This window comes from Eulemur rufifrons, chromosome 20 (assembly GCF_041146395.1).
Source record: "Eulemur rufifrons isolate Redbay chromosome 20, OSU_ERuf_1, whole genome shotgun sequence".
Taxonomy (NCBI): Eukaryota; Metazoa; Chordata; class Mammalia; order Primates; family Lemuridae; genus Eulemur; species Eulemur rufifrons.
The window spans coordinates 5,911,539-6,013,970 of record NC_091002.1 but is presented as its reverse complement, the minus strand read 5'-3'; the positions used below and the strand labels follow the sequence as shown (position 1 = coordinate 6,013,970).

Genomic DNA, 102,432 nt, shown 5'->3' with positions numbered 1-102,432 from the left:
ATCTGGGAGGTGTCCCAGGAAGGGACCACAGGGCACCCCGTAGGCCCAGCCGCCAGTGAGGAGGGGCCTGGCCAGGGGTTCCCGGCAGGTGGGGCCAGGCTGGCTCCAGGGGCTTCGGGCTGTCTTGAGACAGTATCCCTGTGGCTGCAAGTGGGCAAAGGTGCTCACTTGCCTTGGGCAAAGGGTGCAGTGGACCAGGCTTGGGGACCCCCGGCACCTCCTGTGTGTCTGGGGTGCTCACAGCCCCAAAGGCTTGTCTGAGCAGCAGACCCAGGTGCGGGACGCTCACTGCAGCACAAGACTGGGCTCTGGTCTCCCTGTGCAGGGAGGCCGGTGCATGGGGCCTAGTGGCAGCCTGGCTCGGTAGGCCTCTGTGGCATCGCCCTGGGCCAGGTCCTGAGAGTGCAAATGGTTACTCTGCTCTGTGGAGCCCTGGGGTGATAGCCCGTGTGGCCAGGGCCTGGGGGATGCTACCTGGAGTCCCCAGCCCACACACCCCTAGGGGCTCCCACAAAGCCCAGACCCCACCCCCCAGCCAACACATCTTGCTTATCTGGGGTTCCTGGCATTTGTTCCTGCTGTCTACCACCACCCTCCAGCCCACCTCAGGAGGCAGGGGCACGAGCACATCTTCCTGAGCAGGGAGGAGGGGGGCGACCACTTGGGGTCCCTTGACACCTGTCCCTGTGTGACACCAGCCTCCCTCCAGCCCCGAGCTCTTTCCCAGGCAAGGCCCCCAGAAGCCAGGGCCTTTATGCTTCCTGGCACCCACCTGCCCCTGGGGCTGCCGCATCTGGGCTCAGGTGCCCTGGCATCCTTGTGACACTCTCCTGCCCTGGTAGGGGGAGGAGGGGCTGTGCCAGACACACAGGGTGAGGAGGGCAGCAAAGCCCACTGAGCTGGCCATGGCCAGGCTTAGCGGGGGGCCTGGGCTGGGCGGGGCATGGACACGGATGGGTACTGCCCAGGCCAGCCGTTTGTCCCAGGCAGGCCCCACAGGGCAAAGGGCAGAGAGCAGATCCAAGCAAAGATGGGATCAGGCTCTTGGCAGGCCTTGGGCTGAAGCGAGGCAGGGTGAGGGCTGCCGCCACCACCTCCTCACAGCAGGGCTGCCCTGAGGGCATCAGCCCCGTCTGGGGTCCAGGGGCCCTGGGGGTCCCAGGAAACGTGGCCAACAGGCCCTGGACATACTGTATTAAAACCTGATTCCTCAAAAACGTCCAAGTGTCCCCAAGTGCCAGGCTTGGGGTCCCTGCCTCTGTGGGTTGGCAGTGGGTGGGCAGTGGTCAGGCAAAGCCTCCTGGGTGTCACAGGAGGGCATCAGCCCCGTCTGGGGTCCAGGGGCCCTGGGGGTCTCAGGAAACGTGGCCAACAGGCCCTGGACATACTGTATTGAAACCTGATTCCTCAAAAACGTCCAAATGTCCCCAAGTGCCAGGCTTGGGGTCCCTGCCTCTGTGGGTTGGCAGTGGGTGGGCAGTGGTCAGGCAAAGCCTCCTGGGTGTCACAGGACAGGGTAATGTAAGGTGGGTGACCAGGCAGGGCCAGGCACACAGCCTCTGATTCCTGGGGGGTGGGCAGCCCCCAGGAGCAGCTGTATGACAAGGCAAGAATGTGACAAGATACAATTAAGGCACTAAGAGGTCTTCTGCTGCCAGGTGGGAGGCAAATGAGAGGGGAAGGCCAGAGCCAGTCGGCAGGACCTGGGCACAGGCCCGCTTGGGCCCAGCTGCAGAAGGCCAAGGGTAGGGTCCCCGGAGCAGCTGACATCAGTAACTCTGGGGGGGAGCTGAGGAGGGGTCCTGAGTGGGGGGTGCTGACGGCTCAATCCAGCCCGTCACTACTCAATGGGCCCTTGTCCCCAGCCATTGAGGGCTGCATTCCCGGCCCCCTGGCGACCGCCCTGGCCACGGCCATCTCCGGGGAGGCAGGAATGTGGCGGGTGGGGCACAGGCTGGGGGTGGGGGCTCCCGTTCTCACGCCCAGGGCCACTCTGGCCGACTCAATTGGAATTTAAATGCTGGCCATTGTTGTCCCCAGAATGGCCAGGAGTCAACGCTGCCCTGGGGGCTTGGCCAGGCCTCACCGGAGTGGCTGGCCAACCCAGCAGTCCGCCTGCCCAGCTCCCATCGGCCCAGCCACTTCTCTCCTACCAGCCTTTCCCCCAGTCCCCGCCTCCAGGGAGCCCTCCTGAACTGCTCCAGCCCTCTTTCCTGGCTTCCCAGCTTCAGTTCTGTTTCTTTCTATTTTGGATGGTGGGACCATGGGTGCCCACTATGGTCCCCACCTGGGCTAGGACCTGACTGCTCCACCACAGCCTGCTGTCTCCCAGACCAGCCAGGCCAGGCCCATCTGTGAACGCAGCCCTCACCTCCTGGTTCCCACTCTGGGGGCTCAGGGCCACACCTGAGGTTCTGTGCACCCTTGAGGCCCCAGGTAGAGAAGACTGGGCTGGGGGACAGGGCCCACCTTGGAGGTGTCCTAAGGTCCAGGCGAGGGGCAGGGCTGGAAGGAACCCAGGCCCCTCCAGGCTGGTGCCCTGTGTACCCCTGAGCTTTGGACTCGGGGCAGGGCGGGGTTCCAGGAGGAGGGTCAAAGCTCTGGCCTCTCACCGAAAGGCAGCTCATAGGGGCCCCCAAATCCTACCCCCATCACGGAGCTCAGAACCACCAGGAGGGCTCTTCCCCTGGGCTGAGCCTTGTCTCTGTGTCCAAGCAGAAACCCCAAGAAGGTGCATGGCAGAGGTGCACCTTGCTTGCCAGGACGCATAGGGACCCTGTGCAGCCCTGCCATCGCCACTGCCTGGCCTGGCCTGGGGCCTCTCGTCCACATCAACTCCAGGCAGAGCCAGCCCCACTTCTGTGGGAGTTGTCCCCTCTGGTGTGCACCCCCTAATTCCCGGCCTCATACCCCAAACCCTCCCAAACACAGCTCAAGCCCCCAATCTGGGTGGGCACATCCCTTGGTGCCCGGCCCAGGTGCCCCCCAAGGGCCAAGCCAGCCCCCAGCCCTTCCCACCACCTCTTCCTCCCGAGACTTCATTGATTTATTTATTTGCTGAACCTCTGACGTTCTTGAAAGGGGCCTTTGTCCGCACAGACAATCAACGGCACAAATGGAAACGAGTGGTGTTTGAGGAAAGTCTAGTGTGTGTTTGTGGGGGTGGAGGGGTCCTGACTGGGGGTGGGGAGCACAGCCAGCCAGGAGCTGCAAGGGGGGCCCTGAAGCACTCTCACCTGACCCGGCCCAGGCGCAGCGTTGGCCTCGTGAGTCCCCAGCAGTGACAGCCACCCTTGAGTGGGGTGCTGACCCATCCTTAGCTGTGATGATTCCTCCAGCGAGTAACAGAGAGTGAAACCCTGGCGTGCACAGTGGTTGTGCCATGGGGACAGCCGGCCCCCTCTTCACAGCACTGAGTGAGGACAGGGAAAGGGGACATGCAGCCAGTGGGTCCTCTGGCGAGGGCCCTGACCACTGGACTACACAGCCCAACCCAGGGAACAGCCCTGCAAGGAGCGGAGGCCAGGGCCAAGGTCAAGTTTGAGGAACAGTGAGGGCAGGAATGGGGAGGTCCGGTGGAGCCAGGACTATTGAGACTTTACTGGGGTGAGATGGGAGCCCAGGGAGGCTGGTGGAGGAGGGAAGTGGCCTGAGCAGCAGGTTGTTGCAGGGGAGGGACTCTGTGGGACCAGGGAGGGGTGAGCTCAGGGCCCAGTGAGAGGGCCAGGGGGATGGACGTTGACCAGGGGCTGGGAAGCACTAGATTCCAGGTTGGCTGGACAGTCAAGCCAGGTGGCTCTGATGACCATTAACTGTGGAGGCAGGTGGCACGGGTGGGCAAAAGGGAAGGACATGGGTTCAGACTGGCTGACCCCTCGCTGCTGGCTTTCCCCAGCCACACCATGGAACGAAGTCCCTGGTGGCAGGACCACCCTGCACTGCCCAGTGCTCTCTCGGGGCTGATGCAGGGTGACTGCCCAGAGCCCCAGGCCGCTTGGTGGGGGCCTAACAGAGCTGGGATGCTGAGGCCATCTTCTTCCTGGAGAGCTTCCTGGTGGAGGTGTGCCTTGGCTGGAGGCCTGAAGCACAGCTGATGGGCCCCTGCTGGGCATCATGAGCCCAGTGGGGAGGGGGAGGGGTGGTAGAGGCTCCCTGCCTGCTCCCAGGTGGCTGAGCAATGCTGACCAAGCACTGCCCACCACCTCCCAGGTGGCCCATCCACAGGCAGCAGAGGCCAAGTCGTGGGCGGGTCAGGCGGCCTGGCTGGCTTGGTGGGAGTGTGTGGCCTGTGGCTGTCTGTCCAGTGTCTGCACTGGCTGGCTCAGAGTGGCTGGACCCCCATGGTCCTCCAATGCCTGCTGGGCAGTAAAAGCAGGAAGCTTGGGGACACTTGGAGAATGGCCAAGGAGGAGGAAGGAGCCCCTAGGCAGGAGACATGGGGTGCAGGTACAGGGGACCCCAGATCTCCATCATGCAGGGATTGCTGACAGCCCTGGGCACGGTCCCCCTTAGGCCAGCCTACTGGTGTCCAGGAGCCCCCAGTTTGGTCCCAAATGGCAGCTCCCTCTAGGGCATTGCCCTTGATGTCAAGGCCTTTGTCTGGAGGTCAACCCACCCGAGGACTTCAGCAGGGTGAGTCCTGAGAGTATGGGGCGCCCACTCAGACCCCCTGTCCAGCACCCCCTTGGCCGAGTGTCCAGTATTCTGCTCCCTGTAGAGATTGTGTGCTTAACTCTGACCTGCCTGTGTGCAGTGATCATCTGCTATGGCAATGGTCAGCCTGTCCTGCTCACACAGCGTCACCCAGAGGCCCCAGCTCAGACCATGCTGTACGGCACACAGTGGGAAGGGGGCACTATCCCTTGGGTGACCTGTGTTGGATCCCAAGCAACCCTGTTCTGCAAAGATGTCTACTCTCTGTGCCCCCATGCTGGGCCACAGACCACCATGGTCCACTCCTGCTCAGCCACAGGCCTGCCCCACAGCCACGGCGCCACCCTGACACCACGGGCAGCAGCTGTGGCCCCGTCCTCTGAATTGGCCTGAGAGGCACCTGCCTGAAGCCAACGCTGTGTGGCCTGATGCTCTCAGGCCAGCGTTTGGAGGCAGGCACCAGGCAGGAGGGGGCTCGCACGGATGTGGGCTGTGCTGCCTGCTTCTGGCCTTGTTCTGTGGCCTGGGGCTAGAAAAGGCCAACAGCAGCCAGTGGGGCCTCAGCCTAGGCTCCAGGGACAGGTCTGGGAGAGGCTGCCAGGCCGCACCCACGACAGGCTTTCGAGTTGACTCCCTACTGACTCGGTGCCTTCGGTTAGTCCCCACACTGGGCATGGCTGGGTAGGGGAGAGGAGTCAGGTGGGTGGGCGGCCTGGAGGCTTCAGGCAAGTCGCTAAAGGCTGCGGTTGAAGAGGAGACAAAGACCCCAGTGAGGGGCCACGCCTGGGCCCGTGGAAGGCCCCCCCACCCCCCGGCGCCAGCATCATCAGGTGTCGGCCTCGGCAACCTGGCAGGCAAGAAGCGGGGCTGGAGAGCCAGGCAGAAGCCGCGGGGTGCGGACAGGGAGTGAGCAGAGAGACACTCCAGAGGACACGCAGAGGGCCTGGGGCTGCTTGCCTGGGGGTGGAAAACGGGCCAGAACAGGGACAGTTCTGGAGCCTCGGCACTCAGATCTGCTGCCCAGGGGCCTGAGTCAACTCAGTTGGTTTTGTGGCTCTGGGAAGGTGCCTTCCTCAGCCCACCTCACCCCTGTCCCCGGGGCCACTGCCCCATTGCCCACCCTTGGCCACAGCGGTCAGAACAAATGGGCATCCGGGCACTCCCACGCCCCATTGCCAGAACCCCGAGGCTGAGCTGCCCTCCCTAGGAGCCCCCATCTGGGCCAACAGGACCATCACAGGCAGTGAGGACGAGGAGGTTGGTAGGGGTGACACCTGGAGTCAGGGGTTCAAAGGGGCTTTCCAGGTAGGCCACAGCTGAGTCAGGAGTGAGGAGGGAGAAGCTTGCAGCCAGTGAGGGCAGCGGGTGGCATGCAGGACCGAAGGGCCCAGGTGCGGCACAGCTGGGCAGAGGCCCGGCAGCCAGTCTGTGAGCTGGCCTGTCCTGCCCCCCCACCCCCCGCCGGGGACGGTCTGGGCCCACGGTGCCCCGAGGGAGGCAGGTGTGAGAACAGCCAGGTAAGCCGACCCCAAGCACATCTCTGTTCCCGGCCCCCGCCCTGACCCAGATCTCGCTGCCATCTGAGCAGGAAGGGAGCTGGGATCTGAGACTGGGTCCCCCAGACGCCGCGGGTACTGTGGGAAGGGCCTTGCCGTGCAAATGGGAGATGGGAGACCTAGCCCCGAGAGCCACCCCCCAACCCCACCAGCCTTTCAGGCCCCGTGCCTGGTCCCCACCGTACCTGGGGTGGGTCAGCCTGGGGAGGAGCAGGGACAAGGGTCCAGCTAATCTCTGTGCCTCCTGGGACGGCCCGCCAGGTTGGCAGCGGGTGGGGGATGGCAGTCAGGGTTGGATTTCCAGTTGGCCCCTTCCCAGGCGCCGACACCTGCTCTGGGCGCGACCAGTCCATTCTACTGCTGTTGAAGATAACACCTCCAGCGCTCACCGGCTGTCCAGGAGACAAGGGCTGGCACAGGCTTGAGCCGGCAGAGAGGTGGGCACGGTGGGCCACGGCAGGGAGGGGCCGTGGGAGCAGGAAGCCCATCCCATTCCAGTCTCCCATGGGGGCCCAAAGGAGGTGCTTCCTGGAGGGGACATGGGGTGGGAATGGAGCCGGCTTGGGAAACTGAAGGGTCCTCTTCTCTCCGGAATACAAGCCCCTTGTACCCAGCTGGCCCCTCATGACCCATCAAACCAGGTAGCCAGAGGGAGGCATGGCCTGGGCCAACTTCCTGGACCTGTCCTGCCCCTACCTGGCTGCCCTGCCCCAGGAGGAGGGGGCTATGCCTTGGTTTCCCACCCTCTGAAATGGGGCGGTGGGGAAGGTGTCAGCCATCTGGGACTGGCCTGTCCCTGAGTCCCTGTCATCTCTGGGTCTTGGAGCATGTGTGTCTGGGCGCCCCTGCCTCTGTATGGCCTGGAGCTGGCTTTGGCCACCCTCCCGGTCCGCAGCACCCCTCCCCCGCTGCGTCTCTGCCTCCACGGCTCTGGCTCCCCCAGTAAACTGGGTCATCACGCGGCCTCCAAATCCCTCCGCAAACTCTCAGCCTCCACCACTGCCACCGCACCACAAATATTTACTGGGCCCCAACCCTGCTGGGGGTGCCAGGCCCATGACTCCCTCCCAGGGCCCCTTCCCAGCGCCCCCTCCCAGGGCCTGGGGCCTCTGCTTGCTGGGGGGCCACGTGTTGGTGGGTGTGCCCCCACGTTCGCCGCATGTGCACCTCTGTGTGCACAGAGGGACCAGGGCAGAATCTTTGCTGCTCAGGCCCAGACCCAGAGCAGTCAGGTCAGCAAGGTCAGGGGTCATGACCCCCACTGCTGGCACCACGAAGCTGAAGCCTGTGCTCCCAGCCACCCCGTGCCTGCCCAGAGCCCCCACAGACTGCCAGTTGCTTCTCTCTGGGCCTCTGTAGCTGAGACGGGGCCTCTGCCTGCCAAGGCCCCATTCACCCCCCTCTGAAGCCTGGGCCCCTGAAGCTGCGGTAAGTGGAGGGGGCGGGTGTGGGGCTGCACCGCAAGCCAGACCTGGAGGCCCCAGCAAAACCACAAAGCCCCAGCACTGGGCAGGCTGGGAGGGGGAGGGGGTCCTGGCTGCAGTGCCAGCCCCTCAGGTTCCCCCGCACACCCAGCCCAGCCTCTGGTCAGGTGACGGGAACCCAGAGAGGGGAGACCACTCCAAGGTCACACAGTGTACCAGGCTAGGCAAGCAGAGGGGGTGCTCCCAGCAGGGACACCCCAACCCTATGCACACAGAGCCCCAATACAGCACCCACCAGCTGTCCACCATGGCCTGCTGGCACCCAGTCTGGCCAGGGGCCCTCCCAGGGGCCCTCCAAACTTCCCCCATCCTGTGAGCCATGGCCACGTGTGCTCCTCCAGGGCCCCAACACCATGGCTGGGCATCCACCCTGAGCCCAGGCCCCTGCTCAGGTCATAGCTCTTGAGGGACCCGAGGGCCCTGGATGGAGGGGAGGTTTGCAAAACCCCAGAGCTCCCCAGGGACCTCCCAGGGCTGCTCCCCAGTCTCAGTCTGGGCACCCCAGATTTGCCTAGAAGTTTCTGGCAAATTCTCTTGGTCCTGCCCTACTGCCCCTACATTGACCCAGAGCTGCAGAGCCTAGAGCCCCAGGCCTTGCTCCCACAAGGCCCAGGCTGCTCCTCTGAGTGAAATCCCTCATGAGGTGTCAAGCTCCAGACTGATGCCAGAATCTGCACCCTCATGGCCTTTGGCCCCAGGCCCCTGGACAGCCCAGTGACCACCACTGCCCAGCGCGAGGAAGCCTCCCAAGGCACGGTGACCCCGGCAGGCCCTGAGCCAGCCTCCAGCCCCAGTGCCCCCGCCACACCGCTCTCTGGCTGTGTGCCAGCCCTGCCTCATCTGCGCGAACGCCCCAGGCGTTCCTAGGGCCATTCCCACAGATTGTCCGTGGGCTTTATGCTGGGCGGGGGCTTCCCCCAGTCAGGTGTTTCTCCTGGGGGGAGCCACGGAGCTCAGCTCGGCAGGTGGACAGAGTGGGGGAGTCTTTTGGGCCTTCCCTGGGAAGGTCCAGAGTCACCCTCCAGAGCCAGCTCCGCCCCCACTCTGCACTGCACCCCCCTGGCGGGGAGCCCAGAGGCCCACAGAGCTCATTAGCGTAGCAGCAGCCCCGCCAAGCTCGCTTTAATTGGGGCCGGCGGGACGTGAGAACCCGGGGACCCCGTGCCCGGGCTGCAGGGGGAGGGGGCACCCGCCTGAGCTGCCCGCGGCGGTGGCCCGGATTAGCGCGAGGCTCAATGGGCCCAGCGAGCGGTAATTAAAGCTGCCCGCCTGGGCCGCCCCGGGGCCCAGGGAGGCTCTGGCGCCTGCCCAGGCCCAATCCAGAGCCCGCCCGGCCAGACCTGCACCGTAGTGCCCTGCACCCATGAGTCCGGGGAGGCCCGTTGCTGCTCTCCACCAGCCCCTCATCCTCCCTGCCAGGGAGACCAGGGCAGTGGCTGCATGCTGGTGCCTGCCTCAGTTTCCTCTTCTGAAAGTTGAGCAACCATGGTCCCGTCAGGTGGTATTTGGGGGTAGTGGGTTAAGTGACACTCATGAATGGTTGGTGAGTGGGTGCATAGGTGTGGCCTACCACTCCAGAGCCCCCGGGACACCCATAGCCTGCGGCTGTGCGGGGCCTCCCAGGAGCAGCCTGAAGGCCTGGCTGGGCTGCGGAAACCGGCCAGACCCTGGAGCTCCAACCGAGGGGAAAGCAGCCTGGGGGGGGGCGGGGGGGCATCTGAGCCCCTGGGGACCGTTGTTCTCTTCACTCCCACTGATTTCCCTGCTCTCCTAGGCCCTCACCTGGGTGCCAGGGCCTGAGCAGAGGCCCAGGGCTGAGATGAGCTGGCCTAGCCCACACAGGGGTGAGGGCTGGCGGGGAAAGTAGGCAGTTAGGCTGGGGAAGTGGTCCCTCAGGGGGCCTCAGGGCCTGGCCCTGACGTCTGCTTTCAGCCAAGGGGAGGGCACAGGACCCGTGGCTGCCGGTGGACCCGTGGTGGGGTGGCTCCCCTCAGCCGGGCGCCCCCACGACAACCCTGTCATTACTCGATCGAGTTTTCCGCTGCAAACCCCAGGCTCCTGCGGTTTCCCCATAGTCATAGGATCCGACCAGGCCTGTCCTTGTCCTGGCCAGGAGCGTGGGGGCTGTGTGGGGACTTGGGCCTGCCTCTCTCCTGCCTTTCCAGAGGTGAAGGGGGTCAGAATTGGTCAAAAACTCCTCCAGCCAGCAAAGGCAGGACTCTTGGACATCTCGGTGGGGCCCACGACAGAGGGCCGTGGCTGGCAGGACCCAGAGGGGCCCTGCCTTGGGCACAGGTGGGCCCTGCCGGGTGCCTCCCACAGCAGGGTACCCCCTGAAGCCCCAGGCCCCACATCTGCCTGCAGCTGGTCCTGAACCAACCAGGCACGGGGTGGGGGGGCAGGGCACGAGGAGACACGGCAGGAGAGCTGTGAGCACGCAGGGGCAGCCTGGCTTTCTCTCTGGCAAGATCCCAGGGGCAGACGGGCAGGCCTGGGAGCAGCCCTGGGGGCCTCCAGCACTGAAGGGCACCCCTCCGGGGACTCACCGGTACACACACTGCGATACCAACACCTGCCCCACCCTGACCGCCTGCTCCCTCTGCAACCGCACCTAGTGGGTGCCAGGCCTGCGGGCAGGGGGCAGGGGACTGTCAATGTTTTACCACCAAACTTGAGAGGCCAACGTGACTCTGGGTGGTAGGAAGAGGGAGGCCCCCCTGGGGCGACCAGCTCCCCACAGGCTGCCTGGGTCAGGTTTGGCCACATTTTTTCTCTTGGGAGAGGGCTTGTTGCTTCCTTTCGTGAAGATGTTTACTCTCCTGGGGCGGGGGCGCTTGCCATGGAGCATGTGCATGTGTGTGCCTGCGTGTGCATGTGTATGGCTGTCCGTGCAGCTGGGTTGCTAAAGGCAGGTCCCAGGCAGCAGTGGGGGGTCGAGCCAGCCCCCAGCACTGTTGGTCAGCATAAGCTGGACCAGAAGAGAGGTTCAGAGAGGGGAACCCAGCCCAGGCCATACCCTGGGGAGGGCAGGACCAACCGTGCGTGTGGTCGAGACCAAACTCCACCCTAGGCCCCTGCCACACTGGGCAGACATTCAGGGCCCTAAAGCGGCAGGTGCAGGAGAGAGCTGGGCCAGGTGGGATTGGATAGCAGACCCTTGGGGTGGGGATTGAGGTCCAGTCCCCACTCCACACCCGCTGGCGGGTGATCTTGGGCTGCTTCACCACCTGTACCCTATTTCCCCACCTGCAAAATGGGGGTGATAATAGCACCTCCTTTTTGTAATTTAATCTGAGTCCAGCATAGAGACAGCACTCAGCAAATGGGAGGTGTCCCTGAATTCCGTTTGGGGACAGTGTCTTCTCATCTGCAGGCTCCCGTCTGGCCTTCTTGGGATCCACTGGCCCCAGAGCCCAGAAGTTATTTTGAGGGAAAATGGTGAGGGGGGGCTGGGTATGGGGAAGGCATGCTACCTGCCCATGTAACCTTGGAGCCAGGGCTTCCAGGAGGAGAGGAAGGTGCAGGGACCCAGGAGCCTAGAGCTGAGTTTAGGGCAATCTAGCAGACTGCCTGGAGGAAGCAGCGTTTGGGTTGGGGGCAGGTTAGAAGCAGAGGCCTGGGGCAGAGGTAGGTGGATCATCTCCCCCCACAGCCTCTCCCTGCCGGCCTGGAAGCCCGGGGCCTGGGGACCTGGGCCAGCCGGGGGCCTGACATAGGGAGGGGCGGCGGAAGGGGTGCCCCAGGCATACTCAAAGGCTGCTAATGTTCGCTAATCCCAGGCCTTTCAGGCGGCCACAGCCGGAGCTGTTGGCCCAACAGCAGGCGGCTGAAAGGGGAGCGCAGGCGCTGCTGCCCCTGCTGGCCCCGCCCCCGACCCCGGCGGCCTCCCCGCCTGCCTGGCTCGCAGCGCCCTGGAGGGTCCACGGCCTGGGAGGGCAGGCCAGGGCCCAAGGGTCCATGTGCAAGGACAGCAGGCCAGGCAGGAGGGTCCTGGTGTCGGGGAGAGGCTGGGCCAGGCTGGAGGTTCAGCGTGCAGGGACAGCAGGCCCGGGCCTCGGAGGGTCTGCGGTGGCAGGGAAGGGCTGGGCTGCCCCCTCAGGCTCCGCCGAGTTCCCAGGCCTGGGAGGGTTGTGGGGCCCCTGCACGTTGTCACAGACGGGCTGGGCCCCTCCGGAGCGTGACCCCGGCTTTCAGCACCGCCCCTGGCCCGGCCCCAGCGCCTCGTTAGGGATTTAATTAAGGAGCCGCCAGGGATTTGCATAATCTCTGAGTGGCTGGGAAGCCCCTCACCCCCAGGGACGGCTACGGGAAGGCGCAGGTCCCCCAGCCCGGGCAGAGTGGCCAGGAGGAGGCAAGGGACAGGCCGGGGGAAGGAAGGACCCTTTTGTGTCAAAGCCAGCCCTGGAATTCCCCATAGGAGCCAGAGGGTACCCCCTCCTGGATGACTGAACTGTGGACTCAGCTGGGCCTGGACTGCAAGGAGGGTGCCCTGGCAGAGGGGCACACACCTCCCCCTGCAAACGGCCAGTGTAAACATTCCCACTCTCCCATCTGCAAGTCCTCAAGAGAAAGTCAGCCTACCCATCCTTGGGTGCAGGCCATCAGGGGCCCAGAGCCAGGGCAGAGGCAGGACGCTGACCGCTCGCAGGCCCGGGCACAGGGCGTCCCCCATCCACAGGGCGTCCCCCATCCACAGGGCCTGGCCTGGAGAAGGCAGAGACCCGGCTGGACACCCCAGTTCTGGCTGCAACTTCTGTGCTGAACCGAGCAGGTGGTGGTCCCAAGCCCCATCCTTGGACTCCGGGTCCCTGAGTGGAGGGGGATGACCCCTGGGACCAGCCTTCTTCTGTGCCCTTGCAGCTTCTGGCTGAGCCTGGCCCAGGTCAGTAAGGCCTGACACTGGTGGGGTGCACACCTGACTTCTGCCCCCCATGTTCCCACTGGATGGGGAGACAGAGCACTGGTTACAGTCTCTGCTCTTTGTGGCTGGGTCAGGGAGAGTGGGACTTCCTGCCTCCCGCTGCCAGCTGGCACCACAGATGGAGCATGACAGTGTCACCCTGAAAGGGTGACCAGGGCTCAGGCAGAAAGCTGTGCAGGCCTGGGCAACCCTCTGGGCCCAGGCCATGGTAACTAGCAGGCCCCCTCCCCACACCTGGCGCCCCGCTACCCTGCAGGCATTCCCACAGCCTTCAAAGGGCACTGTGGGGCCTGCTACTGGGCAGGGCCTTTCATCTCCTGGGTGGCAGGCCGAGGACTGGATGGTCCTGGGGTAGGAGAGTGCGAGCGTGCAGCACCCTGAAATGCCACCCCTCCCCAGCGTCTAACCCTGGCCCCAGCCCTCCACAGGGACTATGCTACCCTTCCAGCTGGCCCTGCCCCCTGCGCTGAAGTGGCGGGAGGGTCCCTCACACCCTTGCACCACTCTGCTCCTGCAGTAGCTCCTGTGGCCTCCAAGCCAGAACTGAAGCCCCTGTGGTGCCTGTGAGGCTGTGGTCCCCTGGGCCCTGGAACCTGTGCCCAGCTCCCACCCCTCCCCTCACTCTCCCTCCTGTGGGGCACCTGTGGGGCACCTCCACTTTGCCATGAGGTCAGTATGAGTCATGGTGCACTGCTCTGGCCTGGTCAAGTCAGGGGGGCTTCCTCTGGGCTGGGTCTTGAAGGGTGAGTAGGAGCTCACTGGGATGGAGGAGGAGATAGAGGCACCCAGCAGACCCTGAAGGAGGTAGCAGTGTGAACTGGGCTGGGCAGGTGGGCCTCGGCTTTGGGACTCCAGGTTGTCTCTGGAGCTTTGCCTGGCCCAGGGACCTTGGGGACAAGAAGCTGCCTGAGAACATCGGGTTTCAGTTCCTGGCAGGGGTGAGCCAGGGATGGGGCAGCCCCAGGCCAGGCCTGGGCCCAGGGTGTGGGCACCGGGGGTGTCTAGGGGAAGCAGGGCACATACCTGCAGCCTGGCTGGGAGAGGCAGGTGGGGGCTCTGGGGAGGGGTGGGCTTTTCAGCTCACATTGGAGCCCAGTGTTAATCCACCCTGACCATTGGTCCCCAATTTCGGCTGAGGGATCTGGGGAGCCCAGAGGGCACAGGGCCCGGAGCCAGCTGCTCCTTTGACAGAGAAGTCAGATCTTTGCCCCAAACAAGCCCCTGCTGCCTGCCTCAGTGCCTGGGTCCCACTGCCAGGCCCTGCTTGCGCCAGGCACCCACCTTGCCTGTGTCCCCTGCAGGTCGGGAGAGGGGGACTCAGCCTGCCCTCCTGGCAGCTGTGCAGAGAGGAGGGAAGGAGGAAGGTGAGGATGCTCATCACCCACAGTGGGACCAGCCTCGGCCACGGCCCCACCGTGGCTCTGGCTCGTGGGGCAAGGGGAGGTTCTGAGTGGTGCGAGGGTGGTGGCTGGACGGCTTCGCTCAGGGGGAGGCCCTTCAGGGGCTGAGCATGGGCAGGCAGGGCTGAGGCCACCAGGGGCCTCAGGTGGGGGTGAGTTGTGGGCAAGAGAAGGCCCAAGGACTTGGGCCAGGCCCACACTTGCCACCCCCAGGTTTGCAGGACCCAGAGCACTCGTAGCCATGGGAGGAATGGAGGTTTGCCACCAAGTTTTCATTCATTTCCACTCAAATTATCTAAACACTGTCCTGAGCTCCCAACCCCCGACTCCTCCCCTGGCCCCAGGATCCCCAGGGCTGCGCCAGGGTCTGGCCTGGGCCTGTAGCCCCACATCAGATGCCCGGATGCCTGCCCCACCGAGTGGGTCTGGGTCCACAGGATCTCCTTTCCCCCCTCCTCCTCGGCCCCAGCCCTCCTGGTACCCAGCCCAGACCCTGAAGGGAACACTTGGCTCTTGGGGGTGGAGGTGGCTCGCCCGGGACCCCCGCCCTGGGCCCTGACTTCCTGGCTTGGCACAACTGGCTCAAGAGACAAGGGGGCCCCAGACAAGGCGTGGGGGTCTAGGGGCAAGTATGAGCTGCCCAGAGAGCCCGAGGCCGCAGGGTGCCAGGTGGGTGCTGCTGAGAGCCCCTGGCCCACCCTGCGGCCGGAGCCAGCCACTCCTGAAGGAGCCTTTCAGCGAGGCTGGGTGCGGCAGGAGCCCCCGCCTGCCTGGTGCCCAGCCCCGCTTGTCGGCGCCTCTCGGCCGGGCGGCCACAACCCTAATGTTGCTTTAATAAAACAAAGTTTTTCTTTCGTGCGCGGCCTCCAGTGGTGAAAGGGCCGATTTAGGAGCCCGGCCCCCTCCCTCCCGCCCTGCGGTGGCGCTGGCCGAGGCCGGGGTAATTTATAGCTTCGACTAGGCACACTCATGCTGGCCCGGGCCGCATGACTGGGGCCCTTTATCCCAGCCCCAGCGCCCGGCGGCTCAAGGCTCCATTCACGGCCGCCCACGCTCCCTCCCAGCCACGTTCCTTATTCAGACGTTTGCAAACTCCTCGGAACCCCGTGGGTAAGAACAAGCCAGGCTGTTTGTGCCTTGGCAGCAGGCGGCAGCACCCTCCCCAGCCAGGCACCCTCCCCTGCTGGGCCCCCATGGGCCTGGGGCGCCCTCCCCTCCCATCCACAGGTGAGGGGACCAGGCCACGCAGGCGGGTTTCCTTCCTTTCTTTCTGTTTAGTTGGGCCCAGGTTTCTTCCAGGGAATACGATTGCTTGAACCAGGTCTCAGTCAACAGCGTCCCATTCAGAGCCTTCTAGACCCAGGGCCTGTGGGCTCAGGGCCGAATCCTCTTCACGCATGGTACACTGAGTGGACACCCCGTCCCAGCATTCTCGCCCAAGGAGGAAGGCGTGAGGTGCTCATACCAGGGCCAGGCCAGCTAAGAGGATGGAGGCAGGGGGTCCTGGAGACCAGCTGAAGCTCAGGGACCCAGAGATGGGGTGCGTGGGGGTCAGTGGGACTTGGGGAGGCTGTGGGAGAACCAGTGCTCGGACCCTCCAGTGGGGCTGCTGCTCAGGACCCCAGGACATATGGTGCACGCTCCATCTCAGTGGCCCCCATGTGGACCCACCCCAGCAGCACGGCAAGGCCAGGCCCAGCTCTGTGTGGGCACACACATACACACATGCACACGCACACGCAGGCTCACACTCAGACACAGACAAGCACCCTCCATTGAGTGTCTGCACCTGGACCCAGCCATGGGCATCTACACTGGGCTCCGGAACTTGACAGGGTCATACCTGGTGCTGGTGGTATTGTCTGTCCTTCCAACTGCCAGGCCTGACCTCCCAGGGTCCTTGGAGCCTGCCCACCCTAACCGCCAGGGCACCCTGTGGACCACAGCCTTCCTCCATGGCCTCCTCCATGCTTTCCTGGGCCACTCAGGTGCTTGGTCCTCTCCCGAGCCCACCCTAGCCCCCCACGGTCTAGCCTTCCACCAGGCCTGGGAGGGGCATACCCTCCTCTGCTCAGCACACTCATATCTACTGGCGCTGGGGTCCAGAGAAGCCCTGACCTCTGCCCTCTGTGTCTGCCCAGGTGCGTTGGGTTGGGCCTCCCACCCTAGGTCCACACGGAGAAGTCAACCCAGAGGGAATGGGAACCACAGCACTCCCGAATTGCTAGAGTCTGTGTCCCCACCCCCAGCCTGGAGCCGGGTGCCTGCGCAGCGTGGGAACAGGTAGGATGAAGTGGGTCCTCCTAAAGAGGAGCCTGGCGCCTTGGGGTGGGTGCAGGGGGTCCGGTGGGTGATGCCGCCCTGACTGGGCCTCAGTCTTCTGTCCGGCACTGACCTCAAGGGCTGCTGTGAGCACTCCTGTGGTGGGGGCTGGGGGCCTGCTTGCCTCCTAGGAGGGGCTGCTCACTCCCGGCCCCTATCCCTGAGTGCTACCTGTGGGTTGTGCGGTGTGGCTCGGACTGCAAACTTCCATCTGCTCCCCTATCTCTGCACTGGGTCCCTGGACACCTGGCCCCTCCAGAAAACTAAGGCTCAGGGGACCCAAGGTCACATGACAGGTCTGAGGCCATAGCTTCAGCAGGAGCTGAGGGGGCCTGGGGTGGAGGGGATGCAATGGCTCTGAGAACCTCTCTGGGGCTGAAAGGGGGACAGGACCGCAGGCAGGCAGTCGGGGTTGCCGGTGGACCTGGGATAGGCCACCCCCATCAGTTGCACCCAGACTCCTCTCCGCCCACACACCCACTTTAGAGGTGGGGAAACTGAGGGAGGCAGAGCCCATGCTGCCCTGAACATGAAGGAATGAGCAGATTACTGGGGCCTTGAGGGCTTCATACCCCAGTTCTGCTGCCTGTGAAGGGCTCTGAGTTCCCTCCACCTTTTCAGGCACATCTCTGTGAGGGACTGGGGGGGTCCAATCGGGGAGGAGGGTAGGTGCCCACACCGCAGGCAACGCACCAGTCAGGGTTCAGTTCCTCCTCCAAGGTCAGGAAACGGGAAAGTCCCAGATGCATAGAGGAAGTGACAGTGGGTGGGATGCGGGCCTGTTCCAAGCTGGGGTCCAGCCACCAGCCCACCGAGGCCCCCATCTCACCCAGTGCCTCTGGCAGGGGCCTGGGGGACAGGTTGCCTGGGTAGGGACGTCCTGGACCTGGGACCCCTTGACCCTGTCTCCTTGGAGATGAGATTTTCACTTTGTTTCCAGAGTCTCCTGGGATGAGCAACAGGGGCAGCTGGAAGGCCGGGAGGGGCCCGGTGGCGGTCGGTGGGCCCAGTGTGAGGGCCCGACAGGGTTAATGAGCTGCCTCTGCTCCTACTGTTGTGGCTCGGTCATTAAAACCCCATCTCCTGCCTGTGTCCCAGCCCTCCAGGGCCTCCTGGGGCCTTTGTCTCACTTTCTAAGGCTGTGACAGGATCAGGCCGGCTGGGGGCCCAAGGAAGAGAGGGGGCCTGTGGCATACAGAGGCCTCGGCCCCTGGCCCCAAGCCCTGGAGCCTCCTCTGCCAGGATGCCCTCTTTGGGGGCCGGCATGGGCCAGGCTGGCCGGCACGCCCTGAGCCCAGCCCAGGATGGATCCGCCCTGGCTGCACCCCACGGCCACCCCCGCGCTGTTCCCAGGCCCCGCGGCGGGTGGAGAGCCCCCGGCCCTCCTCACATTTGCCCACGGTCCGCTGCAGGTTGCTAGGAGGCGGGTGGGGGCAGCGTGCGGCCGGCAGCCTGGCCAGGAGGAGGATCCGGGCAGGGGGCGGGTGCCCAGGGACAAAGCCCGCCTGTGATTAAGTCATCTGCCCGACGGCACCACGCACACCACCCAGCCAACCAAGGGCCGCGCCTGCCCACACCCCTCTGCTACTGCCCCTGGGCCAGGCCCAATGACCTCCTCCCAGGGCCTGGCGTCCTCCTTCCCCTTCCAGCTCTGCTGCTGGCCTGCAGGTGACAACATCCAAAGCCCTACTGCCTCAGTGCACCCATCCGTTGCATGGGCCGCCTAGGCTGGAGAAGCATCTGAGGGTCTCGCCCCATTCAGTGCCTCCTGCAGCCCTGACCATGCTGCCCACCCGCCCGGAGCTCCCTGAGCTGGAGGGCCCAGGAACTGGCTGGGTGGGCACACGGCCACCCGGCTCGTGGAAGGGAGTGGGGTCCCTGGGCTGCCAGTGGACCCTCCCACGGTGCCCTTCCTGTCTCCACCAGCAGGACCCCACACCCTTGGAAGGAAGAGTCCAGCCTCCTGGGGACCCTGGGGGCACCAGGGCGGGGAAGGGGTACTGTCTGGGCACACAGGCGCCTTGAGGAAACATGTTATCACCGACCCCTTGCCACCGACCCCACTGGCGCCACTGGGCATTTGTGGGGCCCTGGCCCGACCCCAGGAGAGCGCCCCAAGCTCACTTTAGAGCAAACACCAAGTGGGGAAGGCCTTTGTGGGCAGGGCCAGCCCTGCTCTGGGCAGGGAGGCTGCCGGGGTGGCCAGGCGGGATTATGGCCGACAGGCTGAGGAGTCGGGGTTTCAGGATGGGGCGGAAACTTCCTGGGATTTGCTGCTAATCAGGGCCTGGGGTGGCCACAGTTTATCTCTGCCTCGGTCACATGGTCACGTTATCTGAGCCTGTCCTCTGGCCAGAGTTCTGGGGGCTGGGGAAGGGCAGGGCTCAGTGGGCCAGCTGGCGGGCGGGGGTAGCCAGGCCTGACCCCCCGGGCCCCTGGTGCCCTTTCTCCCCGTGAAATGCTCTGTGGCCTGGGTGCACAAATGGGCATAAATGAGGTGTCCAGGGCTCCCCTCGCTTCGGGGAGCAGTGGGCCGTGGGGCCTTGCCAGGACCCCTCTTCCCACCCCGGAAGCTTGCCAGTCCCCCTCTCTTCCTGGAGACCCCAGCCAAGTCCCAGCCCGATGAGAGTGGCTTTCCTGAGTGGTCCTGGGTCTAAGCTTCATTGTTCCAGCTCAGCTGGCCCCGGGGAGCTGGGTTACAGGAAGGCCGAGGAAGAGACCCCCTCACCCGCCTCCACCGCACGCCCACCACACCCCCACTTGGGAACCCCATGCTGCAGCCCCACTGTCCACTCTCTGGCCTATCCCTGCACCTGTTCATTTTCTAGTGCAGCTGTGCACGCCGCTGTCCCCTCTCTTTGTGGGCCCTTTCCCTCACCTGGCCACTTTGACCCCACCCCGACTGGGAACTGGCAGGGGGCTGGGTCTCCCTGTTCTCGGGTGTGAGAGGGCAGCAGCCATCTTCATGGGCCAAGTGCCATGCCAGCCCAGGGGACTCAGTGGTGACCAGATGGAACCATCGCCCTGCCTTGGGGGCTGTGGCTGCTGTCCCTGGGAGGGCACAGGGCTGGCCAGGGGTGGACGGCAGACTTGCCGGCCACCTGGGCCTCTCCCAGCCTGTGCAGCCTCACTGAGCTGGTTCCACTGGCAGGCAGGGGTATGGCCATCGAGGGGAGGGGGCTCTCAAACCAAATGTCTTCTTCACTGCCAGACAGGGAAGGCCTTTTGGAGAGTAGGTGTTGGGCTCCGGGCACAGGTGGCCTGCACTGCTGGGGTTGGACTGCATTAGTGGGACCCTGCAGTCGCCTGTTGTGTCAGGATTCCTGCCGGGCAGTGATGGTGGCGCTGGAGGCATTGGCAGGGGAGGGGTTGGGGCAGTGGAGATGTCAACCCCTGTCACTGGGGGCGGAGCCGGTGGGGCCTCAGTTTGTGCCTGCCACCTGCCTGGACCCTCGTGTGCTCAGGCCTGTCCGGGCTGGGCATCCCCAGAACCCCAGGCTGAAGCCCGGAGTTGGGGGCTGTGCTGTTCTCCCCAACCCATTGCAGCTGGGGCCTCTCCAGGCACCTTCACTCCGGGGGGCGGTGGCCAACCCTGGGTGCGGTGTCCTCTGGAACGGGCCCAACGGCCCCCATGAGGGAGAGGAACTCGGTCCCCTTCCACACCTTCTTTCCCAGATCTCAAACTATCCCATATACAGCAGGTGCTCACGAGGTCTGTCCTGAGACTGTTACTCCCTGGGCTCCTCTGGCACCTCCTGCCCTCTTGCCTTGGTGCCCGCTGCCCCCGCTGGCTCCTCCTGTCACTCTCAGACGCAGCACCTCCTCACCACACATTGCAGCCACCTACTTTCATCAGACCCCCTTCCTGCACGTACCGACAGCCCCTCAGGCTGGCTGGGAGCTCCTGAGAGCACAGCCCCATCCCCAACAGGCCAGGGACGATGCACATGGTCAGTGAATGTTTGTCAACTCACGACAGGTGGACAGACGGGGGTGGCGGTGGGGGGCAGGAGCGGATGAAGGGTGAGTGGCGGGTGGACGGCCTCTGGGTGCAGGGGCTGGTGGGAGAGCAGTGGAGGGGAGAGGCTGCCAAGGAGGAGGGGCTCCGGCTGGGCGATTATGAAGCTAGGAGGGCGGGGGTGTGGGCCTTTCCAAGCTACCTGTCAGGGAGAGCGGAAGCCCAGGGGCCGGCCGCCCATGCAGTCCTGTGTGTGGAGAGCAGGGCCCGCGCTGCCAGCTTGTGCCACAGCTCGAGTCGTGTGGGGCCCCGGCATGCGCCAGGAGGCCAGGGGCCAGCCAGGGCCAGCTGGGGTACTGGCCTGAGGTGTTCTGGCTCAGGCAGCGCTCACCTCTGCCTCCCCCTGCCTGGAACAGAGCTGGGGGCCAAGGGTGGGCGGGGAGGGGTAAGTCATCAGTCTCAGGGAGCCCTGTATGAACTGGCACCCACACCTGCCTTAGTGAGCCCACAGGCACCCCTGCCCTTCACACTCTGAGCGGGCACCAGGCCCAATGTGATGTGTCTGCTGTGGGTACCCGCTGCCAGCCTCCACCCACTCAGGTTGTCTTGGGGTTACCAGGCGGGCAGGCACCAGGGGGAAGGAGGATGACACACAGCGCCCACCCAGCCACCTGCCAGTCCAACCAGCCACATCTGGGCCTGCTCAGATGCCCCTCCTTGGGCAGCCTGGCCAGGTCCTCGGGCAGCCCAGAGCCCCCTGCACTGGCCACTGGGCCTTCTGGCCTGGTCAGGGCCAAGGGTGTCTCTCCCCTTCCGTCCCCTGGTGGGGCTTGCAAGGGGCCAGGCTGGGGCTGGCGTCACCTCTGGGGTTGCTGGGCATGGCAGGAGGCTGGGGTCATGGTGGATCGTCCCCAGAGAGCAGGACAGGGGTGGAGAGAGGGCAGTTGACCGGGTGCAGAGGTGCCGAGTGCACCACGCGGTCACCCCACATCTTCTCTGTTCTGTGCGTATTTTTCAGGGAGGGGCACTGAGGCCAGGCAGGGGCCAGGTCAGGGCTCGAGGAGGAGCCCCAGACCCTGTGGCCACCATGCTGGGGGCAGGGCAGGTTCCCCTCCACAGCCCGCAGGTGCCCTCTATCCAAACTGGAGCCCGCTGGCCTTGGCCAGGCACGGTGGGGATCGGGGCGCCAGGCCGCGCCAAGGCAAGAATGGTGCCTTGGCTCCTCTCGGGCCCCTCCCGCCCACCCTTCCCAGATCACCACGCATGGAGCTGGGGCCTGTGGCCATCCTGCCTCTATCAGCCCCTCCTGGGGGGGTGGGGGTGCAGCAGGCAGCGGGAGGGAGGGGTTCTGGGCAGACACCAGGATGAGCCAGGAAGGCAGAGCGGGCAAATCTTATTAGCTGGCAGACTTCCGAAGTCCCCATTGCTGACCGCCCAGCGACCTTCCTCCTGCCTGCCCAGGGGAGGTGGGAGCCGGAGGCCCTCCACCCTGCGCGCAACCCTAGCGGGTCTCCCCAGAGCAGGTCGTGCCAGCGGAGACCTGCATCTCCCCCTCAGAGTCCTCGGCCAGGCCAGCTCCCCCGGCCCTTGCCCGGCCCTGGGCCTCACTCTGGCTGAGAAGGCTCCTGGGTGTCCGGGCACTTTCCTTGCTTTGAGGGAGCCGAGGGGGTTGTGGGAGGCCTGTCCAGTGCTGGGGTCCCACTCAGCAGCCTGGGCTCTGGCGGCCTCAGGGATCGGCCCCCGATTTGCCGGAGCCAGGACGGAGTCGCCATTCAATGGCCAGAGGTTTCTGTGTGCCCGGTGCTGTCCCAGGGGCTCAGTGCAGGCAGCAGGCTTGGCCCAGCCCGTGGAGATGGCATTTCCTGGGCAGTGTGGTCCAGGCGAGGGCGTGCAGGGCCAGACCCCTCCCCGCCTCAGGGCCCCTGACACACTGAGCTCCCGCTGGCCTGCTCCGGGGTCTGGGCCAGGCCACTCCAGGCACCTCCCAGCCTAGAAGGGCCTCTGGGTCGGGGCACCACCGCCTCTGCTCCCAGCTGTGCCACGCAGACAGTTCTGTGCCAAGCCTGTCTCCCTGAGCCTCAGTTTCCCCACCTGCAAAATGGAAAGCATGGCAATGACAGCCAGTCCTGCCGCAAGACCCTGCGGCAAAGGCTGCTGGTGCGGCCTGGGCCTCGGCGCTGTCAGCTGAGCCGGCCTGTGGTCTGCACTCCCTTCCTCCCCAGGCCAGGCCCAGCGGGCAGAGCGGCCATCCACGGGGTCCCCATCTGGAAACGATTGTGCTCACGGCCCTCAAAGATATAATTAAAATATATTGGGTTTTATGCTCCTTCCTGGGCTGGGGCAGAATCCAGGCTGGTTATGAAATCGGATCGTGCATGGGGGCGAGGGGGGTGCACGGACTTGGACAGCGTCCGCCGGCCCAGACTGCCTTCGTGGCTCCCGTGGAGGACACCGCACGGACGCGCCCGAGGCCTCCAGGGAGGGGAGTGGGGCGAGTGCCCCAGGGCTTTGCTGCACCCACTGCGCCTGTCCCGGACGGTCCTGTGCACACTGTGGGGCCTGGACCTGCCAAGGGGCCAGCGGAGGCTGCGCCCTCAGTTCCCAGGCCTGGGGCAGACACCCCCACCGAGAGTCGGGCAGCGAGACTCCGGGCTCCATCCTGTCCCCTTCGCTTCCTCTCCTGGTCCTTTGTCCTCCGGCCTCACCCTCCCACCCCAGGGAGCCTCCTTGGTAGATGCCCCTCTACTAGATTTGGGTCCTCCTCCCCGATGTGGCCCCATCTGTGAGATCCACCCGGGGGTCCCCCAAGCCTCTCGGAGTGTGGGTCGAGGGCGGGCTTGGGGTCGGAGAGGGCCGCCTACCTGGCCGTGGCCAGTCCCTCACCCAGCCCAGGCACCTCTGCTAAACCTCAGGCTTCGGGGGCTGAGGAGAGTGGTGCCCCAGCTCCGGGGACTGGGTGGAGAATGGGCCATCTCTCTCTCCTGCCTGTGCCTTACCTGGCCATCCCTGCCTGGAGCTGCCACACCTGCTCTGAGGGCCTGTCAGCACAAGCGCCTCCTGCTCCAGGGAGCCCTCTGCCCTTCCTGCAGCCTTCAGTGCCCCGTCCTTTGTCCCACCCTAAGCTCAGATTCCAAGGAAGGCCTGTGCCCCTCCCGACCTCAAGCGGGGACTGCCCTCCTGGCCCCACAGCTCAGAGTGCTCTGTCAGACTCTCCCCGGTCTGCAGGTGACTGCGATGATGCCAGCAGCTCCCCGATTGAAGCCAGTCTCGTGCTGGCCCTGTGCGTGGGGCCCCGTCACAGCCCATGGGCCCCAGGTGCTGGAGCCTTGGGCAGCCCCAGTGAGGAAGCGCTGCCCGGCGGGCGCCAGGGCCTGAGGAGGATGCCCGCAGAGCACTAACCATGTGCCCTGGCTCCTCCCCTGGCCCAGCTGAGCGCCTGCTGCGTGCTGAGCTGGGTGCCTGCTGTGTACCTGGCTGACCTCCTCTGCCGGTGGAGGCTGAGCGCTCCCCCAGCCCTTCTCCCCAGCAGCCTGGCTTGGGGTACCTTCAACACAGGCCCCCAGCATGGGTAGCACTCCCCTTCCAGCTGCCTGTCTAACCTTGGAACTGGTGATAGATCCTCTGTGGCCCCTTCCCCCCGCCAGCAGCAGAGCCTGACTGCCATAGGACCCTGACGCCAGGCTCCCTGGCGGGAAGAAGCCCTGGGGAAGGTTGCAGTGCTGGGCACCCACCTGGCCCTGCGGCTGTCAGGCTGCTGTGGCCAGGGCTGGGCTCAGCCCAGTGTGGGAGGCTCGGAGCCCGGCACCCGCTTCCCGGGGCCCTGGCAGCTGCTGTCCTCGGGCTCCCACCCCACCTCCCCAACCTGGCACTGGTGGCCCGGCCCCCAGCATGTCCCACAGCCGAGGCCCTAACGGACACTGTCCACGGCCATCCCGAAAGGTCCCAGGCTCCTCCCCACTGCACACTCGGGCCCTCCCTGAGGCTGCTACTTCTCTGGACTCAGCTCCCCAGGGCAGGGGCCCACCTAGGTCCAAGTGCCTGTGGGCTGCAGCTGGCTCGGGAACTTCCCTTCAGACTCTGAAGTTTCAAGTCCCAACTGTGGGACCGTCCCTGAGCCTTGCTCGTTCGGACTGGAAGTGGCTGTCGCCTGTCTTGGGCCGCTGGAGAAGCCCACGTGCTGGTGAGCAGAATGAGCTTAGAAGGGTGTGGGGGCTTTTGCAGGGAAGGGCCCCCGGGCTCTGCGGTCCTGTAAGAGCCCGCAGTCCCCAGCCCCAGCAGGCAAGGACCCCACCCAGATCTGTGTGCAGGGCTCAACCGGAGAGTGTACGGAGGATGCTCCTCCTGCCCCGTCCAGGCACAGGCTATGTCTCGGCGGCTGTAGGCCCCGTGATCGCTGGTCTAGAGGGACTCACTGCTGTCTCTCTCGGGTGGAGGTCAGGGGCCTGGGTTTGCGTGTTTGGGCCCGGGGACTCCCATGGGCAGATGGGGGTCCACGGTCTGGCCGGGAATAGGGGGAGAGTGAGGGGAAGGAGGGGGCGCTACCTGCCTCCTCTGCTTCCTCACCTCTGCCTGGAGTCCTCACCCGCCAGCACCCCCACGCCACGGGCCTGGTGTTCTGCAGGGCCCACGGCACCTCCTCCAGCAAGCCTCCTCCCACAGTGGCGGCTCTGGCCTCACCCAGCTGTCCCCAGCCAGAGGAGGGGGCGCATCAGGCTGGGCCCGGTGGGGCACCAGGGGCCAGACAAGCCTGGGCTCGGGGCAAAGGTACATTCCTGCTTTCTGGGTGTGTGGGGAGGTGGGTTCCCAGAAACGCTGAGGAGGCCTGGCTGGCGGCCCATGGGGAGAGCCCCTGGCACTTCCTGCTTGGCTGGAAGACAGGCCGCCCGGAGCTCAGGAGAAACCCGCCGACAACAACAATAAGCAAAACGGCTGGCTTTCCTGGAGCCCTCCCTCCTGCCCCCAGAGACCCCGATCACAGGAGGTCCCCTGGCGCCCCGGCCTGGGCACAGCTGGCACTCGGTCACTGTGTCCTGCGGTGCTGCTTTCCCGGCCCCTCCAGCCACCCTGTGGCTCCGGCCCAGCTGTCCTCGCCTCCCCATCAGGCCCGGCAGCGGGTGTTGCCGTCCCGGGGTGTTCAGGGAAGCAGCACGGGGCAGAGATGGCTGTGTGACCACGGGCAAGTCACGTCGCCTGTGGGGTGGGGTGCTGCCTCGACCCGCCCTGCCCCCGGGGGTGGAATGAGCTCATGTGTCTGGCAGAGGCGCAGCACCTGGCGGGCAGGGAGCCCTCGTGGAGCGAGCCACGCCGTGGGCACGTCGGGGCGGGTGCAGATCCGGCCCTTGCCCGCCTGGCTTGGACGGCCCTCTGGCTGGGTAGGGCCTCCCAGGGGAACACATGGACCCCCTTGGCAGCCTACAGGTTGGGCCAGTCGGGCACTGACCAGCATTCGAAGCCTCCTCTAAGAGACAGGCCCCAGCCTGGCAGCGCCCGCTAGCCCTCCACTCAAGAGCCCTCTCCTCCAGGAAGCCCTCGATGCTGGGGCTGCCCCCATGTCCACAGGGGTGTTCCCCTCAGAGAGGAGGGGTGACCAGCACGGCCTGGTCCCCAAGGTCTGTGCCTCCTCTCCAGCTTGGGGGTGACAAGGGCCCCTGGGCCCTGACCGGTGTGGACAGCAGGCTCAGGCACCACACGGTGCTTAGGAGGAGTCACTCAAGTTTGGTTCACTCCTGTCACCTTGGAGGCCCAGGTCCTCCAGATCCCAGGGCATGGGGCGGGGTCACCTCACTCGTGAGCAGCCCCCAGCTTGGAGAGCACATCTTAACCTGGAAGCCTGGGCACAAGGGCTTGAGCCTCCAGACCCTGGCAGCAGGCGAGGCTAACTGGCGGGGTGAAGAGGCCTCAGACAGGGGACAACACGTCCTGGCAGGGCCCTGCCGTCCGCGTCCCGCCCTGGCGCGGCTCTGTGTGTGAGCCGCCGGAGGGCTGATCTAGGGGACACTGGGCCGGCCTGGCCATGTGTTTCTGATTCCTCGAGGCCTCCCCAGCATGGTGTGTGTGCAAGAGGCACCACCCACCTTGGGCCCGCCCAGTGCCCAGGCTGCCCAGCCTGCTACAGGACGGCACACCCGGCGGCCCCAGCCCATCTGGGTGGGGTTAGGGTGGAGCTGGTGGGAGGCCTCCTTCCAGGTCCAGAGAAGGCTGAGGGTCACAGGGCCCACAACCTCCGTGCAGGACAGAGGGGCAAGGGGCCTGCCTGGGGTCCCAGAGCTAGGGGCAGTGCCGGGCCCAGCCCAGGCACTGGCCTCCAGGCTGGACACTGTCCCCCACCATCTGTTTGCTGGCACAGCTGCTGGGCCAGTCGGGAGGGCGCTGCCTGCACCCTGTGGGAGTGCTGGGCTTGCCAGTTACAGGGCCGGCCCCACTCCTCCCCTGAGCTCCTGCTGCTCTGGCCTCCGGCCGTGTCGGGGACCCTGGCATGTGTTGGGGAGTCAGTGCCCGGGCAGAAGTGTAGTGGAGTTGCGGCAACCTCTGCGGTGTGCGAGGTGGGGGCGGGGGACACTGTGACGAGAGCAGCGGGACCCTTCTGGCCACAGAGAGGTACCTGGAACCCACCCACGATGCCATACCTTTCCCTCCCCACAGCACTGTCAGAGCCGGCATGTTCTGTGCCTCCCCCGACCCTGGCCGGATTGTCTTCACGGGGCAGAGACAGGCTGTTCGGTCCCCAGCCACATCCCAGGGCCTGGAACAGTGCACGGAACAGAGGATTTGCTCAGTGCACATTTGACCTGCGGATTTAAGAATGACCGAGTGTGTGATGACATCTCAGGGCCCTGCCTGCACAGACTGATGGGGACACCAAGCTTTGGGGCTGGTGGGTGGGGGCCTGGGTGGGGGTCTACCCAGAGCCGACAGCCTGGCCCCAGCCCACCCAGCCCCAGCTGTCTGGTACCAAGCACCACCTGTGCTGCCGGGACACTAGCACCATGTTCTGGGAGGGGTCGCAAGGCCATGGTCACCAGACGCCCCAGGGAGAAGCCCTGGGGCCTGCTGGGGTCCCCTTTAGTTTGGCCCGAGGCAGTGTCCAGTGCAGGGGGACCCTCCAGGAGAGCAGGCTCCAAGACGGCTCCATCCGGTGGCACCCCAGCTCTCAGGCCCAGCCCCTCTGCTCTCCTGGGAGGGCCCCAGGAGGTGCCCCAAACTGCAATCCCAAGAAGGGTGCTGTATGGATGGGACCCCAGCCCTACAGGTCCCCCCTTGGGATCCCACCTACACCGTGGCTCCTCCCAGGACAGCCCTGCAGGCAGGCGCTGTCCCCCAAGTCCCACAGGCCCTAGGAGTGGACAGACACGGTGCCGCTAGAGACATTCGTCCGCAGAGGACCCAGCCACACAGGAGCCCTTTCTTTGAGGGTCCCAAGGCCCCTCAAACAGCCCTTCTCCATCCAGCCCCCGGCCCCGTTTGCACCCCTTCCTCACTCCTCTCCCCTCTGCAGAGTCCAGCCAGGGTGGGATGTTGTCAGGAGTCAGGGTGGGGGTGGACAAAGAGACAGTGAGGGACCCCGGGGGCCCCTGGCCACCCCTCTGCAGGGGCCTTAAGCCCTTACCTCACCCCCTACTGGCCTGGAGGGAGGAGCCTGAGTGGAAGTGAGGCTGACTGGGGGGCTCCCGGTGCATGCACATTCATTCATTCATTCCACAGATGCCCTGAGAGGTGCAGTGTGCAGCGCAGGGCTTGGAGCCAGGCTGGGGGTGGTGGGGTGGGCGTTTCTTGGAGGAGTCTGCTCGACGCCTGCAGATTGCAGAGGCGAGGGGTGCCCAGCAAAGCCTGCAGGGAGGACAGCGAGGACCAGGGTATCCGGCGGGTGGCTCAGGGATGCAGTGTCCACCCCCAACAGGGTGAGTTCCTAGAGCACAGCTGGATGGGCCTGGGCCCTGCCATGGACCCCCTGTCCCCAGCTCTACCCCCAGGCTGGCCCAGACCCTCAGCAGGCAAGCCCCTCAGTGGCTGGCCCTGCCTTCCACAGGCCTCGTGGGGCCCTGGCGAGTGCTGGGGCCCACGGGTTGGGGGAGGTGTGGGGAGGCAAGGCTGGTTAGGCCTGCTGGGAAGCGCCCCCGGCGGCCCCTTGACGCCCCAGGTTGCGTGGTGGGCTGGGGTGACCGGTTCAACATGGTTGGCGGGAGGGGTTCAGGCAGCCCAATGGCGCCCCCTGCAGGCTTCCTGGCCCAAGGGCTGAGCACGGCTGCCCAACCAGAATTGTGGCTTGGGGGCTTGGGGCTTGGGTCTCGGGCCAGCCAGGACGCACAAGTGCAGCTCCTCCACCCATGGACACACCCCACCCCTGCACCTCTGCCCCGTGAGCACACCCTACCCCACCCCTGCACCCCTGCCCCGTGAGCACACCCCAAGGAAGGCCTTGACTCGGGCAGAAACCCATCCTGGGCCTCGTCCAGCCCAGGACCGTGGGGACAGGGCCAGCTGTTCCCATGCATGCTCCCACAGTGCCACGAGGACCTCCTCAGCAGGGAAAAGGGACATGGGCTCAACCCACCTAGGGCAGCCCGAGGGTCCAGTGAGTGGGTGCTTGGAGCCTGGGTTTGAGTGTCTGGGTCACAGGGACACCAATGCCACCCAAGGTTCCTTACCAGAGGATGGCAGGCCCAGGGAGGTCCCCTCTGGGCATGCAGCAACCCTCACTGGCTTGGACTCCGAGGAGCCAGAGGTTCCGCCTGGGCTGGGGGCAGCCGTGGCCTGCGGGTGCTAGCGCCCTCCCCCAGGACTCTTGGTGGGCCAGGGTAGGGTGGGGATCACAGGGGGTGATGCCGTGTAGGGAGTGCCTGAGCCATGGTCAGCCACTCTGCAGGCCAGTCTCCCTGCACCCCCAGCCCACCCTTCGCCCAGGGGACCCTGCTCCCTGTCCCTCTAAGCCCCGTGGCGGCTGCCCCTGCAGAGGGAGGGCCTGGACGAAGATGACAGTGACTGTGCGAGCTTGGAGAAGCCACGGCCGCCGGCCCGTTGGAAGGGTCTCGAGCAGCCCAGGGAGGTGCTGGGGGCTCCACTGCGAGGTGATCTCAGAGGGGTGGGCGTGCCCTGCAGGCCTGACTTCTCCATGTGTGGCTGAGGCCCGGCAGCCTCGGGGAGGACGGGTGGGCAGGGGGTGCCGAGGGCTGCCCAGCCCTGAGCTCAGCATCTCATCCTGTTGCCTTCACACACCACCGACTGGGGGAGGGGGGGCCAGACATGGACCTTTATTTACCACAGTTCTGGAGGCTGGAAGTTTGAGACCAGGGTCCTTGGGAGGGCTCCTGGCTTGCCACCTCCTCACTGCGTCCCCCATGGCAGAGTGTGCTCTGGCCTCTTCCCCTTCCTGTGAGGACACTAATCCTGCCAGGCCAGGGCCCCACCCTCATGACCTCCTCTGACCTTAAGCATCTCCCTGTACCAGCCCCCACACCACGGAGCACCCTCCTGGGACCCTCGCCTCCAGGGAGGGGCAGCCTGTGGCTGCTGCCGCCCCTGTGGTCACCCCTCCTCTCTCCTGTTCAACGGTGAGAACTGGGAGGCAGCCCCCAGGGTATCTCCTAATTTCCCAGGTCCCCTCCTCCTGGCGGGCAGCCCCTGAGGCACTGGCCGCGTAGATGTGCAGGGGAGACAGGGCCGCGAAGTCCAGGCCCGCCACTGTGTGCCCAGCACGGGTCATGTTTACCCGAAGAAGGCCAGTGCCAGAGCCCCCGCCTGGCCTCTCGGCCTCGAGTTAACTCAGGCTCCAGGATAAACACCATTCAGCCGCACAAGGCCCCTTTGTCCTGGGCGAGAGGCTCCCAGCCCAGGATGCTGCCTGGTGGCCGGTGTCCTCGGCACGGCCCCAGACCAGGCCGGCTGCCCCAACACGTCCAGCCGCCCTGCCTGGCCTTCTCTGGGCAGACTCCGGGCTTGGCTCGCAGAGGCCCAGCGGGGACCAGCCGGGCAAAGCTGGGCGACGAGGCTCCGGCTGCTGCTGCTGTCTCTCCAGGCTGCTTCAGAGCAGACCCTGGCCCAGCGGAGAGAGGTGGAAGCCTTGTGGCCACATGGCCCCCCAGCCAGACGTGCCTGCAGGCAGGTGGGGACACGAAGGGCAGTGCTGCCTGTGGGCAGCTCTCCAGGCCGTGGGACAGTGGACGAGCTCTGGAGGCCCCTCCACTCCCCCATCCACCCCGACCCCAGGCTGTGGAGGACCTGCCCACAACCTGCACTGGCCTGGCCGCTCCAACAAACAGCCACTGGTCTCAGTGGACCTGGGCAGGCTGCCAGGGGCCCTCAGCCAGGGACTGTGTCATTTGTCCAGGATCGGGGGTGAGATGGTCCCAGGAGGCCAGGTGGGAGGTGCCACAGGGATCTGGAGCACAGCGGGCCATTGAGGGAAGCAGAGAGTGGCCTGGGGCCTGGGGAACACTCTGCCAGCCCTGGTCCCCACCCCAGCAGTGCCTGGCAGTGGCTGACTGTGGCCTTCCGTCCTGCACCAAGCCCTTCCTTCCACATGGGCTGACAAACCTGTCCTCCCACCCATGGGGCCTCGGACACCCTGAGCCCTGGGTCGGGCCGCCCAGGCTGTGAAGGCCCCCCGACCCCAGGCAACTGCATACTTCTCAGCTTCCTGGTGGCCCCTTGGCTTCTTGGCACCCTGGCCCTGCCCCTTGAGGGCATCACCCCCCTGGACCCATCCCTGTACCCTGGCCCATGGTGGGCAGCGACCCCTGGCGGCAGCCAGGTTTGTTGCTGCTGCCCATCCAAGGGTCAATGCTGGGTCTGGTCACCAGGCCCAAGTGCCAGACAGTCTCTGAGGCAGGTCCTGGGACTGTGTCCTGTCCTGCCTCAACGCTCAGACTGCCGGAGTGCCTGAGACCCAGAACCACATGACTGTGGCAGGATGCGGCCTGGTGGGGACACTGGCGCCCCACTGATGAGAGAAAACACCGCTTCCATTTAAGTTTCCTCATCAGGCCTGAGCTGAGCATTGCTCACCTGTTGGCCTCACCTGCTTGCCTGGTTCCGGAGGACAGTGAGGCCCAGGCCCAGCAGCACCAGCCCCCAGGAACAGGTCAGCGGTGCCACTTCCCAGCCCCACACCCACCTGAGGCAGCCACCCAGGGGACGCCCTGGCTGTCCCTGGTTCTGGGGGCCTAGGTGCCATGGATCAGAGCCCTGGCGACCTGTGTCTCGTCAGCTTGGTGCCTGTGTCCCGGGTCCCAGGTTGCCTCAGAGCCTCTGCACCTGCCCCAGAGTCTGAAATGTGCAGGGTGGGTTGGCAGGCTAGAAACTTAAATGGGAGCTGACCCTGCCGTCTTCATGGGATTTCTTCTTCCTCAGGGAAACATGCGTTTTGCTCCTAAGCCTCTCACATCATGGAAGACGATCTCGACAGTGCTGACTCTGCAGGGGCTCCGTGACCACACGCACACCACAGCAGGCGAGCACGTGGTCACCGGGCTGCAGGCCTGCCAGGCTGACGCCAAACCCACCATCACAGCTGGCTGCAAGTGTTACTCGAAAACTTGAGCCCACTTGGATTTCGATCTGTGGTCCCCATGTCCCATGGCGCCTGCCGAGGGAGGCGGGATCAAGGCGGCCAGCTGCAGGGCAGGGAAGAGGGAAGGGCACGCGGGGCAATGGCTGTGGATAAGCTGGGCCTCAGGCCAGGGCCAGGAAATCTTCACTTTAACCAACACCAGTAACTTCAGCCTTTGAATTTAAGGGAAACTTTATTTAACCTTATAACAATCTAAACACAAGTTAACAGTAGAAAGAATGTAACAGAACCGAAGACACAGACAGACAGACAGACAGGAGGGAGGGTGGCTACTGGTCAGTGACTTCCCGTCAGCTCTTCATCTTGGAGATGAGGTCATCACAGATCCTGGTCAGCTCGTCGTTTTCTTTAGTCTGAAGGAGAAAAGATGAATCGCTGGGTTTCTGCAGAACATGCTTCGAGGGAACAGCAACAGGCCTAGAACAGATGCCCCTGAGCCTGGTGGGCCCAGGGGTTCCCTGCGCCCCACCTTCTGCTCCACCGTCTTCTCCAGCGAGTGGACCCGCATCTGCTCCTTCCTCAGGCTGGCCTGCAAGGCCAAGGCCTCCGCTTTGGCCTTGCTCCGGACCTGGGCAATCTCCTCATTTGCCCTGGAGAGGCAAGGGCAGAGGGCAGAGGCTGAGCCCAAGGGGCTGAGGACCAGACCCTCCTTCCTGGGGGCTCGCTCCCCCCAAACACTCACAGCTTGAGCTTCTCTTCCGCGTGGGCCTTCAGTGCTTGGTATCTCTGGCCCTCCTTGTCAATCCTCGCTAAGAACTCCTCAGCGCACCTCTTCAGCGACTCTTCGTTCTTCAGCAATGAGAGCAGACATTAACTGTTAACAGTACTCGTCTATGTAACATGGTCCAGGCTTGGCACTTGGGGACCCCGGGGGTCAGGTGCAGACTGCAGACCCTCGAGGCTGCCTGGGACATTAGCAGTGAAAAAGCCTCTCCACATACTTCCCCAGCCCACCCGCTTCAGAGGTTCTGGACAGCCCCAGGCTCTCCACCCTCTGGGGCGCCGGTTCTGACCCCTGGGCCCTTGCAGCTGTCACCCCTCTCACCACACCCTCAGCCAGCCAGTTTCTGTGCCCAGGCACTGGGAACGCTGACCAGCCCACCCCTGGGTGCCACCCCCTGCAAGCTGAGACCCTTGCTTTGGGGCTGGCACCGAGAGGATGACAGCAGGGGCCACCTGACATCTCGACATGCTGCTCCCCACAGCCCTGCTGGCCCCTCTCCACCCCAGTGACAGTGAGGAGCCACCAGCTGTGGTGTGTTGGGTGGTTTAAAACCGAGTTCTGCTGAGGTTCCCGCCTCCTGCTAAACCTACGGCCTTGTGTCTCGTGGCTGTGGAAGTTCCTGACCACCTGCCTGTAGGTGAGGCATCTGGCGTGTGTGGTCAGGCCTTCCCTCCACAGCGGCATCTCCCTGGCTTCCGTCCCCAGCTGCGGGGCTGCAGTCTGCACCCTGGCCCCTGACTCAGCCTCTTCGTCCCGTGGTGAATGTTCAAGGCAGCCAGTCTGAACTGTGTCCAGTGAATTGTTAGCTTTGGTAAGTACATTTCTCAGTTCAGAATTTTCATTTGGTCCCTTTCTAGTTCTGAAACAATACGTCTTTGAATATACTGATTGTTGTAAAGCCTATGTTGGGGCCAGGCGCGGTGGCTCATGCCTATAATCTCAGCACTCTGGGAGGCCGAGGTGGGACGATTGCTTGAGATCAGGAGTTTGAGACCAGCCTGAGCAAGAGCGAGACCCCGTCTCTACTAAAAATAGAAAGAAAATTAGCCAGGCATGGTGGCATGTGCCTGTAGTTCCAGCTACTTGGGAGGCTGAGGCAGGTGGATTGTTTGAGCCCAAGGAGTTTGAGGTTGTTGTGAGCTAGGCTGATACCATGACACTCTACCCCAGGTGACAGAGGGAGACTTTGTCAAAAAAAAAAAAAAAAAAGCCTCTGTTGGGTCCTCCAAGGTGGGATGAAGCACAGAGAAGCCTCCATGGGAGTGGGCAGGTGGCTGGGTGTAGCTATGACATAGACCTGCCTGGGAGAGGCGAGGCCGGTGATGCAGACCACAGCGTGGCCGAGGGGAGGGCCAGGAAACAGTGCTGGGAGGGGAGTCCTCGAGCCCATGGCACTGTGCGAGGGGTCCTGCCTCTCCCAGCATCCACACAGCAGCCCCTGCCAACTCTGCTCCCCAAGGCAGATCTGAGAAGCACCTTCCACCAACACCTGCTTCTGTGGACACCAGTGTCTGGCGCTCCTGTGGGTCTGTTTCTGCTGACTGGTTCTGATTTTCACTCATGTTTCCTCCTTCAACGCCTGGTTATCCTGTGCCAGGTGTTATCTGTAAAACCGTCTGGAGCAGTAATCGAAGATTTAAGCTCTTAAATGTCATAGTTCTTCGATCACAGCTGAGTTGTTCTTTACACACAGTGGACGGTCCAGACGCTGCAGAGCCCAGGACCTTCTCCAGAAGGCAGGTTGTCCCGTGCACCGGGTACAGCCGTACCCCCTGCCACCTGCCCCGGCCTCTCCTTCTATGCTCGTTGCACCCCTGCCATGTCTCAGGCTGTGCCCACGTGGCTGCTCTGCTCACCTGTGCTCTAACCAACCTCAGCCAAAGCCTCGCACACCAGCTGTGCCATGCGACTCTCACCCCCACCAGCAGCCCTTCTTGTTCATGAGACACCCCATGTGCCGTAGCAAGGGAAGGCTCGGCATAGGATCAGGTCCTGTCAGCGTGGACCGTGAGCCCCCGTGAGCCCCCGTGGTAAGGACACAGGGCAGCACGGCGTACCTTGTGGTAGCCTTCAATCACCTCCTTCTGTTTCTCAAACCGTTTGAAGAGGTCGGAGAAGGACTTTTCCATGGACTTAAGGTCTGCAGTAAGTTGGTCTTTTTCTTTTATAACTTTCTGGGTTTCGGCTTTGGCAAGTTCCTTCTGTTTCTGAGCCTCCTCTGGAGACAAAAACACAGCAAGCACTTGGGATTAGAGACAACCTAAACGCTGGGGTCCAGAAACAGCCAAGATCACGAGGCAAGGGAACCAGGCACCAGGAGGAGAGGCGGCAAGCTTGCGTGTGAGCCCCAGCAGATGTGGTCCCTGGTCAGATGTCCTCTCAAGGTGACGAGTTCCCCTTTCTACCTGTGATCTTCCGGGGGGGGGGACAGAAAGCCCAGAACACAGCTGTTCCCACAATGTCAGTTCCACAGGGGACCACAGGGAGTGGACAATGAAGCCCGGGGCCTGCAGCAGAGGCTGCTGAAGAAGAGGGGCAGTGCTCGGACATCCCCAGAGCCCACAGTGTGACCTGCAAGCTGGGAGCTGGCGTGGCGAGCTCGAGGTTGCTGGTTGTGGTGTTGCAGTGCTCTCAGAGGGAGACAAGGGTTGGGAAGTCACCTGCCCCTGGCTGACACTTAACCTAAGACAGGTCCCCACAGGGGTACCTGCAGGAGCCTGAGCCCTTGTCCCAGGTGAGGCCTGCTGTTCCAGCAGCACTCATGTCGGGGTAAGGGGGGGTGACATCTGTTCCCTGCCATGGCCCCATCTGCCAGCTCAGGGTCTCAACAATTTTGGGGCCTGACAAGTGCCAGCCACACGGGTGCCACCAGCCTCACTGACTGCCCGATTCTCCCTAACTTCTCAGTGGCTCCATGGTGGGTTTGCTGTAAAGGGATACTTGTGCGGTAGGAAGAGGGATGCTGGAAAGGTAGAACTAACCTGGCCTCACCGAGTGTCCACAGAGCTGGGATGTCACAGGGGTTGGGGGGGCAGGGTTGGGGAGCAGGTGGCACCTGGTAGAGGCGTATGCCCCCTGGGTGGCCAGGGCACTCACCCATTGTCTGGTACATGACTGCCTCAAACCTGTCCATGATCTTCCTGCGGGAGGAGAACAAATGAGTGTCTGTGACCTTCTGTAGCCAGGTCAGCCCAGGTCATGGCTGGCTTGAGGCCGCAAGGCTTACTTACCCCAGTTCCAGGTTCTTCCCGTGGAGCTCCTCACACTTGCGTTTCAGCTCCAGGTTTTCCTCCTGTGTTGCTTTCACCTGTGCAAACCACACACCCGAGTCGGCAGGTGCGACCTTGACCCCCCCACCCAACCTTCCATGGTGTGTGCCTCTCACAAGGATCTGACTGTGCCCACACCCAAGGTGTCTGGGGCCATATCACCAAGTCACAGTTCCATGTGGGATTTCCAGGGAGACCCTGGGAGCCCTGGTCAGGCCCAGGCCATGGAACTTAAGTCACTATGGGGCCAGGAGGCATGGGGTCACTGGCTGTGCTTGCGAGCGACTGGCCCTGGTGGAATCCAGTAGGTGCCCAGGGAGTGCATGTCCACCTGGCATGTCCACCCGTCAGGGCCCCACAGGCTCTGACTCAATTCTAGTCAACTCTGAGGGAAGACAGGGCCCAGAGGCCCGCCAGTCCCCAGGAGCCCGGGCCTGCAGGGTGGAGGGTGGCCAGCTACAGAAAGAAGGCCACGCTATGTGCTGTGGGCCTCTAGGCCTGCTCCAGGGCCACTCGGATGGGCCCCGACACGGCGCAGGGGGTTGCTGGGGGCCTGTGGGTCAGGGCCAGTGTTGCAGGCCTGAGAAGACTCGAGGGCTTAAGCCCCAGCCAGGCCAGCTGTCCTCCTGGGCCATCCCATCCATGCCTCCCTGGCGACTGCCAGGCAGACGGCAGCTCAGTGTGCTGCCCAGACACCCAGCCCCTCCATGGTCCACAGATAAGGCGATTTAAACAGGCTGAGCCTCAGTGTGTCTGGTGAGGACAGAGGGAAACACAGGGGACCCTCACATCTGAGGAAGGTGGAGGTGGGGCTCTCTAACCCATCCAGAGACGGAGTCTGCACTGGTGGGGGAGGGCGGGGCAAGAAAGGGCCACATCCAGGTTCACGGCAGCAAGTGCCACCTTCAAGGCTATGAGACCACCCCTAGGATGAACACTGCACCCCAGGTCAGAGTCCAGGCTGTCTGACAGCTCTGCGTGGGGGAGTTGGCTTGTGGGAAGCTGCCTGCTTGGATGCCAGACGGGAACCTGAAATTCTCAGCTATCTGGGCATCAGTAATGGGCTAAGGGGTTGGGGGTCCAGTAATCGATGCCAGCAGGTGCCTGTGATTGCACCAGGAGGATCAGGAGCATGCACGGTGGTCGTGCCCTGGACCCAATGCCCGGCGCCGGGCCCTGCACTCAGTGCCACCTGTGCCTGGCCGTTGGCCTGTCCCCACAACGGCCTGCCAGGTTTACAGAGGGGCTGCCTCGTGTCCTTACTGCCATGTCCAGGTCCTTCTGGCTGTACTGCAGCAGGTCTACGATGGGCCCAGTGGTAGGCAGGGGTGGGCTCCCAGGCATGAGGACACACGGGGGTGGGCCCGGCACCTGCAGGGAGATGGAGATGGAGATGAGTGGGGAGCCATGCACCTAGGGGATGTGGGGAGGAGCCACAGGCCTGCCTCCTCCCATTTCCCACCTCCAACCTGCCATCTAGGAGGAAAGGCCCACCCAGCCCAACTCCATGGAGACAGCAGCGGTCGGGTGGCGGGACCTGCAACAAGCCCCCGTCTGTCAAGTGGCCAGCAGCCCCACCACACCATCTCAGCTGAAGGCTTTGGACCCTAGGAACGTAGGACAGGCCCTTAAAACAACATGTCTCTTTAGACCACAAAAAGATCACTCAAGAGGGACTAAAGTACTTACAGGAACATCCAGCACTCCCAAGAAATCAAGCTCCACGAGTGTGGCTTGTGGCGGATTTCCTGAGGAAGGCCAGTCCGCATCATGTGTGCTGAGACCAAACAGAGCAGCCTGGGTCACTTCAGGTCCTCTCAGTGTTGAGCAGGACATAAAGCACAGATGTGTCCAGTCTAACCAAGCTCTCAGTTTGTTAGTTGAAAACCAATAAAGTCAGGTTTGCAATAGACAATGCAGGACTGTGTCTAGCAAGCCCAACCTCTCCCATTGCCCCGAGCCCCTTCCCTCTTGCCTGCTGTCCTTCCTGGGTCAAAGGCTTAAGTTTTATTATGAGATGCGGCGAACATTTTTCCTCCTCAGCTTCATGGCTTTCATGTAATGCCTGGTAGGTCAGTCTCCTCAAAATTACGTAAATGTGCTGTGTTTCCTTCCAGAGCCGGGGTCAGCCCACGTTTTCCACATTTTAGGATGTGAAGGCCACACAGCTTCTCTCACAACTACTTAGTAGTGTGAAAGTCGCCATAGACAATTTGTAAAGGAAGGGGCATGGCTGTGTGCCAATAAATATTTATAAAAACAGGTAGTGGGTAGAGTTTGGCCCACGGGCCATAGCTTGCTGACCTCTGTTCTAGAGTTACTACTTAAAAAAATATGTTTATCTGTTGGGGAATTCCAGGAGTAAAGAAGACAGAAAAAAAGGAAATTAAAAGAAGGAAAAAAAAAGATGAAAGGAAAAAAAAATGCTTAGATCTTTAATCTCCATAGAACGATATCGATAATGACCATTGCAGGGTCCCTGTCACCAGAGGACAGGGTCCTGACTGTGCCCACCAAGGAGCTCAGGGCTCTTGCTGTCCTGCCCACCCACCATGACTCACTTGTAGTTTAGATCATCCCTAGTCTAAAAGTCTCCGATCAAATGGAGCACCTGGAAACAGCCACCCATCTCCCTGGCCTGCGCTAAAGGCTCCACAGATGGGGTGTGGGTACCTGTTTGTCCCAGTGGCTGTGGTCACTGGACGATGAGGACTGTCCTTCAGTAGCGGGTCGAACTTGAGGTATAAGGACTGCTTCCTCAAGGCCGACTCCTTAAACTGGGGGGGATAGGGCAAGTCAGCAGGTGTCACTGTTGTCCCAGAACAGTCCCCAGAGTCCTGGGGGGAGCTGCCCACCAGGTAAAGGGCTCTGGGGAGGTCACAACACACTCTTGCTTGTGGTCGCCCACAATTCTGCCCCAGGTACCACCACTCCTGGCATCACAGCATGTCCAGGTGTGCCTCAGGTGAGCACCTGGGTTGGAACTCTGCCAGGACCACAGGCCACCACTTAAATGAGAAATTGCAGGAAAAGGGGGCCCTAGAGAGACTCAGGACCAGTCCCAACGTCCGGGCCTGTTTGAGTCAGGGGAAACACGGGCACCCAGTGACGCTCCACAGTGAAGAACCATCCAGCTGTTTGGGCGTGACAATGTGGGGCTGCCCTGGGGACGCGCAGTGCAGGTGAGGCTGCCGTCGCAGTGCCCAGGACTTACCGAAGAACTTCCAAACTGCTCCAGGTAATCTACCTCGGCCCCTGTGCCTAGAACTGAGAGGGAGCAAGTCACTGTTGCTGTCACTGTCCCCCTAACACCCAGGGCCCCGAGGGCCACAGGCTAGGTCTCCCATGGCCCTCAAGACGATGTGACCATGGTTTTCTGGTGGAATAAACACAGGGAGCATTCCTGGCCACCAGGCCAGCAGCCTCCTCGCCTGGGACCTGGGGCCGAGGGTCCTTTGCCTCGCGGTGGGATCTCTCACCTCAGCGCTGCTTCACTTGGAGCCTGAGCACTCTCTGCGGTGGGGTGTGCTGGGCACTACAGGCTGCTAAGCAGCATCCCAGGCCTCTCCCAACTCAATGCTAGTAGCACCCCCTAGGCATGACAACCAGTAAGGTCCCCTGGGGGCCGCAAGTACCCTAGTTGAGAACTACTGTTTAAAACTACCTTAGAAAAATCCTTTAAGATCTGATAATATAAATTTTGATTAAAAAACCTAAGGGTAAGCCGGTGCAGAGGCGGGAGGGTCGCTTGAGCCCAGGAGGTCAAGGCTGCAGGGAGCTGTGCCTGTGCCTGTGAACACCCGCTGCATTCCAGCCTGGGCGGCACAGGGAGAGAGCTCTAAAAAATTAAAAACAAAACAAAACAAAAACCTTTAGGGTGCCTCATGCCACATACAAAAATGAACTCGAAAGGATCAAGGAACAAAAGGTAAGAGCTAACGCTGTAAAACTCCTAGAGGCCTGAAAGAGGTTCATTAGCCAGCAGGGAAATGCAAATCAAAACCCCAACCAGGCAGCAGTTTGCAGCCACTAGGACGGCCGGGATCAGTGAGACATAACAAGTGTTGGTGAGGAACCCTGCTACACTGCTCGTACGTATGTAAAATGGTGCGGCCCCTCTGGAAAACAGTCTGGCAGTTCCTGGTGAGCGTAGAGTCACCATGACCTAGCAATTCCAATGCCAGCTATACACGCAAAAGAAGGAAAATGTATGTCCACACAAAATCTTAAGGGTGCCTCACACCATATAGAAAAATTAACTCAAAATAGATCAAAGCCTAAAGACATGACTGTTCATAGCATCATTTACAACAGCTAAAACGTGGAAACGACCCAAGCGGCCATCGATGAATGAATGAATGAACAAAATATGAATGTTATTCAGCCACAGCGGGGACGAGGCACCGACACCTGCTGCAGATGGACGAGGCTTGGAAACACTGCGCTCCCTGGGAGAGGCCGGACCCAAGAGCCCATGTTGTGTGTGATTCCAGGGGTCCCACATGGGGGTGACAGGTCCACCCCAGCTAAGCTTATCCCCACGTGGCCAGAACCCATGTGGTTCTGCCAGAGATAAACCCTACGTTCACCTTCCAGTCTTCCCAATGGCTGAGTTTTTAAGCAACCAAAACTGAGATCTTACAAAGTTGCTTTATAGCCTTTAAACCAATCCAGTTTTAACTCATTGAACGCACTTTATTCTTTTCTCCTGCTTTTCTCTTCCGATGCACTTTAATGACCGTTCTACCTTCCACATTTCACCACAGCCTGGTGTTGAAGGTTTAAGCTTCTCATTTCATTAATTCCCTGATTACCAACCAGTGCCCAGCTGGCGATTACAAGTTTGCATGTTGTCCGTGTGTTGCCTCATTTATGCCTTTGGCTGAATTTCTCTAAGTGAGTATACAAAATCTGGGAAAGGGATGAGCCCTATCCTACTGAAAATGCCTATCTTTTGATAAACTAGAAGTTTGCGTATGAATTACTTAACGTTAGGGGACAGACCAGCCTGTAGAATGACACAGGGGAGTCAAGCCACCAAACACAAATGGTCAGGGGATACATTTAAAGCAAACCAGAGGGCGTCCACCCTGAGGCGACTTACCCTCTGCAGGGTCTCTGAAGCTCTCCTCCCTTGGCTCCAAGGCAGGCTCTGGCCCCTGCTGCGTGGGGGGCACTGCCTCGCTGCCTGGACAGTTCGTGGGAACCAGTGTGCCCGAAGAATTCCAGTTTCCCTCCTGGAGGGAAAGTCAGGGTCACCCTTTGCAGTTGAGGACCCTCTGGCTGGGATTTTGCCTCACCCAGTCTCATCAAAATAAACCCCCGGGGCGGTGGCAGCAGGGTATCCCATCCTGCCACCGCAAGGTCACCTGTGCCCCCCATACCCTGACACTTTTCTACATGGATGGTACAGGAGCATAAGCCCTCACACATACACTCCGTACCTTGCCCTCTGCGCTTGGGGTCTCAGCTGTCATCTGCGCCACAGGCATGTCCTCCACTGAGGCTGGACGCAGCTGCCTGGAGAGACAGAGTCAGCAGAGGCCCAGGCGCCCTGCCCCGTGGCTCCCAGCACCAAGCTGCCCACCTGCCTCCCACCTGCATTGTTGCATTGGTCACGTCAATGTTCAGCTAGAGTGCGCCAGGCACAGCGGCTGCCCAAGTGACCTGACCACGAAGCTGCCCTCACCAACCCTACCCAGCATGAGAAACACTCGCCTTGCCTGCTGGCTCTGGGAGGAATGGGGCAGGGCAAGCAAAGAGGACTCCTTGTAGTCTTTTGACAGTGAAATCAGCAAAGGGCCTGGGGGCATAGGAGGCAGGAAAGGGCCATCCCAGGGCTGAGCAACTCAAGCCATGGGGTGTGGCCCAAGAGGTGACAGTGGATGGCAGCTGGCCCTGGAGGCTCTGCTAGGAAAGCTCCACACCAGAACGCTGGGTGAGGAAGGCTAAGACCCCAGCGAGCAGCAGCACCAGAAGGCGCTCCAACCAGAAGGCACACACGTGGGGACTGAGAGCCACCCTAGGTGGTAACAGGCTCATCTGGCTGTTGGAATTCAGGTTCACCTGGGGAGGTGCCTGAGCTGGGGGAGGGGGCCTTGCTCTCGGACCGGCCACATTTTGCTTTCAACTCGAGTGCCAGCGCTCACGTGCTTGATTCTTCTTTAAACCGAGGGCGCACTACCACATAACCTCGAAGCCAACTCCTGGCACCCTGCCGGTCTCGGGATTGGGGACCCTGCAGCTGTGTCTCCTCTGCCCAGTGGCATTTCTGGACTTGGGCCCCTGACCACACATAGCACAGAGCAGCCAACCCCGCACTTACGGGCTCAGACTTGAGTCCTCCACGGCCCCAGGCCCGGAGGTTGGGGCTGTGGCCCTGCCAGCCGTCAGGGGCCCAGAGGTGCCCACACTCTCAGCCGGGGCCAGGGGCTCGCCAGGCAGGTCTGCCAGGGTCACTCCACATGCTCCTTCAGGGCTTGTACCAGGAGGCGCAGCAGCCTCGGCCAAGGAGGCAGAGCTCCCGCCACGTGCACTTTCTCCCTCGACTTTGTGAGGAGTCTCTGCTTTGGCGGGGGACGCTATCCCAGGAGGGTCTTCCAGGGCCTTGGAGGTGGATGTCACGCTTCTGTCTGAGGGACAAGAACTAATGTTTTCCTTCAAGGCTCTGTCCAGGATGCCAGGTGTTTTCCTCAGGGATGCCATTTGGTTTTCAGGACTTCCTGGGTCCTGGGGAGAGCTGGAGGCACCTGGGTTGGCCAGGGGGTCCAGGCCAGGCTCCACAGAGCTGCCACCTTCAAAGGCTGGGTCTGCATTCCCTGGAGGAGCATCAGCACCAGGCACCACTTGCTTCTGGAGAATTCTATTGGTAGTTTTGGAGTCCACTTCCTTGATAAACTGTTGGCTTTTTAAAAATAGACTTAATGTTAATTGCAGTGAATTCTTGTAATGTAATTGTGAATACAAGTTTAACCCTCCCCACGAGAAGCAGGGCCTGTCACCCTTGACACGGCTTCCAGTTCTACACTCCTTCCCCACCCCTGGTTCCTCATTGCGGTATCCTCTCACACAACTGCCTGCTGGTGACCAGCTCCCAGTGGCACAGCTACAGACAGCCCCCCCACAGTGGGGGGGTGGCTGCGCATGGACTCCACCTGTGGCCTGCCTGATCATCATGCTCACCAAATGCCTTCCTAGGTGCCCAACCCACGTTTCTCCAGTAGCTTTCATGTCTTCACTATTCAAACAGCCCCCGTGCACCGTGCACATGGTCTAGTGCTGAGGCACAGGCCAGTCAACAGTAACAGGAGTGATATAGCACAGGTTGCTGCCTAGGCATTAGGAGGAGGACACCACACCAAATGGCTCAGGCCAAGCATAAACTTACTGGGCTCCCTGCTTTTCTGCGGCTTCCTTTAAAGGGACGGCTTGGGCATTTGCGCGTGAACTTCAAGTGACCCCCACCCTATTCCCTGATACGCACTGCAAGTTGCCACGTTCTCAGCTCTCGCCACCTGCCAGCACTCCCAGCCCTAAGTGTGGCCTCTAGGCCTGCTGTGTACCGACAGGGCCTGTAAGTAATAAAACCTTCATTTCCATCTTGTGTTTCTCCTAATCCTTGAAGGGGAGCTGTCTTAAAGATATAAACTACAACATCTGTTGCTATGGGCAGAAAACAGGAATGTTCGGTCAATGCTGTCCTCTGGTTTGAATCTCACCCAAGCATATGACCACACATCAGTGCTGGCAGCCATCTGGGGACACATAGGCTGAGACAGACAGAGCAGAGATGTGACAATCCTCTCAGGGCCACCCTCCCTGTCTCTCCTAGCTCCTCCATGCCCTCTGTCCCCCACAGATGGGCACATCGACCATAAGGGGATGCAGAAAATGTTGCTGGCATTTATTGGCGACATTTTTTAAATTTAAGTTAGGTAGAGAACACACTAGTGCTATATTGTGCTCTTCCTTGTACATCTATTATGTGTTTAAAAGTTTTGAACCGTTAAATCAGCAAAAACCACTAGAAAACTGTGCCAGGAGGCCCCTACGCACACTGGATGTGAGATGTATTAGCTCAGCTGCGGAGTGAGGCACGGCCTCCAGGGCCTTCCCTCTCCAGGCAAAGACAGGATGAGCCTTGGTGCCACTTACCATCACGTGTCAGGTCGGCCAGCAGACTGCCCAGCCGAGCGCCTGATGCCAGGCCCAGCCCTCTGACCACACATATTCTGATCCCCAGGGAGCTGCAACCTGCTCTCTGTACGACCTGGGCCAGTTCACCCCTCCTTAGGCAACCTGGTGGTTCCCCACTCCCGAAAGGTCACCATATTGATGCCAAACTTAGTGCCGACATCTGATCGGCAAAGCGCACTATGGCGTAGAACTCCTGGACTCAAGCCATCTTCCCACCTCAATCTCCCAAGAAGCTGGGACTACAGGCATGCGCCACAGCCCAGCTCGCCTATTTTGACTGGTATAGACAGTACAACACAGTTCCTCTGCCTACAAGTTTCTATCTGTTCTTTCCATGTGCTGAAATGAGCAGAATGAAACACAGAAATGAAACTGCAGATCGCCATTCCCTGGAGGTGGGTCAGGACATTTCATCGAGTTAGAGAAACAAAGATTGAGGCCAACTGATTGGCAAGCGCACAGCAAAGCAGTAAACGATAAAGTTAAAACTTATCCTGAGTATTTGATGATCAACTTTTCTGCTAACCAACGGGCCACACACTGCATAAACTCACTAGAGATCAGGAGAAATCCAGCCAAGATGTGACAGAATCGTCCCACCAAGTCAGTCAGAGACTGGGAAGCTACAGTACATTCAACAGCACCAACACTTACTTCTCTTTCTGTGGCCAAACATGTTGAAAGTTTTCTAATCCAATGGTGTCATCCAGAACAAAAGCAGTCTCAGGTTTGCTAGTCATGCTTGGACTTAAGATCCTGTGTGTCTGTGGATCACGCAGAGGTGTCTGAAAAGTCACCTGTTAGGGAATGAGGAGAGAGTAACCTGTTTGCTAATTCAAATTGTTACAACCATGTCGGCCGTTCAGCTTGGTCACAAGAAAAGTAGGCCCCAGGGCAACCTGACAGGCTACACACAGTGGAATTCACATTTACCTTCATTGCTTTGGCCAGGTTCCTGGGTGGGACATTTTCTTTCTGTGACAGACAAAGAACAGACGATCTTCCGGAAAGTTCTGGTGGTGAAAACAGGAAGTCACAGTTTTCTGTACTTTCTTCACTGGTGACATCTTCGTCATTTAAGACCTGCAGACTCATTCTAGTAAAGCAGAACATCTTTGTGTCAGCATGACGGAAATGACACTGCATTGTTTGGGCAGACATAACCCACAGACAGAGCTGGCCCAAAGTGCTGTGGGGAAGAAGTCTCCTCCCCGCACAAGTGTCGTCAACACCCTAAAGCTCACCTCACACAGGTGTCCTCCGCCAAGCAAGGCAGAGAAAACCTCAGAGTGAGTCCCTGTCCCACTTCAGGGGACTCTGACTCTCCAGCCCGGCACAGGGTGTTTCGGGCAGCCCTGCCAACTCCTGGGACGAAGAGCTAAAAAGGCCTTCAGGCTGAGACAAGGGAAAAAGCCAAGTCCTCATAACAACTCCTACTGTTGGATTACTCTCTTGGGTAAAACTTAGGAGGCAGGAAAATCCTGGCCTGTAGGAAAACCAGAAGAGCTAGAGGAAGCCCCAGTCTCCCCACAGGCCTCTGCCTGTGGTATAAGGCACAACAGTGCAGCTGAGGGCAGGACAGGGGCTCCGGTTTGCACTCCCTCCCACTGGGCCAGAGAGTGGGGACCAGACCAGGGTGTTGAGAGGGTTCAGGCCTGGAGGAGGAGCTGAGGAGAGGAGAAGAGAAGGGAGCACGCGGAGATCTAGAATTACTTGGTGGGTGTCTGGGAACAACTATATCGGGGCCTGGAGTCTAGAAACACACGCCAGGGCCTCCAGTCAAGCTCAGAGGTTCTAGAAAGGCTTCATTCCTACTTCTCAGGTCCTCACACTGGTCACGGACACATTTTTCCACCCTTTCCGTCCACAACATTGCAGACCTAGGAGTTGCTAGAGAACCGAGTGCCAACCTGCCCAGAGGGATTCAGAGGCACCTGGTGGTGGGGGTGCTGGGGGGCTTTGAAGAGTGAGGTGTGGGGTCAGAAGTGGCCTGCTGGGGTGCTATGTGTGGGTGGACGGGGAAGGGCAGGAGGTAAGTGGGGAAACCAGGGGATCCTGCAGTGTGGGGAGGAGGCCAGACCCTGGCTTGGCTAGTGGGCCCAGGTGGGACTTGTGGAGGTGGGAAAAGCAAACAGAAGTCAAGGGCAAGGCTGTAGTTTCCAGCTTGGACAACTGGGTAAAGGGCAGGGGAGGGGGTGCTGGATTGCCCTGGGATGCACAAGCCTAGAACTGGGGAGATGGCGACAGAGAAAAACCTTTCTGGCAGTCCCTGGCTTGGAATAAGGCGGGAAAACAGCGAGCCCTTTGGCAGGCGGGGCTTTTGTTGACTGCGCGGGGCTGAGGATAGGGGGCTCTTGATCAGGAGCGACAGCTGGGCTTGGTTTCTGGCAGCTCTGCGGTGTGGGTCAGGGTCCAGGTTTCTGTGGCAGGTGGCACAACTGGAGTTGGCCCCAGAAGAAAGGCTAGAGGAGAGCGACACACAAGAGGCACCGCGAGAAGAGGGAGCGGGAGTGAGACGGGAGCGAACCTCGGACCAGGAGCGCGGTGCTTCAGGAGAGAGAATCGACTCAGCTCGCCCGCGGACAACGGCGGGGCCCCGCGCCCCCTCCGCGGCCTGGCTCTGCTCAGCTCGGCCACTGTCCACGGCCACACTCCACCAGAGGGCCCGCTGACGGGGCCAGGTGGTTCCGGCGGAGGAGACGCTTCCGGGGAAGCGGCTGCCAGAGGGGAACCCGAGGGACCGAGCCCGGCGATGGCTGCAGCCTGGAGGGTATCCTCCAGAAGCCGGAACCCTGAGCGGGGAACGGCGGCGGCCTGCCTACCTGCTCGCCGCTGCCGGGGCTCCGAGCCCGCGCCACCACCGAGAGGAAAGCGGGCTACCGCTCCGCCAGGGGCAGAGTATCCACAGCCCAGTCTCGTTGCTGCCGCCGCGCCCGAGGATTCAAATGCGGACGACTGGATCGGCGCGGCCAATCAGCGTGCGACCGGGGCGGGTTGGCCAATAAGAAGACACGCTGCGACAGCCCCGCCCCCTCCCGCGCCTGCGATTCCCCTTCCGGGTGGGCGGTATGTTAGGTGTCGGGGGCGATGGGAATACCATTGGCTCGCGGAGGAGAACCTCTGCTGGAGGGTGGGCCGGGGTCGCAGGACCCAGCACCGTCCCGGGGATGTCAGCCTCTGCCGCGGACGCGACTGGGCTGCGCGACATGGCCGGAGCCTGAGAGCCGCTGGCTTGGGTTAAGTTTCCTCAGCTGTAAAATGGGACCAGATGCAGCGCCACCAACGGGACCGCCTGTGAGGAGGGTCCGCGCCCTCGTGGGCACTGTCACGGCGGCTCACCGCTTTTGGTCGGGCGCAGGGCGCAGGGCGCAGAGGCTCCATTTCTCAGTGTCCCGTGGCGGCCCCTCGGCGGCCCCTCTGCGGAACCCCATTTCTCAAGTGTCCCGCAGTGGACAGAAATGAGGGGCGGGGCAAGGGGGAACTCCAACTCCCAGAGTGCCCTGCGGGCGGTATCACCGCAGTGGGTTGACTCCATCGCCCCGAGTGTCCCGCTAGAGAGCGGGGGAGGGGGCCGGGGCATGGCGCGAGAGTCGGACTCCATTTCCCAGAGTTCCCTGCAGGGGTCGTGACGGCGGCCGGGTGGGTTCGGACTCCATCTACCGGTGTCCCGTGGAGGCCTGGCGGCGGGAGCCCCCCCACCCACCCCCGTATCCCAGAATGTCCTGCGGGCAGTATGACTGGGGCTGCCGGGGGAGACTCCATCTCCCAGAGTGCCAAGCGGCAGCCGGGTGGGGCGGCCACAAGCGACCGGCCAGGGACCGACGCTCTGGTCTCTCCCCCTCGCCAGGGCTGTGGGCATCACCGGATGGCTGACTGGCGGCGGTGCCATGAACAGCCCTGAGATGACCTTCACGCTGGCCCACCTGGTCTTCGCCATGTGCTTCGTGTTCACGCCCAACGAGTTCCACTCCACCAGGCTCACGGTGGAGAACCTGATGTCAGGCTGGCTGGGCAGCCAGGACGCCGCCTTCGTGTCCTTCCACCTGCGCAGCACGGCCGCCACGTTGCTGGGCCACTCGCTGCTGGCGCTCGGTGAGGCTCTGCCCGCCAGCTCCCTGCCAGGGACGGGGACGCGGAAGCCCCGTGCGTCTAGCTGCGACAGCCTGGCGACTTGGGGTGAGTGCAAGGGGTCCGGTGGGTGATGCCGCCCTGACTGGGCCTCAGTCTTCTGTCCGGCACTGACCTCAAGGGCTGCTGTGAGCACTCCTGGGGTGGGGGCTGGGGGCCTGCTTGCCTCCTAGGAGGGGCTGCTCACTCCCGGCCCCTATCCCTGAGTGCTACCTGTGGGTTGTGCGGTGTGGCTCGGACTGCAAACTTCCATCTGCTCCCCTATCTCTGCACTGGGTCCCTGGACACCTGGCCCCTCCAGAAAACTAAGGCTCAGGGGACCCAAGGTCACATGACAGGTCTGAGGCCATAGCTTCAGCAGGAGCTGAGGGGGCCTGGGGTGGAGGGGATGCAATGGCTCTGAGAACCTCTCTGGGGCTGAAAGGGGGACAGGACCGCAGGCAGGCAGTCGGGGTTGCCGGTGGACCTGGGATAGGCCACCCCCATCAGTTGCACCCAGACTCCTCTCCGCCCACACACCCACTTTAGAGGTGGGGAAACTGAGGCAGCAGAGCCCATGCTGCCCTGAACATGAAGGAATGAGCAGATTACTGGGGCCTTGAGGGCTTCATACCCCAGTTCTGCTGCCTGTGAAGGGCTCTGAGTTCCCTCCACCTTTTCAGGCACATCTCTGTGAGGGACTGGGGGGGTCCAATCTGGGAGGAGGGTAGGTGCCCACACCGCAGGCAACGCACCAGTCAGGGTTCAGTTCCTCCTCCAAGGTCAGGAAACGGGAAAGTCCCAGATGCATAGAGGAAGTGACAGTGGGTGGGATGCGGGCCTGTTCCAAGCTGGGGTCCAGCCACCAGCCCACCGAGGCCCCCATCTCACCCAGTGCCTCTGGCAGGGGCCTGGGGGACAGGTTGCCTGGGTAGGGACGTCCTGGACCTGGGACCCCTTGACCCTGTCTCCTTGGAGATGAGATTTTCACTTTGTTTCCAGAGTCTCCTGGGATGAGCAACAGGGGCAGCTGGAAGGCCGGGAGGGGCCCGGTGGCGGTCGGTGGGCCCAGTGTGAGGGCCCGACAGGGTTAATGAGCTGCCTCTGCTCCCACTGTTGTGGCTCGGTCATTAAAACCCCATCTCCTGCCTGTGTCCCAGCCCTCCGGGGCCTCCTGGGGCCTTTGTCTCACTTTCTAAGGCTGTGACAGGATCAGGCCGGCTGGGGGCCCAAGGAAGAGAGGGGGGCCTGTGGCATACAGAGGCCTCGGCCCCTGGCCCCAAGCCCTGGAGCCTCCTCTGCCAGGATGCCCTCTTTGGGGGCCGGCATGGGCCAGGCTGGCCGGCACGCCCTGAGCCCAGCCCAGGATGGATCCGCCCTGGCTGCACCCCACGGCCACCCCCGCGCTGTTCCCAGGCCCCGCGGCGGGTGGAGAGCCCCCGGCCCTCCTCGCATTTGCCCACGGTCCGCTGCAGGTTGCTAGGAGGCGGGTGGGGGCAGCGTGCGGCCGGCAGCCTGGCCAGGAGGAGGATCCGGGCAGGGGGCGGGTGCCCAGGGACAAAGCCCGCCTGTGATTAAGTCATCTGCCCGACGGCACCACGCACACCACCCAGCCAACCAAGGGCCGCACCTGCCCACACCCCTCTGCTACTGCCCCTGGGCCAGGCCCAGTGACCTCCTCCCAGGGCCTGGCGTCCTCCTGCCCCTTCCAGCTCTGCTGCTGGCCTGCAGGTGACAACGTCCAAAGCCCTACTGCCTCAGTGCACCCATCCGTTGCATGGGCCGCCTAGGCTGGAGAAGCATCTGAGGGTCTCGCCCCATTCAGTGCCTCCTGCAGCCCTGACCATGCTGCCCACCTGCCCGGAGCTCCCTGAGCTGGAGGGCCCAGGAACTGGCTGGGTGGGCACACGGCCACCCGGCTCGTGGAAGGGAGTGGGGTCCCTGGGCTGCCAGTGGACCCTCCCACGGTGCCTTTCCTGTCTCTACCAGCAGGACCCCACACCCTTGGGAGGAAGAGTCCAGCCTCCTGGGGACCCTGGGGGCACCAGGGCGGGGAAGGGGTACTGTCTGGGCACACAGGCGCCTTGAGGAAACATGTTATCACCGACCCCTTGCCACCGACCCCACTGGCGCCACTGGGCATTTGTGGGGCCCTGGCCCGACCCCAGGAGAGCGCCCCAAGCTCACTTTAGAGCAAACACCAAGTGGGGAAGGCCTTTGTGGGCAGGGCCAGCCCCGCTCTGGGCAGGGAGGCTGCCGGGGTGGCCAGGCCCGGGCCTGGTCTGGATGGGTGACGGGTGGGATTATGGCCGACAGGCTGAGGAGTCGGGGTTTCAGGATGGGGCGGAAACTTCCTGGGATTTGCTGCTAATCAGGGCCTGGGGCGGCCACAGTTTATCTCTGCCTCGGTCACATGGTCACGTTATCTGAGCCTGTCCTCTGGCCAGAGTTCTGGGGGCTGGGGAAGGGCAGGGCTCAGTGGGCCAGCTGGCGGGCGGGGGTAGCCAGGCCTGACCCCCCGGGCCCCTGGTGCCCCTTCTCCCCGTGAAATGCTCTGTGGCCTGGGTGCACAAATGGGCATAAATGAGGTGTCCAGGGCTCCCCTCGCTTCGGGGAGCAGTGGGCCGTGGGGCCTTGCCAGGACCCCTCTTCCCACCCCGGAAGCTTGCCAGTCCCCCTCTCTTCCTGGAGACCCCAGCCAAGTCCCAGCCCGGTGAGGGTGGCTTTCCTGAGTGGTCCTGGGTCTAAGCTTCTTTGTTCCAGCTCAGCTGGCCCCGGGGAGCTGGGTTACAGGAAGGCCGAGGAAGAGACCCCCTCACCCGCCTCCACCGCACGCCCACCACACCCCCACTTGGGAACCCCACGCTGCAGCCCCACTGTCCACTCTCTGGCCGATCCCTGCACCTGTTCATTTTCTAGTGCAGCTGTGCACGCCGCTGTCCCCTCTCTTTGTGGGCCCTTTCCCTCACCTGGCCACTTTGACCCCACCCCGACTGGGAACTGGCGGGGGGCTGGGTCTCCCTGTTCTCGGATGTGAGAGGGCAGCAGCCATCTTCATGGGCCAAGTGCCATGCCAGCCCAGGGGACTCAGTGGTGACCAGATGGAACCATCGCCCTGCCTTGGGGGCTGTGGCTGCTGTCCCTGGGAGGGCACAGGGCTGGCCAGGGGTGGACGGCAGACTTGCCGGCCACCTGGGCCTCTCCCAGCCTGTGCAGCCTCACTGAGCTGGTTCCACTGGCAGGCAGGGGTATGGCCATCGAGGGGAGGGGGCTCTCAAACCAAATGTCTTCTTCACTGCCAGACAGGGAAGGCCTTTTGGAGAGTAGGTGTTGGGCTCAGGGCACAGGTGGCCTGCACTGCTGGGGTTGGACTGCATTAGTGGGACCCTGCAGTCGCCTGTTGTGTCAGGATTGCTGCTGGGCAGTGATGGTGGCGCTGGAGGCATTGGCAAGGGAGGGGCTGGGGCAGTGGAGATGTCAACCCCTGTCACTGGGGGCGGAGCCAGTGGGGCCTCAGTTTGTGCCTGCCACCTGCCTGGACCCTCGTGTGCTCAGGCCTGTCCGGGCTGGGCATCCCCAGAACCCCAGGCTGAAGCCCGGAGTTGGGGGCTGTGCTGTTCTCCCCAACCCATTGCAGCTGGGGCCTCTCCAGGCACCTTCACTCCGGGGGGCGGTGGCCAACCCTGGGTGCGGTGTCCTCTGGAACGGGCCCAACGGCCCCTATGAGGGAGAGGAACTCGGTCCCCTTCCACACCTTCTTTCCCAGATCTCAAACTATCCCATATACAGCAGGTGCTCACGAGGTCTGTCCTGAGACTGTTACTCCCTGGGCTCCTCTGGCACCTCCTGCCCTCTTGCCTTGATGCCCGCTGCCCCCGCTGGCTCCTCCTGTCACTCTCAGACGCAGCACCTCCTCACCACACATTGCAGCCACCTACTTTGATCAGACCCCCTTCCTGCACGTACCGACAGCCCCTCAGGCTGGCTGGGAGCTCCTGAGAGCACAGCCCCATCCCCAACAGGCCAGGGACGATGCACATGGTCAGTGAATGTTTGTCAACGCACGACAGGTGGACAGACGGGGGTGGCGGTGGGGGGCAGGAGCGGATGAAGGGTGAGTGGCGGGTGGACGGCCTCTGGGTGCAGGGGCTGGTGGGAGAGCAGCGGAGGGGAGAGGCTGCCAAGGAGGAGGGGCTCCGGCTGGGCGATTATGAGGCTAGGAGGGCGGGGGTGTGGGCCTTTCCAAGCTACCTGTCAGGGAGAGCGGAAGCCCAGGGGCCGGCCGCCCATGCAGTCCTGTGTGTGGAGGCCCGCGCTGCCAGCTTGTGCCACAGCTCGAGTAGTGTGGGTCCCCGGCATGCGCCAGGAGGCCAGGGGCCAGCCAGGGCCAGCTGGGGTACTGGCCTGAGGTGTTCTGGCTCAGGCAGCGCTCACCTCTGCCTCCCCCTGCCTGGAACAGAGCTGGGGGCCAAGGGTGGGCGGGGAGGGGTAAGTCATCAGTCTCAGGGAGCCCTGTATGAACTGGCACCCACACCTGCCTTAGTGAGCCCACAGGCACCCCTGCCCTTCACACTCTGAGCGGGCACCAGGCCCAATGTGATGTGTCTGCTGTGGGTACCCGCTGCCAGCCTCCACCAACTCAGGTTGTCTTGGGGTTACCAGGCGGGCAGGCACCAGGGGGAAGGAGGATGACACACAGCGCCCACCCAGCCACCTGCCAGTCCAACCAGCCACATCTGGGCCTGCTCAGATGCCCCTCCTTGGGCAGCCTGGCCAGGTCCTCGGGCAGCCCAGAGCCCCCTGCACTGGCCACTGGGCCTTCTGGCCTGGTCAGGGCCAAGGGTGTCTCTCCCCTTCCGTCCCCTGGTGGGGCTTGCAAGGGGCCAGGCTGGGGCTGGCGTCACCTCTGGGGTTGCTGGGCATGGCAGGAGGCTGGGGTCATGGTGGATCGTCCCCAGAGAGCAGGACGGGTGGAGAGAGGGCAGTTGACCGGGTGCAGAGGTGCCGAGTGCACCAGGCGGTCACCCCACATCTTCTCTGTTCTGTGCGTATTTTTCAGGGAGGGGCACTGAGGCCAGGCAGGGGCCAGGTCAGGGCTCGAGGAGGAGCCCCAGACCCTGTGGCCACCATGCTGGGGGCAGGGCAGGTTCCCCTCCACAGCCCGCAGGTGCCCTCTATCCAAACTGGAGCCCGCTGGCCTTGGCCAGGCACGGTGGGGATCGGGGCGCCAGGCCGCGCCAAGGCAAGAATGGTGCCTTGGCTCCTCTCGGGCCCCTCCCGCCCACCCTTCCCAGATCACCACGCATGGAGCTGGGGCCTGTGGCCATCCTGCCTCTATCAGCCCCTCCTGGGGGGGTGGGGGTGCAGCAGGCAGCGGGAGGGAGGGGTTCTGGGCAGACACCAGGATGAGCCAGGAAGGCAGAGCGGGCAAATCTTATTAGCTGGCAGACTTCCGAAGTCCCCATTGCTGACCGCCCAGCGACCTTCCTCCTGCCTGCCCAAGGGAGGTGGGAGCCGGAGGCCCTCCACCCTGCGCGCAACCCTAGCGGGTCTCCCCAGAGCAGGTCGTGCCAGCGGAGACCTGCATCTCCCCCTCAGAGTCCTCGGCCAGGCCAGCTCCCCCGGCCCTTGCCCGGCCCTGGGCCTCACTCTGGCTGAGAAGGCTCCTGGGTGTCCGGGCACTTTCCTTGCTTTGAGGGAGCCGAGGGGGTTGTGGGAGGCCTGTCCAGTGCTGGGGTCCCACTCAGCAGCCTGGGCTCTGGCGGCCTCAGGGATCGGCCCCCGATTTGCCGGAGCCAGGACGGAGTCGCCATTCAATGGCCAGAGGTTTCTGTGTGCCCGGTGCTGTCCCAGGGGCTCAGTGCAGGCAGCAGGCTTGGCCCAGCCCGTGGAGATGGCATTTCCTGGGCAGTGTGGTCCAGGCGAGGGCGTGCAGGGCCAGACCCCTCCCCGCCTCAGGGCCCCTGACACACTGAGCTCCCGCTGGCCTGCTCCGGGGTCTGGGCCAGGCCACTCCAGGCACCTCCCAGCCTAGAAGGGCCTCTGGGTCGGGGCACCACCGCCTCTGCTCCCAGCTGTGCCACGCAGACAGTTCTGTGCCAAGCCTGTCTCCCTGAGCCTCAGTTTCCCCACCTGCAAAATGGAAAGCATGGCAATGACAGCCAGTCCTGCCGCAAGACCCTGCGGCAAAGGCTGCTGGTGCGGCCTGGGCCTCGGCGCTGTCAGCTGAGCCGGCCTGTGGTCTGCACTCCCTTCCTCCCCAGGCCAGGCCCAGCGGGCAGAGCGGCCATCCACGGGGTCCCCATCTGGAAACGATTGTGCTCACGGCCCTCAAAGATATAATTAAAATATATTGGGTTTTATGCTCCTTCCTGGGCTGGGGCAGAATCCAGGCTGGTTATGAAATCGGATCGTGCATGGGGGCGAGGGGGGTGCACGGACTTGGACAGCGTCCGCCGGCCCAGACTGCCTTCGTGGCTCCCGTGGAGGACACCGCACGGACGCGCCCGAGGCCTCCAGGGAGGGGAGTGGGGCGAGTGCCCCAGGGCTTTGCTGCACCCACTGCGCCTGTCCCGGACGGTCCTGTGCACACTGTGGGGCCTGGACCTGCCAAGGAGCCAGCGGAGGCTGCGCCCTCAGTTCCCAGGCCTGGGGCAGACACCCCCACCGAGAGTCGGGCAGCGAGACTCCGGGCTCCATCCTGTCCCCTTCGCTTCCTCTCCTGGTCCTTTGTCCTCCGGCCTCACCCTCCCACCCCAGGGAGCCTCCTTGGTAGATGCCCCTCTACTAGATTTGGGTCCTCCTCCCCGATGTGGCCCCATCTGTGAGATCCACCCGGGGGTCCCCCAAGCCTCTCGGAGTGTGGGTCGAGGGCGGGCTTGGGGTCGGAGAGGGCCGCCTACCTGGCCGTGGCCAGTCCCTCACCCAGCCCAGGCACCTCTGCTAAACCTCAGGCTTCGGGGGCTGAGGAGAGTGGTGCCCCAGCTCCGGGGACTGGGTGGAGAATGGGCCATCTCTCTCTCCTGCCTGTGCCTTACCTGGCCATCCCTGCCTGGAGCTGCCACACCTGCTCTGAGGGCCTGTCAGCACAAGCGCCTCCTGCTCCAGGGAGCCCTCTGCCCTTCCTGCAGCCTTCAGTGCCCCGTCCTTTGTCCCACCCTAAGCTCAGATTCCAAGGAAGGCCTGTGCCCCTCCCGACCTCAAGCGGGGACTGCCCTCCTGGCCCCACAGCTCAGAGTGCTCTGTCAGACTCTCCCCGGTCTAAAGGTGACTGGGATGATGCCAGCAGCTCCCCGATTGAAGCCAGTCTCGTGCTGGCCCTGTGCGTGGGGCCCCGTCACAGCCCATGGGCCCCAGGTGCTGGAGCCTTGGGCAGCCCCAGTGAGGAAGCGCTGCCCGGCGGGCGCCAGGGCCTGAGGAGGATGCCTGCAGAGCACTAACCATGTGCCCTGGCTCCTCCCCTGGCCCAGCTGAGCGCCTGCTGCATGCTGAGCTGGGTGCCTGCTGTGTACCTGGCTGACCTCCTCTGCCGGTGGAGGCTGAGCGCTCCCCCAGCCCTTCTCCCCAGCAGCCTGGCTTGGGGTACCTTCAACACAGGCCCCCAGCATGGGTAGCACTCCCCTTCCAGCTGCCTGTCTAACCTTGGAACTGGTGATAGATCCTCTGCGGCCCCTCCCCCCCCCCCCCCCACCTATGGCCTGACTGCCATAGGACCCTTATGCCAGGCTCCCTGGGGGGAAGAAGCCCCGGGGAAGGTTGCAGTGCTGGGCACCCACCTGGCCCTGCGGCTGTCAGGCTGCTGTGGCCAGGGCTGGGCTCAGCCCAGTGTGGGAGGCTCGGAGCCCGGCACCCGCTTCCCGGGGCCCTGGCAGCTGCTGTCCTCGGGCTCCCACCCCACCTCCCCAACCTGGCACTGGTGGCCCGGCCCCCAGCATGTCCCACAGCCGAGGCCCTAACGGACACTGTCCACGGCCATCCCGAAAGGTCCCAGGCTCCTCCCCACTGCACACTCGGGCCCTCCCTGAGGCTGCTACTTCTCTGGACTCAGCTCCCCAGGGCAGGGGCCCACCTAGGTCCAAGTGCCTGTGGGCTGCAGCTGGCTCGGGAACTTCCCTTCAGACTCTGAAGTTTCAAGTCCCAACTGTGGGACCGTCCCTGAGCCTTGCTCGTTCGGACTGGAAGTGGCTGTCGCCTGTCTCAGGCCGCTGGAGAATCCCACGTGCTGATGAGCAGGATGAGCTTAGAAGGGTGTGGCGGTTTTTGCAGGGAAGGGCCCCCGGGCTCTGCGGTTCTGTGAGAGCCCCTGGCCCCCAGCCCCAGCAGGCAAGGACCCCACCCAGATCTGTGTGCAGGGCTCAACCGGAGAGTGTACGGGCCCGCTCGGCCTCGGCCTCAGTAGAGGCAGGGCAGGTGCTCCTCCCGCCCCGTCCAGGCACAGGCTATGTCTCGGCGGCTGTGGGCCCCGTGATCGCTGGTCCAGAGGGACTGACTGCTGTCTCTCGCGGGTGGAGGTCAGGGGCCTGGGTTTAGGGGTTTGGGCCCGGGGACTCCCATGGGCAGATGGGGGTCCACGGTCTGGCCGGGAATGGGGGGAGAGTGAGGGGAAGGAGGGGGCGCTACCTGCCTCCTCTGCTTCCTCACCTCTGCCTGGAGTCCTCACCCGCCAGCACCCCCACGCCACGGGCCTGGTGTTCTGCAGGGCCCATGGCACCTCCTCCAGCAAGCCTCCTCCCACAGTGGCGGCTCTGGCCTCACCCAGCTGTCCCCAGCCAGAGGAGGGGGCGCATCAGGCTGGGCCCGGTGGGGCACCAGGGGCCAGACAAGCCTGGGCTCGGGGCAAAGGTACATTCCTGCTTTCTGGGTGTGTGGGGAGGTGGGTTCCCAGAAACGCTGAGGAGGCCTGGCTGGCGGCCCGTGGGGAGAGCCCCTGGCACTTCCTGCTTGGCTGGAAGACAGGCCGCCCGGAGCTCAGGAGAAACCCGCCGACAACAACAATAAGCAAAACGGCTGGCTTTCCTGGAGCCCTCCCTCCTGCCCCCAGAGACCCCGATCACAGGAGGTCCCCTGGCGCCCCGGCCTGGGCACAGCTGGCACTCGGTCACTGTGTCCTGCGGTGCTGCTTTCCCGGCCCCTCCAGCCACCCTGTGGCTCCGGCCCAGCTGTCCTCGCCTCCCCATCAGGCCCGGCAGCGGGTGTTGCCGTCCCGGGGTGTTCAGGGAAGCAGCACGGGGCAGAGATGGCTGTGTGACCACGGGCAAGTCACGTCGCCTGTGGGGTGGGGTGCTGCCTCGACCCGCCCTGCCCCCGGGGGTGGAATGAGCTCATGTTTCTGGCAGAGGCGCAGCACCTGGCGGGCAGGGAGCCCTCGTGGAGCGAGCCACGCCGTGGGCACGTCGGGGCGGGTGCAGATCCGGCCCTTGCCCGCCTGGCTTGGACGGCCCTCTGGCTGGGTAGGGCCTCCCAGGGGAACACATGGACCCCCTTGGCAGCCTACAGGTTGGGCCAGTCGGGCACTGACCAGCATTCGAAGCCTCCTCTAAGAGACAGGCCCCAGCCTGGCAGCGCCGCTAGCCCTCCACTCAAGAGCCCTCTCCTCCAGGAAGCCCTCTCCTCCAGGAAGCCCTTGATGCTGGGGCTGCCCCCATCCCCACCCATGTCCACAGGGGTGTTCCCCTCAGAGAGGAGGGGTGACCAGCACGGCCTGGTCCCCACGGTCTGTGCCTCCTCTCCAGCTTGGGGGTGACAAGGGCCCCTGGGCCCTGACCGGTGTGGACAGCAGGCTCAGGCACCACACGGTGCTTAGGAGGAGTCACTCAAGTTTGGTTCACTCCTGTCACCTTGGAGGCCCAGGTCCTCCAGATCCCAGGGCATGGGGCGGGGTCACCTCACTCGTGAGCAGCCCCCCAGCTTGGAGAGCACATCTTAACCTGGAAGCCTGGGCACAAGGGCTTGAGCCTCCAGACCCTGGCAGCGGGCGAGGCTAACTGGCGGGGTGGAGAGGCCTCAGACAGGGGACGACACGTCCTGGCAGGGCCCTGCCGTCCGCGCCCCGCCCTGGCACGGCTGTGTGTGAGCTGCCGGAGGGCTGATCTAGGGGACACTGGGCCGGCCTGGCCATGTGTTTCTGATTCCTCGAGGCCTCCCCAGCATGGTGTGTGTGCAAGAGGCACCACCCACCTTGGGCCCGCCCAGTGCCCAGGCTGCCCAGCCTGCTACAGGACGGCCCACCCGGCGGTCCCTTCCCATCTGGGGTGGGGTTGGGGTGGAGCTGGTGGGAGGCCTCCTTCCAGGTCCAGAGAAGGCTGAGGGTCACAGGGCCCACGACCTCCGTGTAGGACAGAGGGGCAAGGGGCCTGCCTGGGATCCCAGAGCCAGCCCCAGATCCCGGGCCCAGCCCAGGCACTGGCCTCCAGGCTGGACACTATCCCCCACCATCTGTTTGCTGGCACAGCTGCTGGGCCAGTCGGGAGGGCGCTGCCTGCACCCTGTGGGAGTGCTGGGCTTGCCAGTTACAGGGCCGGCCCCACTCCTCCCCTGAGCTCCTGCTGCTCTGGCCTCCGGCCGTGTCGGGGACCCTGGCATGTGTTGGGGAGTCAGTGTCCCGGGCAGAAGTGTAGTGGAGTTGTGGCAACCTCTGCGTTGTGCGAGGTGGGGGCGGGGGACACTGTGACGAGAGCAGCGGGACCCTTCTGGCCACAGAGAGGTACCTGGAACCCACCCACGATGCCATACCTTTCCCTCCCCACAGCACTGTCAGAGCCGGCATGTTCTGTGCCTGCCCCGACCCTGGCCGGATTGTCTTCACGGGGCAGAGACAGGCTGTTCGGTCCCCAGCCACATCCCAGGGCCTGGAACAGTGCACGGAACAGAGGATTTGCTCAGTGCACATTTGACCTGCGGATTTAAGAATGACCGAGTGTGTGATGACATCTCAGGGCCCTGCCTGCACAGACTGATGGGGACACCAAGCTTTGGGGCTGGTGGGTGGGGGTCTGGGTGGGGGTCTACCCAGAGCCGACAGCCTGGCCCCAGCCCACCCAGCCCCAGCTGTCTGGTACCAAGCACCACCCGTGCTGCCAGGACACCAGCCCTGCGTTCTGGGAGGGGCCGCAAGGCCATGGTCACCAGACGCCCCAGGGAGAAGCCCTGGGGCCTGCCAGGCTCGCCTTTAGTTTGGCCTGAGGCAGTGTCCAGTGCAGGGGGACCCTCCAGGAGAGCAGGCTCTGAGACAGCTCCATCGGGTGGCACCCCAGCTCTCAGGCCCAGCCCCTCTGCTGTCCTGGGAGGGCCCCAGGAGGTGCCCCAAACTGCAATCCCAAGAAGGGTACTGTATGGAGGGGACCCCAGCCCTACAGGTCCCCCCTTGGGATCCCACCTACACCGTGGCTCCTCCCAGGACAGCCCTGCAGGCAGGCGCTGTCCCCCAAGTCCCACAGGCCCTAGGAGTGGACAGACACGGTGCCGCTAGAGACACTCGTCCGCAGAGGACCCAGCCACACAGGAGCCCTTTCTTTGAGGGTCCCAAGGCCCCTCAAACAGCCCTTCTCCATCCAGCCCCCGGCCCCGTTTGCACCCCTTCCTCACTCCTCTCCCCTCTGCAGAGTCCAGCCAGGGTGGGATGTTGTGAGGAGTCAGGGTGGGGGTGGACAGAGAGACAGTGAGGTACCCCGGGGGACCCTGGCCACCCCTCTGCAGGGGCCTTAAGCCCTTACCTCACCCCCTACTGGCCTGGAGGGAGGAGCCTGAGTGGAAGTGAGGCTGACTGGGGGGCTCCCAGTGCATGCACATTCATTCATTCATTCCACAGATGCCCTGAGAGGTGCAGTGTGCAGCGCAGGGCTTGGAGCCAGGCTGGGGGTGGTGGGGTGGGCGTTTCTTGGAGGAGTCTGCTCGACGCCTGCAGATTGCAGAGGCGAGGGGTGCCCAGCAAAGCCTGCAGGGAGGACAGCGAGGACCAGGGTATCCGGCGGGTGGCTCAGGGATGCAGTGTCCACCCCCAACAGGATGAGTTCCTAGAGCACAGCTGGATGGGCCTGGGCCCTGCCATGGACCCCCTGCCCCCAGCTCTACCCCCAGGCTGGCCCAGACCCCCAGCGGGCAGGCCACTCAGTGGCCGGCCCTGCCCTCCACAAGCCTCGTGGGGCCCTGGCGAGTGCTGGGGCCCACGGGTCGGGGGAGGTGTGGGGAGGCAAGGCTGGTTAGGCCTGCTGGGAAGCACCCCCGGCGGCCCCTCGACGCCCCAGGTTGCGTGGAGGACTGGGGTGACCGGTTGAACATGGTTGGTGGGAGGGGTTCAGGCGGCCCAATGGCGCCCCCTGCAGGCTTCCTGGCCCAAGGGCTCGGCACGGCTGCCCAGCCAGAAGTGTGGCTTGGGGGCTTGGGGCTTGGGTCTCCGGCCAGCCAGGACGCACATGTGCAGCTCCTGCACCCATTGGCACACCCCACCCCTGCACCCCTGCCCCGTGAGCACACCCCAAGGAAGGCCTTGACTCGGGCAGAAACCCGTCCTGGGCCTCGTCCAGCCCAGGGCCGTGGGGACAGGGCCAGCTGTTCCCATGCATGCTCCCACGGTGCAACGAGGACCTCCTCAGCAGGGACAAGGGAGGACGTGGGCTCAACCCAACTAGGGCAGCCCGAGGGTCCAGTGAGAGGGTGCTTGGAGCCTGGGTTTGAGTGTCTGGGTCACAGGGACACCAATGCCACCCAAGGTTCCTTACCAGAGGATGGCAGGCCCAGGAAGGTCCCCTCTGGGCATGCAGCAACCCTCACTGGCTTGGACTCCGAGAAGCCTGAGGTTCCGCCTGGGCAGGGGGCAGCCGTGGCCTGCGGGTGCTAGCGCCCTCCCCCAGGACTCTTGGTGGGCCAGGGTAGGGTGGGGATCACAGGGGGTGATGCCGTGTAGGGAGTGCCTGAGCCATGGTCAGCCACTCTGCAGGCCAGTCTCCCTGCACCCCCAGCCCACCCTTCACCCAGGGGACCCTGCTCCCTGTCCCTCTAAGCCCCGTGGAGGCTGCCCCTGCAGAGGGAGGGCCTGAACGAAGATGAGGGTGACTGTGCGAGCTTGGAGAAGCCGTGGCCGCCAGCCCGTTGGAAGGGTCTTGAGCAGCCCAGGGAGGTGCCGGGGGCTCCACTGCGAGGTGATCTCAGAGGGGTGGGCGTGCTCCGCAGGCCTGACTTCTCCATGTGTGGCTGAGGCCCGGCAGCCTCGGGGAGGACAGGTGGGCAGCGGGTGCTGTGGGCTGCGCAGCCCTGAGCTCAGCGTCTCGTCCTGTTGCCTTCACACACCACCGACTGGGGGAGGGGGGGCCAGACACGGACCTTTATTTACCACAGTTCTGGAGGCTGGAAGTTTGAGACCAGGGTCCTTGGGAGGGCTCCTGGCTTGCCACCTCCTCACTGCGTCCCCCATGGCAGAGTGTGCTCTGGCCTCTTCCCCTTCCTGTGAGGACACTAATCCTGCCAGGCCAGGGCCCCACCCTCATGACCTCCCCTGACCTTAAGCATCTCCCTGTACCAGCCCCCACACCACGGAGCACCCTCCTGGGACCCTCGCCTCCAGGGAGGGGCATCCTGTGGCTGCTGCCACCCCTGTGGTCACCCCTCCTCTCTCCTGTTCAACGGTGAGAACTGGGAGGCAGCCCCCAGGGTATCTCCTAATTTCCCGGGTCCCCTCCTCCTGGCGGGCAGCCCCTGAGGCACTGGCCGCGTAGATGTGCAGGGGAGACAGGGCCGCGAAGTCCAGGCCGGCCACTGTGTGCCCAGCACGGGTCATGTTTACCCGAAGAAGGCCAGTGCCAGAGCCCCTGCCCGGCCTCTCGGCCTCGAGTTAACTCAGGCTCCAGGATAAACACCATTCAGCCGCACAAGGCCCCTTTGTCCTGGGCGAGAGGCTCCCAGCCCAGGATGCTGCCTGGTGGCCGGTGTCCTCGGCACGGCCCCAGACCAGGCCGGCTGCCCCAACACGTCCAGCCGCCCTGCCTGGCCTTCTCCGGGCAGACTCCTGGCTTGGCTCGCAGAGGCCCAGTGGGGACCAGGCAGGCAAAGCTGGGCGACGAGGCTCCGGCTGCTGCTGCTGTCTCTCCAGGCTGCTTCAGAGCAGACCCTGGCCCAGCGGAGAGAGGTGGAAGCCTTGTGGCCACATGGCCCCCCAGCCAGACGTGCCTGCAGGCAGGTGGGGACACGAAGGACAGTGCTGCCTTGGGCAGCTCTCCAGGCCGTGGGACAGTGGACGAGCTCTGGAGGCCCCTCCACTCCCCCATCCACCCCGACCCCAGGCTGCAGAGGACCTGCCCACAACCTGCACTGGCCTGGCCGCTCCAATAGCCACTGGTCTCAGTGGACCTGGGCAGGCTGCCAGGGGCCCTCAGCCAGGGACTGTGTCATTTGTCCAGGATCGGGGGTGAGATGGTCCCAGGAGGCCAGGTGGGAGGTGCCACAGGGATCTGGAGCACAGCGGGCCATTGGGGGTAGCGGAGAGAGGCCTGGGGCCTGGGGAACACTCTGCCAGCCCAGGTCCCCACCCCAGCAGTGCCTGGCAGCGGCTGACTGTGGCCTTCCGTCCTGCACCAAGCCCTTCCTTCCACATGGGCTGACAAACCTGTCCTTCTACCCATGGGGCCACGGACACCCTGAGCCCTGGGTCGGGCCGCCCAGGCTGTGAAGGCCCCCCGACCCCAGGCAACTGCATACTCCTCAGCTTCCTGGTGGGACCCTTGGCTTCTTGGCACCCTGGCCCTGCCCCTTGAGGGCATCACCCCCCTGGACCCTGCACCCTGGCCCATGGTGGGCAGCGACCCCTGGCGACAGCCAGGTTTGTTGCTGCTGCCCAACCAAGGGTCAACGCTGGGTCTGGTCACCAGGCCCAAGTGCCAGACAGTCTCCGAGGCAGGTCCTGGGACTGTGTCCTGTCCCTGCCTCAACGCTCAGACTGCCGGAGTGCCTGAGACCTGGCCAGGACCACATGACTGTGGCAGGATGCGGCCTGGTCGGGAACCTGGCGCCCCACTGATGAGAGAAAACACCGCTTCCATTTAAGTTTCCTCATCAGGCCTGAGCTGAGCATTGCTCACCTGTTGGCCTCACCTGCTTGCCTGGTTCCGGAGGACAGTGAGGCCCAGGCCCAGCAGCACCAGCCCCCAGGAACAGGTCAGCGGTGCCACTTCCCAGCCCCACACCCACCTGAGGCAGCCACCCAGGGGACGCCCTGGCTGTCCCTGGTTCTGGGGGCCTAGGTGCCATGGATCAGAGCCCTGGCGACCTGTGTCTCGTCAGCTTGGTGCCTGTGTCCCGGGTCCCAGGTTGCCTCAGAGCCTCTGCACCTGCCCCAGAGTCTGAAATGTGCAGGGTGGGCTGGCAGGCTGGAAACTTAAATGGGAGCTGACCCTGCCGTCTTCATGGGATTTCTTCTTCCTCAGGGAAACATGCGTTTTGCTCCTAAGCCTCTCACATCATCGAAGACGATCTCGACAGTGCTGACTCTGCAGGGGCTCCGTGACCACACGCACACCACAGCAGGCGAGCACGTGGTCACCGGGCTGCAGGCCTGCCAGGCTGACACCAAACCCACCATCACAGCTGGCTGCAAGTGTTACTCGAAAACTTGAGCCCATTTGGATTTCAATCTGTGGTCCCCATGTCCCATGGCGCCTGCCGAGGGAGGTGGGATCAAGGCGGCCAGCTGCGGGGCAGGGAAGAGGGAAGGGCACGCGGGGCAATGGCTGTGGATAAGCTGGGCCTCAGGCCAGGGCCAGGAAATCTTCACTTTAACCAACACCAGTAACTTCAGCCTCTGAATTTAAGGGAAACTTTATTTAACCTTATAACAATCTAAACACAAGTTAACAGTAGAAAGAATGTAACAGAACCGAAGACACAGACAGACAGACAGGAGGGAGGGTGGCTACTGGTCAGTGACTTCCGGTCAGCTCTTCATCTTGGAGATGAGGTCATCACAGATCCTGGTCAGCTCGTCGTTTTCTTTAGTCTGAAGGAGAAAAGATGAATCGCTGGGTTTCTGCAGAACATGCTTAGAGGGAACAGCAACAGGCCTAGAACAGATGCCCCTGAGCCTGGTGGGCCCGGGGGTTCCCTGCGCCCCACCTTCTGCTCCACCGTCTTCTCCAGCGAGTGGACCCGCATCTGCTCCTTCCTCAGGCTGGCCTGCAGGGCCAAGGCCTCCGCTTTGGCCTTGCTCCGGACCTGGGCAATCTCCTCATTTGCCCTGGAGAGGCAAGGGCAGAGGGCAGAGGCTGAGCCCAAGGGGCTGAGGACCAGACCCTCCTTCCTGGGGGCTCCCTCCCCCCAAACACTCACAGCTTGAGCTTCTCTTCCACGTGGGCCTTCAGTGCTTGGTATCTCTGGCCCTCCTTGTCAATCCTCGCTAAGAACTCCTCAGCGCACCTCTTCAGCGACTCTTCGTTCTTCAGCAATGAGAGCAGACATTAACTGTTAACAGTACTCATCTATGTAACATGGTCCAGGCTTGGCACTTGGGGACCCCGGGGGTCAGGTGCAGACTGCAGACCCTCGAGGCTGCCTGGGACATTAGCAGTGAAAAAGCCACTCCACATACTTCCCCAGCCCACCCGCTTCAGAGGTTCTGGTCAGCCCCAGGCTCTCCACCCTCTGGGGCGCCGGTTCTGACCCCTGGGCCCTTGCAGCTGTCACCCCTCTCACCACACCCTCAGCCAGCCAGTTTCTGTGCCCAGGCACTGGGAACGCTGACCAGCCCGCCCCTGGGTGCCACCCTCTGCAAGCTGAGACCCTTGCTTTGGGGCTGGCACCGAGAGGATGACAGCAGGGGCCACCTGACATCTCGACATGCTGCTCCCCACAGCCCTGCTGGCCCCTCCCCACCCCAGTGACAGTGAGGAGCCACCAGCTGTGGTGTGTTGGGTGGTTTAAAACCGAGTTCTGCTGAGGTTCCCGCCTCCTGCTAAACCTACGGCCTTGTGTCTCGTGGCCGTGGAAGTTCCTGACCACCTGCCTGTAGGTGAGGCATCTGGCGTGTGTGGTCAGGCCTTCCCTCCACAGCGGCATCTCCCTGGCTTCCGTCCCCAGCTGCGGGGCTGCAGTCTGCACCCTGGCCCCTGACTCAGCCTCTTCGTCCCGTGGTGAATGTTCAAGGCAGCCAGTCTGAACTGTGTCCAGTGAATTGTTAGCTTTGGTAAGTACATTTCTCAGTTCAGAATTTTCATTTGGTCCCTTTCTAGTTCTGAAACAATACGTCTTTGAATATACTGATTGTTGTAAAGCCTATGTTGGGGCCAGGCGCGGTGGCTCATGCCTATAATCTCAGCACTCTGGGAGGCCGAGGTGGGACGATTGCTTGAGATCAGGAGTTTGAGACCAGCCTGAGCAAGAGCGAGACCCCGTCTCTACTAAAAATAGAAAGAAAATTAGCCAGGCATGGTGGCATGTGCCTGTAGTCTCAGCTACTTGGGAGGCTAGGAGTTTGAGGTTGCTGTGAGCTAGGCTGATACTATGGCACTCTAGCCCAGGTGAAAGAGTGAGACTTTGTCTCAAAGAAAACAAAACAAAACAAAACAAAACAAAAAAAGCCTCTGTTGGGTCCTCCGAGGTGGGATGAAGCACAGAGAAGCCTCCATGGGAGTGGGCAGGTGGCTGGGTGTAGCTATGACATAGACCTGCCTGGGAGAGGCGAGGCCGGTGATGCAGACCACAGCGTGGCCGAGGGGAGGGCCAGGAAACAGTGCTGGGAGGGGAGTCCTCGAGCCCATGGCACTGTGCGAGGGGTCCTGCCTCTCCCAGCATCCACACAGCAGCCCCTGCCAACTCTGCTCCCCAAGGCAGATCTGAGAAGCACCTTCCACCAACACCTGCTTCTGTGGACACCAGTGTCTGGCGCTCCTGTGGGTCTGTTTCTGCTGACTGGTTCTGATTTTCACTCATGTTTCCTCCTCCAACGCCTGGTTATCCTGTGCCAGGTGTTATCTGTAAAACCGTCTGGAGCAGTAATCGAAGATTTAAGCTCTTAAATGTCATAGTTCTTCGATCACAGCTGAGTTGTTCTTTACACATAGTGGACGGTCCAGACGCTGCAGAGCCCAGGACCTTCTCCAGAAGGCAGGTTGTCCCGTGCACCGGGTACAGCCGTACCCCCTGCCACCTGCCCCGGCCTCTCCTTCTATGCTCGTTGCACCCCTGCCATGTCTCAGGCTGTGCCCACGTGGCTGCTCTGCTCACCTGTGCTCTAACCAACCTCAGCCAAAGCCTCGCACACCAGCTGTGCCATGCGACTCTCACCCCCACCAGCAGCCCTTCTTGTTCATGAGACACCCCATGTGCCGTAGCAAGGGAAGGCTCGGCATAGGATCAGGTCCTGTCAGCGTGGACCGTGAGCCCCCGTGAGCCCCCGTGGTAAGGACACAGGGCAGCACGGCGTACCTTGTGGTAGCCTTCAATCACCTCCTTCTGTTTCTCAAACCGTTTGAAGAGGTTGGAGAAGGACTTTTCCATGGACTTCAGGTCTGCAGTAAGTTGGTCTTTTTCTAACTTTCTGGGTTTCGGCTTTGGCAAGTTCCTTCTGTTTCTGAGCCTCCTCTGGAGACAAAAACACAGCAAGCACTTGGGATTAGAGACAACCTAAACGCTGGGGTCCAGAAACAGCCAAGATCACGAGGCAAGGGAACCAGGCACCAGGAGGAGAGGCGGCAAGCTTGCGTGTGAGCCCCAGAAGATGTGGTCCCTGGTCAGATGTCCTCTCAAGGTGACGAGTTCCCCTTTCTACCTGTGATCTTCCGGGGTGGGACAGAAAGCCCAGAACACAGCTGTTCCCGCAATGTCAGTTCCACAGGGGACCACAGGGAGTGGACAATGAAGCCCGGGGCCTGCAGCAGAGGCTGCTGAAGAAGAGGGGCAGTGCTCGGACATCCCCAGAGCCCACAGTGTGACCTGCAAGCTGGGAGCTGGCGTGGCGAGCTCGAGGTTGCTGGTTGTGGTGTTGTAGTGCTCTCAGAGGGAGACAAGGGTTGGGAAGTCACCTGCCCCTGGCTGACACTTAACCTAAGACAGGTCCCCACAGGGGTACCTGCAGGAGCCTGAGCCCTTGTCCCAGGTGAGGCCTGCTGTTCCAGCAGCACTCATGTCGGGGTAAGGGAGGGGTGACATCTGTTCCCTGCCATGGCCCCATCTGCCAGCTCAGGGTCTCAACAATTTTGGGGCCTGACAAGTGCCAGCCACACGGGTGCCACCAGCCTCACTGACTGCCCGATTCTCCCTAACTTCTCAGTGGCTCCATGGTGGGTTTGCTGTAAAGGGATACTTGTGCGGTAGGAAGAGGGACGCTGCAAAGGTAGAACTAACCTGGCCTCACCGAGTGTCCACAGAGCTGGGATGTCACAGGGGTTGGGGGGGCAGGGTTGGGGAGCAGGTGGCACCTGGTAGAGGCGTATGCCCCCTGGGTGGCCAGGGCACTCACCCATTGTCTGGTACATGACTGCCTCAAACCTGTCCATGATCTTCCTGCGGGAGGAGAACAAATGAGTGTCTGTGACCTTCTGTGGCCAGGTCAGCCCAGGTCATGGCTGGCTTGAGGCTGCAAGGCTTACTTACCCCAGTTCCAGGTTCTTCCCGTGGAGCTCCTCACACTTGCGTTTCAGCTCCAGGTTTTCCTCCTGTGTTGCTTTCACCTGTGCAAACCACGCACCCGAGTCGGCAGGTGCGACCTTGACTCCCCCACCCAACCTTCCATGGTGTGTGCCTCTCACAAGGATCTGACTGTGCCCACACCCAAGGAGTCTGGGGCCATATCACCAAGTCACAGTTCCATGTGGGATTTCCAGGGAGACCCTGGGAGCCCTGGTCAGGCCCAGGCCATGGAACTTAAGTGACTATGGGGCCAGGAGGCATGGGGTCACTGGCTGTGCTTGCGAGTGACTGGCCCTGGTGGAATCCAGTAGGTGCCCAGGGAGTGCATGTCCACCTGGCATGTCCACCCGTCAGGGCCCCACAGGCTCTGACTCAATTCTAGTCAATTCTGAGGGAAGACAGGGCCCAGAGGCCCGCCAGTCCCCAGGAGCCCGGGCCTGCAGGGTGGAGGGTGGCCAGCTACAGAAAGAAGGCCACGCTATGTGCTGTGGGCCTCTAGGCCTGCTCCAGGGCCACTCGGATGGGCCCCGACACGGCGCAGGGGGTTGCTGGGGGCCTGTGGGTCAGGGCCAGTGTTGCAGGCCTGAGAAGACTCGAGGGCTTAAGCCCCAGCCAGGCCAGCTGTCCTCCTGGGCCATCCCATCCATGCCTCCCTGGCGACTGCCAGGCAGACGGCAGCTCAGTGTGCTGCCCAGACACCCAGCCCCTCCATGGTCCACAGATAAGGCGATTTAAACAGGCTGAGCCTCAGTGTGTCTGGTGAGGACAGAGGGAAACACAGGGGACCCTCACATCTGAGGAAGGTGGAGGTGGGGCTCTCTAACCCATCCAGAGACGGAGTCTGCACTGGTGGGGGAGGGCGGGGCAAGAAAGGGCCACATCCAGGTTCACGGCAGCAAGTGCCACCTTCAAGGCTGCGAGACCACCCCTAGGATGAACACTGCACCCCAGGTCAGAGTCCAGGCTGTCTGAGAGCTCTGCGTGGGGGAGTTGGCTTGTGGGAAGCTGCCTGCTTGGATGCCAGACGGGAACCTGAAATTCTCAGCTATCTGGGCATCAGTAATGGGCTAAGGGGTTGGGGGTCCAGTAATCGATGCCAGCAGGTGCCTGTTTGATTGCACCAGGAGGATCAGGAGCATGCACGGTGGTCGTGCCCTGGACCCAATGCCCGGTGCCGGGCCCTGCACTCAGTGCCACCTGTGCCTGGCCGTTGGCCTGTCCCCACAACGGCCTGCCAGGTTTACAGAGGAGCTGCCTCGTGTCCTTACTGCCATGTCCAGGTCCTTCTGGCTGTACTGCAGCAGGTCTACGATGGGCCCAGTGGTAGGCAGGGGTGGGCTCCCAGGCATGAGGACACACGGGGGTGGGCCCGGCACCTGCAGGGAGATGGAGATGAGGTACCGCCACTCCTGGCATCACAGCATGTCCAGGTGTGCCTCAGGTGAGCACCTGGGTTGGAACTCTGCCAGGACCACAGGCCACCACTTAAATGAGAAATTGCAGGAAAAGGGGGCCCTAGAGAGACTCAGGACCAGTCCCAACGTCCGGGCCTGTTTGAGTCAGGGGAAACACGGGCACCCAGTGACGCTCCACAGTGAAGAACCATCCAGCTGTTTGGGCGTGACAATGTGGGGCTGCCCTGGGGACGCGCAGTGCAGGTGAGGCTGCCGTCGCAGTGCCCAGGACTTACCGAAGAACTTCCAAACTGCTCCAGGTAATCTACCTCGGCCCCTGTGCCTAGAACTGAGAGGGAGCAAGTCACTGTTGCTGTCACTGTCCCCCTAACACCCAGGGCCCCGAGGGCCACAGGCTAGGTCTCCCATGGCCCTCAAGACGATGTGACCATGGTTTTCTGGTGGAATAAACACAGGGAGCATTCCTGGCCACCAGGCCAGCAGCCTCCTCGCCTGGGACCTGGGGCCGAGGGTCCTTTGCCTTGCGGTGGGATCTCTCACCTCAGCGCTGCTTCACTTGGAGCCTGAGCACTCTCTGCGGTGGGGTGTGCTGGGCACTACAGGCTGCTAAGCAGCATCCCAGGCCTCTCCCAACTCAATGCTAGTAGCACCCCCTAGGCATGACAACCAGTAAGGTCCCCTGGGGGCCGCAAGTACCCTAGTTGAGAACTACTGTTTAAAACTACCTTAGAAAAATCCTTTAAGATCTGATAATATAAATTTTGATTAAAAAACCTAAGGGTAAGCCGGTGCAGAGGTGGGAGGGTCGCTTGAGCCCAGGAGGTCAAGGCTGCAGGGAGCTGTGCCTGTGCCTGTGAACACCCGCTGCATTCCGGCCTGGGCGGCACAGGGAGAGAGCTCTAAAAAATTAAAAACAAAACAAAACAAAAACCTTTAGGGTGCCTCACGCCACATACAAAAATGAACTCAAAAGGATCAAGGAACAAAAGGTAAGAGCTAAAGCTATAAAACTCTTAGATGCCTGAAAGAGGTTCATTAGCCAGCAGGGAAATGCAAATCAAAACCCCAACCAGATAGCAGTTTGCAGCCACTAGGACGGCCGGGATCAGTGAGACATAACAAGTGTTGGTGAGGAACCCTGCTACACTGCTCGTACGTATGTAAAATGGTGCGGCCCCTCTGGAAAACAGTCTGGCAGTTCCTGGTAAGCGTAGAGTCACCATGACCTAGCAATTCCAATGCCAGCTATACACGCAAAAGAAGGAAAACGTATGTCCACACAAAATCTTAAGGGTGCCTCACACCACATAGAAAAATTAACTCAAAATAGATCAAAGCCTAAGGACATGACTGTTCATAGCATCATTTACAACAGCTAAAACGTGGAAACAACCCAAGCGGCCATCGATGAATGAATGAATGAACAAAATATGAATGTTATTCAGCCACAGCGGGGACGAGGCACCGACACCTGCTGCAGATGGACGAGGCTTGGAAACACTGCACTCCCTAGGAGAGGCCGGACCCAAGAGCCCATGTTGTGTGTGATTCCAGGGGTCCCACATGGGGGTGACAGGTCCACCCCAGCTAAGCTTATCCCCACGTGGCCAGAACCCATGTGGTTCTGCCAGAGATAAACCCTACGTTCACCTTCCAGTCTTCCCAATGGCTGAGTTTTTAAGCAACCAAAACTGAGATCTTACAAAGTTGCTTTATAGCCTTTAAACCAATCCAGTTTTAACTCATTGAACACAATTTATTCTTTTCTCCTGCTTTTCTCTTCCGATGCACTTTAATGACCGTTCTACCTTCCACATTTCACCACAGCCTGGTGTTGAAGGTTTAAGCTTCTCATTTCATTAATTCCCTGATTACCAACCAGTGCCCAGCTGGCGATTACAAGTTTGCATGTTGTCCGTGTGTTGCCTCATTTATGCCTTTGGCTGAATTTCTCTAAGTGAGTATACAAAATCTGGGAAAGGGATGAGCCCTATCCTACTGAAAATGCCTATCTTTTGATAAACTAGAAGTTTGCGTATGAATTACTTAACGTTAGGGGACAGACCAGCCTGTAGAACGACACAGGGGAGTCAAGCCACCAAACACAAATGGTCAGGGGATACATTTAAAGCAAACCAGAGGGCGTCCACCCTGAGGCAACTTACCCTCTGCAGGGTCTCTGAAGCTCTCCTCCCTTGGCTCCAAGGCAGGCTCTGGCCCCTGCTGCGTGGGGGGCACTGCCTCGCTGCCTGGACAGTTCGTGGGAACCAGTGTGCCCGAAGAATTCCAGTTTCCCTCCTGGAGGGAAAGTCAGGGTCACCCTTTGCAGTTGAGGACCCTCTGGCTGGGATTTTGCCTCACCCAGTCTCATCAAAATAAACCCCCGGGGCGGTGGCAGCAGGGTATCCCATCCTGCCACCGCAAGGTCACCTGTGCCCCCCATACCCTGACACTTTTCTACATGGATGGTACAGGAGCATAAGCCCTCACACATACACTCCGTACCTTGCCCTCTGCGCTTGGGGTCTCAGCTGTCATCTGCGCCACAGGCATGTCCTCCACTGAGGCTGGACGCAGCTGCCTGGAGAGACAGAGTCAGCAGAGGCCCAGGCGCCCTGCCCCGTGGCTCCCAGCACCAAGCTGCCCACCTGCCTCCCACCTGCATTGCTGCATTGGTCACGTCAATGCTCAGCTAGAGTGCGCCAGGCACAAGGGCTGCCCAAGTGACCTGACCACGAAGCTGCCCTCACCAACCCTACCCAGCATGAGAAACACTCGCCTTGCCTGCTGGCTCTGGGAGGAATGGGGCAGGGCAAGCAAAGAGGACTCCTTGTAGTCTTTTGACAGTGAAATCAGCAAAGGGCCTGGGGGCATAGGAGGCAGGAAAGGGCCATCCCAGGGCTGAGCAACTCAAGCCATGGGGTGTGGCCCAAGAGGTGACAGTGGATGGCAGCTGGCCCTGGAGGCTCTGCTAGGAAAGCTCCACACCAGAACGCTGGGTGAGGAAGGCTAAGACCCCAGCGAGCAGCAGCACCAGAAGGCGCTCCAACCAGAAGGCACACACGTGGGGACTGAGAGCCACCCTAGGTGGTAACAGGCTCATCTGGCTGTTGGAATTCAGGTTCACCTGGGGAGGTGCCTGAGCTGGGGGAGGGGGCCTTGCTCTCGGACCGGCCACATTTTGCTTTCAACTCGAGTGCCAGCGCTCACGTGCTTGATTCTTCTTTAAACCGAGGGCGCACTACCACATAACCTCGAAGCCAACTCCTGGCACCCTCCTGGTCTCGGGATTGGGGACCCTGCAGCTGTGTCTCCTCTGCCCAGTGGCATTTCTGGACTTAGGCCCCTGACCACAAATACCACAGAGCAGCCAACCCCGCACTTACGGGCTCAGACTTGAGTCCTCCGTGGCCCCAGGCCTGGAGGTTGGGGTTGTGGCCCTGCCAGCCGTCAAGGGCCCAGAGGTGCCCACACTCTCAGCCGGGGCCAGGGTCTCGCCAGGCAGGTCTGCCAGGGTCACTCCACATGCTCCTTCAGGGCTTGTACCAGGAGGCGCAGCAGCCTCGGCCAAGGAGGCAGAGCTCCCGCCATGTGCACTTTCTCCCTCGGCTCTGTGAGGAGTCTCTGCTTTGGCTCGCCTCCACAAGTCCCACCTGGGCCCACACTAAGTCTGGCCTCCTCCCCACACTGCAGGATCCCCTGGTTTCCCCACTTACCTCCTGCCCTTCCCTTCCCACCCACACACAGCACCCCAGCGGGCTTCTCAGGCCACTTCTGACCCCACGCCTCACTCTTCAAACCTCCCCAAACCCCCACCACCAGGTGCCTGTGATATCCCTCTGGGCAGGTTGGCACTCGGTTCTCACAGCTTGAGCCTCTCAGGGCCACCCTCCCTGTCTCTCCTAGCTCCTCCATGCCCTCTGTCCCCCACAGATGGGCACATCGACCATAAGAGGATGCAGAAAATGTTGCTGGCATTTATTGGCGACATTTTTTAAATTTAAGTTAGGTAGAGAACACACTAGTGCTATATTGTGCTCTTCCTTGTACATCTATAATCTGTTTAAAAGTTTTGAACTGTTAAATCAGCAAAAACCACTAGAAAACTGTGCCAGGAGGCCCCTACGCACACTGGATGTGAGATGTATTAGCTCAGCTGCGGAGTGAGGCACGGCCTCCAGGGCCTTCCCTCTCCAGGCAAAGACAGGATGAGCCTTGGTGCCACTTACCATCACGTGTCAGGTCGGCCAGCAGACTGCCCAGCCGAGCACCTGATGCCAGGCCCAGCCCTCTGACCACACATATTCTGATCCCCAGGGAGCTGCGACCTGCTCTCTGTACGACCTGGGCCAGTTCACCCCTCCTTAGGCAACCTGGTGGTTCCCCACTCCCGAAAGGTCACCATATTGATGCCAAACTTAGTGCCGACATCTGATCGGCAAAGCGCACTATGGCGTAGAACTCCTGGACTCAAGCCATCTTCCCACCTCAATCTCCCAAGAAGCTGGGACTACAGGCATGCGCCACAGCCCAGCTCGCCTATTTTGACTGGTATAGACAGTACAACACAGTTTCTCTGCCTACAAGTTTCTATCTGTTCTTTCCATGTGCTGAAATGAGCAGAATGAAACACAGAAATGAAACTGCAGATCGCCATTCCCTGGAGGTGGGTCAGGACATTTCATCGAGTTAGAGAAACAAAGATTGAGGCCAACTGATTGGCAAGCGCACAGCAAAGCAGTAAACAATGAAGTTAAAACTTATCCTGAGTATTTGATGATCAACTTTTCTGCTAACCAACGGGCCACACACTGCATAAACTCACTAGAGATCAGGAGAAATCCAGCCAAGATGTGACAGAATCGTCCCACCAAGTCAGTCAGAGACTGGGAAGCTACAGTACATTCAACAGCACCAACACTTACTTCTCTTTCTGTGGCCAAACATGTTGAAAGTTTTCTAATCCAATGGTGTCATCCAGAACAAAAGCAGTCTCAGGTTTGCTAGTCATGCTTGGACTTAAGATCCTGTGTGTCTGTGGATCACGCAGAGGTGTCTGAAAAGTCACCTGTTAGGGAATGAGGAGAGAGTAACCTGTTTGCTAATTCAAATTGTTACAACCATGTCGGCTGTTCAGCTTGGTCACAAGAAAAGTAGGCCCCAGGGCAACCTGACAGGCCTGACAAGGGAGACATCCTCCCCGCACAGGTGTGGTCAACACCCTAAAGCTCACCTCACACAGGTGTCCTCCACCAAGCAAGGCAGAGAAAACCTCAGAGTGAGTCCCTGTACCACTTCAGGGGACTCTGACTCTCCAGCCTGGCAGGGGGTGCTTTGGGCAGCCCTGCCAACTCCTGGGACGAAGAGCTAAAAAGGCCTTCAGGCTGAGACAAGGGAAAAAGCCAAGTCCTCATAACAACTCCTACTGTTGGATTACTCTCTTGGGTAAAACTTAGGAGGCAGGAAAATCCTGGCCTGTAGGAAAACCAGAAGAGCTAGAGGAAGCCCCAGTCTCCCCACAGGCCTCTGCCTGTGGTATAAGGCACAACAGTGCAGCTGAGGGCAGGACAGGGGCTCCGGTTTGCACTCCCTCCCACTGGGCCAGAGAGTGGGGACCAGACCAGGGTGTTGAGAGGGTTCAGGCCTGGAGGAGGAGCTGAGGAGAGGAGAAGAGAAGGGAGCACGCGGAGATCTAGAATTACTTGGTGGGTGTCTGGGAACAACTACATCGGGGCCTGGAGTCTAGAAACACACACCAGGGCCTCCAGTCAAGCTCAGAGGTTCTAGAAAGGCTCCATTCCTACTTCTCAGGTCCTCACACTGGTCACGGACACATTTTTCCACCCTTTCCGTCCACAACATTGCAGACCTAGGAGTTGCTAGAGAACCGAGTGCCAACCTGCCCAGAGGGATATCAGAGGCACCTGGTGGTGGGGGTGCTGGGGGGCTTTGAAGAGTGAGGTGTGGGGTCAGAAGTGGCCTGCTGGGGTGCTATGTGTGGGTGGACGGGGAAGGGCAGGAGGTAAGTGGGGAAACCAGGGGATCCTGCAGTGTGGAGAGGAGGCCAGACCCTGGCTTGGCTAGTGGGCCCAGGTGGGACTTGTGGAGGTGGGAAAAGCAAACAGAAGTCAAGGGCAAGGCTGAAGTTTTCAGCTTGGACAACTGGGTAAAGGGCAGGGGAGGGGGTGCTGGATTGCCCTGGGATGCACAAGCCTAGAACTGGGGAGATGGCGACAGAGAAAAACCTTTCTGGCAGTCCCTGGCTTGGAATAAGGCGGGAAAACAGCGAGCCCTTTGGCAGGCGGGGCTTTTGTTGACTGCGCGGGGCTGAGGATAGGGGGCTCTTGATCAGGAGCGACAGCTGGGCTTGGTTTCTGGCAGCTCTGCGGTGTGGGTCAGGGTCCAGGTTTCTGTGGCAGGTGGCACAGCTGGAGTTGGCCCCAGAAGAAAGGCTAGAGGAGAGTGACACACAAGAGGCACCGCGAGAAGAGGGAGCGGGAGTGAGACGGGAGCGAACCTTGGACCAGGAGCGCGGTGCTTCAGGAGAGAGAATCGACTCAGCTCGCCCGCGGACAACGGCGGGGCCCCGCGCCCCCTCCGCGGCCTGGCTCGGCTCAGCTCGGCCACTGTCCACGGCCACACTCCACCGGAGGGCCCGCTGACGGGGCCAGGTGGTTCCGGCGGAGGAGACGCTTCCGGGGAAGCGGCTGCCAGAGGGGAACCCGAGGGACCGAGCCCGGCGATGGCTGCAGCCTGGAGGGTATCCTCCAGAAGTCGGAACCCTGAGCGGGGAACGGCGGCGGCCTGCCTACCTGCTCGCCGCTGCCGGGGTTCCGAGCCCGCGCCACGGCCGCTAGGAAAGAAGGAGACTGACCGCTTCGCCAGGGGTAGAGTATCCACAGCCCAGTCTGGTTGCTGCAGCTGCGCCCGAGGATTCAAATGCGGACGATTGGATCGGCGCGGCCAATCAGCGTGCGACCGGGGCGGGTTGGCCAATAAGAAGACGCGCTGCGACAGCCCCACCCCCTCCTGTGCCTGCGATTCCTCCTCCGGGTGGGCGGTATGCTAGGTGTGGGGGGAGACGCGAAGACCACTGGCTCGCGGAGGAGAACCTCTGCTGGAGGGTGGGCCAGGGTCGCGGGACCCAGCACCGTCCTGGGGATGTCAGCCTCTGCCGCGGACGCGACTGGGCTGCGCAGCATGGCCGGAGCCTGAGAGCCGCTGGCTTGGGCTAAGTTTCCTCAGCTGTAAAATGGGACCAGATGCAGCGCCACCAACGGGACCGCCTGTGAGGAGGGTCCGCGCCCTCGTGGGCACTGTCACGGCGGCTCACCGCTTTTGGTCGGGTGCAGGGCGCAGAGGCTCCATTTCTCAGTGTCCCGTGGCGGCCCCGCGACGGAACCCCATTTCTCAGTGTCCCGCGGTGTACAGAAATGAGGGGCGGGGCAGGGCGGGGAGCTCCAACTCCCAGAGTGCCCCGCGCGCCATGGCGGGGCGGGTCCCACACCATCTTCTGTGGGGCCCCACGGGCAGTATAACGGAGGGGGGCAGACTCCATCTCCCGGAGTGCTCTGCAGATTGCGTGTCGGCGGCGGGGTCGGGTCGGACTCCATCTCCCAGTGAACCGCAGCGGCCGGGCGCCGGGACTCCATTTCCCAGAATGTCCTTCAGGTGGCTTGACTGGAGCGTCGGGGGAGACTCCATCTCCCAGAGTGCCACGCGGCGGCCGGGCAGATCGGCCACAACCAAACGGCCCCGAAAAGAAAGCTCTGGTCTCTCCCCTTCGCCAGGGCAGTGGGCGTCGGCGGACGTCCTCCTGGCGGCGGTGGCATGGACAGCCCTGAGGTGACCTTCACGCTGGCCTACCTGGTCTTCGCCGTGTGCTTCGTGTTCACGCCCAATGAGTTCCACTCGGCCGGGCTCACGGTACAGAACCTGCTGTCCGGCTGGCTGGGCAGCGAGGACGCCGCCTTCGTGTCCTTCCATCTGCGCCGCACGGCTGCCACGCTGCTGTGCCACTCGCTGCTGCCGCTCGGTGAGGCGCTGCCCGCCAGCTCCCTGCCAGGGACGGGGACGCGGAAGTTCCGTGCGTCCAGCTGCGGGGGCAGCTGGGTCATCCCAGGCGTCGGCAGCGGGCGCCATGCTTCTCCGGAGTGGGCGACGCTGCCTGCACTGGCTTGCAAAGGGCAGAAACCGAAGTTCAGGACCCTGGGCAGGGAGTGCCCCGGCCTCCTGGGCTCACGTCCTGTACCCCCATCGTGGCTGGGGGTCGCAAGATGGGCAGCCTTTGTTTGTGGGGGTGGTAGGCTCCAAGAGACTGATTCCAACGGAAGGGAGCGGATGGGCTCCCTGGAGGGCGGGTTTGGGGATGGCAGGCAGAGATGGGGGCAGTTGCAGTCTGCGGGCCGCAGGTGTGGAGGCTGCGGGACGGCCTCTGGGTGCCATAACCTAGGTGAGAGTGGGCACTAGCTGGTTGGAGGATGGGAGGTACCAGGTGGGAGCCCTCTGGAGGACAGAGGCAGATGCAAATGGCCCTTGGTTTGCCACTGCTGTAGCTCTGTGGACACAGGAGGTGTTTCTCACTGGTGCGAGAACACAGCAGCCTGAGTTCCTGCGAGCTGGAGGGAGGTGAGGGGTGGAGGTACCCAGGCCTGCCTTTTGGGGAAGAAGGCAGGCAGAGGGTGCCTGCTTGAGAGATAGACGCTGGAATGGCTGGATGGTCACTCAGCCTGAGGATCCAGCACCCTGTGAGGTGGATAAGGAATATGGGGCTCTGAGGGGGTGCCCTGGCCAGGTTGCTTCCCTGAGAGCCGTGGGGTGGGTTTCTGTAGCCCCTCTAGCTGCACCCTCCCCACCCTCCTGGCCTGTGAGTGGCTAGGCACCCCAAGCCACCAGCGGGAAACCCAAACTTAGGGAGCACAAGCGACTCAACGGGGGCCACACCCTGAGCAGACTGCAGAGCTGGCCTCAGCCCATTGTCCAGCTTTCTTTTATTTTTAACTTACTAAGGAAAGCTCTCAAACTTTGTAGATCTATTAGTTAATTCTTGTTACATAACAGATTACCTTAAAATATAGTGACCTAGTCTTCTCCAAAGTTTACTATTTTTTTGAAACTGGAACCTTCCTATACAGCTTCTGGGCATCTTTGATGTTTATTTTGACCATGTTATCCCAAATCTGGCCAGCTGGGCCCTGCAGCTGGCTCATGTGCCACATGCCATGGTTCTCTGAGCACTTGCTTTCTCACACACAACTTCCCAGCACTGAGGTGGACCACGTCTGATCTGCTGCCTCAGGTGGGCAGATTGAGAGCCCAAGATCTGGCCTAGGGAACTGCCCCCGGCAGCCAGGGCTCAGCTCTGCATGAGATGCCACCAGATAGTTGTGTGTATTTTTGCTTTTCTTGGCTTTTGTAGTTTTTCAATACTCATTTATTGTGTAAAACTAAAGTAGTAAATTAAAATATTTCCCCCAATACATCATACCACTGCTGTGGGCAAGGGCTGAGTGGGAGCTGATCAGGGCAGGGGGCCATGCCCAGGGTTGGGAATGAGAGAGGAAGTGCCCCCCACCACCCCCAGGTACAGGGATGGTGCTACGGCCCCGGGATGGGCACAGCTAGGGGTGGGACAGTGGCCTGGCGGTCCCAAGCTCCCCTGAGGCTCACCTCATCCTTTGCAGGCTACTACGTGGGCATGTGCTTCGCAGCCTCAGAAAAGCAGCTCTACTCCCCCAGCCAGGCCCCGGAGGCTTGGTGGCTCTTCCTCCTGCTGGCTGTGACTCTCCCTTCCCTTGTCTGCACCCTCATCTACTACTGGTCCCAAGACCAGTGGGCCCGCCACCCGCTGGCCCGTACGCTGGCGCTCTATGCCCTCCCGCAGTCAGGTTGGCAGGCTGTTGCCTCCTCTGTCAACACCGAGTTCCGTCGGATTGACAAGTTTGCCACCGGGGCGCCAGGTGCCCGTGTGATTGTGACAGACACGTGGGTGATGAAGGTGACCACATACCGTGTGCACGTGGCCCAGCAGCAGGATGTGCACCTGACTGTAACAGAGTCGAGGCAGCATGAGCTCTCGCCAGACTCCAACCTGCCTGTGCAGCTCCTCACCATCCGTGTGGCCAGTGCCAGCCCTGGCGTGCAGGCCTTTGACATCCGGTAAGAATGAGGTAGCCTCCGATAGGCCTGGCCTTCGTGCCCCCTGGGAGGTACTGGGCATGGCAGGCATGGGCCTGTATGGTACCAGGCCAGGTGTCTGTGGTATACTGGCCACTCACCCCTCAAATGTCATCCTCCCTCAGGGTCCCCTCCTACTCCCGTGCTCTCAGCTCCCCCTGAGACCTTGGGGAGCACTCTGGAGACAGTATGGGATTACAGGCTTGGTGGCTGCCCTTGGCTCCCAGGTCTTCTGTCCCATCACTCAAACTGTGTGGTGAGCAGGAACTGGGGCTGCAGGCTCTGGCCTCAGGGCCATCTTTCTGGGCTTGGTGGGGTAGCTGCCCCTGCCCTCTTGGGGAGCAGCTGTGGCTTCCCCTCTCCCCGCCAGCCTCAGGGTCCCGGTTAGGCTGCAGACAGAGGGCTGTGCCTCTCCCCAGGCTGAACTCGGCGGAGTACGGGGAACTGTGTGAGAAACTCCAGGCACCCATCCGCAGCGCAACCAACGTGGTCATCCACCAAAGCCTGGGCGACCTGTTCCTGGAGACGTTCGCCTCCCTGGTAGAGGTCAACCCAGCCTACTTGGTGCCCAGCAGCCAGGTGGGGGGCTGGCCAGGGTGAGGTGGGGGGCTGGCCAGGGTGGGGTGGGTGGGCTCCCAAGCCATCCCTGGGCTCTACGTGACCCTCTGCCTACCCATAGGAGCTGGAGGCATGCATCGGTTGCATGCAGACGCGCGCCAGTGTGAAGCTGGTGAAGACTTGCGAGGAGGCAGCCGCAGGCGAGTGCCAGCAGTGCTACTGCCGCCCCATGTGGTGCCTCACCTGCATGGGCAAGTGGTTCGCTAGCCGCCAGGACCCCCAGCGCCCCGACACCTGGCTGGCCAGTCGAGTGCCCTGCCCCACCTGCCGTGCACGCTTCTGCATCCTGGATGTGTGCACCGTGCGCTGAACAGCCAGGTGGGGCCACGGGGTCCTGGCCTGGCTCTGCACCCCACCAGCCATGGAGGGTATGGCAGGAGGGAGGAGTAGCCAGGCCAGGCCTCCACTTGCAAAGAGCTCTATTTAAAGCATATGATCTGCAGCAACTGCCTTTACCCTGAGTGCAGAAGGCTGAGGACTTTTGTTTAAAAGAAATTCTCATGCAAACACTTCTCCCCAGTGGCAGTGGGATGGGTCTTCACACCTCTTCGCCTCCCTCCACCTTCCTCCAGGTAGGGGCAGATACTGGACACAGAACACAGCATTGGGCTGTCCCCAGAGCTGTTCTCTGGGTAGACCCCAAGGTCCAGATGGTCCTCACCTGGGCCACTTGCCTTAATTTTCTGCAGCACCCCTGCCCCTCTATTATGTGCCAGACTCAGATTTGCCCAGGAGGCTGTGGTCTATTCTCCCACTGATGTCCTGGAGCTGGCCACTGGCCCTGTGGTGTAGGGCCCCCCTCCCCAGCCACAGGGGCTGCTTGGAAGACCATGGGTAGAGCCAGATGGTGGAGGAGGTGGAGAACAGGGGTGCCACTCCAGTGTGGGAGCACTCCTAGTGGTGCTTCCTGGTGGCTGTGGCCAGCCAAGGGGCCCCTCCTGTTGGGGTGGTGATGGGAGGGCAGGCCAAGGCAGCCCTACTCATTCATGGGACCACATACCTCCAGAGGGGCATTTGCTCTGTCCTCGGTGCTTTCTGCTGCCCCCACAAGTCTAGGGAAGGCTGAGGTCTCAGACTCCTGGCCAGGGCAGGGGTTGAGCTGAGGAACAGAGCCACCACAGCAACACCCAGAAAGCAGTCCTACCAGGGGTGTACACAGGGCTGGCCACTGCCCCAGGCTGCCTAGTTCAGAAGGGGATGGCCTCCGTGGTCAAGGCTCTGAAGGGCATCTCACCCAATTCCTGAGGGCTCAGGTGGGGGGAGGGCCAGGGAAGATGCTGGCCAGGCTCCATGGTGTAGCTCTGACAAGGTGGAGGAGGGCCCTCACACCTGTGGCCCTAAAACCCCTAAACTTGGCTGTTTCAAGCAGAGGTGATGGCCTCAGCTGGCATGATTTACCCAAGGCAGCACCTGACTCCAGGGATTTGGGAGCAGAGAAAACTCAGCTTTGTGGGACTCTTTGGGGCACTTGGGGGCAGTGGCCAGGAGTCAGACTCAGCCTCAGTCCACAGTTTCAAGGGCCAAGGAGAGGCCAGTGGTTTGGGGTTATTTTTACTACAAAAGAAGTTACCTAATTTTATAAAGACAAATCTATTATAGTTAAATAATGCAAAATTTAATAAAATGTTAGTTTGAAGTGATATACTGTATTTCGCTTTACTTGATGTTAAAACCGAGCTTTTGGCCAGGCGGGGTGGCTCATGCCTGTAATCCCAGTACTCTGGGAAGCCAAGTTGGGAGGATTGCTTGAGGCCAGAAGTTCGAGACCAGCCTGAGCAAGAGCAAGACCCTGTCTACAGAAAATAGAAAAATTAGCTGGGCGTGGTAGCACGTGCCTGTAGTCCCAGCTACTCGAGAGGCTGAGGCAGGAGAATCTGTTTGAGGCTGCAGTGAGTTATGATGATGTTTCTGTCACCCACTCTGGCCTGGGTGACAGAAAGAAAATCTGTCTCAAAACAGCTGTCTCAAAAAATAAAACCAAGCTTTTGTAACAGTTGGGAAAGTGGCTGCGAGATGTTGGAGAAGCCATCTTAGAAGTAGAATTGTGCACACTTGAGGGTGGTTTGTTCAGAATAAGGAAGAAAAACACATTGGCTGGGAGGCTGGTGCTGCAGGAAACTTCCCCTCTGATTTCTAGCTGGGGGCCCCAGGGCCACCTGCAGGAGCAGGGTGGGAGGCAGCCTCCTGGGCCTGGCAGTCTGGTAGAGGGGCAGTGGTTGATCCTCTCCTGTGTTGGAAGCCTGGGCCCTTGGGGGTGTCCTGCTGTGTGTCATGGGGGATGGGGAAATCACTGTGTGGTTGCTTCCAGATGCAGAAGCTGTTGGGGGCACACACTGGTGGCCAAACACTGAATGGCCCCTACTGATCCACTCTTGTGCCTGTAGCTGTGTCCTGTGGGGACATGGGGGCTGTCTCTGTTGACCTTGCTGTGGGTTACGGTGGCCCAAGAATCACCAGCTGAGCACTGAGGCAGCCAGACAGCACCTGGGGTTAGAGAGCTTATCTCTGGTTCTCACCCTGACCCAGGCTTTCTGGGCAGCACCCCAGGATTCCTGATGGCACCGGGCATTGCCACCCCGGGGCCTCCAAGTGTATATCCCAACAGCCAGAGAGTAAGTGCTCCCTGCTCTTTCCCCCTTCTTGTTCCTTGGGTAAGAGTGGTGAACTTAAAAGGAGCTCATGGTGCAGATGGAGAAAAATTTCTCACACAAAGATTAGGACAGAAAAAAAAAGTTTATTTTACTTTTTCCAAGTGGAAAAAGGGCGAACATGGAAGTGAAAGAGGGAGAGTGTGTCAGGTGTAGAAGACCGGTTACGCAGGCTTTTTATTTAGGGGTTGTAAAGTGGGCGAAGATGATTTATGTCTGTATCCCAATTAGCTGGGTACTGCTGTATCCGCTTCTTTTTTCTTAGTGGTGGGCTGATAATAGAAGCAGTTGTGGGATGTCAAAGATCTCTTCAGTGATCTTGCCCTTAAGATTTGTTTTTTGGGCAGGAACTGAGGCCTGAAGCTCCCACCCTTATTGGAGCTCAGGAACCCTTCAAGACAGTAAAGCAATAGGTCTGGTGAACGTAAAAGAATTTACATTTCCTTTCTGTTTGCTCAGCTCTTTTCAGATGTTGTGAAAACAGAACTCTGTGGGGTGCCTGTTAGCAAGAGAGCTCATATGAATGATCTTAGCCTTTACTGAGAAAATAATTTTTTTTTTTTTGAGACAAGAGTCTTGCTGTTGCCTGGGCTAGAGTGCCATGGCATCAGCCTAGCTCACAGCAACCTCAAACTCCTGAGCTCAAGCAATCCTCCTGCTTCAGCCTCCCAAGTACAAGTAGCTGGGACTACAGGCATGCACCACCACCACCCCTGGCTAATTGTTTTTTTTTCTATTTTTAGTTGCCTAGCTAATTTTTTTTCTATTTTTAGTAGAGACAGGGTCTCACTCTTGCTCAGGCTGGTCTCGAACTCCTGACCTGCTTTATCTGGTGTTAAAACCAAGCGATCCTCTCACCTCAGCCTCCCAGAGTGCTAGGATTACAAGGCCGTCCTTTCACTTGACCCACAGAACATTTCTTCGAGAAGTAGTTCATGTAACCTCTTTGAAAAAAATAGGACAAATGGACTCATGTTTTCTGTGCTTTGAGGGTCTTCTGATTATTTTTTAAAATCCCGTTTCAAAAAAAATATCTTCTGATTCTTTCCAATGTAGGGCTTTGTCTTCACCTTTTTTCTTTTGCATACACAGGCCAGCAGTGCTTCAACTATAAACAATGTAGACTGGTAAACACTGACTGAAAGGCTGTGTATCAGACCCTAGGGTTTACAGGCACTCGAGGACCCTTTAGTTCTGTGCTGAGGGCCATGATGGGGATGCCTGGGGTCTGGGGGGACAGGATGTGGCTGTCCTAGTTTGGGGATGACCTTCCTGAGTTCAAAAGGGAGGGGGCAGGGGGAACATCAAGGCACTGTCCTGAGCGTAGGACGTGCAAAAGCTCAGCCTTCCCAGGGGTGTGGGAGGTAAGGGGGATCCCAAGCCTTCCCTTGGGGGCTCAGCCTCGGCCTGTCTCCACTGCCCACTCTTTCACCTGGAACCTTGGAGCTGCAGCTCTGACTGCGGGCAAGCAGGATTGGACTGGGTGGGGCAGTCTGCAGGCACCATGTACCCCAGGCAGGGCCAATTGGCCCCGGGGAAGAGGGTGAGACTGACTTCTTAAATCCACAAGTACATTGAGAGCCCGTGAGTGCCAGGCACCAGGACATAAGAGGATGTTGGGGACTCCGGAGGACGTCATAGACGGGGAAGGGGGACAGGCAGCAGCAAGGGTGGAGACAAGCAGTTCAGGCAGTGGCCGGTGTGTGGCCAACCGCCAGGGCAGTGCAACCAAGAAGATGCAGTCAATTATCAAAGTCTAAAAGATTACGCCAAGACTTTTAATGGCCTGAAACAATAGACCACTGTCAACGGAAATGAGTGACTGGGGCAAAAATCTCAATCAATGGAGGTTTATTAAGCCAAAGTTGAAGATGTGCCCAGGAAAAACACGAACCACAGACAAGTTATGGCTGTTTTTTCTGGAGGGAAAGTTGGAACCTTTAGCATTTTGAAGGCATACAGAGAGGAGGAAAAGGCGGGGGTGGGGGCTCTGCTGTGGCAAAGTGGTGACATTCTCATGAGGCCCAGGAAATCTGCATTATATATAAAAGGAGAATGCTAGGAAGGAAAAAAGGAGTAAAGGAAGCATTAATTATGTAGATGTCCTTGGGTAGGTGGAAGAATGTCTGATTCCATCTTGTTCTCCAGTTCTGTTACCTGTAAGATAAACTGGTAATTCGTTATTAATGTGGACTCAACAGGCTTCAGTTTTAGGTGCTTATGAGAGGCCAGCAAGGAATTTCCTTCCTAAACGCTCTGTGAGGCCAGTTCCTTACAGGTGCCCGAGGCCTTTGCCTTCTCTTTTGCACAGGAGCTGGGGGGTGGCCCTGAGACTTTGATTGGCTTTTTACACCACGCACCCCTGGGGCCTGCCGCGGCCCGGTAGTTCGGGTGAGGCCAACTGCGGCTCCGAAGCCCGCACCTTCGGAATTCCGGTTCCCGCCAGCGCAGAGACACGTCACAATAGGTGACGCGCCCGAACCTAGATTGGGACCAATCAGAAACGCGGCGCTTTCCCCCTTCTCCCGCGCCCGCGTCGCGCACGTCCCTATCTCCCGCCGAGACCCCTCCCTGGTCCGCGAAGGCGCGACCTATCAGCGCACTAGGGGCCCGCTGGCCGCCTCAGTGCGGGGGCCAACCTTTCCCTCGGGTCTCTCCTCAGTCAGCCAGACGGAGCGTCTAGCCGGGAGGCCGCGCTGCCCGCCGCTGTCCTCAGGCCTCAGGCCCGTTGCAGTCGGCCTGCAAGGCGCGCGCAGCTGAGGGGCCTCCCCCCCCGCGCACGGGCCGGATGGTCTTGCCCGCCCGGGCGCGCGCGGGAGCGCCGAGGGGGCGGGGCCAGCGGCCTATAAAAGCGGTTGGGGGCGGGGCGTACGGAGCTTGTTGGCGCCCGTGCGGGGAGGTGACCTACTGGGTCGCAGTCTCAGCTGCAGTTCTTCGCGTCCGCACCGCGTTCCCACGCCGCCATGGCTTGTCGGCCGCGAAGTCCCCCCAGGTGCGGGAGCCGCTGCGACAGGGACACCAGGTGAGGCCGGGCCGCGCGGCCGTGGGCGTCCCCAGCCTGGCCACGGGCGCGCGCGTCAGGCGGGGCTGGGGCCTGGTAGGGCTGCGTGTGGGGCGAGGGGTCTTCGGGCCGGGGTAGGGCCGCGTGTGGGACTGGGGGGTCCTTGTCCATGCGAGACCCGCCGACCGCGTCTCTGCCCCCAGCCCGCCGTCCCCTGCGAGATGGAGCCTCGGACGGAAGCGCAGAGCCGACTGGAGGCGCAGGAAGCCCGAGGACGCAGAGCATGGCGAGCGCCGGGGCGCCGACCGCAGACCCGAGAGGTGGGCCCCAGGCCGTGGGTGCTTGGGGGTCTGGAGGGGCGCGGTGGGGCCCTTGCAGAGGCTGCTTTGGGGTCTTCTCTGCTCCTGATTTCAAAAGATACTGGGACAGATCAGATAGGTGCGGTCTGGGTCCCCTTAATTTTTGTCTCTGCTCGATCTCCTAGCCCCCTGCTTTAACTGACCTGAGTGAACTGGCAATTAGGAGGCGAGCACAGCCTTCGGGTGCCTTCCGGCTGGGCCACCACGGCTGTACTGTGAGGTACTGGACGCCCGGGAAGCATCTTCCCATTGATAGGTGTCAGCAAAGCGAACTTCAACCAGTTTGAGCCCTTGCTGTGCTGCGGGGAGAGTGATAGGGACTATCACGAACTTTTAAAACGTTGTGAGATAGCGAGGCGTTTTTATTTTACTCTTAAAAGTTAAATTGGAGAAGTTACAGGGTGGAAAAGGATGTTAAGTGAAAGCCGGGATGCAATTCAAGGATTTAAGTTCCAGATCCCTTTTTCCGTTTCGATGCTACCGAGGCTCTACCTGAGGCTTTTCCTAAGGCTTTTGTAGTATTTGCTTGAGCATTTTGTAGGTTAGGCAGTGTTCTGGAAGGTCAAGATGTGAGCTGAACAAGGTCTTTGTTCTTGTGCTTATAGCCTGAAGTAGGTGGGACGGCCTGTCAAACAGGTAATTCAGAGGGAGAGGTGTCTGAAGAAAGTAAGGGGTGCCTGTGGTGGTGGTGAGGGGGCTGTTCAGGGCCATGGTCAGGGAAGGCCTCTCTTGGGAGACCTTTGGCTCACAACTGGGATGAAACGGGAAGTGATCTTTATGCGGGTCCCTGTGAGGAGCTTTGTGCCAAGGCCCTTGGGTGGATATGTTTGTGAACTGACCAGAGACTAAGGGCTGCTGTTGAGCTCAAATGAAAGGGTATGGTGACTTGGCCAAAATGGAGCAGTGAAAGTGGTAGGAAGTGCATAGTTCAGAATAGACTTCTGAAGGTAGGACCTGTAGGACTTGCTGAGGGGGTGGGAGCAGGAGGAAAGAGGAGTCAAAGACGATTCAAGACATTAGGCCAGAACACCTGTGTTGATTGTGGGGCCATTTCCAGGATAAAGAGGTGGGAGTGGACCTGCATAGGGAGGGAAACTTCTTAGACAGCAAGGGAAGATGTCAAGAAGATAATGGGATCTAGGAGTCTGGACCGGGAGGCCATGCCAAGCACTCTGAGTTGTCAGCACATACAGATGATACTTAAAGAGTTAGGACTAGGGGCAGGTATAGGAGAGGTCCTAGCACAGCCCCAGGGCTACATAGGAAGGACAATCAAACCATATCGAGATCGAGCTCTGAGCCCTCCAGTGGCCTTATTTAGCTGAAGGTAAGATGTGAAATCCTTATAATACTCTAGAAGTCCTTGGTATCTGGACCAGTACTCCTCTAGCCTCCTCATTTCTCCAACATGGCAGGAATACTTCTGTTCTAGGGCCTTGGTACTTGCTGTTTGCTCTGTGTGGAGAATGTGTGGAGGTACCCGACAAATAGAGCCAGCTGCATCTCCGTGGGGGATGGTGCTGGTCATTGATGGAGTAGGGCAAGAAGTGGTCGCTTTGGAAGTAGCTTAGCTCGGTGTATAAATGGGCTTTGTTGTCTCAAGATAGGGTAGATTGTGAGTATAACCTGCCTAATCTAACAAATGGACTTTAGTTCCATGAAAGGTATCAAAATATGCGATGTAGGGTAAGGTTATTTGTATGTACCCTTTAAATATTTCTGGTCAGGCATGGTGCCTCGTGTCCGTAATCCCAGCACTTTGGAAGGCCAAGGTGGGAGGATTGCTTGAGGTCAGGAGTTCGAAATCAGCCTGGGCAACATAGTGAGACCCTTTCTCTATGAAAAATTAGCTGGATGTGGTGGCTTGGTCATTTAGTCTCAGCAAGTACTTGGGAGAGTGAGGCAGGAAGATTGCTTGAGCCCAGGAGTTTGAGGCTGCAGTGAGCTATGATGATGCCACTGCACTCCAGCCTGGGCAACAAAGTGAGACCTTGTCTCCAAAAAAAAAAGAAAGTATTCCTATAGTTCAGATTCCTGCTGGAGCCTCAGATCTGCACCTCTTGATACACTAGTGAGGGATGTTAGTCTTTAATCCTGGACAAGCCTCCGTTTGGTTTTTTATCTGCAACACGATTACCGAGTCAATTTAACTTTCAGTTAATTACTTAATTTGATATCAGACCTTTCCAGCCAATTTTAGAATCTGGAAATTTACTTTAGAAATCCAATTTAAGTTTCATTGGGTGGTATGAAGAAATGATAATTACATAAAGGAATTATTCCTTTGTTACTGCAATTGCATTTTCAAAGCACACCATTTTGTTCACTACTAAAATATATGAGGTTGCTTATTTGGTGTGGTTGAATTTAGTGCCTTGTTTTGATATATCAGTGGTGGCCAATAGAGGATGCGGTGGAAAAATTAAAATGTAAGTTCACATCTAATATATAAATAATAGGCACATCAGCAATTCCAACTGCCAGAATTTTTGGCATTGAGCCTTAAGCTTTCAAATTGTCACTTTTTTTTTCCTTCCAAATTTCCTGATCTTGATTAAAGATTTCCTTAAGCTTGAGATAGGACTGAGCTCCTGGATTAGGTTTAACCAGTAGACTAACTCTTAATGTATCCAGGACTCTGAAATATATACTTATTACCCTCCCATACACGGTTTAATTTTGGGGTAATATATCCTGAATCATTAATTGTGTACATCCACAAGGTAAATATATATTAGGCAGTATATATTATATATATTAGTTTCCCACTGTGTGGTGGTCACTGTGGTTAGTATTTATTGTGTATTATCTGAAATTGTTTAAAAACTCCTGAAAAAAAGCTCCTCATTTTGCAAGTAAGTTGTATTAGGTGCTCTTGTCAGTGCTAACAGTGCTTTGTTGACTTTGTCTGTCTTTACTTTCAGTGGACTGTGTCCCCATGATTTAGCCAATGCTGGCACATGGTAGGTAGGCAGAAGTTTAATGAATGAAGCCCAGAAAGGCTTTAAGTGAATTGCTCAAACTCAGTGAACTAGTAAATTATGGAGCAGAGGTTCTCTTTCAAATATGATTCAACTCTGAAGCCTGTTCCCTTGGCATTCTGCCAAACAGCCTTTGAATATTTTTTTTTTTTGCTGAATATTTCCTGACATACAATTGGAAAGGACACTGAAAGTATGTGTCATGGTTCAAATGTGCATTTTCATTTTATTACAGCTTTACCACTCCCGAAGGCCCTAAGCTCCGTTCTAGATGTTCAGACTGGGCAAGTGCAGTTGAGGAAGATGAAATGAGGACCACAGTTAACAAAGAAATGGCAAGGTATACATTTTGGACCATTTTGAAGGTGTTATCTGTGGTGTTTTCAATTGTACATTAAATTTGGTGTGTGTCTTAGAGCATTGCTTCTCAAAAGTCTGGGTCCCAGACCAACAGCCATCAGCATCTCCTGGGAACTTCTTAGAAATTCAGATTCTCAGGCCTCTCCCTAGCCCTGCTGATGGAAACGTGGTAGTGGGGTGGGGCCTGGCCACCCTGCACAAAGCCCTCCAGGTGAGTCTACTCCCTAAAGCCTAAAGTCTATTCCCTCTCTACACCACCATCCTCTTGGTGGTGATCCTTCTGAGAGTGGAAGTAGGTATACCGTGATGTTGCTGGACTGTAGTTACAGTTATGTTGCCACCTGTCACATGCTATGCTCATACTGCCCAGCACAGTAGATGTAATGTGCCCTCTAGGTGAGGGAATGTGCTCTTGACTGACACCTGGCTCAGGTAACAAAGCTCAGAAATGCCAGTGTCCAGGGAGGGGTCCCTAACTCAGGGCCTGCAGTTGTACACAAATTGTTTTGTATGCCCAAGTTGTCACAAACTAAGCCTCTTCCTCTCCCTTAACTCCTTATCATTTGGATAATGCATCCTTAATATCTCCTAATCTCCCTTGATTACATTATCAAAATTTTCGAGCTGTTTTCTCCTTTGATATAGGCCATCTAACTCAAACTAGCTGAATGAACTTTGAATTAAACTGTGGTTTATAATTGAAGTATTTTACAAAGAGATTTCTACCTGAGAAGTGGCTGATAGATCAAACAGGATCTTCGTTAGTTTTTAATTCTGGTGAGAAAATGTCAGCCAGGGGAGCAGGACTTACCTTCCTGTCCTCGTCTCAGCAGCTGGTGATGGTATTTATAGCTGCCGCCTCTGAAAAGGCACAAGAACACATGGCAATTTGTTATTGAGCATTCAGGGGTCATTCTTAATTTCTTTTAGGTATCAAAATGTGTGGCTGAGTAGTATGGTTGGATAGAAAGAATGAACTGAGAGTTGACAGATGTGGGTACCAGTGTTTTGAATGAAATTTATTTACATAAGTCTTGATTTTCTCACCAGAAAATTGGTTTCCCTGATCATCACCTAAATACAAATCTGGGAACGACACCAATTGGATATCAGACTGAGGTGGGGGGTGGGGGAGGGGATGGGGGTATGCCTACACAATGAGTGCATTGCGCACCGTTTGGGGAGTGGTAACATTTGAAGGTGCTGACTCGGGAAGGGGGGGTGGGGGAAAAAAATATGAAACTGTTGTTTAAAAAAAAAAAAAAAATTTTTGCTATAATAAATGACTTGCCTAACTTTCCTTTATACTTTCAAGATATCTGAACTTTTTCCCAAGAAATCTGCAGCTGTAATGACTTTCTTCTTAGTATCTATAAATATTTAGAAAGTTAAATTATCGGGCTTATAATTGCCAGAACTGAATCATATGTAGCCATTTAAAATATTGATTTGTTTAGATGTTCTTAGATAAAACTTTATCATTGTGATTTAAATTTAATGTTATTTTATAATGGATTTTTAACACTAGTAATAAATGAGTCTTTATGTAGATAAAAAAAAAATAAGTCTTGATTTTCTCAACCATAAAATTACAACATTTGACTTGATCTGTATAGTTTCTGTGTTCTGTTCATGAGTATTAGAATAGTTCTTGCCAACCTGTGGTCCTAGTTGCTCCCCCAGGTTATCACTAGCCAGGGTCTATCTGCAGCCCTTATGTAGGATGACCCCACCTGTCTGGACCCTCCTGTGGGTAGACCCCTCTTTGTTCCTTAGTTATCTTATGGGCCTGTATCTGAAAATTGTCCTGTTTTGGAAAACAGGCCTACTCTTGTCCAGAGTGTTGTTTTGGACCACTCCATTGATTATGCCATTTTTTTTGGTGTTTTGTTTTTTTTTTGAGACAGAGTCTTGCTCCTTCACCCTAGGATAGAGTGCAGTGGCGTCATGGTAGTTTACTGCAACCTCCAACTCCTGGGCTCAAGTGATCTGCCTCAGCCTCCTGAGTAGCTGGGACTGCAGGCACACACCACCACACCTGGCTAATTTTTTGTTTTTGGTAGAGACAAGGTATTTATTTATTTATATTTTTATATATTTTTTATATTTTATAAAGTTTTTTAATATAATTTTTCTTATAAACAAATTATTTATTTTGTTTCTATTTTTAGTAGAGATGGGGGGGGTCTCTTGCTCAGGCTGGTCTCGAACTCCTGACCTAAAGCGATCTCCTGCCTCAGCCTCCCAGAGTGCTAGGATTACAGGCATGAGCCACCGTGCCTGGCCTATTTTTGGTACAGACAAGGTCTTGTTCACGCTGGTCTGGAACTCCTGACCTCAAGCGATCCTCCTGCCTTGGCCTCCCAGAGTGCTAGGATTATAGGTGTGAGCCACTGTGCCTGGCCTCATTATGCTCTTTCTGATGGAAGGCTGCTGCTTTTAGTACAACCTGGGTAGTTTGACCCCCTTTCCCCATGGTGAACCTTTAAAAGGCAGGCCAGCTTCCACAAGGGGAGGGCAAGGGGAGTATGAGAAGTCAGCTTATTATATACTTTAAGGAAAGTAACAGAGTACAAACTGGCAATGTAAGAATTTGAAAATGAGTTGTCATCATACCTGAAGCCAGTCTTTCTCATGTGGGGTACTGGAGAGAATGAAGCCCTACAGAAAATGATTTGTGGGACTAATTTCTCAATTCTTACAAAGATGATCTATTAAATATAACCAGTGCTGTGCTAGATACACAGGATATAAATTATTTCCTTACCTCCTGGTGTCCAAACTGCATTGGATACCATAGCACACTGCGGGGCAGATTTTAGATTTGGAGGGAGGCACAGTGATATGTGGCATCTTTCAGACACCCAAATGAACCTCTAGCTTGAGGTGGGTTGTGGTTTTAATGTTAGATTTCATTAGGATCCTTTGAGTGACATCATCCTTTTTTTTGCAAAGCTGGGTTTTGGTAGTTACTGCCACAGAAAGCTGATGCCTCATGAAATTCACGAGGAGTGAGGCATGTTGGGGTGGTGTTCAGTTACCAGGACTGGAAAAGGCACAAAGTGCCTAGCAGGCACACACATCCTGTTTGTAATTGTGGTATTTGAAAAATGAAAACTTTTTTTTTAATTTTTTTAAAATTTCAGCATATTACAGGGCTACATATGTTTAGGTTACATATATTGCCTTTGCCCCACCCGAGTCAGAGCTTCAAGCATGTCCATCACCCAGATGGTGCACACCATACCCATTAGGTTCCCCTCCTCCGCCCTCCCATCTGCCCGACACCAGATGAATGTTCCTACTATGTGTGCACATCAGTGTTGATCAGTTAATACCAATTTGATGGTGAGTACACGTGGTGCTTGGTTTTCTATTCTTGTGTTACTTCACTTAGTAGAATGGGCTCCAGCTCTATCCAGGATAATACAAGAGGTGCTAGATCACCATTGTTTTTTGTGGCTGAGTAGAACTCCATGGTACACATATACCACATTTTATTAATCCACTCATGTATTGATGGGCACTTGGGTTGTTTCCACCTCTTTGCAATTGTAAATTGTGCTGCAACAAACATTCAAGTGCAGATGTCTTTTTATAGAATGTCTTTTGTTCCTTTGAGTAGATGCCCAGTAATGGGATTGCTGGATCAAATGGTGGTTCTGCTGGTAGCTCTTTGAGGGTTCTCAGTATTACTTTCCACAGAGGTTGTACTAGTTTGCAGTCCCACCAGCAGTGTATGAGTGTTCCTATCTCTCTGCATTCACACCAACATTTATTATTTTGGGACTTTTTGATAAAGGCCATTCTCACTGGAGTTAGGTGATACCTCATTGTGGTTTTGCTTTGCATTTCCCTGATGATTAGAGATGTTGAGCATTTTTTCACATGTTGGCTATTAGTCTGTCTTCTTTTGAAAAGTTTCTGTTCATGTCCTTTGCCCACTTTTTGATAGAGTTGATTTTTTTCTTGCTGATTTTCCTGAGTTCTATATAGATTCTAGTTATAAGCCCTTATCAGATGTGTAACATGCAAATATTTTCTCCTATTCTTTTTTTTTTTTTTTTTTTTTTGAGACAGAGTCTTGCTCTGTTGCCCAGGCTAGAGTAAGTGCCGTGGCATCAGCCTAGCTCACAGCAACCTCAAACTCCTGGGCTCAAGCGATCCTCCTGCCTCAGCCTCCCGAGTAGCTAGGACTACAGGCATGCGCCACCATGCCCGGCTAATTTTTTCTATATATATTTTTTTGGTTGCCAGATAATTTCTTTCTATTTTTAGTAGAGATGGGGTCTTGCTCTTGCTCAGGCTGATGTCGAACTCCTGATCTCCAGCGATCCACCTGCCTCGGCCTCCCAGAGTGCTAGGATTACAGGTGTGAGCCACCGCGCCCGGCCTTTTCTCTCATTCTTTAGGTTGTCTGTTTGCTGTTGTGATAGTTTCTTTGGCTATGCAGAAGCTTTTTAATTTGATCAGGTCCCATTTATTTATTTTTGTTGTTGCTGTGATGGCCTTTGGGGTCTTCCTCATAAATTCTTTGCCTAGGCCGATTGTCTTTAAGAGTTTTTCCAGCATTTTCTTCTAGAATTCTTATAGTTTCATGCCTTAGATTTAAGTCTTTTTTAGACTTAGGTTTAAGTGTTTTTTTTTTTTTTTTTAAAGGCTACTGAGTTTGGGAATGTAAATTTTTGTTGTGTGGATCTCACTACTTAAACTGAACCTGTCAAAGATTTCTTTTGGTCTACCCTTGTATTGGATAGGATTGTGTACCTGAGGGTTCAGGGCAGAGTTTTGTCAGAACTGGGTGCTTTGTTTTTAATTTTGTTATTTATTTTTTTATTTATCTATTACTGATTTATTTACTACTGATAATTATTATGCTATAAATACAAATTTTAATGGACTTAAAACACACAGAACTATAGATGACAGTTTCAAGGACATAGAACCATGGATGACAGTATCACAACCCAACCACCCCCACCACTCAGTGAACACACCTGTTTCCAGCCATCATTTCCACAGAGTCAATCCTGTTTCATCTGTATCCCCCTCACAGCCACCTCCCCGGGACATTTTTTAAAAGTTAATTATGCTTTTTCTAGGAACAGTTTGGTGCTACTGTTTCTTTATTTTATTTTATTTCAGAGTATTAGGGATATTCTTATACCTTTTTAAAAACAGCAATATTTATTTTGCACTCAGATATAAAAGAAAACTCCTCATAAATGATTTTGGAAGAGAGAGAAAATCATCATCGGGAAGGTAAAGGCTGTGTAAACATTTCTTTTCTAATTTGATAGACTGTAGATTGTTAATGAAAAGAACTGTTCTTGTGAGAAATAATCATCCTAATAGCATGTATTGATCAGTACCACCTTCACTGATTTGTAATATTGTGTCTGTTGTGTACCAGATTCCCATCTGTACAAAGATTCTGAACTGTTCTGTTACTAACAAGGTTTGGAATCTGGAGAATGAGTCCTCCTTTATTATTGTGTTTCAACATTTTCTCGGCTCACCTTATGTGGTGGTCTTAATTGCAAGGCTTGTTCTGTTAATCTTTCATTTTTCAGTTCTGATTCAAAGGAGTCCATGTCTACAGTGCCAGCTGACTTTGAGACAGACGAAAGTGTCCTGATGAGGAGACAGAAGCAGATCAACTATGGGAAGAACACAATCGCCTATGATCGCTATATTAAAGAAGTCCCAAGGTAGTGTTGCTTTAGTGGCATGTCCTCAACAAGTCATGGGGTGTTGCACTTCTAGTGTTGCTTAGATTAGGTAGTAAATCTGATGCTGGGAATAGTTTACACCTGAGAAAAACTGTTCAGTAGGAACTCACAGGCGCTTATGTTGCAAAGAATGGATTAGCAACTGAAAAACCAAGGACATGAAGGTTAAAAATAAAATCACTTTCATAATTTTGAATGTTAGATAACATTTTATTTTTCAGGACTTACAGGTGTAGTTATTAAAATACATGATGGAAAAAAATGAAGTTGAAGTTAAAGATTGTCAAGATCTAACTGGAAAAAGTTGGCATTGCCCTGTATTCTAAAGCAGCATGTTCTTGTCTGTCCTATTCCCTTGAACACATAGACACAAAAGGATACAAAAAACCTTTAGAGTTTTCCTAAACTTTGTGGCGGGATTGGTGTTAAACTTACCTTTCTGGAACATAGATGGCAAAGGAATAGTAAGATTGAAAGAGTGCTTTTTTATACATTACTTTCTCATTTTGTAAAATCTCAGTTGATCTATAATTTTTAAAATAACACTAATTTCAAAGTTAGGTTAATCTTCAAGCTAATGTGCAAGTATGGGTGGCATGTGTGGGGTGCTGTTGCTCTCTTATAGACACCTTCGGCAACCTGGCATCCATCCCAAGACCCCCAACAAATTTAAGAAGTATAGTCGACGGTCGTGGGACCAGCAAATCAAACTCTGGAAGGTGGCTTTGCATTTTTGGGATCCTCCAGCTGAACAAGGATGTGATTTGCAAGAAATGTATGTTTTTATTGCATTCTTATTCTGTTGCTGATTGGTACAGTGACTGAGCAGCTCTCTGTGTGTCACTTACAGGCAGGTTGTCATAGGTGTAGTTCCCCTTGACAGTTGTAAGGGAGCCAAGTGGCCACCGCAGCTCCATGCTGGGTTTCTCTGTAGTGTGTGAAGCTGGGTAGGAGGGGCTGGAGGGAGGAGCTTGTTTCTGTGATTGAATTTACTTTTTGTAGCTAGAAAAGATAGAACTCAGTAAATTTAGGAATACACGGTGGTTGTTTTTGTTGTTTAGAGAATGGAAACATCCTAAAAAGTATTTGAGTCATTTATGTTGAGCTATGAAAATGAAAGGTCTTATTTTAATTAAGGAAGGCTTTTATCTTTTCCTTAGTGGTTTTTAAACTCGTGCCTAGTTGAAAACATCTCAGGCCTGAACTTTTGCTGCATGATTGGAATACCTGCTGCCCGGGGCACTGGAGAGATCCTGTGCTTGCCTCCCCTGGGTGGCATTTCTGTTTCTTCTCAGCTCCCTCCGGTCCTGAGCCTCTCCCTTCCTCAGACACATTTAGTCATTCAACAAATATTTGAATTTCTTTGTGCTAGGAAGTTTATTAGAAACTGGCATATTTGAAATGCTTTCTCACATGGCTTTACAAATTTGGCCTGATAGATGTCACATGGGTTTCTTTCCGGAGTGAACCATTGTACAATTCTCTGTGAGTAGAAAATGGGGAAAATTAGTGATAGTGTAGAGTGTTGTTTGTCACAGTGTTCATTCCCTCCCTTGAAAACTGGGCTTGTTACAAGTGCCCCTGCTCCTGAGGTTGCTCCTGGTGCGAGTAATCCTGAGGCCAGAGAGTGGGCTGGTCTTGGTGTGCGGGGAGGCGGGTAAGTCTTTTCACTTCTTGTAATTGCCAATTTCTCCCTGGATTGACTGGGCCAGGGCTGGATCTGGCAAACAGGAGGGACACTGTCGGTGTCTGTCAGGGCAGCATGATGTGGGTGGGGCTTGTTTTCAACGAACAGACTTGAGAACTTAGGTATACACCAAGTCTCCTGACTTTGTTAGGCCAGTGGCTAACACGCTGTTGGATTTCGTTTCGCAGACACCCTGTAGACCTCGAGTCCACAGAAAGTGGCTCTGAGCCCCAGACAAGCTCTCAAGATGACTTTGTAAGTACTTTCTTTGGATGGGTCTCTCAGCTTGGGGGTTTCAGGTGAATTGTTGATAACATGTGCCACTTTATATATAAACTGAGGTTTGATTCAGATGCTTATGAAAAAGGGACTCCTTACCATATTCCCCATTATTGAAGTATCAGATTTGATTGTAAGATTTAATTCTTAGGTAGTGATCTTAATTTAAGATTTTTGGTTCAGTCCAGCTAATCAGACCCACCATTTTCATTTGAAAGTAAAAGGCCTTTTTCCTTTGAATCCAGCATCTGCATATGCATTGTCACTGGCATTCAATTATAGGCCGTATACAGTTTGTGCTGGTAAATTGCTAAATAGGAATCATGTACTAATTGTTATTAAATAAGGGAGTGCTTTGTGCCTAGGAGTTTTCCTGCATTTGCTGATTTTTTTTAATTACACGTTTCTGATCAGGAAAAGCATCAAAGATGAAGAGCAGTATATAAAATTGCCTCGTTCTAATTCTGTAGTGATTGAGTACACATTCTTCCAGACCTTTTTGCACATGCACAATTTGTATCAAAGTGATCCCTTTACTTTTATAAAGGAGACCACTGTAATATTTGCATATAGAAGCACCCAGCATATTAAGTGAAAAAAACAGGCCAAAAACTAGAATATGTAAACATGTGTTATAAAATACTCATGTAAAACATATAAGATCCTGTACTGTATTTGAACATATAACATAAAGGTGCACAGTTGCCTTTTCCTGCCTTCCTTCCATCTCTGTCACCCTTGCTTGGTAAGGTCCTTCCAGTCTACTTGACCATTTGAACACCACACAGTCTTTATTTATGACTGGTAATTTGTGATGGAGAAATTAGGAGTAACACAAATGTCCATCGGTAGAGGAGTGGCAAAATTATATTCACTTCTTAAGGAATACACCTATTCAGATCATGTTTTCAGAGACTATCTGATGACATGGGAAATTTGTCAAGAGAAATCTGAAAAGAATATTTAACTATAGGTAAAAAGGATATTTAACTAAGCCAGCTCAGTTTTGTGATAGTTATACATAGATATGACTAAAACACCTATCAAGATCTTGGCAGGTGGGTATCCTTAGTTTGGATTAAGAATGGCTTTTATAATATTTTAAAAATGTAACTCTTGTCCCAGTTCAAGAAACAGATTATGACATGCCAGCTGCAGTGTCAGAAGTTAGAAGTAAATGAGCAATCCTGGGGGGAAGAGGAGAGGGGAGGTGACTGCATGAATGTGGGGGAGCCTGGCCACAAAGAGGCTGGGGTGTCGGGGGCAGGATTAGAGGGTGGGGTCCTGGTGAGAGATCCTGGGGGCCTCCAGGAAGAGGTGGCTGTTGATTGCTGGATGTGTAGAACGGAGGAGAGAAGGCTGAACTAAGTGGGTATTTGGAAGAGCACTTTTCTTCAACACTGTTTTGGAAAACATTCTATAGCAAACACCTATGTAGCTATCTCCTGTTTGTGTGTGTACCTCAACCACTTGAAAGTGGTGGTGGAACTTTGCCACTAAATATTACCAATTTTGTCTCCTAAGATTAAGGATTTTCTCATGGACATAAGCACAAAATAGTTGTCACACCTGATTAGGAGATGTGTTATTGACAAAATTCTGTCTAATAAGCTGTTCACATTTCAGGTTTCTGTTTGTCCCAATGTCCTTTTTAGCACTTTTTTCCTTTTTTGATCTAGAATTGAATCAAGAATCACACCCTTAAACCACCCCATCTCTTTCCTTTCACCTAGAACAGGCTCCCTGCCTTTCCCCATGATCTTGACTCATTTCTTTGAAGAGGATCAGTTTAGTTTTTGTAAAGCAGTGTCCATTTGGATTTGCTGGATTTTATCCTTAGGGATTAGTTCAGGTTGGATCCTTTGGGCAAGAATGCTACGATGGGGAGTGTGTATTGGTTTGTCCTGTTCGTGATGTTAAGGTTATATCATGATTCAGGTGGTATCAGCCAGAGACCTTTTAAAATTCTTTCTGTGCCTTTTAGAATTCTTTCTATGCTTATAACATGTGTAGACATCTAAACTTTATACGTTATATAGTATTTTGTGAATGGTACATCTGATTGATTCCTCTTTGCAATATCATCAACATCCGCCTCAACTGCAATTGAGGTGTACACCTTCATGTGCAGTATATCACATGATGCCACTAAGGTGTGGGGTGTATGAAGTGGCCCATTTTAGGGGTGAGGTGGGCTCGGGAAAGGCCTGTCTTCAGTCCCTGGATCTGCCATGCTGGAGCTGAGGCAGATCTTCCTCGGCCAGTGGGTGGCTCGGCCATTTTGGTGTGATTCTCCTTCACATGTCACAGGTGGGTGATGTCCTGTGCCTGGTCCTCAAAGCAGCTCCCTTTAGAGTTGAGGTAGCTGTGGCTCAGAGATGTCAAGGGATCAGTGAGCTTCTGATTCTAACCTGGGGCAGGGGGTAGTTTATTGGGTAGGAATTTGACACTTCCAGCTAAAGTTTGATGTTATTCATTATCCATGAGTTTTATTTTATTTATTTTGTTTTGTTTTATTTTATTGTTTGAGACAGAGTCTTGCTCTGTTGCCTGGGCTAGAGTGCCGTGGCATCAGCCTATCTCGCAGCAACCTCTAACTCTGGGCTTAAGTGATCCTCCTGCCTCACTCTCCTGAGTAGCTGGGACTACAGGTGTGTGCCATCACGCCCAGCTAATATTTTCTATTTTTAGTTGTCCAGCTAATTTTTTTTCTATTGTTTTAGTAGACAGTGGGATCTTCCTATTGTTCAGGCTGGTCTCAATCTCCTGACCTCGAGTGATTTCCCCCTCTTGGCTTTCCAGAGTGCTAGTTTAGAGGCATGAGTGAGCCACCAGCCAGGCCCATGAGTTTTAATTAGCTACTTTGGATTCTCTGTTGTGTTCTGCCTTTATGTGATCATCACTGGTGATGCTGAGTCTGTCTTGGGCCTGTCGTGCTGCTGCTGGGCACAGGAGCGTGCGCTGTCCCCTCAGTCGGCGAGTAATAGGCCTGTGCTTAATGTCTGTCTGAATGTCAATATGACCCACGCTTCTGTTTTCTAGGATGTGTACTCTGGCACACCCACCAAAGTCAGACATGTGGACTGCCAAGTGGTGGACGAGTTCGACTTGGAAGCTTGTTTAACTGAACCCTTGAGAGACTTCTCAGCCATGAGCTAACTGTGCCACCTGGCGGTGGCCAGAGGAACAAATGCCCTCACACCTGGTGGGAGGCCAGCTAAGGCCAAGCATGTGTTGTGCCCTTGTACCTGGATGGTTTCTTTGTTAATAGCTCGTTATCTCATGATGAAATGTTATTCCTGCCTTATTTTCTTAAGAAACATTAATTTTATGTACCAGTGAGTGTATTTTGCATGTTTTAAATTGTTAATGGCAATAATTCCAAGGAAGATTGGACTTAAAGCAATTTTGCAACAAACTTAATTGCGTATTCTTAACCATCCTCCAAGTTAAACTTACAAGTATCCTTCAACAGGTTTTCCACAAGTATTTGAGGCATAAAGTTGCCACTTGTCAGATGGGTTATTTTGGATTTAACCATGAATTCATGGGACCAATCTAGAGTCAGCCTTCTTTACAGATGTCTGACAAAGTATTCTCAGTGTCAGACACCTAAATATCTTTATGGAAAGTTAGTTTTTGGCCTTTTTCCAATATGTCGAAGTGAGTTTTTTTCCTCATACAGAGCTCTGAACAGATAAACATGTTAAATTAATGGGTTTTATGTAAGTTATACAGTCTTAATTTGGTACTTGTAAATAGCGCTAGGTAGGCTCTTTATCTAGAATACTCTAAGAGTTAAGGCAGCAAAGGTATTTAGAAACAACTTTTTTTGCAATCAGTTAATTTACTGTGTAAAATTTCTGTAAATGATACTGTGTACAGATTTTCTGTTCAAATATTCAGTCGTAAATTTCTTGTTAGGACTTAAGTTTCTATTGCTTTTGTATGCAATGATATTGCAAAAATAAAACCTTCTTTAACTGATTTAGGATTTTTCCAGGTGGGCTAGATACTGTGAGAACTAATGTGTTTGGGGGGGGGGTCAGAGTGTACATCTGTCTGTTTCAGGTCTGAAGGGCTCATCTGGCATGAGGTGAGGGCAGCACGTGGTGTGGAGAGAGAATTGTGACCAGCACTCAGGTGTGGTTGCTGTGTGCCCCTCTGTGCTAGCTCATCAAGCCCCACTGGCCACTGGGTGAGACCCCTTGTCTGATAGGCGTGGAGCTCCTTTAGGGGGTGCCCCGACCCAAAACAGGGAGTCAATGACCTAGGTTCCATACTTATTCCTCAGCAGCTGGGATGACAGGGACAGACCCTGCAGCAGAGCCAGCGTTAGGCTGAGTCCTAAGGGGTGCCTAGCCATAGCCTGCCTTCCGTAGCTGAATCTGGGACCCTGCCTGCAGGCTGGCCACCAGCCCATAGCCATCGCCGCGTCCCAAAGACACTCCCTCAGAATTGATACTGGGTTCCCTTCAAGCGAGGGGTGGGCTCAGGCAACTTTGTTCCAGGAGTTTGAAAAGGCAGAAGCCCTTCCTTGTTTAGTTAACACATCTGTGTTAACCCTGTTAACAGTGTGGGAGATACTGGGACATGGCAGGATACAGACCGCCTGAAGTCTGCACTCACACTCTGGTGGGGAGATAAGATAGTAATTGTGGTGTCAGGTAGAACAGGGTAGGGACAGGCAATTGGCAGTATTTTCAGGATGGTTGGGGGATGCCAGATGAGGTAGCATTTGAGCCGAGATACGCTATCACCCCAGGGAGGCAGCAAGTGCAAAGGCCCCTGGGGTAGGAGTGTAGCATGTTGACTGCCAACAACACTCTAAGATGTGGGAGGACTTTTGAGGCGTGTCTGTGAGGAAACTGCTAGAGGAAGCCTTGGCTTTGTGGCTGTGAGTGAGGACCAGCGGGAAGGTGTGGATAATATGGGAGATTAGAGCAAAGTGTAGTGACACTGTTGCCTCCGCCATGATGGCAGAACATAGAAAATGTCTCATGAGCTGGATGGTGTGGCTGAGGTTTCTAGGAAGGTAGCTTCTGGCGTCCTGCTTACGTTAAAAGCTAAAACAGCATAGGGAGAAGTGAGGAGGGCACTAACTCTGAAGGAGCAGCGCTCTCAAATGTCCACAGCCTTGCCAGATGGCAAAGGGGGCATCCAGAGGACAGCCAGGAAGGTCGGATCTATGCTGAAGCGGAGTGTGGCTTTGCAACCCTCTAAGTAAGACCTTTCCAGCAGCAGGGTTGCTTGTGCCTCGGCAGGAGCACGAGACAGACAAGGGCTGTTTTGAAAAGACGTGTGTGTGACTTTTGCCTAATGAATTGAACCCCAGTAGGAGTCACAGGAGTCTCGAAAAGCTTTTGAAAGAATTACACTGGCAGAATCACCTCCAGGTTGGGCTGCAAAGGT

The 102,432-nt window shown here is 58.7% G+C and overlaps 5 protein-coding genes across 9 annotated transcripts; 3 read left to right on the top strand and 2 right to left on the bottom strand.

Moving 5' to 3' along the window:
* Window positions 1-32,010: 32,010 nt before the first annotated feature.
* Window positions 32,011-46,889, bottom strand: LOC138400611 (transforming acidic coiled-coil-containing protein 3-like). The gene is made up of 15 exons (XM_069495605.1): window positions 46,872-46,889; window positions 44,983-45,145; window positions 44,704-44,846; window positions 41,298-41,373; window positions 40,958-41,090; window positions 39,068-39,120; window positions 38,527-38,630; window positions 37,543-37,630; window positions 37,117-37,224; window positions 35,815-35,891; window positions 35,681-35,724; window positions 34,642-34,802; window positions 32,543-32,649; window positions 32,330-32,450; window positions 32,011-32,213 (listed from the first exon to the last, which is right to left on the bottom strand). The coding sequence occupies exons 2-15, from the start codon at window positions 45,142-45,144 to the stop codon at window positions 32,151-32,153; spliced, it is 1,440 nt and encodes a 479-aa protein (XP_069351706.1). The 5' UTR covers window position 45,145; window positions 46,872-46,889; the 3' UTR covers window positions 32,011-32,150.
* Window positions 46,890-47,874: 985 nt separating this feature from the next.
* On the top strand, window positions 47,875-63,933 carry LOC138400665 (E3 ubiquitin-protein ligase TM129-like). The gene is made up of 2 exons (XM_069495711.1): window positions 47,875-48,225; window positions 63,570-63,933. Exons 1-2 carry the CDS (start codon window positions 47,937-47,939, stop codon window positions 63,590-63,592), a joined length of 312 nt encoding a protein of 103 aa, XP_069351812.1. The 5' UTR covers window positions 47,875-47,936; the 3' UTR covers window positions 63,593-63,933.
* Window positions 63,934-64,068: 135 nt separating this feature from the next.
* Window positions 64,069-76,381, bottom strand: TACC3 (transforming acidic coiled-coil containing protein 3). The gene is given in 16 exon segments (XM_069496415.1): window positions 64,069-64,138; window positions 64,255-64,375; window positions 64,468-64,574; window positions 66,562-66,667; window positions 66,669-66,717; window positions 67,595-67,638; window positions 67,729-67,805; window positions 69,033-69,226; window positions 69,335-69,454; window positions 69,457-69,507; window positions 71,345-71,477; window positions 71,685-71,760; window positions 74,105-74,247; window positions 75,697-75,932; window positions 75,992-76,244; window positions 76,331-76,381. Coding segments are annotated over 16 exon segments (1,824 nt in total). The 3' UTR covers window positions 64,069-64,075.
* Window positions 76,382-76,905: 524 nt separating this feature from the next.
* TMEM129 (transmembrane protein 129, E3 ubiquitin ligase) lies at window positions 76,906-81,610 on the top strand. Its single transcript, XM_069496648.1, has 4 exons — window positions 76,906-77,214; window positions 78,863-79,337; window positions 79,775-79,934; window positions 80,035-81,610. Exons 1-4 carry the CDS (start codon window positions 77,010-77,012, stop codon window positions 80,281-80,283), a joined length of 1,089 nt encoding a protein of 362 aa, XP_069352749.1. The 5' UTR covers window positions 76,906-77,009; the 3' UTR covers window positions 80,284-81,610.
* A 3,887-nt stretch (window positions 81,611-85,497) lies between these two features.
* On the top strand, window positions 85,498-100,955 carry SLBP (stem-loop histone mRNA binding protein). Of its 5 annotated transcripts, none has more exons than XM_069495897.1 (8): window positions 85,498-85,613; window positions 85,826-85,942; window positions 89,198-89,302; window positions 94,525-94,584; window positions 94,896-95,033; window positions 95,680-95,829; window positions 96,930-96,996; window positions 100,063-100,955. In XM_069495897.1, the coding sequence occupies exons 1-8, from the start codon at window positions 85,585-85,587 to the stop codon at window positions 100,177-100,179; spliced, it is 783 nt and encodes a 260-aa protein (XP_069351998.1). In that variant the 5' UTR covers window positions 85,498-85,584; the 3' UTR covers window positions 100,180-100,955. The 5 variants fall into 5 exon arrangements, with proteins under 5 accessions (XP_069351998.1, XP_069351996.1, XP_069352001.1 ...); XM_069495895.1 differs by having other exon boundaries at window positions 85,498-85,643; XM_069495900.1 differs by lacking the exon at window positions 85,826-85,942 and having other exon boundaries at window positions 85,498-85,643.
* Window positions 100,956-102,432: the final 1,477 nt, after the last annotated feature.

Excerpts from the sequence above, each read along its gene's own strand:
- LOC138400611 (XM_069495605.1), bottom strand. The coding sequence starts at position 45,144 with ATGAGTCTGCAGGTCTTAAATGACGAAGATGTCACCAGTGAAGAAAGT. Across the intron at positions 41,374-44,703 it reads GTTTGGCCACAGAAAGAGAA|GCAGCTGCGTCCAGCCTCAG; the intron begins GTAAGTGTTGGT and ends CTGTCTCTCCAG. Across the intron at positions 35,725-35,814 it reads GGGAAGAACCTGGAACTGGG|GAAGATCATGGACAGGTTTG; the intron begins GTAAGTAAGCCT and ends CTCCTCCCGCAG.
- LOC138400665 (XM_069495711.1), top strand. The coding sequence starts at position 47,937 with ATGAACAGCCCTGAGATGACCTTCACGCTGGCCCACCTGGTCTTCGCC. Across the intron at positions 48,226-63,569 it reads CGACAGCCTGGCGACTTGGG|GGAAACATGCGTTTTGCTCC; the intron begins GTGAGTGCAAGG and ends CTTCTTCCTCAG.
- TMEM129 (XM_069496648.1), top strand. The coding sequence starts at position 77,010 with ATGGACAGCCCTGAGGTGACCTTCACGCTGGCCTACCTGGTCTTCGCC. Across the intron at positions 77,215-78,862 it reads CCACTCGCTGCTGCCGCTCG|GCTACTACGTGGGCATGTGC; the intron begins GTGAGGCGCTGC and ends CATCCTTTGCAG. Across the intron at positions 79,935-80,034 it reads ACTTGGTGCCCAGCAGCCAG|GAGCTGGAGGCATGCATCGG; the intron begins GTGGGGGGCTGG and ends GCCTACCCATAG.
- SLBP (XM_069495895.1), top strand. The coding sequence starts at position 85,585 with ATGGCTTGTCGGCCGCGAAGTCCCCCCAGGTGCGGGAGCCGCTGCGAC. Across the intron at positions 85,943-89,197 it reads GCCGACCGCAGACCCGAGAG|CTTTACCACTCCCGAAGGCC; the intron begins GTGGGCCCCAGG and ends ATTTTATTACAG. Across the intron at positions 89,303-94,524 it reads GTTAACAAAGAAATGGCAAG|ATATAAAAGAAAACTCCTCA; the intron begins GTATACATTTTG and ends TTTTGCACTCAG.